The sequence below is a fragment of the Amblyomma americanum genome, chromosome 10 (assembly GCF_052857255.1).
Source record: "Amblyomma americanum isolate KBUSLIRL-KWMA chromosome 10, ASM5285725v1, whole genome shotgun sequence".
Lineage (NCBI taxonomy): Eukaryota > Metazoa > Arthropoda > Arachnida > Ixodida > Ixodidae > Amblyomma > Amblyomma americanum.
The window spans coordinates 54,890,361-55,034,092 of NC_135506.1; the positions used below are offsets into that span (position 1 = coordinate 54,890,361).

A 143,732-nucleotide genomic window follows, 5' to 3' on the forward strand; every position below is an offset into this window, starting at 1 on the left:
CCCGCACTTCGCAAACAGCCACATGACGACATTGTGTGGAACAGATGAAAATTTTGTCTCGCTGCAGCTGCCACAAATGCATCACCCGTTGCGAACGTCGAACTTGCAGCCCGGCGCACAGTTGTTCGTTTCTTCGGTGTAAAGAACGACCGCCATCTTGAGTGTAGCCATGAACGAGCGCTGGTCGCTTACCAGTGCTGGAGCACAAATGACGAAGCACTACATTAAAAACTTGTGATATGCGGCCAGCAGTAGTCAAATATGTCAGAGCCAATGAGAAACTACGCGTGAGCGGCGTCGGCTCTTCCATCGGCTACCGACACTCCCCAGCGCCGTTGCGATTCAGAGTGGCGGTGCCACCGCGATTGGAACAGCGGCCCTTCCATCAACTAATGACGCTCCCTTGAGCACAGAGTGCGTGGTTGAAAGTAAACAAAGAAGCTTGGACGACGTCTATTAAAGAGTAGAGAGCGAAGGCGTTATCGAGCCGCCGCCGCTTATCAGTAGCCGCAATCTGCGGCCACGTGTGGGGAGTGGGCTGGTGCTGGTTTGCTGCTTAGCAACAGCGGCCACCATGTGCGGGGTGGGGTTGGCGGTTCTGCGTGTTGACGTAGCAGCTGCTAAAGGCCAGCCAGCACCAAGAGTGGTGCGACGGAGCCGCGCAGCAAAAATGCAACCATGCTGTTGCGTACCTCATATCTTGTTTGTCTCGCCTTTATTTATGGTGCGATGCCTTGGTTTCGATTTTAAGTCGACCCCCCCACTTCGGATTTTGAAATTTTGAAAAACAGGTCGACTTACAATTGTGACCTAGCTGGTGAAACATCTTGAATAAACTTGTGAACTTATGTTAAGGCAATTTTTTTAAAGCTGCCACAGGCATTATATGTTGGACGTAATACACAATACTACTTGTGGTCCTCGAGCATTTTAACATCTTCTAAGAGCCGTTTACAGGAGTGTTTTAAGAGGTAAAGAGTATGTTAGGACGAGCAAAGGGATTAGAAAACAAAATGACCCTGCCCATGCCACCACGTATAATAGGAATGAGAAGAAGCGAGTGATATATATATGCTCAATTTGAGAACAGACTGAGAAACCATTCGGTACTCGCAGACTGTGAATACTTATACAGCCTTCAAGTTAAAAACATTATAGATCTGAAGCAGCCTTTGCATGAGGTTGGCTGTTATGCAAGAGTACATTGAAGTGCTTGCAGGTTGAAGTCATCAAATGTTTATTTTATAGCATAAAGAAATGGCCACAATGCACATCTAATGTAAGAGCTACTGGTATACAGTATAGTGCAGAGCGTAAATACTGCAAAAAGGTGCTGCACTATTGAAGGTTGTCAAAATTTGAGTTTCAATTTCTAGTGAATTCAAATGTCCAGCCCACTGCCACATGTCAATTTGCCTGCAGTTCAGTAATCGGTAAACATCTGAATGATCAACCAATTCATAAGTAAACAGCATAGTTTGGAGTCGGTGAGTTGTGCCTTAAGCAAGAGTCTTCTGAACCAGCCACTGAAGGTAGGAAGACCGATCGAATGGCAACCACTGCCATACGAGTTTGTTATGAATGCTCGAGCATATGCAAGTCAGTACCTATTCCTGCCAAACAGGCTCTCTTGGCTAAATAGCAATAAAACGATTGATGGAAAAAGATAAGCACACATACGCGCAAAAAATAACACAACACAAACAATGACATATACAAGTGGAGGCTCTGAGTAATGCAATTTCATGGTAGCTTTTATGCACACTACCAGTGACAAAGTGGTGCCTGAATATTTAGGTAAATACGATAGAACATTCCTGTTAATGACAGGCCACAGAAAATAAAAGTTCCCGGCTGTGGGTTCGCAACTTATACTTCCTTTGCATGGCTGCACTTATTACTTTTTACGAGAAAAAAAAAAATGCATGCACATGCATTTTGTCAGCTATGTCTACAAAGGCACATAGTCACCAATTAGGTTAAACATACCACAGACAATATAAAAAAATATGAATGCATTTATTCCACTGCTGGAAACAAGGAACAGGGCAAGCAGGCCGCACTCCACATATCTCCATCACAAACTTGTCGCAGAAAGGAGTGCACAAAACCACAAGGCACTGCACATGCAGATCATTTGTATAATAAGCTCAAAAAGAGTAATCTGTAATTCATTTGCAGTTTCTGCTCTTCAGTACAATTGTCTTTTCTTCACCACCTGTTTATACTTCTCTAAGGTCTCCCAAGACAATTTCAACCAATATGATGTGATTGTTTTGTAGAAAACCATAGAGCTTTGTGACTTTCTTCTTGTGTACCCCAAAAAATTTTCTCGAGGCACGATATGCAGTAGATGACTCATATGCAAAAACTTGCATATGGGTCATCATATGGGTCAATTTTTGCATACGCAAAAATTTCTTTTAAAGTTTCAACATGAACATTTGCTGTTATATCCTTCAAAGTCATTCTTTTTGCATGTAGAGGCTTTTTTATGACATCTTTTGACAAAAAAAAAACAACAAAAAACTCGAGTTGCACTAGAGGTCATTCCAGCAATGCTTTACTATATTTACAAGCTTCTCCATGAGCTTATCAACGAATTAGTTTGTTAGTAAGCTAGCCAATGAACACTGATAATATCAAGTACACACTAAATTTTAAAGTGTCAACAGAAATTTGTTGCGATTAGGTCCAGGAAAGCTTCAAAAAGAAACTGAGATTCAAGACAACCTGTAATGCCAAATGCTACTGTCTGTAGTGAAATATTTTTGAAAGCAGCACAGCTAGATAATTTCATGCTCTACAGCTTGCGAGGGACATCTAGCCATGGACACTTTGTAACAAATACTGGCAGACATCAACCCTAAAGGAACCTCTCACTGTCTTATCTGTATGAACAGGTATGCAGAGGATGCAACTCTCAAACTGTAGACTGAGACAGGCTAGCTTAAGATAACATGAAAATAGGATTAAAGTGTTAAAATCCATACATAACAGCTTAAAATCTTAAATATTTGTGAAAAACAGCATTAGAAAAGCAGCAAACAATAGCTGTCCAGCCAAGGAGATGCTAGTCATCCCTAAGTTGCCAAAATCCGCCCCAACATTTGAGTGATAGCATCTAAATAGTTGACTGCGCAATAAAAATGACGAAATAAACATTACTGCACAGGCTGCCTTACTTGTTACATGTAACACATGAGACAAGCCATGTTAGTCAGCTTAATTATTCCCATCAAGCACAAAGGGTTAACTTCCATGCTGCATCTCGCACCTTATGGTCGCAGTTGAGCACCCTCAAGAAAGAAGCAGGTGGTCCCGTCAAGCTTGGCTGGATGCAGCGCACACGCACTGCATGTGCTATGCATCATTAATTGTTTGGCACCATGATAAATTCAGTGTCTTCTCCCAGACAGCAGGCCAGTCGTCTCTGGAGTCAGGAGACCCAGGAATGCTTACGCAAGGAGAAGCAAAGGAAGGCACAAAATATTCATTGACAAGAAAGAAACAAGCAAACATACAATTAAAGAAATTATTCTTAAATTAAAATACATTCCAATCATAAACTTAAATTGTATAAGAAAGAAACAATGGTTCATAGTGCTTCATAGTCTGAGTGAAACACTTCATAGTCATAGAGTGAAACACTTTTTAGTTCACAGAGTGAAATGCTTCATAGTCCGAGTGAAACAGGGAAGGCTGCATCAACGACAGCATAACTGGGATGTTCTGTGGGGCTGTCTTCTCCCAGAAGAGATCAATGCATGAGATGATCTACCACTTGCGAAAATCATATAATTTCCGTGCAATGCTACCCAAATTTGTAAACATAGCGCCGACTACAGTGCACAATTTGCAGGATGGTTGTGTGCTTCCACCTTTGCTTACCGCATTTGAACAGAGCCGACAAATTCAACTGCTGCTAGCAAGCAAGGCTGGATGTACTAAAATTTGCTGAAACTTCGTAAATCATCTTGTCGGAGCTATCACAGTAGTATCAACAAAAACACCACAGACAAGCCTCCCTATCTCGGCTAAGATATCCTTTGCAAGCAGCCTGCTTTCGCTGAAACGGTGCAGCGAGGTGCAGTGAGTTCCCCAGTCACACGACTGTTTGGGTTTGTAGTCTGAAGCAGCATTAGGAGGATCATGTTAAAGCTGGCACGCTCAGGACCTCTTAGGCAAGAGCTAAACGATCTGCTGAATTCTGTACCCCTTTTTCTTTAACCTTCCTTTCTTGCTGTTTTCCCTGCTGCTTCACCACGTTCTGCGATTCTGCATGGGTTTATTAACAATACTATTCTCGCTTGGTAACTAGATACAATATACCCACTGTTAAGTTCCTGGGTGCTGCATTTTCCCAATTGGTACATCGTTGTGAGCCAGTCCCCCTGTAGCTCCCATGGAAACTCGCACAACACAAACTTGGCTGTCACACAGTAAATGTGGCAGCATTCATACGCATATAGACAGATAAGCTTAATTTTCAATCAATGATGGGGGGGGGCTTGTGCATGCTTTCATCGTTTGAGTGTGTCAGAGTCAGTCCCTTCCTGTCCTTTATAAAGCCAGGAAGTAGCACACAAAAATAAAAACATTCAACCAACCATCCCTAATAGCAGCGTTTTTAAAAAAAACGAGGGCAGCAGGTTTTAGCATATTGAATACCTTGGTTGACAAGTCCGCAATTGAAATTCTTGTAGACACGTAGCAATTCAATGTGAAGGTAGACCCTCATAAGGACGCAGAAGGCACCTGTAAGTCACCAAAAAAGTCACATGTCGGGCTTCTGCCAAAATGATGGGCACCCCAAAAGCTTACCATCTAGCCCAGCCAAAGAACATCAAGTGTTCCTTAGCAAGGCAGTTTGTTTGCTTTGAACAAGAAGAAAGCCTACCTTTTTATCTGATAATATATCTTGAGCTTCCCTTCTTCTTAATTTTTACCTTCTTTCAACTATATTTTCAACTGGCTTGAGATAAGGGAGGAATGCAATGATGACAATTTGTGCTATTCTCTATTCTATTAAATACAGTGCCAGGCAGTCAGAGATCAGCCTTCTATTCCTTCCTTTTGGTTACTGATGCTCGCCTACCTCAACTACAAATAAGCAGGATAAAGTTACCGATAGAGAAACGCAGCGGTGGCATGTGAGAATGAATACATTTTTATCTCATGTTTGCACTCAGTCCCACTAACCTAAACGAAATTACTTTCTTCAGCTCTTTGAAGCAGCAAGATTAAAGGCCATACCACACAGTGCAGTTAAAATCTAGAAGGGCAAACTTTTCAGGCATGCTGCGTCTGTGAAACAAGAGCGTAAATAAACCTTCTGCATGCACATTAGGCTCCAATTCTAAATAATGTTCGTCAAGTAGTCATGCATACAAAAAAAGCCAGTAGACTTTGTTCAAGATGAACTCTGTCAATGGGGACCGATGGCTAACATGAACAGTTCAACTTGTATGCTTTGATTAACCCATTTGCTTGCATTGTTCCGTACGCAAAGGCACTGCACGACCTGCATTGGCAAAAAGAATTGGCAATAACTCAAACTGAAAAGGTCATATGCGAGAAGTTTTCATTTTATTCAGGTGTTAAGACAATCACAAATCTACAGTAAGAAAAACCTTTCTTGTTTGCGAGAGATCCTAAAGCAGTCAGCGGTATGAAAAGCGAAGTGGCACTTGTCTCGCTTCTGACAGTTCTCACTGTTTTTTCATGGGATTTGCACACTGAATGTTTGAATAATGCTTTCTGCTATGCCGTTATTTAGAGGTATTTGGTAGGGCTGTGCGAATATTCGATATTTCGAATACGAATCGAATATGTTTCATATTCGGTTCATATTCGTATTCGAGAAATGATATTCGTGAATTTCCGAATATTCGAAAATTCCCGAATACTCTGCAGCAGTCGTATATTGCGCCGACTTTCGTAAATTTGACTGTGGAAAAAGCGCAATACCTGGGCAAATTATCTGAATATAGAGTTTAAAGTTCCAGGAAAACAATATAAAGGCCCTGTTCTCTTTCTTCTCCATCGTTTATCGCGTGGACCGATCGCATTCCGATGCCGCTAGGCTTGACCTTGTGCGCAATTCCGCAAGTGGGCTTTCCCACATACCACGCGTGCTGCGAACAACGTGGGGGACGACCCGCTTCTAACAATTGCAACGCAAGAGCGCGTTTATTTTTTTATCCTTCCGCAACATGTAATCTAATTAGTGCCCACACCCATGGCATTCGTTCTGTCGCCTTAACTCTCTGAACGTGAACACCGCCATCTTGTTTTGGTCAACTACGCCATGCGGGAAAGCCTAATGTCTGAACTGGCAGGCTCAAAGTCCAAGCCCCAATCCTCACCTCACGGATCAAGTCACACTCTCTGCTTTCAGTATCATCTACAAGGTTAGGGTGTTTGCTGTCTGCATCTACTTCAGCGCCAAAAAACAGCATGTGAATTTCAGCAAGCCCAAAACTTGTCCTGCCACAATGCCATGGCCGTGTTAAAAAGAAGCGGCGAGAGAAGAATGTTTTTTTTTCCTGCAATATACTTTCGAAACTAGTGAGCAACTATAGTGTCATCTTATGTGAAAACTACTACCCAATCCAAGAATTAGCAGCCAAGCATGTGGCACCAACTACTGACACGTATTAAAAACGAACGTGTTGAAGTGAGTATGGTGAATCGCTGTCTTTGGAAGCAAATAGGTAGGTTAACATGCACTCCTGCACTGCCAACTGGAAACAAATAAACGCTTTTTGCAAGTTAGATGTTTTCTAAACCTAGGAAGCAATGGTTCATTGCAGGTGGCGTTCGATATAACATGTTATTAAGCCCATACAGCTTTTCAAGCAGAAGTAAAGTTTCTACAGGAGCGTTAAAACCGAGAGAAGCCTCTCGCAGATACTATCAAGGAAATTTTCTATCACGTTAAAAATGCAATGATTGCTGCTTAAACCCACAACAACAGAATGCTTGACTGCAGGCTATGCATGCAATTTCTAAACGTATTTGTCTTCCAAAGTGTTGATATATATTTCTTAGCACACACCTTTTTATTTATGTTTACCCCATTAATGGCACACTAATCGTGACTACATGCCTGCGCACAACCTTGTATTTCAGGTTCCTCTGTTCAGCTGAACTTTTGGTGAGCTGGACAAATTTACAAGCTATCTAAAAGACAGTCTGGAGCAGAGAATTGAAAGGATATCAGGGCCCTACCTGAAACAAGATGCACAATGGGTGCGTCAGCAATCTGAACTGGCTTGTTTGGAAACCGGGCACTTATCTGAAACAGCAGCAGAAACTCTACTTTAACTTAGATCCAAGTGCAACACTCAGCATGTACTAAGGCATAGATTTAGAGCAGACAGTGAGAAATGTCATAACTTAAAACACACAACACTTATTCACACTACCAGGTTGAAATAAAATGCTAGTGAAAAAAAAAAAGAACTGTGAACATGCTTTAACTATTATCTCTTTCAAGTTCATGATTTGATACTGATGTAACGACCTTTGCAATGAGCACTCCTCAAGTACCACCATATTCCTCGCTGGACTCTTGCACAGAAGAATCTCGATGATACGGTCGCGGCTGATATCAAATGATACGAATGACATGGTCACCTGGCCAAATCGCATTGTGTACAATCAGCAGTATTTCGGCTTTTCCGAATGCTTTCCCTCGCCACTACAGATGATACAAACATGGGAGCTATGACCGCACCCGCGAGCACAGAGCGCTGCCCCTTAATTGTAATCAGTCACGTACTAGTATGTATCGCCAGCAACGCAGTAGGCACTGTGAGTTGTGAGTGGTGGCATGTGGCTGTGAATAAATCCCATCAGTCAAGAACATATATGCGTGGTTACGTTTCCTGTGCTTCTGCATACGGACGTTCATTTTCAGATTATACAAATTTTGAGCGATACAAACATTTTGATGTCCCGTAAAATTCGTATCATGAAGATTCTACTGTATGTACAGTCTGATGTCACTTGAAGGTGATCACTTCAGGCTTAACCTACTTGGATTAAAGTGCTCTCACACAGTTCATTTTAGCAAAAAGGCTTAGCTAGCCGAGGGATCCCTGTATCCTGCATGACCATTTTTATTGCGGGCTAAGTGACGTCACGCCAGAAAAAATGTATTAGTCAATTTTGGCCAGAACGAATACGATAAGCTTCAAATCACGCGAGACTGAACCCAGCACGGGCACCGTGAGAGTGGTAGAACGAACTATCCACACCTGTTTGCAGCACTCCAAAGAGCAGGTGTCTCAAAATCTGCATCCAAACGATACAAAACTTTATAGCTAGTTACCTATTTTAGATGTCTAGTTTATATTTCAGTCTATAATTTTAAATTAGATTTTTGTTTATACATTTAGCTTAGGTTTCAATGAGGGGAAGGTGTAGTAGAGACACCAGTGTACTGATATTTCAGTGCAAGTTAAAGGGCTCCACGGAGTTGAAATCAACTGACAGCCCTCCACCACAGTGTGCTCAGTAGTTCGAAAACAGCTTTGGAGTTTAAAATGCATTAGCAAGAAATGCGAAACAACATGCATTTTCCTTCGAACTGGTCATGTTCCTTTTCAACTTGACAGCACATTTACATTTGCAGCAATTTTTTATCCATGGATCTCAATGCATGCCAGGATCAAACTCCGGGAACTAGCACTATCAATTGCTATGAATTTCATCTGTCATGCTACCCATAGGCCAGCATGCCCTCACTTACCTCAAGTGGGAGAAACAGCGGGGCTATCATGCTGAGTGCAACATAAGTGTACACTAAAAGCTGCCGTTCTTTCCTCACCTGAAATGCAAAGGTTTTAGGTTACCTACTAGCTACCAAGATACAAGCGAAAACATCCAAAATTGGCTGCAGGCTCTACATTCTATGATGAATTCTAATCACAGATCTGCAGCACTTCAGAATCAACTTTTTCGGCTTAATTTTGGGCAAGGCTATTTCAATGGCAGATCAGGGTCGTGGGTTGCATTTTCCAGTGGCAGATTGGGAATAGTTGCCAAGCCAAAGTCACTCCAGTGAGCAGTGCACACAGCTCCACCAAAATCGGTGGATTTGATCGTAAGTGTATATCACATATATTTCCTTTAGCGGAGCACTTTCTTCTATAGTCTTCTCGTCTCCCATCCATTCTGTGGCAGACAACACACATGGGAGGGCGCAAGGGATGCTGGGTGCTCTCTCTGTCAGCAGTGAGCAAGCATCCACAGCTTGCTTTAGTCCGACTCTCGAGTGTTAAAAACACAGGTTTGGTGTGAGTGCAACGCTCAGAGTCTGCAATCGCAGTACACTACTATAATTGACTACAACAAGAACCTACGATGAACAGAAAGAAATCACTGAAACTTCTAAGGCATCAGCTCAGAATACAGTGAACAGAGGCTGGTATTTCAGCATTTAGTGGAAGAGCTTAGGGGAAAACAAATGCTAAATACAAAGAGATACAAAGTGAAAACAGTATTTCAGACTTTACAAAGTAGTGTAGGTCCTTACAGCATTCATAGTACAGACATGGTAAAGAAGAAAAAATTTGAACGGCACCACTTGTAAACAAGGCATGGATCTTTTCTTCTGACCCTATATACAGACAACGAACATCACCAACACAAGGCAATGGCCACGTTATTCACATCAATGCAATTATAACGCATGTTTTCAAACAGCTGCTCTGCTTGAATTCATGGCAGCTGTCTGTACTCAGTCAGATCAGAAAAGGAAAACTAAATCTTTGATAAGCAATGAGAACCAAAAGAAACAAGCAAGCGAGGCAAAACAACAAGAACTGCACTCACAGCCAGCGATCCAACACTCCAAAGGACCAGACTGTACACAATGATGATCGCCATTGTTGTGAACTGCCACGGGGTACTATGAACACCGGCATTCAGCACCAGGATTCCGAATATAGTCTGCATCAAACAAGGCATCCTATTCTAGCAGCCATCGAAAACAAGAACAGTACACCTGCACACAAGGTATCTCAAAGTCAGCGGGGGACACTTTTAGCTAACACAGAAATGGATCACTGAACAAGTGATCCTTTGTGGCAATTGTGTAAACATGTGATCCTTGGCATGCCAGCCAAATCAGTCTGTCAGTGCTTAATCGCCACCGTGCTCGATGGCCTCGGCCCGGTGTGCCCACGCCGACACACACATGCTTGCAGGCTGTATATGAAGTTGTGGTCAGTGTGACACAAGATAGAATGACCAAAGGCATAAAAACGAAACTACGCCGCAGAAGACAACACACGGGCAGCGCTGTACCAAATGCGGCTGCGCGGGTTGGCTTCTAGGCTTTAGTTTCTGTCAACAATTTCTTTTGTGACATCTGAAGCTTAAAAGACACATTCCCTCCTCGCTGTTTCCTCCCTTCCACACACAGCTCCTCAGGCAGACGGAGGGCCATCACTCCATGAACGTTTCGGGAATTTTGTGCACATGCAGATCCATTGCGCAGCACATGCAGATAACTACGCTGCGTTTACATTTTTTTTAAAATCCGCAGACAAACAGCAAAACACAGGGGTACACTTTCTTTTTTTTCGCGGTCCCATGAAAGATGCAACAGCGGAGTTCTTCGGTACACTGATGATACTAGCCTGTCTGTCATTGCATTACTGTTCAAGAGCTATCCCGCATTGGTAACTCACATTAAAATAATTGCAAGAATGGAGCGTGGATAACAAATTAATTATTATAATGCATAGAAAACAAGAGAAACTATGCTTAGAACTAAAACCTCTGCATCACAAACTCTACCAGACCTGTTTTTAGGAAGAACAAACATACCTTACATGAGAGACAACCAAACTCTCAAAGTAATGCCTAACAAACGCCCATCCTGAGGCGTCCACTTTGACGACCTAAAAGAAAAGCTCTCAAAAGCATAGTTATTAACAAATTTAAGCACCTCTTGCCTCAGAATATTAAACTGCTTATCTAAAACTCAAATTTCACTAGTCAGGTAACCTAAGCCCATTTAGCATGGGGAATCATCACAGATGGTAATACGTGTAAAAGCTCTTAGGTGATCCTCGGTGGATTGTTTGAATGCGTCAACATTTTCTGTTGCTGCTGAATGCTTAACAATGCCTTTGCCTTTGCCTAGCACTGTCATTGGACCATATGCTCATCAACACAGCCAGGTCCAACCATCAACACTTCAAAAATCTTGCAACACGAAGCTAAATAATAATAATAATAATAATAATAATAATAATAATAATAATAATAATAATAATAATAATAATAATAATAATAATAATTGGTTTTCGAGGAAAGGAAATGACGCAGTATCTGTCCCGTACATCAGTGGGCACCTGAACCGCACCGCGCCTAAGGGAAGGGATAAAGGAGGGAGCGAAAGAAGAGAGGAAGAAAGAGGTGCCGTAGTGGAGGGCTCCGGAATAATTTCGACCACCTGGGGATCTTTAACATGCGCTGACATCGCACAGCACACGGGCGCCTTAGCGTTTTGCCTCCATAAAAACGCAGCCGCCGCGATCGGGTTCGAGCCCGGGAACTCCGGATCAGTAGGCGAGCGGCCTAACCACTGAGCCACCGCGGCGGGTAATTGAAGACATGTTTTCAGGTGCAACACTATTTCCAACTAAGGTTGTAAAAATCACCAAAAAGTACAGATTACTACTTTCTCTCTCTTTCTTTTCTTTAATATGAGGAAATGCTCAAGATACTAAAGAGCCAGTGGCCCAAGGTTTCACTATATTAAGACAGAGGCAAATACATGCCCTGGACTAGGAGTAATATCTTTTCTCAGCTGCAAGAACAAATTAATTCTATTAAGTCCCCTCTTGTAGGCATAGAGCAGCAGTTCATTAAAAATCAATGTTTTCTATGACAACTGTTAATGACAAAGAAAGTAAAGAAAGGGGATCAAGCAATAACATTAAATTAAAATGCAGCTATACAAGAGAAAGTTAGACAGCTTTCTCCATACTGAACTAAAAGAGCAACACAGAAATAATATTCCACTCATTCTCTTTATGAAGTTGCAGTCAAATGTAGTATGATTTGTCGGATTTGTGGCTGCACTCCACCCATGGGAAACAAATATACAACGCAGTAATTTGCAACCAAATACATCAGTAAGGTGGCCCATACAGCTAAAAAAAAAGCATAATCAAAGGACTGCCACCACGGCGCAATGTTCAGCCCAATGTTCAATGTTCCAACTCACATAAGACAGAAACTCCAGCTTCAACAGGGCAAGAAATTTGCAAAATGTCCTGTACATCTCTGGAACAACAAAAAGAAACAGCTTAGGCAACACCCGTTCCTTGCAGTATGCTCCTCTTACAGTTAATCAGCAGAACTAAACCATTCTTGTTTTACAAGCTGATGAAAAGCTGAAAAACTGATATAAAAGTAGCAGCAAAAGTAAGTGGGCAGAAATTTTGCCCACTGCTTACAGTGCCTTTGTGCCACATCTGATGACTTCAGTTTATCAACACACACGTACACATACGGACAGACATACAAGTTTGCCCATTCCCTTTTTGCCCTGCTGGCTGAAACTGGGCGCTTTATAACACGGGCATACCCTGTGCAATACATAACTAAGCATTGAATGCATAGAACTTTTCATCAATTAACCTACCAATAAAAAGTTCTGAGCTTGCTTGCATTAAATAAAGCACATCCCTCTATTGCTACACAGTACTTTTAAAACATACTTCCACGCATGCAAAAAAAGGGCCATCAATTGGAATGAATTCCTAACCGTTTTTAGGTTCACTGCCTCAGCATTTTCGATGAAAAAACTTTGTTCTTGAGACAAAAACTGACTACATCATTCTAATTATAACTGAAGAATAAAAACCAATCATTCTAACTATAAATTAAGCATAAAAACCAAAGTAAGCGATATTTATAACTTCTTCTTCACAATCAAGTGGCTCAATTATCTTTTGGCTATGTTCTGTATATTACCTACACCCCTCCTTTATGTTCATGCCCACAATGATGATAATATGCCTATTATGTATCATATCATGATAAACAAAACAGCTTCACTTGGCATGAAACATCTATTTCTAAAAGATGAAAAATAGGGGTGAAGGCACTCTTTCCCAATACCCAAGCCACCACATAATGCGTGCAGTGGAGCTTCATTAATTCAAGCTGCACAAGAGATAGAAAACTTGACCAAACAAATCGAAATTCAAGCTTAAAGGGAGCATCTTAAATTGCGATGCTAAAATTCTGCGCGAGTCGGCACATTGTGCCCGCACGGTTTAGAATTCGTACTGTTCTTGAACGTCTTCCCCTGCATGAACTTGAACAGTAGTCAGAGTTCGCTGAACTGATCTGTACCAAGTCTTTCGTCCCGAACACGGGAAGAGGTAGCAGCGAATCGTGTGGGAGGTGTACGGCCTCACACGTAGATGGGCAGCGTGGAAGGAAATACTGGTGGAGTTCAAAGCAAGGTCAGCGTACTCGCGGCAAAACGCACCACAATTAAATTCTGAATTTTCTAGCGTAAAACAGTAAATAACTGGTGTTTCGATGACAGGCAAGACGCCTCTCATTATACGCAAGCCACCGCAGAGTGCATATCGCTAGAAGCGATGCCGATTTTGGCTCTAGTCGCTAAGCTTAATGACGAAGGCCAACGCCGACGGAGCGCTTGCTTCGGCCGTTTCTCAGTTCTTATTGTTTCGTCATCCTCGCATTCTCGTTCCGGGCCCATCATACTGTGGGCGCAGCGCAGTTCCCGTAGCGGCATGTGCACTTTCTTGTCCACAACTTGTCCCAACTCGTGCGTTCAGTGGCCACATGCCGAGGGCAGCGCAGCCAGGCCGAGCTCGTTAAAGTGGTCGCCGCCCGTCGTCTGTGCACATGACGCGTTGTGAAATTTAGTCATGAGGAGCTTCAGAATGTGTGCAATACAACTGCCGCCTTCCTCCTGCATACTGGCAATAAATTTGGGATTTTTTTCGGTGAAATTTGACTTCCTGAACTGCCTGATTTTTCGGTCGTTTTTGCGGTCCCCAGAGAGTAAGAAAAAAAATTGGATATACGTAGCAAACGGTAAGGCATAGCTTGGTTAGCCTTCGTTAATCTTGATTGCAAGTCCAGGTTAGTCTGGTTGTCTGGCTAGCTGTTGTCACGTGGTTCGTCACGTGACCAGTCACGTGGTTGGTCACGTGGTGCGGTGTGACCACGGTGGGAATGCGAGCACGGCGAAACTGCGAGTTTGTGGCCAATGTAGCTTTTGCTACAAAATCAGTCGTCGACAGTATATTCAATGTTGTTGTTAAAAAGTTTTTTGGCTTTTAGTGGCTCCGTTGATACTTGTTCGGCACCAAGAGATGCATTTATCGTTGAGAAATCCTTTATTTAAACTCAAGCTGTCAGTGACAAAAAGGACTCTGTGGTAACCAACTAGAAGTGATGAGCATGTGGCCTAGCCTCAAAGATATGTCTAAATAGAAAAAGCACTGACATCATTGCCGTCCGTTAGTGAAAACAGTTGGTGGTGAAGAAACCTGTACTTTTTCTTTGTTATTTTCCAGCTCAAAAAAGCTCTGTTTTCAGTGAGAGTGGCCTCTTTGCCATTAGAGCACAGTAAACAACCAACATGGACCAACTCCTATTTATCCTCAGTGTACCTTTAAAACAAGACAGCACCGCACAACACAGCTTGAGGAAGGAAAGAAAGGAGGCTCTACCTATCATTCCTTCAGAGACTCCAACGAGCACAAATTCCGTCCAAGTCGGGTGAAAGACTGTCTTGGTGGCCAGGACCGCTGATATGCTTGTCGTGGTAGCTGCCACTAGTGCTCGGTACTGTGAAAAACAACAAAACAAGCAAACACCTGCAGGTCCTCCTCAAGAAATTGGGAAGGTGTGGAAAACTACTCTGGCAACCAAAAAAATACAAAACTTTCACTATGAACAAAATGTCTCTGATGGCTTAGTGATTACAGCCTTCCTACTACTTGGCATGAGTCATGGAATTAAACCCAACTGTGTCAGCTGCATTCGTAGAGAAGAAAAATGCAAAACCACCCGCGTGCTCAGTTCGAACAAACATTTTGAGGTTGTTTGCACCTCGCATATACGATAGATGAGCGAGTCCGGCATGCCCCTGCGCCTGTGCAGCATGCCCGCAAGCAGGTAGTAAAATATAGATGCTATTGTACCAATCATACGCATTAGTGCAGAAAAAAAAGCAACAGTCCCTTTGTACAGCAATATCTCGTTAATTTGGAGAAGTGGATAATTCGGACACTCCACTCTGTCCTGTCAAACATAAGTAAGATTCTATGGTTTGCAACTCGTTAATTTAGAGGAATCCAGCTGTACTTCAGTTAATTCGGACAGGTGGCACAGCTCGCATGTGCACAGGGCACTGGAGATGGGGAGATGATGTTGAGTAAGCGATTCAGAAGTTTGGCCACTATATCACGAGCAGTGCTAGCGTCCAGCCGAAATGTTAAAGCACAATGCTCATCGTGATGATCATTGGCTGCGAAGCCATTTCCTTGTTTTCGTTGTATGCTGTCAGCATTCTTCGTGTTAACACAAAGCCTGCAATCGTTTTCCACTGTCACATGCATGCAAAAAGTGTGTGCTTTCTTTTCTGCTGGGAGTGTGTACATGCAGGGGGAGGCTGTTGATGCACTGAGTGTCTTATAGGACATATTATGTGTTGAACTATGAAAAAATAGTCACTTTGTCAGGAAGTCAATCAACATTGTGGATGTTGAAAATAAGGAAACTTCAGTGAAACTGATTTTTGCACAAATTTTTCGAGTGGGACAATCAACAATTTCAAATTTTTTCAAGAAATAAAGGTATGTTGATGTGAGGCATTTTGTAATGATTTTTTAGGACCCCCCCCCTTTCCTATAATTCAACATTCAGTTAATTTGAGCATTTTCTCCACTTCTGTGAAATCCAAATTACCAAGGTTTCAGTGCATTCCCCTGTTATGTTCTGCAGTGAAGCAAACTAAGAAAATTTAGCCTTTTTCTGTAAACATTAAATTCAAATATACGCTGGGTACGCCTAAAAGCAATAGCGCTGCCTCTAAGTGGTTCATAGTTGAATCTTTCCTACAGAATATACACCAGCAAAGTAGGCGTGAGAGAGAATTTATTTAAACAAAAGGCAAAAAGAATGAAAGCACAAGCACTTTGATAATTCGAAATATGAGCGGAAACAATTTAATCTCTTGATGTCAGTGATAAAAACGACTGTAAAATCGCCAGTTATAAGTGAACGACAGTTTAGCCTGGCCTCAGATCCGCGAAGAAGAAAACTGCCTTCACGGCATTAGTCTGCTCGTGAAAACGGCTCCTGGCGGTGACATTCACCTTCCACTTTTTTTTTCCTTTCCTCACTTAGGAAAGCTCCATTTTCAGTGGTGGTAGCCTCTTTGTCATTATAAGGCAGTAATCCATCCATACAAGGAAACTTCAGTTTGTTCTTAGCCTCCCTTTGAATGTGCGTACGTGTGGGAACATTGCCTACCAAAATGAGCGAAGAGTTGTGGCTGTCTCCGCAGACAAAGTACTCTGTGGCACTGTAGACCGATGCCAAAATCATGCATGCCATGTGCAGTGCAATCTCGTACTCGTGCTCCAAGAGGACTCCAGACACCCCAAACCATGCTCCAAATGCTGGCAGCCAAGGAGAAGGAAGAATAACTTGCTGTGACATTCTTTGCTCAGACACTCGTTGCAAATGTTTACTCATGCAGCACACCCATGTTAGTGCACACGGTGCTGTATGGCCCAATATGGCACACAACACCTAGGGTACGGTAGAAAAAAAAAAAAAGCAGTTGGCAACAAAAGACCACGGCCTGCAGAATCATAGCAGTGAACGAAATAAATATTATAATGTTTCCCTCAAATAAACAATTCAGAGGCATCAAAATTCTAGCACTTATAAATTCGTCTAGTGATCAGCCTTTTGTTCAGGTAATAAGAAAAACTTTAACAACGCTCTATTTCCCTGTCACAAAAGAACAGTAAGTACAATGTGGCCATAAATGTGTGCACAGCTTAACTGCTGAGTGAAGCTCTATCCAACTAGAGTGAGTTTTGAAATGAAAAATACTTCCAAGTGAAAGATCAAGAATTATCCGCAACACAGTATTTTTTTAGAACTGATGTAGAAATAGAACAAAGCCCTTCACTGAAAATTTGTCTCTTCTGTAATGTCAGGCTATACTGTACCTAAACATCTATGAGTAAATACCTACTAGGACAACCGAGTTTGTAACGTCCACATGACAAGGCACTACTCAAAGACCAATTGAATAAAATGAATTAATAAAACAACTAGGCAGCAATGCATCGAGAGGTTTCGTTTTTTTTCTTCACTGTAGGCTCTAAACCAATGCTACCAAAGCTGCCCAGTCATGGGTTTTGTATGTACTACGAAACAACTAATTTACTTTTAACCCCTTAACTGGGGAGTGCAGCTTTGACACCTGTCTGCAGCAGGTCTGAAGACGCAGCTCTTTTTTTCCCAAATGTGCAACAAACAAGACTAGCTGCTTCCACCCAGCAGAACTAACATGAACTATGCCTAAATAAGTCTAGTTTAATTTATTTGCAATAGGTGGGCTGAATATTGACTGTTTTTGGAGTAATGTGAAGTGCAAGCTGCCCTCTGTGTCACACCCTGCTTCAATATACTAATCGCACTAAGAAAAACATGAGCAGAAAAAGAATTTTTCTTGAAAAAAATTGAAAGTATGGTTACCAGTGGTTAACTTGAGATTCAGCGACAGCTGTTAAGATATTTGTACAGACAATATGAAAGCAACCTCAAATCTGCATAATTTTAGGGCACTGTTTTTAATTTTCCGCACGCAGTCATTTTTCATACAGGTCTCCTCTCCAGTCCACCGCTCTAGAAGAGCAGTGCCGCCGATGATCCTCTTCTCTCCTTGGGCCGCGCTTTTCGCAGCAGCTGCCGCAGGTGGACTGTGCTACATTTCTCCGCTCTCGCTACACCCTTCACTCTCCTTCCACGGTAACCATATCCCGCATGGTTACCTTGGCGCACCTTCCTACACTCTCGCCATAACCTCCTCTCGCTGTACCCTCCCTTCCACGGCAACCCTCTTTCTCCTTATAGGGTAACTACCCTCCGTTTGGTTCCCATGGCAGCCACGTTCCAGGCGCACCTTCCCATGCTCTCGCCATAACCTCCTCCTTCCACAAAACCACCTTCTGGACAGTTACCGTTGTAACCATCCTCTGGCTATGCCTTCCTACACTCTCGCCATAAAGCCTTCTTTCATGGAAACCCTCCTCATCCTTCCAGGTTAAATACCCTCCGGGTGGTTCCCGTGGCAACCGCCGACCAGCTGCGCCTTCTTACACTCTCGCCATACCCTCCTCTTTCCATGGTAATCATCCTCCACATGGCGCCTGTGGTAACCAGCCACCAGTTACGCATTTCTGCGCTTATGTGATACCTTCCTTCTTGCACTGTAACCACCCCCCCGAGTGGTTCCCATGGCAACGCACCCGCCGGTTACTTTGAAAACTACAACAGACAATGACAGATGACATCCTACTACAATGCAAAACCCAGGAACGGGCGCTTAACAGCTCTTGCTCTAAAATCTTATAATAAACGTATTATGAGATTCAAGGAAATAGGAAGTGGGATTTATTTGTTTCGTGTAACAAGTAGTTGCATTATTTTTCAGCAAAATGTCTCCCCAAGGAGTCACTGGCAAAGAAAAAAAAAGATCTCCAGTTAGATGGTCAAGTACCCTATGCAATGCGAGTATTAGAGGCCAGGTCAACAGCCAATGACACACAGGCTGCCTTTACCTACATAGCACTCAAAGCAAGCTTACAATTCGTCCCGATTGACATCCGATGGACACGACATCAAAGGTTGAAACTAACCGACGGTAAATATCACGATGACATCAAAGGCAAATGGGTCATAGGGCTGAACTGGCAGTGTGCTACTGCCATCCGTGCCATTGATGGGCACAGCCAGCACCTCCTGCGCCGACTCGATGAGCAGCGGGATGCCCATGCCGAGCTGAACCACCACGTTGATGACATTGCAGAAGAGCAGCAGCAGCTCATGCCAGGTGTACTTGAGGTAGAGGACACTCTGCAGACAATTAGAGACATAGCATGCAAGAGCAAAACATAAATGCATGTGGGGCTACCGAGCACACAAAAACCTCAAGTGCTACTGAAATTTTCAGACGCTGTTCAGTTCACAGTGCAGCTCAGTTCAGTTCTGTTCACACTTCTACAGGATCAGAATTTCTCAGTCGAATCGCGTAACATAAATTTGGATTTGTGCTAAAGAAATTTCATGTTAAAAGGAGCCTACCATGGACAAAAACCAAAAAACCTTTTCAGCCGAGAGATACAGTGGACGTGGAGATAAGGTACCTAGACGACCAAGACATCATAGAACAGGTAACAGGCCCAACACCGTGTGTCTCGGCTAATGTAATTGTGCTTAAGCACAATGGCATGCAATAAGCAAACAGAGCCATTGCCTCAGAACAGCACATCATGCCTAACGCCGAAGAGGTCATCAGCATTCTAAATAACGCAGCATTATTTTCAAAGTTGGATCTCAACGAGGGGTAGCACCAACTAAACTTGGAAGAAGGTTCATGAATGGTAATGACCTTTTCCATACATTATGGACTGAGAAGACAAAAAAGGCTCTTGTTTGGAGTCAATGCTGCTGTGGAGATATTCGAGGACACCATAAGAAAGGCAACTGCTACCCAAAGAAGAAGGAACCATTAATATCAGTGATGACATTCTTCCCTGCGGCATCCTGACAGCAAAACCGAAGAACATGGCCGACGTCTGTGGCTGGAGCTCAAGCATTTGGACGAAGCAGGGCTTATCCTGAATGAGGAAAAATGCATGCAACATTCTTTAGTCACATGTTCTCTGCTATCAGAGTCGGTGCATATCCTGGGAAAATGGAAGCAATGGCGAAGATAGCCCAACAGAAGTCGCAAGCCTACATGGGATGAAAAATTACTGCAGCTGTTTTATTCCTCACCTGGCACAAACAGTTGAACCGCTAAAGAGCCTCACCCATGCTCACACAGGGTTCTCTTGGATGGAGCAGCACCAGAAAGCCCTGGATTATGTAAAACAGGAGTTAAGGGGGGGATGCAGGCCTTGAGATTGCAGAAAATTGTGAAAGCATATTTTCTGGAAAAGTAGTCTTTCGTAATGAATATACTTTAGACTATACCTCTGTAAATTATCCATGCTCAAAACAATTCCAAAGTACAAAAAATTGGCAGTGGTTTAGCTCTGGTTAAACCTGGAGTGACGCGATAGCTACAGCTGGCCGGACTTGGTCACGTGAGCAACCACGTGACGACCCATGTGATCAGCCACGGCGCCGTGCCACCAGCAGCTGCTCCACGTCACGTGACCAACCACGTGACAGCGTGGCGGTGCAGCCACGGGGTGGCAGCACGGCCACAGGGTGGCGGCGCCACACTGAAGGTTCGGAATGCTATCGTAATGTAGCTATCGCTACAAAAAATATTTTGAGAGTCGCATGGCTAAAAATGAAACACGAGCTTCGAAATGATGTTCCACTTCACGGAATCACAATTCTGAAACCGCTCCTTAGCCGCCCATAGCCATTTTGCTACTGTTTGTAGGCTCGTTTCGTGCCCTTCCGCTTAACACCTCCCAAGATTGCAATAGAGCAGCGCAGCTAGTCCAGCCAACACTACAGCCGTTTTTCAGGTGATTCGATTTCCCACGGCTCACTAAAAGCTCACAGACTTCAAATTTATTTATCTCAGTTCGTAATTTTATAACTACAGCCTCCACCTAACGAAATTTTTCCCTGGTTTGCCTTGGGCAATTGAAATGACATTACTCTCAATTTATTAGGAGGAGAACTGTGCGCCGATGTTATTTTTACTAGCTTTTATATTATGTTTTAAATTTAACTAGTAGCTTTCCTAAATTACTAGCCAACCCATTTTGTACATTCTATTCACAGATTTTTTTACTAATGTATTTTCAGTGAGGCAAGTGTAAAAACAGCATCACTGCACAAAGTGCATGATAGGGGATGCAGCTTTGTAAATATTTATAATAATTTATAAACATTTTTTGGCTAACGTCCTGTAACGAAGGGGCTAATTAAAACCACAAAACTCCTTATAGCTCATATTCTAGTTAAGACATTCAAAATCTAATTGCATATTAGGACTCTACATAAAAAAGCATACTTTTACAGTAATTATGATAAAGATTGAACCAGAAATAAAAAGTGGTTTTAGAACCAGCATCCCCCCTCAACAAACCTTGCACGCTAGCATATTTTGAAGCCAGAGGGCTGACCTGATTGATGCTGACCTGACAGGATACCAGGAGTGTTGGCCCACGAAATGTCAAAAAAAAGAAAACCCAACATCTTAGCATGTTATAGCCGAGCACTAAAACCAACTGAGAGAAAATACCCACAGAATGGCAAAGGGATGCTGGCTATTATGTCAATGACTGAACACCTCTGCAAGTGCCTAACCAGAGGCAAATCCACAGTGAAGACAGTCTCCCTACCACTAACTAGTGTGTCCACAATCAAGAACCGAAGCGCAAAGCTAGCAGCAAAACTGGAACGTTTTAACCTGAGGCTACAACTACACTTCTGACATTAAGCACATGCTTAGGAAAGAAACCCCGCCAACTACCTGTCCAGACAACCACCAATGTGGGTGCAGAAGGTGTAGCGGTGGTCCCGGGTTCGAACGCCAGACAAGGACGAATTTTTCTTCAACTACGAAGTTTCGGTGGAAGCTGTACAGCTTTCCTTTGCAGCTGTATGGCTGCGTATTGGTGGATGCCAATGAGTAATTACTCCCTTATTACATCCAAAGAGTATATTGCAACAGAAGAGTATGCGTCCTTCATCTTGAAGACTAGTACACCCACAGCACTGACGATGCAGAAAATAGAAAAGGCATGCAAAAATGACCTGAAAATGAGACTGCTCATCGCAACACTAAAAGCAAGTGATCGGACATTATCTGAGAGACTAAAAAGATGAAAAGCTAAGTCCCTTCACACAGATCAGGGGTGAACTAATATTTTGCCAGTAGTGATGATGTTTTGAGCGAAACAAGGCTGGTAATACCAGAAGAAGCTCTATCACAAGCCATCCAGCTGGCACACAGGGAACATGAAGGCATGGTTAATACCAAACTGATCAAGGAGAAGATGTGGTTCCCAGGAATTGATAAAAAAAAAAGTGGAGTCAGCAATCAAAAACTGTGGAGAGTGCCAGAGAACAGCTGTAGAAAAAAATGTCCACCATTACGCATGACACCACTCTCAGATGGACCATGGCAGCCACTGGCAACAGGCTTGGTATCGAATGCAGAAACTGTGACAGGAAAGCGAAACAACATGTTCTCAAAGCATGGAAGGCCTTATGTGCTGAAGACCAACAACAGTCCCCCTTTCCTTGGGAAGCAATTTGCTGCATCCCTAGAGCTAACTGGTATTAGGCATCGCAAGGCAACACCCTTACGGTCGCAAGCAAATTGCGAGGTAGAAAGATTTATTAGAAACGTAAAGAAAACAGTCAAGACGTCAGGAAGCATCTAGAAAAAACATCTGAGTGAGTACCTTTTTAACTATGGAACAATTACATATCCCACAACACACCAGCTGAACTTCTCCTTGGAAGGAAGATTCACACCAACATTTCAGGGGAAATATCACAAAGAACTCTAAACAACTTACAGAGAAAAGAAGCAGATGATGAAGTGCTATGCTGACGGCAAATGTAGAGCAATGCCTCTCGTGGCTTTAAAGAAGAGGATGTAGTGATCACTCATCACCATGCTCTCATGAACACCCCTGCGAACTGCAGTCATATACAGTGACAAGGTTTCAGCAAACAGCGACCACTGCTGAGAAAGGAAAGAGAGCCCTCAGGAATGTCTCACTCTTCAAGCTCGTAACCCACGGAAGTCAGCAAACCAGAGCCACTGAGCAATGGTACCACTAAAACATACCCTGGTGGAAAAATCATCACATCACACAGATTCTCCACAAGCTGGACCAGTGGTTGAAAATTCAGGCCCTTCAGAAACCAGACAAGAACAACGCTCATCACGACCCCAGGTAGACCCCACCCAGGAACCAGGCAAAGCACTGACTGCCAAGCCCACAGAGAGCTGCTGACAAAATCAGAGGCTCGACTGATGCATTCCAACTCGCTAGAGGTCGAGGGAAATTGTAGTGTTCTGGAATGAAAGCTGCGCCGCCACCATACGCACTGCTGGATTGTAAAAAGAAAGAGTAGGTGAGAGAAGGCCCAAAAATGAACGTGAAAGTATGTGTTTATTTTGGTGAGAGTTAATCGGTTTGAATCCACTTGAAACACCTGGCTAAGATGACGCCCTAAGCTGAAACTTTCCGGTAGTGTGCCATGTGCATAGTGAAAGATGCACCGGAGTAAAGCAGCTATTGTAGCAACACACACACTTCAAGCAGTCAAAAGGATATTCTTACATGCAGCAAGCAAGACAGCTTCTATTCAAAGCCTTGACTAGGTAGTCAAGTGTTATGAAATCGCGTGAATCAATGAGCGATACGCTGAGTTGCACCAGTCCTTGCGTTTCTCGCGTGTATGTACGTGGTTCGTCTTGTTTTGCGCACATCTATCATCTGTATTATCACGCTGAGTGTGCTTTGGTAAACAACAAAAAAGAAACTTGCTGACTGTGCTAAACTTACAGATAGCTGCACAAATGCTGAGGACTCCGCATTCGTTTTACCCAAAAGCTGTGACAGCTACTTAAGCTATTTGTAAACGCAATTTGGCCGAAAATGTGTATTAGAGCGAGCATCTGCCCAGAGCTTATTTCAGTGGTTATGGTGCTCGGCTGCTGACACGAAAGACGCGGGTTCGATCCCGGCCGCGGCGGTCGAACTTCGATGGAGGCGAAATTCTAGAGGCTCGTGTACTGTGCGATGTCAGTGCACGTTAAAGAACACCGGGTGGTCGAAATTTCCGGAGCCCTTCACTACGGCGTCCCTCATAGCCTGGGTCGCTTTAGGACGTTAATCCCCCATAAACCTTTTCTCGAGCAATTACTTGATACCTACGGACGCGAAACTTACTTTTGTGTGAGAAACATCTGCCAAAAAACAACACAGTACTGCATTTTCCGTGTTTACAAGCGAAACCCGCCACAGAGCTGCATGCCAGTTTGTATATAATATTACTCACCAAGCGCCCACACTAGGTGAGTAATCAAATCCGCCCGATAATCCCCGCCCATATAGAAGGGAGCCCTTGACACTTTCCAGTTCCAGTTCTTTTTCTGTTGCATTTACTGGCGTTTTTGGATAAGAGGATTACAGTTTATGCGGTCATAGACTGCAGAGCTATTTATACCAAATAGTTACAGATACGCTGCTGTGCGTATTGCGCGCGCGTAGTACTGCACAATCTACATGACGCGTGGACGCGAAAACGAAAACAACGCGAAAGCACTGCGCTTTCGCCCGTCGACTACCAGTCGAGTACAGCTGTCGTCCCTCGAATTAATTAATCTAGTTTAAGGTATGTCACGCACACCTACCTCAGAACATGTAACACCGAAGTTTTCTGGTTGCAATGCCAGCTACAACATAATGCATGTAAATATAGCTGCGAAATCTCCATTCGACCTTGCAGTTTCCGACAAAGAACCACTAATAGTATGTTCCGACAAGTTTTCGGAAAAACGGAGGTTTGGGTTGGGCACAACGCCGGCAACACGCTGCCGCAAAGAAAGTGAATCTGATATAGGAACAAAATAATGATCGAGCGTCGATCCACTCATCTTTACCAGCCGTATCAATCGGGCGACTAGAGTTTATCTTGGAGGGAGCCGATATTTACTTACGCCGCGGTAGATCCTCGTGTAGGAGCCAGAATTCTCATACGCAGGCAAAAAGTCGACCCGAGGCATCGCCGCCTCTTATCGCTGTAAGCATAACTGTCATCAGAGAACTTGCTCACGCTGCAATCAGCCAGCGGAGAGCACGTGCTTTCTTGTTTATAGTTTTTTTCTCGGCGCGCTCCTGGGCGCGGTGGCCGGTGGTTTCACACCTCCTTTCCCTCTACATTTCTCCCTCCTTTGTCCATTGTTGCCGAACTCAGAGTTGTCAACGCACCAAGATGGTGGGGAAGACGTAAGTGAGAACCAAAATGTAAAAATGTCATCGCCGCTTTCCTACCTTGTGATCTACCATTATCAAGATGCATCGCTGATTTTAATGCATAAGCAGCACCAGCATTAACACTGCAAAAAAGCCAGCGTCTTGCATGCCTGTCCAGAAGTGCCAGAAGAACCAGCCACCCCGCCCCTAACGCAACCCCTTGGCTAGGGTGCTGTCCAACATACCTTCGCCTAAAGTCACTGGAACTTTACCTTCGCTACCCACAATCAACTGTGCCACCCCCTCCAGAAGCCCACACTCCACAAGGTTTCACAAGCAACAGCGGAACAAAAAAGCGGCAACAAAATCAAATTCAAAGACAAATAATAGAGAGCGCTGTCAGAAAAAGAACTAAAAATAAAATTCCCACCATGAAATGCTCGCACCACCATAGGGAATTCAGACAAAAGAGCAGAATGGGGGAGGAAAAAACTAAAAAATTAGTCGATTTGCTTAGTCAGGCCAAATGTGAATCAGATGTGCTAGCACTTCGGTTCCAGTGCTCAGATTCATTTTTTACGGACTGAAGTTGTTCAGATACCGATGTTAATGCTCATACATGCGGAATTGGTCATTCTCTACTTCACACTCATAGATCCCTGGGAGTCCTAGCTCGTAACACTCCTGGCGCAGAGGTGTAGCATTTAAGCGATGTCCTGCGATGGCAGGTGCCACCATCAGTGGGGCTATGCAAGAACCCGGTTGCACTTCCCAAGCAACCTCTCATTAATTGAACTGCCACCTGCTACGGTGGGCAGTTTGCCCACAGCCTGGTGGGCAATGAGAAGTGGCACATACCCGGCAGGACATATATACCAGGTGTCCCAGCTAAAAGTAACCAATCTTTTAAAAAACACAGAATTTCGAAGCCACGTGGGACCAACTGAGGGTTGTTTAGAGCCGCGTTACCTAGTCTGCAGTATTTTTTCGTTCATCAAAGTTAACAAATTAGATAAGTCTAATTAGCCAACATTTTAATTATTGAATTGAGGAACAAAGTGTCAATGTAAATGTTGTAGATCGTCTCAAAAAACTGTTAGCAGCACTGTTTCTATCAAGGTACGATTTACGCAGCTTTACTTACTGGCCTTAAAAGAAAGCTATCACGTGACCAGCTGCTGGGTCAGATCTCTGCCCCAATTTGCATGCAAAGGCTCATCGGGGAGAGTACTTCAGTAAAAATGGATTTTGTTCTCTTAGACACGTCTTGGAATGTTTAAATGGCACCATTGTCACGGAGACGCTTCTTTTTTTTTTGTGCGAGCTAGGGTTTACGGCCGGAAAAAAAAAACTACTTTACGTTAACGGTATCTTGGTGCAAACATTGCAGTCGACTATTTTTCAAAGTGATCTACAATTTTTCCTTTGACACTTGGTTCCCCAGGGTAATAGTTAAAAAGTTAGCTAATTAGGCTCAACTAATTAGTTAACTTTGAAGAACGAAAAAATACTGCAGACTAGGTTACGAGACTCTAAACAACCCTCAGTCGGTCTCACACGGCTACGACATTCTGTGTTTTTTAAAAGCTTGGTTACATTTAGCTAGGATGCTAAATGCCAGGTGGTATGCCAGGTGCTCAGGAAACTTTTGTGGCATAGTAATACCAGTGTCGGCGGGCGTCAAAAAGCAGGCAAATCATGTTAAAGGAGTACAACACGTGTGCAAGGTGATTCTGCCTCTGTGCTTGATCTTGTATTCTTAAGTCATTCCATTCAAAATTTTGCAGTGTCGGTAGAATGTAGCTTATTTGATCACAGTATGGTCTACGTTTCATTTCCTGTGCATGGTGTGAACAAAAAACCTATCGCTAAAATAGTTCCTTTCATGGATTTTTCACACGCAAACGACAAAAGTGTGCTGGATTACTTTGAGTATTGCCTTGACTTTTTCCATAGTTCTGACGTTGATGAATTATGGGAAAGGTTTAAAAAATTTGCTTCCACTGCATAGACAATTTTGTCCCTACGAAAGTGAAGAAAACATGCCAGAAAAATCCTTGGATCAGTCGAAACATAGTGCATCTTACGAGGAAAATTAAACGGTTGAAACGAACAGGATCCACTCGATCCATAATTCAAACTCTCAAATCGGACCTTACTGAAGAAATTCAGAAAGCAAAATGGTACTACTTTGAACACACACTACCGGACTTTATTCATGACTCCCCCCAAATGTTTTGGAACTATTTAGCAGAAAAGAAAAAGCCCATTAACCGAATTATGCATGAGGGTGCAATCCTTGTCGACAAAACTACCATTGCTGAGCAATTTAATAGGCACTTTCATAGTGACTATTTTCAAATCCAAATCCATGTAGGTCTTGTAGTGATGCATTTTGTTTTCCTGATCCAGACATTGTATCACTGCCTGGATTAACTTCACTGTTGTTAAATCTTAAAACTAAGTCCACTTCTGGTCCGGATAAAACCCCCACATTTTTTTGCATCATTATGCAGAAGTTATTTATAAATTTCTTTCAATAATATTTCGCACGTCGCTTGCAGCAGGAAGACTGCCTTCCGACTGGAGGACAGCTTGTGGTGTGCCTGTGCCTAAAAAGGGTGACATGGCACTTGTTGCTAACTATCGTCCCATTTCACTCACTTCCACTTGTTGTAAATTGGCAGAACATATTTTAGCTAACTACACAACCAAATTTCTAGATGAAAATGGTGTACTTTCTTCTGTTCAACATGGTTTTAGGAAAGGCTTATCCAATGTGACCCAATTAACATCGGTTATTCACATCTTTGCAACAGTCCTTAACCATTCAGGGCAGATCGATGCCATTTTTTTAGATTTTCAAAAAGCTTTTGATGTTGTGTCACATGCTAAACTAATATATAAACTTGAATTAATTGGCCTTCCTAAATTTGTAATCATGTAGGTTTTGTCATATCTCACCAACCGTGTACAGTTTGTTAGCATCGGCGGTTATCATTCAAATTCTTTACCAGTTACTTCACGCGTTCCACAAGGTAGTGTGCTAGGATTGTTATTTCTGATATATATAAATGATATCATTACAGTTATATCTGAACCGGTCCAAATTAGGCTCTTTGCTGATGATCGCATTTTGTTCAACGAAATTAACAGCCCTAAAGAGCAAATCCTCCTTAACTCTAGCCTTCAGAAAATTGACACATGGTGCAGTAATTGGGATATCCAGCTCTATTCCGCGAAAACAGTTTTTATGAAAATCACCAACAAAAAAATTGTACACTCATTTCCTTACACCCTCCCATCGCATCCCCTTGTAGAAGTTAAGGAATATAAATACCTCGGTGTTACCATAACTAGTAGTCTAAGTTGGAACAGTCATATTGCCAATACATGCTCATCCTCCTACAGAAAACTTGGACTTCTTCGCCACAAACTTAAAAACGTTCCTTCCCAGATAAAGCAGTTCGCATACTACAGCCTCATAAGACCCAAACTAGAGTATGCTTTCACAGTCTGGAACCCTTATACCAGGAAGAGTATTGAGGCATTGGAGGCTGTACAGCGGAAAGCCGTGCGCTTCATCTTTTCTAAATATCGCACATCTGGCTCTCCTTCAATTTTAATGAAAGAAAATGCCATCCCACTACTGCAAATACATAGAAAAATCCAGAGACTAAAATTTCTATTTCTGCTGAAAAAACAACAAACTCGCCATGAGTTCCGAGCTTAACCTTTCACCCCTTGCAACTCATCCCACAAGATCATTATGCACGTTCTTTAACGCCATATCAAACTAAAATTAATGCCTTTAAATATTCTTTTTATCCACGCACTATCGAGGAATGGAACAAGCTGCCTTCTGATGTCATCATGTCCATTGATTCCATTTACAAATTGTTGTCTACCTTATAGTCGTGTTTCGTATTTATGTATGTTTTCTTGTAAGAGTTGAGCATGTCTCAGTGTATTTTACTTACTTATGTTTCGCGTGATTAATTAATATTCACAATGCTGTTTTTTTTTTTTCGCCCCTCCTGCTAGGGCCCACTTAGGGCTTGCAGTATTTGTTAAATAAATAAATAAAACACCTATCTTTTGTGTGCGTGTTTTCTTGTCTGTAATGATGCGTAAGGCATTATACAAGGATTACCACCTGGTATTCTCCTAGGACCGCTAAATAATTTATAATCTAATTTCTTTCTCGTGCTGTTTCGGTTTCAACAGCCGAACGAGGACTGTGACGTCAACGTGTGCTTAGAGGTCACGTGAGACATGGAAAAACTGCAATATAATCGCTGCTTCCTCATTCGTTGTCATTCTGGCTTTTGAGGAAGGCTGGCTTCAGAACTGCAGTACATTAAAATGAAGAAGCAGCGATTATATGGACGTTTTTCTGTGCCTCATGCGATACAAAAGCACTCTTTGACGTTACAGCCATCGTTCGGCTATTGAAACCTAAACAGCATGATAGAAAAAATTAGGTTATGAATTATTTAGCGGTCGTAGGCGAATATAACGTTGTGAATCATGCATAGTAGTGTCTTCCACATCATTGTAGAGAAGAAAACATGCCTCCAAAATTAGGGGCCTATACTCCTTCAACTAGTAAATAGATTAACTAAATTCTAATAGTTAACTTTTTAGCTATTACCGATAGGCACCTGATTGCAATTAGAGATTTGTAGCCTGCCATTAGTAATGGCCATATCAGTTTTTAGAATTTCAAAAACTTGATTACCCTTGCCACTGTGGCTGCATCTGGGTGAAAGCCTTTAGGCTTTTTCACAGGTCTTTACCCAACAGCCTTGAGGGTGAAGACCTTCATGCTAAATGCCTTTAGGTCAAATTCATTTGGCAAATAAGGACATTAGTGCTACTTCATGATATTCTGCACTTAGCCATGCTTAACCGTCCTCTAATTTTTTGCTCAGCGCTCATGACAGTCGAAACAGGCAAGGCATAAGATCAGATAAACATTTTATATGCATTGTTTGCATGTTCTGAATGCAAAGATGACAAATGATGAAAGAACCTTTCTTTATACAAGTACTCCAAATGTTTGTTTTTTTCTTCCAAGTCATGCTTCACTGGCACCTGCCTAAAACCATTCAAAGGGCAGACAGGCAGCATAGCTTGTTACTGTGATTTAAAAAAATGTGATCCAGCCTTCTTTTTCACTACAAGTATGTTTCGGAACTCCATCAGCAAACTGCATTTCACAGTATGTCGCAAGCAAGAATGTGCTGTCCCGCATCAGTCCCGTAATCAGAGTCAGCACGACTGCTGCTTGAACTGCTTCTTGGCAGCAGCTCAAGCAGATGAACAAACAATAAAAAGAGAGACTGACATTATTCAGATTCATCACCAACAGCTGAAGTCGCCAAACTTCCCAGTCACTGTTCTCGCTTTCTTCTCTGGGACCTCAGCCTCCTTTTCTCCACCACCAGGTTTGGTAGTTTCTGGGTTGATGTACTTGCCAACTCCCTTGTGGAATTCTTTAAGAACCCTCTTTGCTTTCAGCTTTCCCCTCTCACTGCTTTCCTGTTTCTTATTAGCCTCCTCCTCCTCCTCTCTTTTTTTCTTCAACTCCTCGTCAACTTCTTCAAAAGGATCCACAAACACAACGGCCTTCAGAATGACAATGTCTTCAATGGGGCGGTCCTTGTTGTCGGTTTCAACTGCCTCGATGGCGTTCAGCGCATCCATGCCACCGACCAGCTTTCCGAACACGGAGTGCTTTGAATCCAGGTGGCGGCAAGACCGGTAGGTCACGAAGAATTGAGACTTGTTAGTGTTTGGGCCTTCATTTGCCATGCTCAGCATTCCCCTGCCCTGGTGGACGAGGTTGGGTTTGAACTCATCCTTGAAGGGCTTTCCCCACAGTGAATCCCCTCCTTTGCCAGTCCCTGTTGGGTCCCCACCCTGAATCATGAAGTGACGAATGGATCGGTGAAATTTTGTGTTGTCGTAGTACCCCTTTTTGCACAGGCCCATGAAATTCTCGCACGTCTTGGACACGGCGTCACAGTAGAGCTCGAAGTTGAGGTTTCCGTGCGTCGTCTGAAGTTGGACGTAGCCTTTCTTCTTGACCATGGAGTACCGCACGACGTCGTCAGCCAACACGGCAGGCTCGTGCGCTGTCGCGACCTCCATCACCGTCGATGTGAATGATGCGGCCACGGCTCCCGTCGAGTAGTGGGCGGCGTTGAATTTGTCCGCCTTCCTGACCGTCGTCTCAGTCTTCTCGGCGGGCGGCTTGTACTCCTTGTCCAAGGTATCGAGGATCGTGCGTGTTTCGGCGTTAATCTTGCGCAGGGTGTACTTGGGGTCGGATTTCAGCCTCTCCTCTTCGGGATCGAGCACCTTGAGGTTGTGCTTGAGGTGGTGGAATCGCGAGAGGTTAAACTTCTCGAGGTTGCTTGGGTCCTGCAAGGTGATGATGTCCTGTCTCGTGAACGGTTCGTCCGTCAGCAGGTCCTTGAAGTTCTTGGCTCTGAGGTTGAGCTGGTCGATGGCTTCGTAAGAGAAAACGTTCCCCGTCGTCTTTATGGCGACGATGTGGGAGTTTTCGTTGAACACCTTGTACAGGACGGGGCAGTGGTACTTGCCTTCGGCGTTCTTCTTGAAGTTGAGCTTGACGAGCTTCTTGGCCTCAAGGGGCTTGCCAGTGGCGGGATCGATCCCGTACTTCTTGACGAACGGAACGATGTTCATGATGTCGTAGATTACGCCTTCGGGTGTGCACAGCGGGTGCTCGAAAGGCTGCAGCGACAGTGCGCAGTGGTCGAACGGCAGTCGCTTGAACTCGGACCCTTCGCCCTGGCGCGCCGAGGCGGCACGCCGACCGCCGTATATGGTCGACCATTCTGTCGTCGTCAGGTAGAGCTTGTCCTTCTGATGCTGACGCTTCCCCATTTTGCTGTCGCGGCCGTATCACACTTCGGGACAAGCTTTTACATGGGAAAAGAAAGCGACACAGCACAGCAACACAAACGACGAAGGCATCTGCAAGCAGCCATTACGTGATGTCAGTACTACTGCTGCTACTGCCGCCCCTTCCGCGTTTACAAGCTCACGGCAATTGATCAGTTTCGGTTTCGGATTTCAAGAAAATGGTGTTTGCGGGAAAGAAGGGAGCCTGCAAAGGACAGAACGGCCATGGCAAGCAGAAGCCAACATACGCACTTCAACGTCTTCAAGAAATGTTTTCGATGGCTCACGCACCCTCCAATTTCTCAGGAGCTTGGCAATCACCACCGCTGGCGAACGCCCTACAACAGCACGAAAACAGCACAAGGCAATCCTCGTGCTTGTCCTGTAAAACCAATTAGGCCAACAGGTTTCGGTTCTAGGTGGCAATATATTCTGGCGACTGGTTTATTCGCATTCAAATTCATACGGAAATTGTATATATTGAGGTTCAATTTCTTGGATTTTCAGCCATGCACGAGATTTCTACAGACGAGACTACCGCAGGAATGCATGATCTTGTGCACCTTCCTTTCACCACGCAACGCTAAGCGGCTTTCCTCGATTATACGTCCTCGCAACGTCAAATGTGACCGAACTAGACTGTCCGAGTGCTGCCGCGCCATTTGCACTTCTCAAACTCTTCTTCGCGCAACGTTAAAGGAACCCTGAAATTATTTTGACGGTCACATTCGAATGCAACATAGTATCTGTACAATTGGTCTTTGTAAGTATTCTAGACAAATTTGAAAGCTCTGCATGGACTCTGCCGTCTAGAAATAACTCTTAAGAACAGTGCAGACGATTTTTTTTTTTTGGCTTGTCAGAGTGTATTAGTTGAGGGGGAGGAGGGTTAGCATAATTTTTAATTGCCAATATGTTCGCTTTTAATAAAGCTAGCTTAAAAACTTTTGGCGAGTGGTGGAATATCAATTGCTTGTTGGCTTTTCCTAGCCTTACTATAGATCATTTCATGCTCCTTTTGAATGCCCGAGTGCTACCGCTCTTTCCTTGCAACTCTCAGCCAGTCGGCGAATTTTTCTGGGAACGAATGGACAGACACGAGGGCTCTAGAATGCAAACGTTAAATGCATTAACCTTGCGATAAAAACGGATATGAGCTACCAATTCGCCTCTCAAAAAAGGAAGCTCGGAGAGATGCGGGAACTGGCATCAGCATCTGTGGGGTAGAAATGAGGCCAACAGAATCAAAGAGCAGTGTGGCACATGGCACCTCCGTAGGCTGAGTGGGTAATGAAAAAATTCCATGTTGTTCGCTCGTCTGGACCAAAGTCATGGGACATTTCTCGCTTCATTCAGAGCAAATATAACAATGGCCAGTGGCACGCTGGTTTTAGTGTCAGTTCTTATATAGCAGATGGTAACATTGCTCCCCGCAGTTTCCCAATCTCAATCTTGTGTGGGCCGGGCTTGCATATGGAGGCCGTGTTTATCCCTGGTTACTGCATCTACCAGAAAAGCGCAGATTCTAAATGCATTACTATAAGAGGCCGACCATAAAATTGCCATCTCTGAGTGAAACTCCAGCACGAAAAAACTGGCGGTACAAACCAACGGTCATGGGATACTGCACTTACCATATATATAAATAGGCAGTCTTCATTGGGCTTATATAGGCCCTCTGTATAGTGTAGTCATATTACAGACTTTGTCAAAAAAATAAGAGCCCAAGAGGTTTGCTTCTAAGCTGTGTAGCGGGGCTCTCTAGCATATTTGGCACTCCTCGGTTTGGGAAGTTTGAAGACATGAGTACCTCTTGCCGTCGAGAGAGCAGGGTAGCTGAGGAAGCAAAATGAGCCAAGCTGTAGGACTGAGAAAAAAATTCCTAGGACTACATTCTTTTGACAAAGGCTGTACTGGTAGCAGGTTATCACAAAAGCCATAGCTAAATAAAGGAACTATGCAAAACAACCACGGACCAGTAGGGAACAAGAGAGGTGCAGATTTAAATGATTTCATTCCAAAGTACAGAAACTTTATACCTTCACAGCTGCCAATTATTGAATTAAGCGAAGTTCAAGAACATACTTCCAATAAAAGGTGACAGACTGATTGCTTACACAATCATCCTCTTCCTTGCTTATGAAAAAAGCCTCAGAAAGTTTATGTGCCAGCTGCTCACGGCTTTTCAGAATTTTTGCCCTAGTCCTAGGGGTAGATTGTTTTTCATTGAAAGTTGGCGTTTCCTTGGCCTTTCATGCAGTAGCTCATTTGGCTGATCCATACTTTCCCACAGGTTAGGGTGATTTCATACACAACTCCGGATAAGCACTCGAAGAATGGAGTGGCATGATGTTTCATGCAGCTTGGAACACTCTTCCCAGCAGACAATTTGTGGGCACCTGCCCCATTCCGAAAGTATCGAAAGTACCGCAATTAACGAACAAGATGTGCCGAAAGTAGTGTAGGACCACAAGTGGGCTTCTACTGCCCGATGCGGATTTAGGGTTGCCTGACGGCGGAATGAATCACTAGCCCGTCAATGCAACAGTTTCGTCAAAGACCCTTTTCCCAAGCAGTTCAACCCAGAAAAGCCGAGCACCCGGCCGGGGCAAATCTTGTACCCATTAGAAAACCGGCGGGCACCCGGCAGCACTGGGGATCGAACCCAGCACCTCCCGAATGCGAGGCGGATGCTCTACCACAAGGTCACCGCTTCGGCATAAAAGAGCGCCACAAGTGGGCTTTTACGGCATAAGGTGGATTTAGGGTTGCCTGACGGCAGAATGAATCACTGGCCCGTCAAAGCAATGTTTTGGTCCAAGACCCCTTTTCCAAGCATATCACCCCAGAAGAGCTGAGCACCAGGCCCTGGGAAGTCTTGTACCCATTAAAAAACTTCATGCTCAGGAAATCCGTCTGAAGGTCAAAAAACAAAGCATTGTTCATTGGGTACCGGGCCAGCCTACTCCTTAACCTTCTGCTTCACCTGAGACAAACTGTCAGCCTAAGGAGGGAAGTGACATTCTGAGCACACAGCCGCGACGCCAAAGAAACGCTGCTGGTTCATCAGCTAATTACGAGACTCACACAGTGTTCCCAGTGGTAGCGCACCAGGACACTTAAGCTCCGCCTTTATGGTATGACGTGATAGATGAATGAGTTAATGCCAATATGTGCAGAATCATTCTCTACTTAACATTCAGATATGTCGGAGCCCTCATACCACTCCTGGTGCTGTGGGGCAGCAGTTAAGTGATGTGTCACTGCTCTGCGATGACAGGCGCTGCCACCAGTGGGGCTTGCGCTACCCAGGTTGCTTTTGCTAAGCAACCACTAGCAACCAATCATTAATTTGACTGCCGCCTGCCACAATGGTCAGTTTGCTCACAATCCGGTGGGCAGGTTGTGATGATGCTACATGGTTACGTGGCCCAAGTGCCCCACCTACCTACTAGGTTGCTTCTCTGGCGATTTTTCATGGATTTTTCGCTCACCGATGCTGACTGTGCCGATGCCTCATTTTCTGCAACATGAGCTCCTCAATGCTATCGTGTTAATGACACTTCTTTCAGTATTTGCTGTCCCTTCATTTTCATGAGAAAGCAAGGAACCATTTTATGAATAAAGACAGTCTGTTCTGAATGACAAGGAACTGAAGCACAAAGTTAACCCATGAGTGGCTGTTCTGACTACTTCTCAGGCTATGCATGTTGTACCGAGCTCAGCCATGGTGACCTCATTATTTTTAGCCAGTCTAGAAGTGCACAGAATTGCCCGAACACACAAACACTATAATACACTGGAGAATACATTGCTTATATGTGCAACAAAATGAGCGTGCAGGGTGGGATGATTTCAGTCTTGTCTTCTATCCCGTTCAGCAACAAAGTCCAAGAATAATGTGAAAAATAAGATATACTGGTTTGGTTTGGTTTATGGGGTTTAACGTCCCAAAGCGACTCAGGCTATGAGAGACGCCGTAGTGAAGGGCTCCGGAAATTTCGACCACCTGGGGTTCTTTAACGTGCACTGACATCGCACAGTACACGGGCCTCTAGAATTTCGCCTCCATCGAAATTCGACCGCCGCGGCCGGGATCGAACCCGCGTCTTTCGGGCTGGCAGCCGAGCGCCGTAACCACTCAGCCACCGCGGCGGCTTAAGATATACTGCTGCCTAACAATAGATAAACAAAAATGTGCACTTTCACATGCAAAACAAAATTTGCAATAAATAGAATTAAATTAAAAGCACTCCCTCTCTTTTCTATCTTTTACAAATGAAAAGTCGACATGCTTTTCCCTTTCAGGACTACAGGCTGTATGTAACTTGCAGGTCTCCATTAAAGGGACACTGAGGAGAACTCTATCATTTTTTTTTTGTTAGCAAAATCTGATAGTTCGGCATTTCATGGCTTTGTTGCCGCTTGTCCGGGCGCGAAAGATGCATTTATTTCAAAGAAATTTTGATTCAAAGATGAAAAAGTTTTTCCCGCCGCTCTGATTCAAACTCAGCGAACTCTTATGACGCCACGGCAACTCTTATGACGTCTCAGAACGGAGTGACGTGATACGTGACGTAAACGCAGACTCCGTGATTTCTGACGGCTAGCGGTGCGGTGCGCAGCCTTCCTTTGCCAGCCTCAGAGATTCGCGGTTTCCATGATGTAAGGAAAATTCCTCCAAGGTGGCGCCTCTTGTCCTAGGAAGTCATCACGCTTGTACTTGCGAGATTGGCCTGTGGCGGTGACACCTGTATTTTGGCTCTTGCTATTTTCTACATTACAAGAGCTTTGTTTTCAGTAAGAGTGGCGTTTTTGTGATCAGGAGCTGCTATTTTATCGATACAAGCCAACTTCAATTTCTCCTCAGTGTCCCTTTAACAGTTGCCCTTCATAAAAAACAAGTAAACTCCAAATACGCATGAAGCTACATCAATTTTATCTGAGTGCTCACACCATACCCAGTGTGAAATTATTTCAATTTTCATATAAATAGTTTTCAACCACAGAGCAGTCACACCGTTCAGCACCAAAACATGCCAATGTACACCCATAGTCAAAAGTTTGAAAAGCAATATAAGCAGAAAAGATTTGATTCCACTGTAATCTTTCCATGCATGATGGTATAGGTATACACAGCCTAATTGCGATTACCTGTGCGAATTACAAAGTTCACCATTAAATATCAAGGAATAAGCCTTGGATCCAAAGAAACTAATTTTTTTTCTAGAGTAATGCCATCTACAAATGTTTGACGGCGGATGTACTATCGCAGGCAAAAGCAACAGACCCAACACCCCCCAACCACACTCTGCACGGGGGCGCCACCTGACAAAGCACCTATCGGCCCATTGCGCCAGTCTCCACACCAGAAGTGCTTTGTCAGGTGGCACCCCCATGAAGAGTGTGGTTGGGGTTGGTGGGTCTGTTGCTTTTGCCCGCGACAGTACATATTTTCAGCAAAGGTCACCAAAATATATTGAAACTCTATTAGAGAAGAATCTCTCACAACCACCAGTCTTCATTTGTGTCGGAGGCTGTCTACCTTCCTTTTCTACAAGCTTCCAACGTTCAACAAACAAAATATCAGACAATATACATGTATTCGCATAAATGTCTTTATGCACAATTTTTTCGTCAACATACAAATGTCACCCCAAAAGGTTTTTCCCTAAACGCATTTAAATAAACTAATCAACGTGCATTGGAATGGCAGTCCTGTGAAAAGTGGCTTTGCCACAGTACTAGCCGAGTAGAAAATACATTTAAAAAAAGCTCCAGGCAAAAGAAGTGAATCCAGGCCACAGCACTACAATGCCTATAGCTCACTGTTCTCCCCATTCATAACAGGGACTTAAATGCTAAAATTGTCGGGGCAGCGTTGTACATGAGACAATCACTATGAACGGTGTGTTCAGGATGGCACTTGCTTTCACTGCAGTTGCAGCAAAGAACAAATGGGGCTTTGGCAGGCTTGCATTGGAAAGAAGGCAAAGTAGTGTTCCAATAACCGTCGACTGTACAAAAATAATAATAAAAAAAGAATCCTTGTGCATTGTGTGTTTTGTTCACAACATGTCAAACAAACTGTGGCACCTAGAATGTCCACATCTTCACAGTTAGTTCTTGCCAGAGTCTTCTTTTAGCGTTACGGTCCTGTTAAAGATGATCTGGAAGAGGGGGAAGAAAAGAAAGCAAAAATGAAAACAGTGTTCACACGACAACTTTTCAGCATTTTTTTTTCCAGGTCAAAGATATCTGTCCCACTCTCACCCGGTGCATAAGCACAGTTTTAACCACAGTTTTTAGTTGACACCCTCAAACAGACTCTCAGGGTAGATTGTGAAAGTACAAAAGAGGGTTAAGCGTTATCTAAGACGGGTGATGCATTCCTCCCCAGGTGTGGGTGATCAGGCATCACGTGACCGAAATGTCACGCCTTTTTGAGAGATAGCACTATGGTGTAGACTTCAGCGGCAGGGAAGAAGACTGTTTGTTTGAACGGCATAAATGGTCCTTTCTCCCCACCCTTCCAGTTAGGAGGTGAGCAGTGTTTTCTTAGCTTGTCTGGCACGTTAGCAACTTGTGCTCTGCGGGATCTCAGCAGCGGCATTCATTGTTTTAGCCAACGATAGTATGGTAACAGTGATCTCCCTTTTGGCTCACGGCTGATTGTGTCAATGTGTTCTCAGGAGGGAGTTTCACTGGTCGGCCATGTCATGCACATCCCTCCTCACAGGGCACTCCCCCTCCTCCCCCCTTTTTTGCACTCGCAGATATCCATCATAAGATGCAAACTACACAAAAGATGAATGCAATGAAACTTTCATGTGAACTAAACTGAAATAATAAGAGCTAAACACGAAAGCGAATGGCAAATGAGAAGTAGCGCAGCCAGTCAAATATAGGAACCCCCTCGCTTTTTTTGCTTCACACTCATCACTATTCAAATGCAGGAGGGTTGGAGTTGAGGCATTCAGACTGGGACTTGTCCAAGACTGAGCAGAAGATATGAAATATTAATTGTACACTGTTTTCTCTTTCACCACTATTTGAAAAACAAAGTAAGAGCAAAAGGGAGGACAGGAACAAGAAAATACAGCATAATTAAGGCCTCCCTTTAACCACCAAATTAATTATTGAAACATGTACCAAAATCATCAGATTGTTTAGAGATTTTTGGCAAAAATGACTGCTGTCATTGAATGCTGTCAAATCACGTGCATGAAGTAGAAATTAATGATATTTTACTGTATAGCAGCTGTTGCTGATGGCATGACTCTGAGGATGCATCTCTCTGGTAATTTGTCACTAACTAAACACTATGTGTTCAGAAATACCTTCCATCCTGCTCTAATTGTCCTGTTATGTGCTAATGATTTACTTTCAGTTATTACATTTTATGTTATCACTTTTTTTCTAAATCTTGTGGAAGTACCTTATTTGCACGAATATAATGCAGCCACAAATATAATGCAAGGGCAGAGTTTGAGTCCACATAAAAACAAAAGCGGTCCATGAGCAAGGTTTTGCTTCCACAGTCTTAGTGCCATTTAAATGACAATAGTTAATAAATGCATGCAACATAATGCTGAATTTATTGACTATACACAGGTTATCACCCTAAGTGTACAAAAACTTTGTCAGCAGTTTTAATCGACTCTTTCTTGACTAAACAGTAAATAAATTAAACTGTTCACAAAACAGTTCATCGTGTAAACTTTCTGCTTAGCCTCACCTTCTCGGGTGTGGTGTCCTGGTCGACACAAAAGTAGCCCAGGCGTTCAAACTGGAACTTGTCCAAGACTGAACAGCTGGTCAGGGACTTGTCGATCATTGAGTCAGTGCAAACTGTCATGGCATCCTAAGAACACAAAGTCAAATTTACCACCTGGAATGCATGAGGCGTTTATGGCGCCAAATGCTGGCGAATCATGATCAGCAAAAAGGCAGAGAAGGACAAACGGGAGACAATAACTAAGGCATCCAAGCTACAAGTTATGCTACTGAAACATCAAAGCCGTTCCACCACACTACTGCGCAATATTTCTGGCAGTGCCTTTGTTAGGCATGAACTCCCCAAGCCCTCTCCATCAATAAAAAGACATACTTTTGGACTACCCCTCCACAAAAATTCCGGCTATGTGCCTCACTGCTACACTTTTATTCTACTACAATATTTTTGCACTATAACAATGAGATAGAAAGTGCTGTCTTGTAACCTTCTTTATCTGTAACCTGCCTTTGCCTTTGTTATGTGTTGCAACCTTCTTTGCCAAGCATTCTTTTCCACAGCATTTTATCCTGCTGACTAGCCAAAACCCAGGCTTTCCACTACTAGTGCAACATACAACTGCACACATAAACTGCTGTCGTAATAATTAAGTATGGAAGCAGATACAAATGAACTGATCCAAAGGCTTAAGAACTTAATCTGGCTAGTAGTTTCACTGATACATCCTTGTTTTTGACAGCGGAAGAGTAGCAGCCGCGGCCTGCAGTTCAGCCGTTTAACCACCAAACTAATTCCCGAAAAACATACCAAAACCATCAAATTGTTTGGCGATTTTTGGCGAAAACGACTGTTGTCAGGTTTAAAACGCGCACTAAAGGCACGAAACCAATATCATGGACAGCTACGGCCCTCTAGTGTTGAAAATTGCACCCAACGCAAGCGCCGACCGTAACTCGTCCTTGGTGGTGGGAGCAGCAGAACACTGGGCCAGAAGAGTGTGACTTGTCATTGGAGATATTGGTACAACCTCCCATGACGAGTACAGCTCGGGGTTGGTGGTTAAAAGGTTTCAAACTGTTCTATTATTCTACAGCAGACACCCAAAGGCTCTTGCTCATCCCCATCCCAAACAGAAAAGAAAAAATGCCCTGAGCTACACTGAACACACAAACTGTAACAGGAGTGCACACTCCAAAAGGTAAACAAGTGCAGGTACCAAGATAACTCAAGTGCCAAAGGCCATACAACTTACATGATTCACATCACAGAGATAGCCACCCACAACCTCACTTGCATCTTCCGGATTTTTGTGGAAAAATCTGCAAGAGTGTGAAAAAGACACTAGTGCATTATGATCTCTAATACGCATCTGTTACCAAGTGGCCATTCAGTAAATCAAAGATGACCATGCAGTAGAATGGCGGAGACAAACACTGAAAAAAAAAAAGGCAAACTGGCCTGTCGCATTGGGGAAAAAAAAGAGGCATAAGCCCAAATTGCTCTGTAGTGACTGCAGTTCTTACTATTCAGCATAGGGAGCTATGAAGAAAGAACCCATACTTCCAAGCAGCTCGACTGTTTATCACTGTACAGGCTCCCAGTTCAATGCCACCATCTCCCTCCTAGAGCCCTCTCTAGTGACATGAATATTCTTCACAGTGGAAGGAATGGCCAAGAGCGTTTTGGAGCAGGCCTTGCAGCAGGAAAAATGCCATTTTGGAGCAGGCACCATCGCTTTTGTAGCAGACACATGAACCTTAGAAGAGAAACTTAAAACACGAATTTATATCCTTTTACTTGTAAAGGTAGTTCTTATGAATATCACAAATAAAAAAAAGAATACAGCTAACCACAGAGAAACTGACGAAAATAAAACTGAGTATGACAAACAAGTCCATAGAGAACTGTGAGAAAATATAACTGCGTTTTTTCTTATGGCTATAAACTGCAGCGAATCTAACATCAAAATCCCTCCACCTTCTCTTGGGAGGCTACAATCGCTGACTCCAACCAGCAGAAGCAGCAAGGGCCGATTCAATGTGCAGTCGACACAGCATGTGCCAATGGTGACGTGGACTGAGAGGTAAAGAGAGCTCCACCCAACTAAGAGGACACCCCACTAACACTTTAATAAAGGTTTTCATTCTCACGACACACTTGAGGTGTACAAGAAAAACATAAGAAGTAGACCCTAAAACACAACAAAGATGTAGCAATATGGATAGAAGGACAAAAAGTATGGTGGGGCAGCCTAAAAAGAATGTAAACAATTAAGCCCCTACCTGTGCCAGTTGGAAGAAGCACTTTTCAACCACAGCAAAGCTTCACAAATGCAATATGCAATAATGGCAAAAAAAAACAAAAAAAAAAACAGGCCAAGCAAAATAAAAATTCATATGAGAAACAGGACCTCAGTAAAACCAGGTCTTTCGGCAAGCTAAAGAACTATAACACAACAGAGTCCAGTACCAAATGCAGGTGAAGTAGCTAACATAACAAAACACTGTCATGTAAGCAGTAACGACGCCATCCTAAATGTCTACTGGCTGTTCCTCCAGTCTCTGGTGAGGCGATACCATTTGCCAACAAGTCCCTTAACTTCTTAGTTCACGCATTCAGCTGTGACTAAGTGAATGCGCAAAACTCTCATCGCTCTTTATGAAGAGCAATGGCAGAAAGGCATCGTGCCAGCCAAAAATTTTACTCTACCCTGCACACCACCTCACCCGACCCCCTCCGCAATACTCCACTAAAAATATCCTAGCGCCGTTCCTGATGGTAAAAGAACAGGCTACAAAAATGTCTAAACCTGCTGATTTGCAAGAACAGAAATAACAAACGCAACACATTACCAAACAGTAAATGCAAAGAAAAAAATTTACTACCACTGGTTATCACTGACAAAGTAATTGCACGCATTGTAAAACAGAAACAAAAATATGCGTTGCCACCACCAACAGAACAGAGTGAGTGTAACTGTGCAAATGAGGCATTTATAATAATAAAAAAGGCACCCACGCAACGCCGCACTAGCACACGAAACACAGCCAACGGGAAGCACACCTGGTTTTTTAAGGCCACGGCCGCCACTGCCTGTGAAAGTGGTGTTAGAGGCCCACTTTTCCCTAAAGCCCTTGAAGGGCTTTCACATACTTTTTCCAGCTGTTCCCTCTTCCCCTAGGTTTGCCTGCCCATCACAGGTTACAGGACCTGCCGTTAGCTCTCCTACCATGGTGTTTCCTACTTTCTGCCTTCAATTCGCCAAGCCAGCCAAGCTGCCCAAGCTTCAAAAACGGGAGCAGAGGAGGCTCGTGTTAATTATCAGCACGGCATTGCAGTTGTATAAACTTCGCGGTGCGCTACTGCAGGTTTGCTTGCTTTTTTCGCAACATGACAGGCAGGTTGTAATAACTGCCTTTTGATGGCAGCTTTAGACTTAAGAGCTTTTTGACTGCGGGAGTAGTTGGTCTGAGCAACAAAGATCACCGTGCTAGCCTGTCACGTGCTCCCACCATTCCTGCTTGCGGCTGTAGGTTGGAAGCCCTTATTTTGACACAGCACTTGCTGGGCTACTTTTATGACTGCTGCTGATGCTGCCGTGTGCCAGTGGGTCACGGTTCGGCGAGAGCTGTGTGTTCTGTCAAGAGAACTGCAGGCGACGGTGTGTGCGTCTCGTGAGAGGGGAGGCGTCGCGGAGACCCCGTGGCACCGAGGGAGTTGGCTTCTCTGCGGAAGGTCTGTGTTGTCCTCACGGAGGAGGAGAGGCCGATGCGCTAGGGCATGCGCGCACCCAGTGGGCAGCACGTCGAAGCTTTGCTCGCGTCCGAATCACGTTGGCCGAAGGGGTGCCACCTCTAGCAGGCTGCGAGGTCGTTCGAAACTGAGCATGGCCCGCGAGGGGCGCAGCGGGGTTTACGGAGCTTCTCCCAAGCGAACACCCTTAAAAAAAGCCAGACGCCAAGCCGGGGGATGCTTGTACCCATTTTTACCGGTGGGTGTCCGGCGGTGGGTTTCGAACTAACCACCTCAAGCAGCCGAGATGGGCACCCAACCCACTGGGCACAGCTAGGCACAGCTGGGCACAGACAGAGCTAGCCGGCCCACTGTTTATGAGTAGTAGCAGTTTTAATAGGTACCACAAGAGTGTTCACATCACACCGCCTTCTTCGAGCATGGACATGACTGCGATATGTGGGCAGTAATGCTGCATATGCGGAGTGGGGAAGATTGCCTTCAAGGTAATTGTTGGGCCACATAACCCGAAACAGCCAAGCGATGTAGTATGTCGACACAGGAAGGCATGTACTATATCCCGACGTTTCTCTCACTTGTACCAGCTGGTACCTACCCTACGAAATACAGGCAAGGAAACTACATACATCTTCACACAACAAAATTCAACGGCAATAAACCACACCTGTCTGCTTTATCCACTGGCACACCAGTGATGAGCAACAGCCGTTGCTTATTATCAGTTTCAAACTTTTTAACCATGGCTACTCTATAGGTAACATGTTACAAGACATTGCTGCTTTCAAATACCCTGTAACCATCTATTGCTATGTGTAATAGAAAAGACAGCAGTAGTTGTAAATAAATAAATAAATAAATAAATAATGTTTCCATTCGTGCCATGAACCTGTTGTTCACTGAACAGACATGCGAACAGCTTGCATGTGTTTTTAGAGAATTTTATTGCACACAGCAATCTGAAACTACTCATTGATGGTGGATAGCTACTTGGCACATTTCTCAGGCATCCTTGGTAATCAGTTTTCCTACCCTACATGCATACAGTAAAAATATGAACTTCTTTCCACACGAAACCACTACCAAACACTTTACTTCCGTCTGATCCTTTATGTTCCAATTCTGACAATGCTATGTCACTGTGGTGCAATGCACAGAGGCAATGAAAACAGAAAAGCTTCCCTCCATGAGCAGGAGAACGGGTCCCCTCACTGGATGCCAAGGCCACTGCAGCGACTCACGCCGCCGGAGGTGACAGAACAGAAGTGCAGGGAGAATCACTGGTGTGCGCAGCCCACAGCACTGACCCATCCTCACTCTCACTCCCATCAAGACTGCCCTAAACTTAACTGGACTTGATCTCATCGGCTACATTTCAGTCTTGAATGACGGAGAAATTCAGTGACCACACTTCAGTGACACATTACGCAGTTAACTCCACTTGTTTAGCATTCGCAACCATTCGTATTGGCTCTGCTTTGGCACAATTTTGCAAAAAAGCCTTGTTTGTAGCAGCTTTGCTGGAATGGTGCAAGCTGGCACAATAAGTACAGGTTTCCTACCACTGTATTCAGCTTCACAGCCTCGCAGCATTTTGCACAGAAGCTGAGCACTCTTTAGTTTTCACTGCAACACTGCACACTATTTATGGCTATTTCTGCACATGTGGCAGCTCCCATGCTTTGGGCACAACCAAACCAACTACATACTTACAGCCTGTCATAAAGCCGCACTTCGCAGTTGACCGGCTTGGAGACCCAGTGGATGAATGCACGGGGCTTCTCGGCCTCCTCCGCTTTCTGGCACATTACCTCCAGCTCCTGAACATTTCCCGCTGCATCCTGCATGAAAGAAAAATGTGCCAACAGGAGACGAGTGCCAACAGTTGCTGCACAACCTGTCTCATTGTCACTTTTAGGCGGCACTGACCTTGATTACTTTGCTGAGTGAGATTACGAGGCCAGTATGCCGGAGGCCCACTGACTGTTTGGTTGTGAGGCGCCGAAAGGACTTGTCGGCGGCCTCCCTGAAGTCGGCCACCTCAATGTAGACCACACTGGCAAGGGTGACCGTGTGCGAACCCTTCTCAGGAAACGCTGGGAAGTCGGGCACTGTGACTGGCACCTCCTTGTCCTGGCCGTGCGGGAAGTTGGTAATGGTCACCCGGATCGGTTCCACCACACACATGACCCTGGGCGAATGCAACGAGGCAAGCGCGTGACAAGTCTGCAAGTAATCCTCTATGAATAGTGCATCCATTAGTCATCAGTTACACACCTCCACAAAAAACAAAAGGTCTAGACTAATTTTCTTCTGTGAAAGGTAAGGTTAGATGTGTTCTGGTTGCTGTGCAGACATGCAGAAACATGTACTGCAGTTTGTGTTTCAGTGCAAGGTGCGCTTTATTTATTCACTAAAATGCTCACAGTATTATTTCAAACTGTGATAATGTGCTCACTGTAAGCAGAACGAGTGCATTAAAGGCAGAGAAAGTGTAAGACCAATTTCATTGTTCACGTATCACATTGGCCAAATGTGCCATAGCAAAGGTATATACAGTCGATGAATAATTTTTCGGATCCTCTTGCGACCGCGAAAACGACCGAAAAATCGGGCAGTCCGGAAAATCAAATTTTCAGTGAAAAAATTACGAACTTATTGCTTTTATACTGGAAGAAGAGGTCAGTTGTGTTGCACACATTCTAAAGCTCCTAATGACTAAATTTCGCCAGGCGGCCGCTTTCACGAGCTCGGCCTGGCTTTGCTGCTCTCAGCATGTCGCCGATAAACGCACGGATTGGGACAAAGTCTAAATAGGAAAGCGAACACGGTGCTGCGGGAGCTGCATTGCGCCCGCAGTACAATGGGTTCAAAACGAGTACGTGAAGATGGCGAAACGATAAGAACCGAGAAACAGGCGAAGCAAGCGCTCCGCCGGCGTTGGCCTCCGTCATTAGGCCTAGCGACTAGAGCCAAAATCGGTATCGTATTCGGCAATATGCACTCTGCGGTGGCTTGCGTATAATGAGGGGCGTCTTGCCTGTCATCAAAACGCCAGTTATTTACAGTTTTACGATAGAAAAGTCAGGGTTGCGGTGCATTTTGCCGCGGGTACGCTGACCTCGCTTTAAAATGCACCACCATTTCCTTCCGCGCTCGCCGCCTCCGTGAAGTCGTATGCCTCCCACACGCTTCGCTGCTACCTTTTTCCGTATTTGAAACGAAAGACTCTGCATAGATGAGTTCCGCGAACTCTAACTGCTTTTAAAAAAGTTTGTGCAGCGGAAGACGTTCAAGAACCATACGAATTCGAAACCACGCGGGCGCAATGTGCTGACTCGCGCAGAGTTTCAGTATCGCAAGAGGCCCCTTTTAAGCTTGAATTTCGTTTTATTTGATGAAGTTTTCGATTTCTCCTGCAGTTTGAAGAAATGAAGTTCCACTGTACACATCATATAGTGGCTTGGGTATTGGCGGCGAGTGTGAATGAGGTCCAACAAATCGAGCAGTCAGTTGCGGTGCGTCCGAAATTTCGGGTGCTCTTATACATTGCCTCTATGGGCTATGTCGCGGTGCCGCGAAAAAGTCCGAATAATTAAGCATGTCCGAAAAATCAGGCGTCCGAAGTTTCGGTCGTCGACTGTACCTGCACTCCAGTACAACTTTATGCAGCCAATAGAAACAAAAAAAAAGTTGCTCATTAAGTCTGTCCAAACTCATTTATTGTTAAGCACTGTCACACTTGCATGTCAATTTAACCTGTGGTTCATGGTAAATTATTTCCTGCCACTTAAGGATTGCTCTTCCTTTCACTGCTTGAATGAAACCAATATCATTAATGCTTTAAAAATTCTTGTCTATCTATGTAAAGTCTCATTCACATCAGACAACGGCTTACTGCTTTTTTCTCATGACTTCTTCATAGCAGTGAATACAATGCAATGGTGCACCTTTTCTCAGGCAGCCTAATCAAGTGCAAGTCCATTTTAACAATCGAATTTGCGATGTAGTCGGCTGATCACTGTAAGCATCACGAATGAATGAAGTGAAACTTACAACAGGATCTCTATGATATGATCCCGCTTGATACGAACTTATAAAATGCCCTAGCCAGACTGCATTGCGTGCAATGGGCGGAGATTCAGATGTTATGAACAACCCTCCGCCCCACTGTAGATGATATGAATGCGCGGGCCGTGATCGGAACTTTGAGCACCAAGTACTCGCTGCCTGTACATCGCTGATGCCACGATCGCGAGTCGCAGGGTGCACACCGCGAGAAGTGAGCGGCAGCGTGACCAGCACAGCGCCTAAGTCACGAATCAGCGGTGGCGCGCGGCTGTAAGTAAACCTCGTCAGCTGAAAATAGATTTGCATAAACTCTACATATGATTTTTGGTCGTTTTGAATGATACAAATTTCAGCCGATATAAAAATTTTTCGTGACCTTGTGAGATTTGTATGATTGAGATTCTACTCTAATTGTTTTACAAATAAATCTTTGCTTGTGCCGTCACTGCCGTGTGACTAAGGTGAATTTAAAGATAGCTTTCCATAATGCTATAGTGATCTATAAAGATCTACAGCAACCTTTCCATTACTACACCCAAGTTATGACATCTCGTGGCATCACTGTGCCAATGACCAGCACAGGTGCTTTTTTCCAACAGTACTCAAAAAAAGGTTAAGGTTAACGTGAAGTTTCCCATGCACACACACACATAACAATGTGATTGGAATTGCACAGCACAACCAACCAAGTCCTAAGCTAACCTAACCTAACCAGGCTAAGCCATGACCAACCTTGGTGCGGTCAGGTTGAGCGAGTCCCTGACACAGGCCTCCAGCAGCTGAGGGTCCACAGCAGACAGCGAGCCTGTCAGCCCCAGCTGTAAGGAGACAAGACTAGCCCTATGTCACGTGAACAAGAAAACACACCCGATTCAAGTACCTTACACTGCAAGCTTCGTTGTAACAGACCTACCACTTGTTTGTGACATTCAATCTATTCATGCTGTAATTTACCAACTTTTGCACCAAAACAGCCCAAACTTGAAACACTTCAAATTACTGCCACAGCAATTGCACATGACATCAAAGAACATGAAACAGGCAGGAACTAAACTAAAATTGCCGTTGCCTGTCGTTCGTTTTGATACAATGAGGCAACAAGCATGCGCAGGCTGGTGTTACTTGCAGCGGCACAATACAGTTTGTTGCGACCAGAGGCATCAAAGGGGGTTATATAGTGTGAACACCATTTCATCTGTGAGCATAGCTGGGTGCTGTACCTTGGCACAAAAGTTGTTGATGGCATCTGGAGGAAATCCACGTCGCCTCAGCGCTGTTAATGTGTACAGCCTAGGGTCGTCCCAGTCCCTGAAACAATAGAAAAATATCGCATTTTTTTAAAACCAAAAGGAGCCAGTGTCAGGGATCTACAATAAGCGATCACAAATGTTTCCGTGAAGAAATTTGGACACCGCAGAATTTGGCCTGTGAAAACTCCCCAAAAAGGGCAAGCCACCAGCAGTTTACGTAGCTTTTAGGTCACGCTTTGAGCCAACAAGCAAGTCTATGCTGGCGTTCTGTGCAATTCTGTATACTCTGCGCAATGCCAGCACCAATAGCTGAAGCTGGCGTGCACTGCCTCCGCTGCCAACTTCGAAGTTGGCTCCCCTGCTCCCCCCCCCAAGTAGCAGGATTGCTTCAGCCACAGCAGAGGTGGCAACAGCTGCTGCTGCTACCGTTATGCTATCAACGCAATTGCATGCTCCTTGTTGGCCATGTTTTTTGAGCTGCCGTGCCTCTACACAGCACTCATTCATTAAAATTTTTAACTCACTGCTTGGTTCGCATCGAATCTGCTCTGGAAAGTCAAGTTAAATAGATGGCTTGAATTTTTACAATGCCCGATATGCACACTGAAAATCTGTGTACTGTAAATGTGTGTATGTCTCCAAATTTTTCACGTTTTTATGAGTTCAGTTTAGAAGAGCTTACTGCAGCATAATTTTCCTATGGTGGCAACAGTCGGAATGTGTCTTAGCCTGAATTTTATGCCTCACAAAATTAATTGATTTTTCGGGGTTCCTGTAAAATTTATGTCAGCTTTGTTAGATTCATTCCTCAAAGTATGCAGAGGATTAACAAAACAAATTTCCTCCAATGACGGCGGGTGGCTGCAGCATTGTAGTTGAGCACAAGCATGCTGGTTCAATTCCTGGCCACAACAGTTGCATTTTGACCACGGGAAAAATGCAAAAAAAGTCACGTGCCACAAGTTCAGTGCACGTTAAAGGGACCATGAAATGGTTTTGAAGACTGCCAGTTAAATGCCCTCAATATGTGGAACAAATGCTTGTAAGCATTCATACTAAGTTGGAGTCCCTGGGATTAAACTGACGATTTTTTATTCACTTTTAAACGCTGCTATTTTTAATGTTTGTGTGCTGATTGATCATCGCATAGTGACGATTTCCGTAACTATATTCTAGAGCGTGCACGTCACAAGTACTGGTGATGTAACGGTGAGCAACAGGGGCTTGGTGCCGCCATTCGCTTAAGTCATGATGCCATGGCTACAGTTCCGTTAGGGGGACGAGAATATGCTGTAGTCTCAGCAGCCGCTGTGAGCTGCCGGAATGAACGGGAGGGAGAACAATGCATGTGCGCCACCAGCTCCGGTCAGCCTGTGCACTGGGCAAGTCCCATGAACTCAGTGACGAGTCGTTGCTGCCGTTGCCAGCGCTCAGCAACGGGTCTCCACACAGGGCATACTTGTAGGGTTCAAAGCCCACCACAGTGGTCATTTGCAGAAGTCGTGCCTTGAACCATGATGCACTCACAATGACAGCAATGAAAGGCACACAAGCGACTGCACTGAAAAGCGAGTGAGCGGATGCGTCGACTGGAAATAAAGAAATCGGGTGTCGAAGCTTGATTTATTGACGAGCAAGCAGCTGTCCCAACCTGCTGTCTTCGTTTTTTGTGGGGGGCGCACCAGAGTGCATCAGTTGAGAAGGAAGAGGAAGTGTGTCATATTTAATCGTCGAAATCTTCGATATAATGAAGTTAGCTTAAATATTCTTGCAGGGGTTTGATGAGTCATGGAATACTTATCACTCGTTCACTTTGATCAACCTCGTTAAATATTGTTTCACTGTCACTTTATGACATCAAGTGCTGAGATTAATACTATAGTGTAGCGGGCACCAACGAAATGAAGGAAAGAACGAGATTTAGTGGTGGGAAGTTGACAGCACTCACAAGATGTGAGTGAAAACAGAGCCAAGTGCGATCCAGCACACAGACAATGTGACAAGCAATAATGGTAGCGTCAACAATGGAAATGGCTCGCCATGATGTGAGAAGCAAGTTTGTCTGCTAACAAATACTAATACTCTGTTATTGTAGCAATAAGTACATTACGGCAGCATTTCGAGCCTTCAGCGTGGCGGTGCCGTGGCTGCGCCGCCACGCTGTCACGTGGTTGGTCACGTGGTGCGGAGTAGCTGCCAGCGGCGCTGTGCCGTGGCTGTACAAGCGGTTCGTCACGTGACCAGCCACGTGGTGCGCCGGCGAAACCGAGCTGCCACAGCTGTGCGTATGCGCCAGCTGTGCCTATCGCGTCACTGCAGGTTTAACCAGAGCTAAACCACTGCCGATTTTTTTGCTAACAATATTGCTAACAACATGAAGCCCAACACTGCAGCATCCGTCACTGCCACGGTTATGTCTACAAACAGTTATGGCAAGAGTTTAGGACTTTTTTCAACACCCTCCCTAAGGATTCCAAGCTGAAAGCTATCAAAAAACTGTGGAAGATCCAATGCAGAAGACACAGACAAAGCCCACTCACCTGACGACGCCCTGTTCGATGAGCTTGGCGATCTTGCGCTTGGAGACGACCGTGTAGTTGAGGTTGAGCCGTCCGTACTCCCACTGCACGGGGCAGTAGACGTCGACGGCGTTGCAGAGCCAGTAGTAGGAGGAGCGACGTGATTGGAACTCTTTGGTGCACAGCGAGTGGGTGATGTGCTCAAGCGAGTCACACAGGCAGTGGGTGAAGTCGTACGTCGGGTAGATGCACCACTTGTCGCCCGAGCGTGGGTGCGGCACGAAGCGCACCCGGTAGGCCACGGGGTCCTGCTTACCCTCCTCCAGCGTCACCTTCATGCGCAGCGTGGCCTCACCCTCTCCAAACTTGCCCTTGCGCATGTCCTGGTGACGGAGGCAACAAAGGCATCGTTAGGAAGGTGAGACCTTTAATCAGGTCTGTATAATGAACATAGTACAAAATACAAAAACAATTCCTGCCAACGTAATCACATGATGCACTTAATCAGTTGTCCGCCAGGATGCAAGGCAATTCTCGCAGCCTGCCAGTAAGCAGGTTTGTTTTACAGATTGTGTGGTCCACACTTTTCAGCCAATGGTACTAAGCTCCAACCATGCACCCCTGCCTGGAGATGTGCAAAAATTTTGACCCGAGTTCAAATACCAGATTGCAGAACAAGGCCAGGGCACTAAGGATGCTTGGTTTGTTAGCAAGCAGAACACACTTCTGTGAGCCCTGATAGATGAGCTAACCTTGCAGCATCAGTTGAACGAGGTGATCAGAATATTGATGCGGTCTCAAAGGAAAACTCCTGAGGCAGGAAATGCACAGAGAAGTGGATGATCCACATGTCAAGTCAACCAACGATAGCTCTCTACCAACTCAGTCAACCAAGAGCAGAATTCATCCACTCTTCTTATAATTCCTGTTTCAGTACATTCCACCTTTCCTTGCACTGTATGTGTCCATATATTTTTGTATTGACAAGATCTAGGTAGGTAACTGCTTTCGTGAATGCTTATGAAATTGCCAGTAAACAGCTAAACGACACATTTTCGTCAGTGAGAAGTTTGAAAAAACAAGCTGGCACAAATTATTATACATCAGATATCGGCATTCACAGGCCATTATTCCTACGCATAAAATAGCGCGTGTCATAGCGTGCCTGTGTGACTACGTGAGATGATATCCACAACCTCCACTGTCTCATCTCAGATAATTGCTCTACATTATCTGCACTATGTCAAATACCTGTGAATAACATGCAAGTCCTTACATTTGGGAATGTTTAGTGTAAAGTGAAAAGTGCATTATAATAAATTATATTAGCCCCAATGGAGCACACAGTTCCCACCAACATGGTTCCAAATGGTTAGCCCTCACATGCTTCAAAAACGTACGACAGGAGAACTTATTCTATTTTCAACTGAATATAGTTCACCACTCCTTCAGCCAGGCCTTAAAGTGTTAACACTAAAGCTCTCTTGGCAAGGTAGCTAAGCATTTCATTGATTCCATCCATAAGCTCACAAATGCTCTGTCTAGTTAACCAAAAGAAAAACTTGCCTCAAAAAGGCGCAGGTTCTCTTCGATGGTGCGATCACGGTAAGGCGAGGGTGGAGGGTTGAAACCCTTGAGCTCCTCTGCGGTCTGGTGACAGACATACGCCATGCCACGCTGTATAAGCCGCACAGCCAGGATGTAGAGGTCGTCGAAGTAGTCAGAGGCATGGGTCACGCGGAATGGTTCATAACCTGTGGACAGACAGCAGGGGTAAAAATCCTCCTTGACTCGTCAGACAGAACTGAGGCACAAAACACATTACTCCAGGACAGATGCTTCACATGTGGACAGCAGCAATGGTCAGCATTAGTGATACTTTTCCTGTGGAATGTCCTCCCAGATGAAACTGCGCTAAAGTTATGTCTGAGAATTCAAATTAACTCACCCAACAGCTCATCCTGCTTAGATATATGTCCTCACTAACACTTCAGACCAATTACCCAAAGTGAACAGCAAAGAACATTGCTATTGTTGAACATGGGGCTACGTGGCTGTCATGAGCTTTGGAGATACAGCATGGAACAGAGGTGAAAAGACGTGACATTGTCTTGTTGTTCCTCCCCTTTGTCTTGCTTGATGCATAACTTTCTTGTTTCTGGGAAAAAGTCATCGAATAAATGCATGTCCTAAGGACCAAAGCTGAGAGTTTGAAAAGTAACAGTTATAAAAAAGCAAGAAAAACAAATTTTGCTGCATCATGTTCCATGCAAGAGACAAAAAAGATGTGCAGAGAACTTAATTACATCATGTGCTGAGAATGCGAAAGTATTAAAGTCTGAAGTCCCCTTGGCCTGCTTTGCCACCTGCATCAAGGCTGCCCGCCACAAACGCTGAGCCTGTGCAGCTGCCAATACTCCATCTGCAGTGACATTCTTTCGTGGTTGGCTCTCCCCTTGCAGGGATTTGTCAGTGCGGTAGACACAAGTGGCTTTGATGCTGGCTCCATGCCAACCCGATACGTGGAGCTGCCTAGACACGGCCGCACACAACTAAATGCAGCTGCCACTGCACTCAACCATGCCATGTGACCAGCGCACCTGCCAATTACTAACTGCCGCCTGCCAGTGCACCTGCCAACTTGGCCATATGAAGTGGTCTCAAGATGTCACACACCCCATCGACCAATCAGCGCTCAGCCATGTCACATGGTCTCATGATGTCACATACCCCGTCGACCAGTCAGTGAATTTCATGACAGACTCCAGTGAATTTTTTCTTCCATGAGGCTTTTAATGCTCTCGTATTAAAAAAAGAAAACTGTGAAGCCACTCTATCATAGTAAACACAGGCTTTGGACAGAACAAGAGGTCATGACCGACCAAGCAGGACATTACGAGCATCTTCAGAATGACAAATGTGGAAATTAGAACAGAACGTTTCATAACTCAAACTTTAACCATCAGCTGCCTTATAGGGATTGTCATCACACTACAGAAGGTTGCTACCCAGTTGTTCCGGACACAGTCAAGAGCTAGACCAACAAAGTGGTACCACAGGAAGTTGGCCAATGATGCTTCTTTAACCTTTACACTTCCCCCTTCTTACCAATTCCAAAACACCTCTGCTGTATTCAATACTTTGCAAATCCTGAATAATAGGCATAAGATTTGCGAAATACACTTATATGCATCCTTGAAGTCCCATTTCAAGACATCTCTAACAAAAATGGTGAACTTGTTTAAAACAAATAAGATGCGAGTTAGAACAAGACACTAATGACAGGGTGGAAAATGTCATAACCGCACTTAACCAACCCACACTCAGGAATACTGCAGTAGACAAGAAAATTCACGGTCGTATTTCTTCAACATATACGGAGATCACTAAATGAGGGGTCTTACAGTGCACTTATCTTGGCTCATGGTGGCAGGGGCAGCAATGGAGATGGTTCGGTTTATTATTTATAGGGGTTTAACATCCCAAAGCGACTCAGGTTATGAGGAATGCCGTACTGGAGGATTCCAGATAATTTCGGCCACCTGGGAATCTTTAACGTGCACTGACATCGCACAGTACACGGGCCTCTAGCATTTCGCCTCCATCGAAATGCGATCGCCGCGGCCGTGTCTTCTGGGTCAGCAGCCAAGGATCATAACCACTGAGCCACCATGGCAGCTACAACAACAACACTCAAGACCATTCCGACAGGCGAACCCAATTCGATAATACTAGCAACGCCCGTCCGATGGCTTACCGAGCCACTGCACCATGTCCTGGATTCCGGCAAAAAAACGCTCCTCTTCCTTCTCGGGGTTGGTGTCGTCATAGCGTAGGAAGCAGACGCCGCCCTGTGACTTGGCATAGCCGAAGTTCACGTTGATGGCCTTAGCATGCCCTATGTGCAGGATGCCGTTGGGCTCTGGCGGGAAACGTGTCCGCACCTGACAAAATCGGACACGAAGGGAGAGCCAGTTACTGCATTACGGCATGAGTCCAAGTTCCACACCACTGTCAATACAGGCAATCACTGACAGATACTAAGGACAAATTGAAGATGGTCTGTGTCGAGAGATTACTGTGTTCTATGGTTTAGTCTAGTTCAGGGGGCCTCGCGTCCCAAATCGACTGAGGCTATGAGGGACGCCTTAGTGCAGGCCTATGGATTATTTCTACCACTTGGTGTTCTTTACCATGCACTGACATCGCACAGTATACAGGTAACGACAAAGAAGCCGTTTCCACTGAAAAAAGAAGCTTTTATAAGATAAAAGAACACAAGTGAACTGAAGTGTGTTGACACAGTTTTTTGGTCCAGTTCCCAGTGACTAGGCTGCATCATCGTCCACTTCAAAATGGTGATCACAGGGTCATTTTTGGTGTAGAGGTCAGAAGTTCGAACTGAGTGGAGGGAAAATTTTTAAACGCAATTTTCTCAGCAATAACTGCTGCTTCTGCCGCCGGATACACAACATACCCAGAAAAAGCCAGAGACCCAATTTATACTAAGAACAAAACTTAGATGGAGTTACTTGTGCTGGATGCCCCTTTAAAACAGGTTCCCTGGATGTACCAAAGAGTAAGCAGATGATTCAGCAAAAAACAACCCAATCATTCACAAGGCTACAGATCGATGCAATTAAATTTCCAGCCCATGCCCTGCCCTTTTACATGTTATTGTATTTGCATGATTGTACCGCGAGTTCTTTTTTGTAAATTATATTTCCGAGAACGCATTTCACGCTATATCCGAAACCAAGGTCAGCATATAACACAAATTTTTTTCGCTGGTTGTCAAGGCAGCTTTACCGCCAGACTCGCGAGTTGCGAGGAGAAACCAAACTTCTGGCAACCTCGTGACCATAGATGGAGACAAAAAAAAAAATGGGGGGCTGTGGGGAAAGGGAAGGTTGGGGTGAAAGAAAAAAGCAGGAAAGAGGTGCCACATCCTCGTAATAGGTGCATCCTCGAAAACCGTTGCCCTTAAAGTTGTGAGCCCAGGTTATAATCGTAATAATAACTTTTTCCTTTTTTTTATGAGTACAACCCCCCCGCTTTATGTTATATTTGCACGTTATTGACGTCTAAATACGGTAGTCTGTCTTCCATGCCACTGTCTGCTAGACCATCATTTGTGCATACAGGTCTCGTAAGAACGATATTTCAGCAGTAATTTGTTTTGTGCTGCTTGTAATTTGTGTTCTTTGCAGTTAATTTCATTTAATGATATCCATCCAAAATTACCTGGTCCACTTGGCTGAAATTAAATTCAGCCATGACCTGAGGACATGGATACAAAAAACTAGGCCCAACAAGCTGAATGGACAGGTGCAACCATCAGTCAAGGAAAGAGCAAAAACAGGTGCCAACAAGAGCAGCAGCAGTACTGTTTAGTTCATCTGTACGGGCAGCAGATTACAGCAAAATCTCAGCTGGATGAGAAAAATTGCAAAAGTAACCACCTTCCATTCACACAACATGAAACATGCACGTATGAACACCACATGCGTTTTGAACAAGGTAGATGCAAAAAATTATCCCCGTGAAAAGCGTACGTTTAAACGAGTCTGCACAGTGTGCTGAAAAATTTGCAACATCATCGTGGGGAGCCAGTGTGAATATATTCAGATGAAGACACCGTGCAGCGTGCATAACACACATCTTTCTGTGCATTTTTATTGTGTTTTCGTCTGAACACGTTCAAGACAAGGTCAACTCACTAGCCCAATCGCAAGCAACTCTGTTATCACTGCAGCAGATGCCAGTCTCTATATAATGCTGCAATATTGACAGCCCACCTTGCCACCGGTAACCTTGAGGTGGTTCTTGAGGTGCGCCATGGTGGTCTCGGTGACAATGTACCCTTCCGTCTTGTGGTTCTCGCCGGGTTTGTGGAAGTGCACCTTAGTTCGGAAAAGCTCCTCCATCGTGTTGGCACCGGTGTCGGCAGACAAGCCGTCTGACCAGGTTGGAACAATGAAAGAAAAGAGCAAGCCACCCCGTCATCTATGAATCCTTCACTCATGACACTTCAATGCATACACACAGCGTTGTTTGACTTTCCTGGTCACTGTTGCAATGTCTGAGGGATGGTATTCATAGGCTTTATGCCAGGTATTCATTCATTCATTTTATTTCTCAGTGTGCAACCTGAATTGAGGTCGAACACTCACTATGCAACACTACTGCTTTCACCTTAACAGCATGGAAGCAGCCTTAAGTGCCCGTCGAGTTTTTTTTTTGCTGGGAGTACTTGGGCTGGGATACTTCGCTTATTAAGCATCGGCATCGCTCTGTGGCATTACCTCTTGGCTCCACAGGACTGCCGCTTCACTGGGTTCGTGTGAAAATCGGGATCAGGCATTCCCACATGGCAATCAAGATCTTCGAATTAGCTGGGATGGCACAGGCCGCCGATCTGAATTATCCAGTAAAATTTACACTAGAAACTATGAGACCACAGAAATTCTTCGAATTATCAAGGTTTTACTGTATTTTTATTGTCATTTCTGGATGTGTACAGCTTCTGTCAAAAGCACAGAGTCCAACAGATTGGCTTCCGAGCCATGTAGAGCTGAGAGATGCTGATGAGAGTTGCTCTCTTCCAAAAGATCTGGAGCACTGGTGGTGCACAACAACATAGTCCAGAAACAAAATGCTAGAATTGTACACTTTTAACAAAGGCTGTGAATAATAAGCCCTTTCTGCAGACAACAGAGTCACCTTTGAATAATACTGTCATTCCGCATGTATGCTTAGCGCTGACTTGAAGCACGTGCTGCCTCAAAAAGAGGAAGTGGAAGTGACAGCGATCTGACAGTGTGTTACCGCATGTGGACGACATCGACCTGAATGCGGATCTTCACACCTTCCTGCACCTCGCTGAAGAGGCTCGTCAGCTGGCCAGAGTGCGGATTCTTGACCAACAATGCGGAGATGCCCAACACTATAACCTCCGACGCTGCGATGCTCGGTACACATCAGGAGACCGTGTGTGGGTCTGGTTTCCCATTCGCCGACGCGGACTAAGCGAAAAGCTCCTCTGCCGGTATTTTGGACTCTACAAAGTGATCAGGCCAATTGGAGACCTCAACTATGAGGTCGTTCCTGATGGCTTTCAGAAGTCTCGGCGATCCCTGCACCCTGAGGTGGTACACGTTGTCCGTCTCAAGCCTTACTACGAGCGACAGCGGTAGAGCTGGGCTTTCGCGTGCACATCATGCTTTCCCTAGTGAATTTTTTTTTTAAACACACAGGCTATGCATCGGGACGATGCTCTTTCTTTCCGGGGGTGAGCAGTGATACAGTGCATTCCGCTAGCACGCGCCGCCTCAAAAGAAAAAGAAGAAGCAATCTGGAGCTGTGGTCAAGACGTTCGTCGAAGCCTGCCGCTATCTCTTGTGATCAGTTATCTCCCGCATTCACACGTGACAATATCTAAATATTATGTTAGCCTCTCCTATGCTACAGTATTTGCAGTTTCAGCCAATCTTTCATGGCACTTAAGAGCTCTTAGCAAAGGTATTCTTGGGCCCTAATTTTCACAGCTTTGTTAACTGCATGCAATGCAAATATAAAAAGAGAAAGAAAGGCAGAGTGAAGAATCTGCATGCCCCCTTACCCGACGTTGTGGAATGCATCGTCTTTCGCCGGTGACCGAGTCCTGACCTTGCTAACTCATTCCAGGCAAGCAAGAGGCGCGCAGCATGGTTTTTACAAAGTGCATGACAGGACCCAAATGATATGAGAGAGGGATGAAGGAGAAAGCACAAACAATGGAGCATTGGAGAAGGTGAAAGCACAAAGAGCACCATGAAAGACAAAAAAGAAGCAGAAAGCATTAACACAGAGCATGCTTGCAGAACAAAGCATTATGACACAAAGCAATCATGTAATGCACAGACGAAAACTGCGGAAGATTATGAGGAAATGAAGAAGGCAATGCTAAATGCATACGGTGCTGCATACTTTGTTGCAGCGTCTTTTTGCCAGAGACCAACTGCCACATGAGTGAGGTTATGACTTTGCTTTTTAAACGTGTGTGTTTTGCAGAACCTTAAAGACTACCCCCCAAATGCAGGGACTATAAATCAGCTAGTATAAACAATAGTGCATCTCAGCCGTTTGAGGTAGCCTGTACGCACACATGCTGTCAGACATCCAACAAAGCCCCAGGCAAAATAGTGCGCATCTGTAGAAAGTCGTGATCTCACCGTTACTTGGCTGCAGTTCGACTGACAATGTGTCACGAGGGGAACATGTCTTAGTGCGCTCCTTGCCTCCCTGAAAGTTTAGAGGCCGAATATTTTAGTTCCAGTTCATGCACAGCCTCCGTGCAGTAAAAGAGGCACTGGCTTCAGCACAGAAAAAAAAAAACTCGAAAAATGTACGAACTGAAAATATTTCCTAAAAAAAAAAAATACAAGAGAAACTATAGAGAACCTCCCAGAAATCACCTGTTGTGGGCTTGCAGCACTCGGTGCAAGAGAATTCTCTGAGAGCAAACTCTGGCAGGACAGACATTCTCAACAGCAAAATTTAACAACTCCAGTTCAGCACTGCCAGCAAGGCCTACACACAAGTGCACAACAGCAATTGCCAACCATCTTTCGCTTCCATACAACCTTCTGAATGCTGAACACCTGCTCAAGAAACAACTTACGAGTCAAATTTCTCAGGGCCCAAGCCTAATCTTAACAAAAAAAAGCTCGTAAAAAGACATAGCATTCTTTATTTTTTGTTCTATGGCAATGCTGTGAGCTGTGAACCCGCTTTAATAATTCTTTGAAAATTGGACGCAGCACCATTACGAAGACCACAGAGAGGACGACACAAGAGTGAAGAACGCTACTAACAACTCATTTATTTTTCACACCAGGGGTGGTATTATATAGGCTTTATTACATCACATGTGCACTATGGGGCTGTGCCAGCCGTAAACATGCTACTGTCATGACTCACACTCACTTGTCTACTTTCACTGTATGGCAAAGCAGGTAACAAGTAACAAGAAATGATTATGATGTGAACAAGATACGAATGAACAAAATGCATCAAGCAACAGCAACCAGTGAAAGAAATAAAAACGAAAGTCTTTCAGCTTTGTTTTGTACACTTTTCCAGAAAATCGCACTCAGCAGAGTACCACAATATCGAAGCGTCGCTGATGCACTGGTCCGCCTTTTTGTGTATGTTGAAGGCCTAATAGTCTTGGTTTAGCACTGTACATGTGTCCAGAGCCTTTGCTTTTTGGAAACGTGGCTCGCACTTGCATTCTGTTACATGCAGAATTAAACTCACAAGCTTATCTTGTTGTTAGGTTTTGCAAATGCTCCATTAAACGGTCATTGGGGCAACAACCTGTCCGCCTAATATAGCGCCTTCCGCAGGACAGCACTCCTAAGGCACAACTGACAAAGGCTTCTTCGTGCTGCTTTTTGCAACCGCGCTAATCAACACTGCAAACGAAAGGGCATAGCTTCGTCAACTTATCTGGCGGTGAGCAAAACAAGTGGCACATTGTGCCTGCTGGCCACATTTTTTTCAGGGTTGTGTGAAGCCTTGTGAACATAAGGCTTTACCTCACGTTTGGCCTTCATATGTTCTGTTTCAGCCATCTTTCGTCTGTGTCCAATTTCTAGGAGGGTTTCGGCAACAGCCACAAGAAGCAAACAAGGGAAGCCTGCAGCCAAAAGTCTGCGTACCTGATGTTCAAAACTATCATGCATTTCATGCAGGCACGACTTTCGAAGTGCAGATTCCATGCAGAGGGAAGCAATGGCTCTTTTTTACAGTCTTTTTACACAGCCATCGCTTCCCTCTGCATGGAATCTGCATGGAGGACATGTTACCAAGCTGATCGTTTTAGGAAATATTACTGCATTTCCTAGTCAGCAAAAAAAAGCACCCTATTTGCTAACCATACTAAATTGGCTTCAAACAAAGAAACTGCTGCTAGGTGTAACACACCCTAAGAAAAAGCCCAGAGTTCACATCATACACATTTGTGTACATAGTATCCTGAAAAATTAGACTCATCTGAAATTATAAATCAGTCTCTAAAAATGAACTACCACTAGATGATTAAGCCACATAACTTTTTTTTTTGTTTCAGCCATGAAAATTCTTCTCTGCTACTGAAAAAAAAAATCGTCCAAGCTATCAGTAGTAGATTATTCAACCCACAGTTACTGTAAACTCTCCTGACACAAACCCATACACAAAAGAAAACTTACATTTTGTACAGATGGGAAATGTCAGAATGCATGTTTTTTTTCCCTCCATGGCCAGATCCGATACTGCGGGCCAGTGCCGACGCAGGGGGTGCACCAGCACAATCATCAGGCACTGCCCCACTGCCGGTTTCCCTGCCAATCGGATGGAGCCAGCAGGATTCGGGCCTTGCCCAGGTAGCACATTACAGCGGTCCAATATTAGAAATCCGTTGACAAAGCGTGGCTTTTTTACTTCAGGTAAATGTTCTGCTGAGTAAATTAAGCTTGTTGTTGCTTAGAGAAAAATGTAGAACCGCAATGACTAATTGAAATGGTGTCAAATTCAAAGCTTCAGTTACAAGAAGACTCTGGGCCAGTCACCACCCCCACTCTCATGCAGTTGTGGCAGTGAAGTGCATGGCTATTGATGACAACACCACCCACTTTGGTCTTAGGCCGAGCCGCTTTCTGGAGGTCAGCGTCCGACTTAGGGCCAAGCAGATGCAGCACCTGGAGGTCCACCTCGTTCTTGATGTACTTGCCCTCGGCAAAAGGCAGCTTGGAACGGGCCTCCGCTGCAGCAGGGAAGGAGAAATAACTCGCATCCTCCTCCTTTCCCATTGCACGGCACATGGAGGTCAACACAAGGCACATGTATAGGCTTGGCTGTGGGACTGGGTGTGACAAACAAAACCAATGGGAATGCAAACATTGTTTGCCAAACTCATGCCATTTGAATGATAAATGGCCTCAATTAAACTGAAGGTTGAAGCTATAACCACCATGGGTTTTTTCATAAACCATTTCTGCTGTGTTTATGCAAACCACGAGTGCTGGCTTTGCTGATGAAGGCAGTGCACTGTCATTACTGCAACCCTTTCAACAACCCTGCCAAAGTGTACTATTTGAGCAAACGGAACGTTCTTTACATTATGAAAACAACAGGCATCTGGACACTCAAAACTGCTGTCCTGTTTGTAACAATGTCACATTGCAGCTCATGATCTGCAGTTCGCTATCCTATTTTGGTTGGTAGCAACTTCATTTAAAGTCCTGCAGAGCTTTCGCCGAGGAGGACTTAGGTCTTCCACGTGGGGACGTCGAGGTGTTGCCTCGCCGTCGCCTCGCGGGCCTGCTGGACGGCCCAGAGTTGGTCACCGAGGCTGGGGCTGCGCAAGGCAGCGGCCCACCGCGGCGGGAGGGTTCCAGAGTTAGCACCGTGCGGGTTTTTGTTACAGTCCCAGAGCATGTAAGTTAAAGTGGCTATATCAGCGTAGGAGACCTTGGATATATTTGTCGGGTATGTGCCGCGGTAGAGCCTGTGGTATTGTTCCAGGTTGGGGTACGTGAGCATCTGCAGTTGTCTGAGGGCCATCGCGTCCGCCCTGTCCAGCTTGTCGCTGGGCGGAGGGAACGTTCGGAGGGCCAGGCAGAGGGCCTTGGTAATTTCGTTGTAGCTGGTCAAGCAGTCTTTGGTGCTGTCCCATGGACAACGGTCGCCGGCGCGGTGCGAGCTCGCGTGCCTTGGCGTGTGCCGTCTCGTTTCGGTTGCGATATGTCTTCGATACTTCTCCCATGTGCGCTGGAAACCCTGAATTCTGGTTTGAAAATCTACTTCCCACTGGACTTGTTGACTGCTCAGGACTCAGGCCGCTCTCTGTGAGATCCAAGGACTTTGCGTCTCTCTGTGAACATCCTACGACCTAGCACTCAACACTTATGGCTACTCTATGTATCTGAGAGCGGCTTTGTGGAATTGATTCGATCGAGCCATTGCACTCTATAAGCGTCTGTTTCGGTCCCAAGGAAGGATGCGTTCGTTTCACATTTAGCAGGCAGTGCGCATCGTCAGCTTGTGGAGGATCACGGGGCGGCTGCGGCAGATGGCGCCACATTCCCGTCAACAGCGCGCGCTCCTTGCTCGTCGTGACCAACCAGCGCGCTAGGAGCGACGGGCGATGGTTTGCAGTAAGCAGTAGTGGCACGCGCTATGCTAAATGTGCCTGATATCTTGCGCAGGCTGTCACACTGTCGCAGTATCTCACGCTCGAGTTCGGATTTATAAGTAAAGGAACGTCACTGATCAGTGTTCTCTTCTGCGCCGTTGACGAGACGATGAAGCATCGCTGGGCATTCACATGGTTGTTGTAACCATGCAAACGGTGCTGCCAGCCTTGGCATGAACGAGTTACAGAGAACAGGCAACCATGGAGTGCAAACTTTTGCCACGTGCTCAGATAGGCTGTTTTGATTGGTTGCACTAAGTGTCGTCATTGGGAGAGTGAAATGGGAATGGGAAGCTGCGCGAAAATCGAGTTGAGGGTAGCATTTTGTTTGCTTGTATTTTGAAATTTCTTCATTGAATAACTCCCGTTCCTATGCATCGATTCTCGTAATTCTTTTTGAGTCAGCATCTGTGTGACGTAAAGAACCCATCTGAAGTGTAACCGTGCTTCGCAGCCCCTTTAAGATGGCTGCAATGATGAGCGCTACCACATGGCCCTCATTAAGTTTATCAAAACCTCACGTGGGCATATTATTCATAAGGGTATGGCAATATGGCAGCACTTTCTGCAAAAGGCAACCACATTAAATTGAATCTAAAAAAAATAAATAAAGACACATTTTGTTCCTAGTTGCAATGCCACAAAGAAGGTAGAACAGTGTCTCTTTCTTACCAAGCAGAATGCCAACATTGAACTGGTATCGGTCCTCCACCAGCTTCTCACGGTGCTTGGCAATGACATCCTCAACAGCTTTCTCAATTTGGTCGGGTGAGACGACGACGCCAACGCCGCTGAATGATTCAAATGCATTCTTGTCAAGAGGGGGCTCCGGGTGCATGAGCAGGTAGTCCATGGCCGCTGTGCAAGGTGGAAGCAAGAGGCATACAAGAATCCGTCACCAGAATGCCTCTTGCAAACAGCCTATTCACGAGTGTCTTTCACCCCATGATATTACTAGGCATTGCCAGTTATCACATCTAGGGTCCCCTTCATACAGTCGTAGGACTATAAAATCATTTGCAAGGCAATGGGAGAGGATGCCGTATGTTGACAGCAAGGTGCCAGCAGATGCAGCACCACTGATGCAGTGCCCATTAAATTTAACACAAGCCTTACACTTACAGGAACCGGAAACTGATCAAAACGTGTATAGAGATTATGGTGAAAATGAAAAGATGCTACGACATATTGACAGAACCGAGAGGTGCGTAGCTACGAAATGAAAATTTACATAACTTGGCATCAAAAAATCTCAAAAAACAAACTGAAGCAAGATTCTGCAATGAAACCTTAGTATCACGGGTGTATACAGCCACGTGTTCTTGTCTTGGTAAAATATGACCTATATGTTCTCAGGCGCATGTTTTATCATTCGAACATATCTGTCATAATTTACTATGGTTTACGTCTCTTTAATTCAATTTTGTGATGAAAAGCGATGCTTCCTTCACATCACCAATGAACTGCTTTGCATTGTCATTAAATGCCACCACAATGTTTTCCGTTTCTTAGAGGCAGCCATGGTGCACTAAAACTGTCATCAACAAGACATAAATCACTATGCTGTAACACCTTTGCTCATGGAAAAGCATAAGGGCGCTTTTGTTATTTTGTGCTATTTTCAGCAGTAGTGACTAGATGCTCTTTGGTATTCGTAGACACAGTTCACATGCCCTGCAGCTAGCCTAGTAAAAGCACACATGAATAAATGGCTTATGCAGGCTCACACCCAGCATATGTCACACGCTCTACTATAGTCGGATACAACTCATGTACCAAGTGGCTTTTCTCCGTCAAAGAGCCCTCTTCCAGCCAATGGCGCCGGCTGATTCTCATGAGCCTGCTAGCCTGACAATACAGGGAATGGCAGATGCAAGGGGACAGTCCCCTTCCTCCATGATCGGGGATATAGTCCCTTTCCTGTATTGTCATGCTAGCAGGTTCATGAGAATCTGCCGACGCCAATGGCTGGCAGGGTGCCCCTTGTTGGGGAAAAGCCGTTTCGTTCTTGTGTTGTATCCGACTAGCTTTTCCTGAAATACGTCAAGCTTCCAAGCCCACTTCTATGATGAAGTCTATGGTCAAGCATGTTACTTTTCAGCTATTAGCCCTAAAATGTATTAAACATGGCCCAAGCACCCATTCCAGCACCTTTATATTGGTGTCATTTGTGTGACCGTGTTATAGACGGGGCATAGTTAGAAGAATCCTGGAACACTAGAGAAAAAACAGAGCAAGGGACACAGAACAAATGCACTAGATGATGTTTTCAGAAGCAATCTTCAATGTGACATAGAGTCATTACTCAAGAAAGTAGTTTGGTGCCTACAGGAAACAGGAACAAAATGGCATGCACACTTGTACATACATTTTTACCCACAGTGAGCACTGTACCCCGTCATCATGTTGCCCACTAGACTGTTGTGCGCATGCAATGACAAGCAAGGAGTAGAAGAGGGGCTAGTTCCTGAACGTGTTTTAAAACCATTTGAATACAATGTGTTTCGCTCTTCAGTGCCAATAATACAAATGACTATTAGATAAGAACTCCAGGCACTACCGCAGCCAGCTTCCTTTCCATACAAATAAAGGGCTGTTTCTGAAGGTAGCCACTACCATATCTTTATGCATTAATTTTTCTTTCAAATATTTCCAGGTAGCAAATACGGGCTTGAACATGCTGCCACACAGTTGCTGCCACACAGTTCACGTCACTAGCTCCAAGCTTACAAACATCTTCCACCTTGCTTTCATCTTATATAATCATATAAGCAGATTCATAAAGTCTCTCTGCAATTTTCTGGGTTGGTTTTTGTCAGCCAGTTGTGGTTTCTCAGTTATTTCTGGCGCCCATGATACAAAAAAAAAAAATTCTCTCTGCAGAATTTTGCAGTCGAAGTGTTACAGTAACAAGAGGAACTGCCTGCCTGAAATGAAATGGAAACTTTCCTTTGCCAAACCGCCTCAGTGAGGACAGCTACAATCCTCTCGATGCAAACTGCTACAACTTTTCTTCGCAGAAACCTTCAGGCACGTCACTGGAGGACGGGACCCATTGTTCCAGTATTTATTATTATTATTTTTAGCACTGATCGAACACGGCGCCGTGCCAGATAGCTGCGAGTCGACTCTTCCACTTCGGACACAAAAAATAAGATTGAATTTCGATAGCTTCAAGCGCTCAATGCGCCCAGCACGCCGCAAGCTGCCCAGAAGAAACTAAAAATAAATGCCGCCAAGCAAGCTTTCGCACAGGCCGAACGTAAGCAGGGTGATGGAAATCTGCCTGCCAAGCACGACAAGGCCGTAAAAGCAAGCTAGCGTAACTGCTCCCACTCATCGTGCGCTCGTGACACGCAGCTTGCGTACCCGTGAGCTTCGCCTCAGAGTCCAGCTTGGCCGTAGCGACGTAGTCGATGAGCAGTGGCTCGTACTGTTTTATTTGTCCTTTCATCTTGGTCACGGTGTGGTACAGAAGAGTTCCCATCGCTTTCGGAACCGGCTGGTCGATGAGTTTTTCAGCCTGTCAATTGAAAGAAAGGCGCCATTTCGCCACGAGCAGATGAGTTCTGCGTGTAAATAAAGTGGACAACGCTGTTTGACATTCCTCAGCATCGAATTTCACGGATGACGTAAAGAAAGCGGCACGCGGTACATTTGGAACGGGACTGCCGGCGTGCCGGCGCGCCCCGAAGATCGCGATGAAAAAGCATCGTCCCGGCTTGAGACTCACCGCAAGGATGGCGTCGAAAAGGTTCTGCGAGAGGACCGCATTTTTTGCAGTTTCCTTCGCCTTCTGCTCGCTGAGACCAATCTGAACGAACTTTCGCTCGCGTTCGCTCATCTGTGTGTTCACAGAAGCTGCCATGTTGGCCAGAACAAGAACCGGAAACGAGAAAACTTTTTGTAGTTACCCCTAGACATATAGCACATATAAAATGCATCTGGATGCATGAAAGGTAATTGACGGTCTGGGCAGTTTGACAAAAGTTGACAATCTTTGACGCAAATACAGTACTAAACACCAATGCACCAATACTCATGGCACATGCACGAGTAGGTCTGTTTTCATGGCGCGTCATGTGCTTGCGCAAAAGGTGTCAATCACTTCATAATCAAAAAGGTTATCTCCTCGTTCATTAATCATCCAGCTACTTCCATTTTGCTTGTCTTTGATACAATATTTATTGAAGAACTTGACTCGCTCAGAAGCGACCAAATTTATCACTTTTTTTTCTACGTGATTAAAAACGAAACTAACAGCCGGCGCTGAGCCTGACAGCGGCCAGTCGGCCAGTTTATTACGACTGTTATCGCTAAATCCTATATTCCTAGTTTGGAAAGCTTAGCCCGGCTTAGCTCTGAAAGAGCTTTTATTTCTTTACATTCTTTTTATTTCGCAGCCAGGTGATGCGGCCGATTCATGGCATTGCCAAGGTAGATTGCCAGCATTACGTAAACGTGATCTCGCGATCAGTCAACTTCACGACGAGACCAACGAGAGGCAGAATGGCGTCGTAGGGCTGTTGCGTTTGTGCTTGCTTTTGTGGGAAGATCAAGCAAGTGTCAGTTGCAGCGTCGTCAGGGGATAGCTCTAAAAAGAATCCTATCTTGACCGTCCGGCGTTGTTCTCCTGCCTCGCGGAAGCATGGGAGCCCTGTACCACGGAGACTGCCTCGAGGATGACCTGGACCCGTGGTTGGACGAGGACCCGTGGATCGACAGGGTCTACCGACTCGGCGACCACGACTCGGAGCAGGCGGACGCCGTTATCACGCACTACCTGACGGACGACGAGCTCTACCAGGCGCTGGCTTTTCCCTCCGACTACGACTGGTCGACGACAGTGATCTTCAAGTTCGACGTGGACTATCCCGAGATATGGCGAAAGCTGCTCAAATTTATCGATCGCTGCCCCCAGGTGAAGTTCGGCGGCTGGGCGCGGACGAGGGTGGCGTACGTGCACCTCATCAAGACGTGGACGGTGTACGAGGCGGACTTCCTGATCGGGAAGCGGGAGCTGGACATCGATGGCGTACACTGCCGTATCCTGCCCGTCAGGGTTGCGCCGTTCTGAAATACCTGTGTGGTGTGCGTGTCGATCGCACTGTGTCGTTGTTACTGCGTTTCCTGTTGTCGGAGTCGATGTGCGCGCGTTTTGGTAGGCATCATTAAAGAGGGCCAATACTCGTTAGTTCCTCGCCCAGCTCTGTTGACCGAAAGCTGCGTTTTTTTTTTTTCTTCATGCGCCGAAAGAAATTGAGGTGCCCTCTGGAGAATTGCATACTTTCGTGTCCAGCATTTTGTGCCGGTTAAACTTTTTTCGAACGAGCTGAACTGCTGCTTGCCTACTTTAGTAAGCTGCTGTTTCACATCACAAGCACCACGCATAATTATGAAGGGTTTCCACTGCATATGAGGCAAGGGAATGACGATATCAAATGACATTCCACAATTTGTAATGTGACCAATATGTGCAATGTCACAAAGAACCAAATGCAGACAACTGGGTGGTAGTGTTTACCACTGTCTTGTGGAGGCATTGTCTTCGCATATTTTTTTCATTCCAGTAAATTACTGTGGAAGCATGGAGCACATAGTGTTATATGTGTTATTACACAGACAAAATCCTCTCTGTGCAAGTTTAGAGCTCAGACAAGTGAGCATTTCCAGCATATAGTGCTTGACCAGAGTTTCAGAGTAAAAGAAATAAATGACAGCCGATATGTGAAACAGCCATAGAAGTGCACCTTAGAAAAGAATAAGTTTGGGCATGTTGGTGGTTCATGCTTAAAAGGAGTGTAGACACGTAATTTTGGTGGCATATTTTCTCTACAATGATGTGGAAGACACTACTGTGCTTGAATCGCCACATGGTATTTGCCTACGACCGCTAAATAATTTATAATCAAATTTTTCTGTAATGCTGTTCCGGTCTCAGTTTCAACAGCCGCACGATGATTGACGTCATTGTGCGCTTATAGGCGACGAGAGGCATGAAAAAACTGCAATCTAATCACTGCTTCTACATTTGCTGTCATTCCAGCTCTTGAGGCAGGCGGGGCTTTAGCACTGTAGTAAATTAAAACTATGAAGCAGCAATTATATTTGTTTTTTCATGTTTCATGTGAATTATAAGTACACTGAAGACATAAGTCATTGTTTTGCTGTTGAAACTGAAACCGCACGAGGAAGAAATTCGATTATAAATTATTTAGCAGTCGTAGGAGAATACCATGTGGTAATCCATTTATAATAATGCCTTTTGCATCATTATAAAGAAGAAAACATGCACCCAGAAGTTCGGTGTCTATACACCTTTAAAAAAATAGCACACAAAAGAAGACGGAACAAACGAGAAGACGCTGACAAGAGCATGTCCATGTCTTCTCGTTCGTCCTGTCTTCTTTTGTTCAAGAGAAGAAAAAAAAACAGCGAAAAAAGATGCAGGACCAGGAAAAGACACGCACAGACTGTCACCGGACTTTCAACTGATTTATTATTGATTCTACCACGTATTTAAAGCCACTACTTGTGCAAGCGCACATACATTCATCGAAGTCCAGTCGTCATTACAATCCAGATAAAAAATGGCACTCTTTATCAGTGATAATAGACGGGTTGCTTATGCAAACATGTTCGTTCTTTTTTATAAAATACGCTTCTAACAGTTTGCACTCGTGCCTGGATTTTCCGCGGCCGATAATGGTGGTGCTGTTAAGCAAAGCTGAGCATTCTTTGCACTCTTTCACATGTATGGCCAGGTTGCTCGCTATACCAGAATGCAGCGTTCGGCCGTGTTCCCCGAGTCGCTCGTTCAAGCACTGCCCCATCTGCCCTATATAAATTTTTCCACACGAAGTAGGGATAGAATATACTACCCCCACAACACACTTCTTAAGCTTCGTTTGGTGCTTTTTTTTGCAGGCAGGTTCTCGCTCAGAGCCGGAGATGCGAATGCAAAAACTAGAAAGCTTTCGTGGGCCCGAAAACACCAAATTCACACCAAATTTCTGGGAAACTTTTTTCAGCCCATGCGAAAATCCATGGTAGTAGGAGATCACCTCAAAGTTTCTTGTCTCAGCTGTTGGGTGCTCGGTATTGTCAGGAGGCTTCTCTTTCCCCAATGTTTCAGCGACCTGCAAAAAGCAACGAGAAGCCTCCAGTCTGCTCAGCAAGACTGCTGCATAGCATGCAGGCAACTTTTTCTCAGCACATTTGAGAGACATAGGTTGCCAGTGCCACGTTTTACCAGCTTCGAGTGAGCGGGAGCATAAGGCACAAGCGCCTTTTTAGACCGAGGAGCATACTTTCAGCAAACGTGTCCGTGAGCTAAAAATTTGAGTTCTAAATCTAGACACCTAATGGTGTTGTCAGTGGGCAAATCTTTGGTGAAGACAATGTTCTTGGAACAGGCACTAAAAACATTTAAAACCTGGTCTGCCACAGTGGTTAGCTGGTCAGTTGATAAGTTTAAAATGATTAAAAATTCGTCTACATATCTAAAAATTTGTGCAATACGCTTGTCACGGAACTGCTTCGTGCAGCGACAAATCAAACTTGGCCAAAAACACGTTGCACAGCACAGGCACAACACTCGAACCTATGCAGATGCCTTGCTTTTGTACAACATAGTTGTCACCGTGCTGCACAGTAGTGGACCTTAGGTACACTCAGCAGTTCCAGGAACCGACTCACCTAGTCACCAACTGACCAGCTAACCCATGTGGCAGACCAGATTTTAAATGTTTTTAGTGCCTGTTCGAAGAACATGGTCTTCACAAAAGATTTGCCCACTGACAACACCATTAGGTGTCTAGATTTAGAACTCAAATTTTTATCTGACGGCCACGTTTGATGGAAGTGTGCTCCTTGGTCTAAAAAGGTGTTTTTGCCTTATGCTTCCGCTCACTTGAAGCTGGTAAAATGTGGCATTCCCAACCCGTGTTTCTCAAATGCGCTGAGAAAAAGTTGCCCACCTGCTATGCAGCAGAGTTTTGCTGAGCAGGTGATCCGACTGGAGGCTTCTGGTTTTCCTTCCTCGTTGCTGTTGGCGGCCACTGAAACTTGAGGAAAAAAATTGAAGAAGCCTCCTGCTAATACCAAACACCTAACAGAGAGGACAAGGAACTTTGAGGTGATTCCCTACTACCATGGAATTTCGTGGGCTGAAAAAGTTTCCCAGAAATTTGGTGTCTTCGGCGCCCCGAGAGCTTTCCAGTCTTTGCGTCCGCATCTCCGGCTCGCAGCAAGAACCTGCCTGCAAAAAGAAAAAAAGCACCAAACAAAGTTTACGAAGTGTGCTGTGGGGGTAGTATATTCTATCCCTACTTCGTGTGGAAAAATTTACATAGGGCAGACGGGGCAGTGCTTGAAAGAGCGACTCGGGGAACACGGCCGAACGCTGCATTCTACTGCCAGCAGGTACAGAGAGCAACCTGGCCATACACGTGAAAGAGTGCCAAAAGTGCTTTAACAGCACCACGATTACTGGCCGCGGAGAGTCCAGGCACGAGCGCGAACTGTTAGAACCGTGTTTAATAAAAAAGAACGAACATGTTTGCATAAGCGACCCATCTATTATCACTGACTAAGAGTGCCATTTTTTATCTGGATTGTAATGACAACCGGACTTCGATGAATGTATGTGCGCTTGCGCAAGTAGTGGCTTTAAATACGAGGTAGAACCAACAATAAGTCAGGTGAAAGTCCAGCGACAGTCTGTGTGCGTCTTCTCCTGGTCCTGCATCTTTTTTCAGTTTTTTTTTTCTCTTGAACATGTGTTAAGTCGCTCAGCAATTCACGCTTCTGGTCTTCTTTTGTGCATTACTATTTCTTTCTAGCCGTCGAAGTTCACGGTGCAGACCATGCACAGTGCATCAGTAATTGTCTCCAGTGTTTTGAAGTGGGCCTGAAGATTGTTTTAATGTCCACTGTGTTGGTCAATTCCTAGAAGAAAGCAACACTGCTACAAAAATCCTTGGGGAGGACTAACAAAAGTAATTCAGCAATACTTGTGTCATACACAACCAGAACTCTCTCAAACTTTAAGGGAGCCTTAAACTAACACAACCAATGCAATGCAAAATTTTTATGCTTCTACACACACAGGTTGTGATCATCGCAGAGCAAAACCTAACGTCCACAAAATAATTTCTGCATGCGTGTCACAACACACTTCGCGATTCCAGTTCGTTCCTCTCAAAAAATACACAAAGATAAATAAAGTTCTCAGCTCTAAGCAGATGAAGCTTAAGCCTGCTTAAGTTGGCGAGCTGCTTTTCACAATATTGCGAACAGTTCGGGATATCTCACAATTCACCAACCATTCAGCTTTAAGTTATGCTTGGGACAGACACATGATAAACATACACATGACTTCCAACTTGGCAACAGTGAACGGGCTGATATGACCAATATTTGGTTTGGTTGCGGAAAGACTGATCCATATTGTTCACAGCACTGTGTTGCCACCATGAGATGCCTAAACAGCACAAAATAAAACCCGATATACTCGGGGATAAGCACTGCACTTCCATAAAATAAGCAGCATCCCATAAATTTCGCCTTCTGACAGCCTTTTGAAAACAGGCACACCCAAGCCACCAAACAACACACAGTGTGAGCAGTCAGGTGAGCAAGCTTGGGTGTGATTATATCTAACTAGGAAATGCTAAGATACAACCCTATAAAAGGCGTGTTACTCTTCCAAACGAAAGTTCAACTTGCAGGTCCTGATGAACTGCAGTGAATTCACGTCAATCATACTTCATGCGCATTAATTGGTGCCTTTCTCACATTTCTGTCGACACCACTCATCTCGATCTGACACATCAGGATCAACATACTATCCACGCTTGCAGTGAAAAGATAAAGCACATTTTTTCACTTAACTACTTCTATTACTGCCTATGCAAGAACGTTCTCTGTCACTCTTCCATTGACCAAGCACACGTACACGTGCATGCACCAGAAGAGTCCACACAGTTTCTTCCGACTACGTAAGCACGATCTCCGAGAAGACGCTCTTGGGTACGCCCACCCCGTGGGGCTGATCATCCGAGCGCATCTCGGCCACCAGGGTACGTGCCTCATTGCGCGACATGTCGCCACGGAGCATGAGCAGTGACTGCAGATGCTCGCCCGAGATGTCGGGGTAGCGCTTGATGAGCCCCGACACCTCCAGGCTGAGCAGACTCGTGTCCTTCATCTTGATCACCTCTGCGAGCAGCGGGAGCGTGTCCAGTGGCGAAGAGCCTGGCGATGCCGAGCCCACGCTGCCACTCCTGCGGGAACCTGCTTCCGAGCAAGAAATAACCAGGGACACACTTTTGCGGACATGCAAGTACAGTTGAAATTAATATGAAGGTTTAACGTACTCAGATAAACTGCACTGCCACAGTTCACACTTGCAAGAAGGATGAACAACATGCAAATCGTTAATTGTGGATTGTGGGGCTTAAAGTCCCGAAGCGACCTACGAGATCTCAAGGATGCTGTAGTGGACAGCTCTGGGTTAATTTAGACTGCCTGGGATTCTTTAACCACCGCTGACATCACACAGCACACGGATGCCTTTTGCATTTCACCTCCATTGAAACATTGGTGCCGTGGTGGGGCTGAAACCGGGTCCTATGGCGCAGTAGCCAAGCAACAGCCACTGCAGTGGGCCGTGTGTATACAGCAGGCCCATTGGTTCTTCTACCTTTCACCACTACTTTGCACCTCATGGGGCCTTGGTAAACTTGTCCTCATCGCTTATGGCCACAGCTAAGGCCAGTATTTTGCTCATGTGTAGAACTGTTCATTTCAATGGTAACTGCAGTGCCATTAGGCTTTGCACCAAGGAAACGGGCAGCACTGTGTGTGTTTCCTTCACTGATCTTTGTCGTTTTGAGTTGTAGTTATTGTAGCATCTACATCTGTGCTTCCGTTTGACGCCTATTCTGATGTGATTCTCTTATTTAAGAGCCCGTCCAAGATCAGCTGAGGTGCCGCCTTGCCACTGTTATCGTGCAGATTGGGCTGTCGGCATAAATTGCATCCGGGGAACAAAACCGGGTGAAAAAGAAGTGGTGTAAAAAAAGAAAGCCCAAGGATGTTTTGAAAAATGTGTCCCCTCGTACCTCCAGTTTGTGGCATGGCCTTCTTGAAAAGCTCGGAAAGTTTCTGACACTCCCGATTAATCTTCTCAGCAGCAACCTTGCGCTCCTCGTAACCCTGCAATGAAATGAAAGCATATATTACTCGCATACCTCCGAACAATGCCAGAGCTGCTACCGGCAAACTGTGATTTGGAGCAATTTTTGGAGCATCAAAAAACGACTTTGGAGCACTTTGAAACAGCATGCCAGGCAATTTGGAGCAGTTTGGAGCGGCTGTGCTCCGTTTCTAGAGGTGCACTACCCATGAGGCACCCAATTTTAAAGCAGAATTAAATTGTGAATAAATAAAAATATGGTTAACATGTTGCTGCTAGCTTCTCTGACCATTATTTGAAGCTGTTCTGGAGGAAGAAGCAAGTATTACATGCATTATGATTTATGCCAGATTCTCAAGTATCCATGCAATCAAAAATTCAATGAGCCTCTGTATATACAATGACACACTTTATTCACAAAGCATATATGGTGCAGAATAAACTGCGCCACTGTGCAACTAGGAACAACATCTTGGAGGGGCGCCCCCAGTGAGCGGTGCCTTAGTCCAGGGCACTATTTGCATACCTGTTTGGGTGGCCTAAGCGATAAGGTCACATTGGGGAAGGATGCGAAAGTTACCGGCACTATGTTAGTAGCAGCTGTAAAGGCATTACTGTTTATTTTTATTTTTTTTTAAAATGGCTTCATAGGCTCCATAGTAGCGACAGATGGTGCAAGATGCATCTCGGACTTACTCCAGCCCACAGCAGATCCACAGGCTCTGCTCCGGCTGCTCTGACCCATCTAGAAGACCGGCACTATCATCGTTACTTCCCAAGACAATAATTTTTGAACGCTTTAGGGAAAGCGCAGCAAATCTTAGTTGGAGCAGGAGTGAAGCACTGCAAGGCAGACAACAATCCCTTCTCTAATCCGCATCAGGTGCAAGTATTTTATCAACCCCAGCGAAAATAGAAGAAAAACAAGCGGGAACAGGACAAGGTACAAAGAAGAGCAAATGCAATGAAACAGTAATTCAGCAAAGCAAAATTTCTTTCAAGCAAAGTCGCAATGTCTGCCATGACCTTGCAATGTCTGCCAAAGCTTGCAGGAATTGCCATCCTGAGTTGGACAAAACTATCTTCTTGAGGAGTGGAAAGGTGAGATTCGAAAGAGAGGTGGTGGAAGCGTATTATATCAGGAAAGAAGGGAGCAGATGCGTCAGCAAGCCATCCATTACGCTTAGCAAACGAGGACTTCACCTTGCTAGAAGGATTTTTGTAGGTTTACCGTTTTGTCGTGCACTCCCTTCGATTCTTTCTGATGATGCCCCTTTTTTTGCGCAGATTTCTGTTCGCATTTTATGCCTTTTACGCTGACTTTGGTCCGAGCCTCTTTTTCACTTTTCTACTTTTTTCACTTTTTCCATGCTTTTTGTTGGTCATTGGATATCATTCATATGGTTGCTGGTTGACCGGTTCTGGTTGTTTAAAGGTTTTCGCACTCATCACGCCTTTCACTTTTTTTACCTTTGACGTGGATTTGGTCTTAAATATTCATTCTGCACTTTTTTCCACGTTTCTTGTTGGTCATCTGGCATCGCTCCTCATGCGGTTGTATAGTTTTCGGTTGTTAAGGGTTTACGTGGTCATGATCGTTTGATTTTCATACTTGAGCAGAGCTGTTTGTTAAAAATTTTTCTGCACGTAGTTTGGGTTTTTGTTTTGGATGGCCATGATAAAATGTGTTACGTGGTTACTTATCGTGCTTCATGTATTAGATCTCTTTCAGTGATCTGTTGTACGGCATGTGTTGGCTTCGTGACTTTGCGAATGTGTGATTGCACGGTTGTTACGGCATGTTCGCTTATAAAAAGGCAGGTTTTACGCGAAATAAAATTCAGGCGCTGGTCCTGTCGTGTTTGTTTCTCTTTTGTCCCCGTATTTTGCACCGTTTCCTTTGTGAAACATGAACCAACTAGCCCGAACTAGAGTTCTCTATGGAAGAGATGGTCCCTCTTGCACTGCTGCTCTTGTGTCCGTTTCACAAGCCATTTTGTTACGTTTCGCCAGCAAGGCCTTGACCCTCCAATAATCGACCGCTGACGGAAGATTTCGGAAGGTTTTGGTTTGGTTTTATGGGGTTTAACGTTCCAAAGTGACTCAGGCTATAAGAAATGCTGCAGTGGAAGGCTCCCGATAATTTCGACCACCTGGGGTCCTTTAGTGTGCGTTGACATAACGCCGCACAAGGACCCCTAGCATTTTGCCTCTTCCAAATGCAACCACTGCGGTCGGGACTGAACCTGCGTCATTCGGGTCAGCAGCCAAGCACCACAACCACTCAGCCACTGCGGTGGCAGCACACATAGGAGCAAGCAACGACAGCCACTAGAGCTCTGCTGTTCGCCGGCTCTGTTGGCGCGACCACATGAGGTTGGAACCGCATACATCCCCTTTCATACCTTGAAAGCAATCTTCCGCTGAAGTATGGCGTGCACGTACGACCGAGCCAGGGCCCACTTCATTTTGCTGACCAGTAGCTCAAGGTTCTGTGGCAGCAGGCAAACATAGTCATGGAAGTAGTCATCCGCTGTGGCAGTCACCGTGTCGATGACGCTGGACTCTGACGTCAGCCAGCTGCGCGTCATTACGTCTGCCAGTTCCTTGTTGACATCCAGGAAAAGCTCATCACGCAGCGCCTCCAGTGCGCGCTCCTGCAGTCGCTCCAGGCTCTGCTGCAACCGGTGGTAGACCTGCAAACAACGAGCAACCTTGCAACCTCGGCGGTCAAAGCACAGTGTGTTTACATTCCTTCTTTTGACAACATTTCTTCATGACAAGGACAACACAAGACACAGATGTACAGTCATGGCCAGAGTTATGCACTGCCTAGCAAGAAAACTAAGAGGGAATACTTGACGTGTGTAAGTGCCACCTGTGCAGTTGTGCAGCAAACCTTCCCATTTCCCTTGCAAAGCGAAGGAGGAGTTAAAATGCCAAAGTATGTGCCACATTATTCAGGCCGTAACTGTACTTCAATGCTTGCTGCTTTGTGTCCGTCCCTCTACCTATAGTCGAATACAACTCAAGAACAAAGCGGCGAATGCCCCTCAAAGGAGGCCCTCCAGCTAATTGCGTCTACCAATTCTCGTGACCTCATGCTTAACACCGTTGGAGCTGCTAGCGTGGCATTGCAAGAGGTGGCACATGAAAGGGCAATAACCACAGCTTAATCGGATTAAACCGTGGCATCACGAAAATCGGTCAGCCCGCACACTGTGCACAAAGCTAGCACAACATGCTCTTGATTACTACCTGCGATATCTCATTGTCCCCCTTGGCTAGGGCTCCCTGTCCGGTGCAGCAGTCCGTGTACGACTTCTCGAAGAGCTGCTTGAACTGGAGGCAGTTGTTGGCCACGGCTATGACATAGTGGGTGAAGCACTTGCGCACGCTGCGGTCCTCAAAGTGCCGGTCCCGGAACTCGGTCACCGCCTCCATGTACGAGGCCACAAACTTGGTCGTCTGCTCCAGGCTGATCGACAGCACTTTGCGCACAAGGTCGGGTCCCACCGTTTTGGCAACCTGGGGTTTCACATTGGACAGCATTCAATGCCTGCACTGAAAACTGCAAGCACAGAACCAGCTACAGTTTCGGCTGCAGCCACACAAAAGACCGCACCAAAGTCTGGTGTCTAGCTTAGCTAATGAACGCCGGAGACTGGCGCAGCAACAGCTGCACTGTTAATGCTTGAACTGCGGTCAAGTGTTTTATGGACTCGCCATGAAAAATTATGGCTGCCTGCAAAATTCTTGAATGCATCTGAATGTAGGTAGCAGTAGTCGCTCATCTCATGCGGCTGGCTGCCTCACAGCAGATCAGCAAAAGCAGCACAAAATGTTGCCATGTGACGGTCAGGCACCAGAAGCATGGGGTAAATACTGAAGGAAGGCAGGCAGTTGGGCACATGTGCTGTCCGGGTTTCCTATATGAGCTGGCCTGCACCACAGAATTGCAATAGCTAAAGACCTAGGCAACAAATGCCTTAACTTTTTCTTTACCGTTGGGCACATGACCATTTATTTGTGAATTTCAGTATTTTTTTTTTCTGTAAAAACTATTGCATCTAAAATTTAATGCAATATAAAAAACAGAGCTGAATAAATGTGCTTTCTGGCCATATAAGTTTAAATAACGAATTGCACATTGCAACTAAAAATTTATTTGCCAAAAACAAGATTTTAGGAAAAAATCGAACAAAACTTGTAAAGACACGCTTGTATAGAAAAACAAGACCTGAAGAATTTTCTTAAATATGCAAGATATTTGGTATCCTAATGGCCACTAATTGTGAAAAAAGATTGAAGATCTATCTTGAGTAGTGTTCTTGCTACAAAACATAACTGGAAACCCTATATATGGGCACCGGAGTGTGGCCATCTGTGTTCCAGGCTGGTTTCCGTCGTCACTGATGTCAGAATTAAACCGTGACGAAAAGGCAGTATATATTTAGACTCGCTGCTGCTCGGGTCATCGATAGAATCAATAGCAGACAAAGCAGAGTCCCGAGATTTTTTTGCACTTTAGAGCACATATTACGCATGCGGAAGCTGCCAGGCAACCCTGATGCTAAGGAGTCTTCGGAGCACATTAAAAAAATGCAACCTTGCAGGGGGGGGAAAAAAAAAAAACTACATCGAAAACTAAACTTCGGTTCTCTGAATACAAGCCAGGTGCATAGTGTGCCTGTAAGCAATGCATAAGGCTCCGAAGTCATCGTTAGTGGGTAACGTAGCGGGCAATGAGTGCAATACTGCGTCTTCAGAGCATGCTCAAAAATGTTGCCTTGTAGAAAAAAGGCAAACTACAGTGGAAACGAAACTTCGGTTCTCGAACTAAAAGCCGAAGTATAGCGTGCAAGTAAGCAACATGGAAGGTTCTGAGAAATCGGTGCATCATTAGCGGGCTAACAATGTTCAATGGGAGCAGTAAGGAAAGATTTAAGTCATGGACGATGATGGCGATCTAAACCCCATATTTGCTCCCACAGATGAAATTCTACTTAACTGCACAGCAAAAAAACACAATGGGCTCAGTAAAAATTCATACTGCTGCATTTTGTACTCCAAGTCATTCACAGCCCATCTATGACTAATGCATCTCACTCTGACAGTGCAAAATATGAAAAATTGCCATAGACGATTACGATACTTAGTAATGTGAAATTTGAGCGAAGCTTTTCAGCCGTGGCAGCCATAGCAGCTGCTACCTGCCATGGCTGGCAGGCGGTGTGTTATGCCACTAGCCACCCTCCGGGATCTACCCATGGCAGCCATTTCCAGGTGTCAATTCCTCTGCTCTCGCCATGGCAAATGGCATTTCACTCTGCTACCACCTGCCAACATGCTGCCTGTCACACGCCATAACACACCAGCTGTCAGGCAGCTTGTTACGCCGATAACATGGAACGCAGGAACGAACATCTAAGAGGGGTGCTTTGAAAGAAAAAGCACCTGCGTGCAACCTCACAAGCCTGTGATGGCAGTGAATGACTTAACGACTATCAACATAAATTAAAATGCCACAAAATTTGACATTTCAAAATTACTTCAAGGACATGCATGGCAGGAGCCGGTAAACTGCAAAGTGGCACAGAGAAGGCATCATTCAAACCCTGTACAGTGTACAGCATGGCACCCAGAGACACAAATGCGAAGGCCCACAAAGGCAAGGCCTGCAACAGCTCACACAGGATTCTGTTAAAAAAAAACTCACGTGTAGTGCAAAGAATGTGAGGGGTGAACATAATGCAAGGGGCATGGCATAAACGATGTTAGTGAACAACAAAAGCAGCAGCATGTTCCCATGCAAACATGGCGGTGCATTCTGAGGCCAGCCCACCTGCAGGTGCTGGTCGACCATTTGGAAGACGATCATGGGTGCTGACGTGTGGTAGCAGCCACGGCTGTCGACATCCGGCTCGCACGTGCGGTGCCAGTCCTTGACGTCCGACTGGAGCGCGTTGCGAAGCCAGTCCTGGTAGTTGGCCACCAGCGTGCTGAGGTACTTGTCGATGAGCTGCTGCACGTCGCTGCGACCGAGCAGGGGCTCCAGGGACGCTGCGTCCAGGCCCAGGTCGGGGTGGCCCATCAGTTCCTCACCCATGTACACCGTCAGCCAGCCCAGCACCGTGATGTACTCGTTGCCTTCCAGCTCATTGGCAATGATACTCTGCAGGTGCCGCGACAGGCAACTGTGGTACATGCGCACGTACCTGCCCAAAGACAAATAATACAAACAGCAGTTGACGACTATCAGACACGAGTTCATGGCTCATGCCACATCCTGGATCATAAAAGTACATCAAGAGTCAACATTAGGGCTGGTTGGTGACAATCAATGTCATGTCTGAACAAACAACAGAACAAAAAGAAAGCACACAGTGAGAAGGACAACACAAGTGCTTGCTGTGTTGGCCTTTGTTGTCACAGTGCTCAGCCTTTTGTATTGCCCGGTTCAGGCACACAAATGTACCATCAGAGCCAAATGAAACAACAGTAGCATAACTGAAATGCAAACACAAGAAACACTAAAATGATAGTGCTAGAGAGAAAACATAGATGGCGTCCAACAGCACATCAATGAAATGGTCTTTGTGTCATTCAGCTGGAAATTAAACATGCAAGCATTACGTCTCCATCAACTAAGAACTTTTCGTTTTGCTATTCCAATTTCAGTTACATTGCATCTGATGCTGACAGTACTTACACTGTCTAGGCATTAGCACCAGAAAGATGCAGAACAATCCATGTGACGTTAGGGTAAATTTCTTTGCACAGGACCAGACGGTGCTGTTTATCAAATGTAGTGCATTTCAAGCTGGCATCTACTTTCAATGTGAATATAGACCAGCACTTTCTCTTCAATGGAAGTAAAGTCCTCAACAGAGGTTCCTTGTAGCACAAGTGCAAGTATATCACATGTTACTTGCCTCTGTAAATGGGACAAGCCCTGCTGTGGAAATAAGGGCCTTTCTAGAGCTATTCGTGCAGCGTTTTGCAAAGGGGTGGAAAGAGTGGCGCAAACCTGTTGAAGATGTCATATTCTGGTGGGAAGCAGGGAACACAGACGGTCTTGACGGTCCTCAGGTCATCCAAGACGATCTGCCGCGTAACTTCCAGGTGACGCACCAGCCACATCTTGTTCTCGTGCCGGTCTTCAAACTGGTTGCCTTCAATGCGATCCTCGACTGCACTTTCGAGCACCTGCACAGTGCATACCAGTGCACTCGTTGGACTGCTTCGACAGGAAGCACATGCAAGTGCATGCACACATGTGGAGGCAGATCAATTCGCGTGGCTGAATTTATGTCGCCAGCTCGTCATCATCAAGGACAAAGTGAGAGTAACCAGGTGTAGTTTCCTCCTCATCTAGTTCATTCCTTTAATGCCCACCCTCATTTCACCGGAAAATTTTCGGATCACACCATTGGTGATCGATCGTGCAGCAAGAGTAAAACACGCACTAGTCAAAAGAAGTTTTTAGTACACCCGTGCAACAAACAATCCTGTCTTAGATAGACAGGAGGTTCAATTGCAATGAACAGCATCTTTTTCAAAATTTGGCTTAGATGCCCTGTACCCTCACCATCCAAAAGTGTAAGTGCACTACGGATTTAGTTACGACGAAAACACAACTACTTATCTTGACTGAAGTCATCCATTTGAGCAAAATTTCACCTTATTTTTCTTATTTTATGTTAATCGCCCACACAGTGATGTTACGTACATGTATGCGCACAGTCAAAAGCGTAGCGAAAAAATTTAATTTCATCACTATCTTTCCAAGCATCCTGGAACAAATATTTGCAGCCAATTCTGATTGTGCAATGCAACTTGAATTCAAAGTAATTGCATTTCTTCGACTGAGTCGCCGTCTTTCGACTTTTGACGGTGAGTGTATCTGGAACATGAAGCACAGTTCCTTCCATCGGAACTGCGCTTCTACCAAAACAACGCTCATGTCTTACACTTGGTGGCCCCACCACAGTATACTACCAAGGCGAATACCTATACTTGGTGGCCCCACCACAGCATGCTACCAAGGCAAATACATATAATTGGTGGCCCCACGACAGTATGCTACCAAGGCAAATACGCTTCTTCGATGCCTTAAAAACCAAACATAAATCTGGAATTTTTTTCAATGCAAAAAAGATGGAAATTATTCACTTACTATCCTGAGCTGTGACGCAACACACTTTCTGCAGGTCTTTTTTTTTTTTGTTAACCGCAGCTATACAGCCCAGTTTTGTTGCATTTTTATTTTTAGGCAAGCCATTTGTGCTTTAAGTGGAAGACACAAACCTGGGTGCTAGGCTGTTGCCAGTCTCCCGTCACTTGCACCCTCGCGGTGCCCATACTACAGAGACCTACCCTCCCTCCACTGCATGGTATGGCAGTGCCACACCATTCCTAAACTCCAACCCATCTCTGACCCGACCGAAGTCGCCTGGGAAGAGAAACTGATTGATGCCACCACCACTGGTCAGCGATATCTGGTCCCCTGGGCAGGGGCAGCAGCAGCCGCCTACGACTAAGGGCACCAACCGCAAGAAGTCGTAAACTCACTTACTTTGAATAATCATTTTTATGACCACCCCTACCACAAACCTGTGCTAAGTGCTTAGTTGACCCTGCACGAGCAGCACAAGAACACAGGTGAAAAAAAATTGAAGTATGCCAGATTCCTCATTCGTTTTCCCTTTTTTTCTTTCCTTCTTTTCCTGCCCTGTTGTCAAACAACCTGCTTTCCTTGGAAAGCTGGCACTGCATGGAGTTGGGACATGCCCCATTCCACACAGGAGCGTTTGTGACAGGCACGCACCTCAAAGCATCGCTTCCTCCACTGCTTGGGCCTGCCCGGTGGCAGGAAACCGCCGGAGGACTTCTGACGCTCCAGCGCTGCCTGGTCACGCCGCTCCTCACGCTCGATGATGCGCAACGCTGTCACCACCACCTGCAACATGTGCGGCCAATGGCACACGACTCCATCTCAACTCAGGGCAAAGACACTAAGCGGCGATATATGGGTGGGCAAGCTCCCCAGCGACTCAATCGTAAGCAGGTGACTGTATCATCATCATCATAATAATAACAATGATGATCGCTGACCAGGCTATGTCAACTGTGGGAAAAGGGCCTCTCCCGTTCATCTCCAATATTATCAGCCTAGTCCAGTGTCAGCTCCTGGCCACATTATTTTCCTAATCTCCCTTAATCTTAGGGAAATTCCTAATCTTGTCTCCCCATCTGACTCTCTGCCACGCCTGGCTGTGTTCCCCATTGCTAGTATAATCCACGCTGAAATCCAGGGTTCAACGGAAACCCGTCTGGTCGGGTATGTTCCTGGCGGAAAATCTTCAAGTGCCGACCAATTTGTGAACAAGGCCCCCAGAAGCTGAGGCCGAAACGTCATCTTTTTAACGTTTGGTCGGCGCTTGAAGGTTTTCCGCCATAATCCACGCTGCTACCACAAAAGGACCATTAGTTGCTCCACTGGCATCACTTAAAAAAACCTAAGTAGTGACGGAGCTGCATACAGAGGTGGTACAAAGAACACAAGTTTCTGATGGAGTGCTTGTTACGTATTCCGCTAATACACTAGTCCACCCTGCTATTGCATTCTGCAGCAATGTGCAGCCACGAACAAGAGTTTGTGGGATGCGGGCTCATGGGAAAAAAATTTATTCCCGAGCCGTTGGACAAATCACTTCAGTGATTTGTACTAAAATACAAGAAAACATCCGTGCTCCATCCTCTGGAAGAAGAGAAACTGAGTGACTACCAAGGCAAATTCGTATCTCACAAACGTTTCCCCAGAAGTGTATATGTAAGCAAGCTCCTCAGTGGCTTTTTTGCTTGCGTGTTTTGTTTTTCAACAGATGCATTAGACATTAATATACATGGATTACCCCGTGGTATTCCCATATGACCACTAAATAATTTACCACTGATTCTCTTCTTGACGCCGTTTCGGTTTCGGTTTCAACAACCTAAACCCTAATGATGGCTGCGACATGCAAGAAGGGCTTAGGTCACAAGAGGCATGGAAAAAAAAACTGCTATATAATCACTGAAACTTTTAAGCCAGCCTGCTTCAAGAGCTGGGATGACAGCAAATGACATATCAGCAGTCATATTGCCATTTTTATCATACCTCGTGTGATACAAGACACTTCTTACATGTAAATCCAATTCTTACTGCCACAGTATGTGCATCACAAAAATTGGAGACGATTACAATAGTCAGTAATGATAGGTTTGAGCGCAGGTCTTCACAAGTCACCTGTCACCGCTGGCAGGTGGCATGTTACGCTGCTAGCTACCCTCCTGTATCATCCCTGCTACTTGGACAACCAGTAACGCTCACAACGCCGATGCAGAATGGGGGAACGTGCACCTAAGAGCTGCGCTGTAAAAAAATCACACCCTTCACCCTGTACCCTCCATGCTGCTGACCTGCGGTTCCTTGCGCACCGAATTGAGCGTCCTCTTCAGCACCAACCAGATCTGCTTGCCCAGGTCTTCTGACAGCTTCTCCACATCTGCAAAGTACTGCTTTAGCATGTTGCGATCTGTCACGCTCTGGTTCGGAAGCTTGTGCAGCTCGAAGAGCAGGTCGTCCCGGGAGTTCTCCAAGTCTGACAGAGCCTGGTGTGCCAGCAGCAACTTGTCGTTGGCGATCAGCTCCTGCGTCTTCTGCACGCTGCCCGGGACGTTGAAGATGTGCTTGAGGTTCTCGATGGCCGCACCATACTGTGAGTGGCGGATGCTCTCTTCTTTCACTTCCTGCGGCATTGAAATAACATACAAAAATGGAGAAGCATAAGCTTTGAAACGTAAAAAGATTAACACTTTGGAGTCATTGAATGGGACACTACCATAAAAAAATACTCTCTTAAACCATTTTCTCAATGAAAATTTAAAGACGCATTTTAATAATCCTTGAGGTAATCCGTGCCCAATCTAATTATGAGACCCACAAGAATGCAGACCTAGACGTGGGCCATGTAAGTAAATCTTAGTTCTCTCTAATGCCAGCTCTCTCCTTAATCTCTCCAGGATGAGCTATGCATCTTAAAATATAGAAACGACCATGGTTTTGCTTGGAAAAGCTTTTGTTTCAAAATTACGAGGACGCTTATCATTGTTATGCATTATACTAGGTTAGAAGTGCCTCCAGTGGGCTACACAATATTTTACAGTGAAAGCTGTTACAGCTTTGGTTTATCCATATAGCTCTGCATTCTACCGCAAAATCGACAGCGTCAGCTGTAAGACCTTAATTAATTAATTTAACTGAATTAATAGAAATTAATCTAAGTTCATTCAATTCCCACCTGCCACGGTTGGCAGGCAGCCAAGTGGAGAAAGGAAAATCCCCCTCTGCACATTTAGGGAAGAGGAAGGAGAGGGCTAGATTTGCCTTCATTGATTTGCATGAGCACAGCTAGGCTTTCTCTTATAGCTGACGATATAGATTCCACGGCCATGTGCAGGACTAAATCGCTAAACTAAAGCTATATAACAGCTTTCGCTGAGTAACGTGCTAAGCTGGTAAGCTTAGCTCTAAAAATTGCGTGAAAAGTAGCTGTGCTTTTTACTTTCACTTATTGCTGAAGGAAACTTCTGAATTTGGTGGAAAGATAAAACCAACAGAAGTAAGCATTTAATTGCCGGAAAAATAAGAGATGAGAACACGCTTAAAGATGGAAAGGTACCATTTGTATTTTAAAGTAGAAGTGCAAAAATAAGGAAAAGAAAAACTTCCTGAGAACCAGAACCTTACTCTTCAGTTTGATACTGCTTATTTACCATATTCCCCACTTTCTGTCTGTTATTTCCCACTTTTGTGTAGTTTGTTAGTGCACTTGCTCAAGCCACAAGACCTGAACCAACTCAACATGCTTTGTCCATAGTGCCACAGGCCATATCCTACTCCGTCAGTAGTAGCCCAAATACTGCCTGAGTACAACACTGCACTCTACAGCAGCTAGCGTTGCTGACATCTTCTTTGTCTCTGAAGGCAAATTTTGTCCCTGGTCATCATTTGCATACCACGTTGTTGGAAGAGTTGCAACCATTTGGGGTTTCCATTTTTGAATACTGTGCAATGTGTGCTTTCTCAACCTGGATGCAGAGGGGCAGCTGGCTCTGTAGCAATGTTACGGCTAAATGCAGAACAGTGACTTGTCAGAATTGTCAGCTTGCCAGCAATTTAAGCACGAACAGACACTCGCAATAGGGGCACCATGATTCCTCTCTATGAAGGAAGGACTGCAAGAGCTGCTTCTTTTTCATAGCCGCTGATGTGCAATCAAGTCTGCAAATAAATCTTTAAATAAAACAAAAAGTTGCCATTACCTAAAAAAACATTTTTTTTGGGCCGAAGGCAAAAATATTTCCCTCCCTGTCTTAGGCGTGAAGCACAAGTGAATTGCCACAGGGTTTGAGGAGTGAAGTAGTAAACGAAACCAAGGAGAACTTTAAACGAGGCGCTACAGCCCAGCATACAGTTGCGAGAGCTTTACCTCAGAGAACAGTGTAGCTGGTGTCACATTTCAGAGCACACTACCAGATAGCACTGTGGCACTGACCTGCTGTAAAGCAATCTGTGGCTGCAGCTGCCCTCAGCAACAAGCTAAATTGGCACTATTTCGAAATTACAGCAAAACAATATGCTACAACAACGTAACTGCTTCCGGAAGTGTTTGCATGTAGTTAAGAGGAATGCCAGAACACTGCCCTTTCCCAAGCCGAAGACAGCAGCACTGAGAGGTGTCTTCCTCCGTCTTTCCCCAGACCTACCCCATGTCCTTTCACACATTTCCTTTCGCTGCCATGACATTTCGCATTGCTATTTATCAGCTGCAGCGCGACACACATATACAAACTTAATCGTTTTCTTGTTCTACGTCCAGCCGATTTCGAGTCTCCGGCCGTGTTTAGAAGGGCGGGATGCTTGGGATTGATGTGCTCTGCGCACAAACACGCAAAGCCTGCACCCACACCTGCAAGCGCTCGGTGAGCGCAGGAAGCGCCTTGAAGATGTCCTGGATGTCCTCGTTGAGGTTGCGCTGGACCTCCATGAGGTCGTTGGGGATGGACTTCTGGAGCGTGAGCGCAGTCCGGAAGCCGTCCAGCTGGGACTGGAGCGCCGTCTTGAGCATGGCCTCGACGGACGCCTTCTTGCGGCTTACGCGCTTCTTGTACTGCTGCACCTTCTCCAGTTGCTCGGGCATCTGCAGCATCGTGGTGATGTGCTTGATGGCCGTCGCCTTGGCCTCAGCTTCGAGCGCGTTCACGTCCATGGTGTCAGGTACGGGACGAGCGTCTGCTCGCAAAGTCTACTTCCCTTCCGGGGTCCGGTGCGTCTGTCAGAGAGCAGCCGACAACCCAGCGGCTGCTGCCATTCTCTCGGGCAGCTCCTGCGGCTGCTGCTTGTGCCTTTGCCACTTGACGCACATGACAAAACTTCGACGGATCGTAACGCGAAAATGTAGGAAGTAAGGCGAAATCAAGACCAACGCCCCCACTTTCTAGTAGGGCATGCCGGTGTGTCCTAAATAAGAGCTAAGCATGTTCACTCTACGCGCCCTAAATGTTAGAAGCAAAGAACACAGCCAGGGAAGAGGGCGCTGATGTCGCAAGTTGCCTAATTTTGACCGAAAGTTCCTGTATGTTTATTTTGGTTAAATAACGCTACTGATTGCAGTCCTCAGACGCCAAGCGGCTGGTGGAGTTTGTACCAAACGCTGAACGAGTCCTCCGGGTACAAGAAGCAGCGTGAGATAAAATGAGCAATTTTAATTTTGGAGGAGCTCCTCTTCCATCTTTCTGCTAACAGAACGATCCGATTGTGCGGCATCGTTCTCTTCGTAATTTCTTCTTGCAGTAGTAGGTGACGGCTAGGGGACTAATAATTAAAGCAGAAGCAGGAAACACGCTAGAAAGGAACACTGCAATGCCAGGAGAACGGTTCACGTTAGGAGAGACGTTACATTTCTATATTATGTGGGGTCATGCATCATGTACCCAAATTATCGCGATGGAGATAGATCGCAACAGATTCGCGCAGCAGGCAGACTGCGCCCTGAAATATTCTGTGCTGAAAGAAGAAAATAACAGCACCATATTATAACCATATGCCGATAAATACCGAAAGTTAGGCGAATTGGTTAATTAATGTTCATAGCCGTGAATTGTCCTATCTTCCTGTCCGTCCGTCGCATTTCCTTCGCGCTACAATTGATGTATGCCCCTCGACCAAACCCAGCCAGCCGACCCAGATTCGCAAGAAAATGAAACACACGCGCCACTACTGAATTTGCCATAAAGGAGCTGTTAGACTCCACTATAGTTTTATACACTATCGATGAAATGATGGTGCTGATAATGATGAGCCTGTTCGCTATTAGGAGAGCATGCTGCCGGGTTGAGTCCAATGAACCACTTAAAAACGCAAAGACCATTATCGAAGGTCACTGGTTATTCTTTGCAAATTAAGCGTGATCTGCAACCAGAAATGTTTGTACTGTGGTCCGGAGCACCGTAGTTCTGAGTTTCATTTTCGCAGCGCGATACATTAAGAGTTTTTTTTTTTTTTTAAGTAGTAGTGCTAACTTAAACATTAAACATTATTTTCGTCAGAATGTTTTATGGTTGTTACTGTCTCTTACAGCGCATAGCCACTAGCTCTGCTGAATCATCCGAGGCTCGTCAGGCCCGGAGCCACGTACTAAGCGGCGTCTGAGCGGCAACGACACGCTCTTTCTTCCACCCCCGCTCTCTCCCTCTCTCCTTGGCAGCGTCCCCATCTTTGGCTTTTGCGCCGCCATCTCGGCTCGCGGAACACTCGTGGTCTTTTCTCACGCCGCACGCCGCAGCTCACAGCCATGGCCCCACCGTGCTACGCCGACTTGGGCAAGCAGGCGCGCGACCTGTTCAACAAGAACTACCACTTCGGCGTCGTTAAGCTCGACTGCAAGTCGACCACCCAGACGGGCGTCGAGTTCAACGTGAGCGGCACCAGCCTCAATGACACCGGCAAGGTGAATGCCTCGCTCGAGACCAAGTACAAGATCCCCGAGTACGGGCTCACGCTGAAGGAGAAATGGAACACAGACAACACGCTCTCCACGGAGGTCTGCTCCGAGGAGAAGCTGGCGCGGGGCCTCAAGGTGGCCTTCCACGCCAACTTCGCGCCGCAGACGGGCAAGAAGTCGGGCGCACTGCGGACGGCCTACAAGCTGGACAACGTGCACCTAAACGGTGACGTCGACCTGGGCCCTCCCGGCCCCATCGTGCATGGCGCCGCGGTGCTGCACTACCAGGGCTGGCTCGCCGGCGGCCAGGTCTCCTTCGACACGACCAAGAATCGGCTGAGCAAGACGAACTTCGCCGTCGGCTTCCAGGCGGGCGACTTCGCCGTCCACACGAACGTGAACGACGGCCAGGAGTTCGCCGGCTCCGTGTTTCAGCGGGTGAACCCGAACCTGCAGACCGGTGTGCAGCTGGCCTGGACAGCCGGCACCAACGCGACGCGCTTCGGCCTGGGCTGCGTCTACGACCTGGACCAGGAGACGTCGGTGCGCGCCAAGGTGAACAACTCGGGCCAGATCGGGCTCGGCTTCACGCATCGCCTGCGACCGGGCATCAGCCTGACCCTGTCCACCATGCTGGACGGCAAGAACTTCAACCAGGGAGGCCACAAGCTCGGACTGGGGCTCGACCTTTCGGCGTGATTCCCCTCGCCTAGCAACCTCCGCAATTTGCTATTAGGCCCAACAAACGCACCACCACGTCGCGTGACTCGACCGACCCCACCTTGTTTTTTTGTTTCTCCCGGGGAAAAGAAGTTTGATTTTTCTAGTAAACAACGGGACTGCGCAATAGCGGAAAGTCTTGTCTGCATTTTCAAGTTTTTTTACATCACAGTATTTCTCAATCTTGTCACGTGGCGAGTGCACAGGGAAGTGTGCATTCTAGAATACATTGGTAAATATTATATAACGTCTCAACCGCTATTTTTTTTTTCGGTGTCTCTCGAGTGAAAATAGTGGTCTAGTTGTTGAGTGACTGAAGAGCTGTAGGTGTCGTTGTGCTTTCTTTTATTACATTTATTCCTGCATCTCCTAGGAGAGGCGCTGAAAATGGAAATAAAACTGTTCTATAAGCTCAGCAGCATTTTTCTGTGCCATTGCTTCTGTGAAACACCTTCCCAGTGACCTTGTGTACTGAGGTGCACAGTATGCACACTGTCAAGATGTCTGGTATGCATCATGCTGAAGTTGCAAAAATGATCTTGGTAGCAAACAGCCTTGCTTAGCGTGGAAGTTTCAAGCAAATTGTGCTCTGCATCGTAGCATGCCACACCGAGCTTTTTCATGAACTGCAATACATTTTCTAATGGCACAGATTGGAATATGAGCAGCTCTGAAGGGAAGTACCGAAAGCTTCTGTGATACACTTTACAAAAATCAAATAGAAACTGCAGGAACTAGACAGCCAGCAACAGTGACATGGCATTTTGTTTGCATTTATTTTGGCCCAATCTGTTATAGTAGTTATAAGCCCATACTATATCATTTTAGAAGTACTGAACCTAGCTCATGTCAGCTTCAAATCTTGGAAGCACGTGAGGCATGGAAGGACTGGATAAAGTCGAAACTGAATTATATGTGGAGCATTGAGCTGGGTATGCTCCCTACTCTACTGCAAAGAAAAAATAAAAGCTCAAACAGAAGCCTCATCACTCAAACTTGTCGTGTAAGCATGCTTTGTTCTTGCATCACTCACACCCTCAAGCTGTCTGGCCGCAGTTCACCCAGTAAACTGCTTGCTGGACTCCAGCTGAAGATGTCCTTCAGCAGCTGCTTGGCTTCTGCTGACCTCTCAAGAAATTGGATCGCAATTGCAGATCTAAAACAATCGTAGTAAATATTTAGTTTCATTTACTTCTGCTCTTTGCATTAATTTCTCGTCTCCCTCAAAGCTTGGCCAAGGTTCTTTGATCACCTAATGAAACAAGCGAAAAAGAAAAAACGCCGTTTAATTGCAGCCAGAGCAGTTGCTTAAGAACATTTGAGGTGCCGATTAGTACGTTCATTGCGTAGCTTGGAAGGGGCATACACCTCACAGGAGCACTTGAGAATCATTTCAGTGAACACCACAAATTAAAAAAAAAGATCCCCTACGCTCCTTAGTTTTGGCGACTTGGATTCCTTCATATATGTTATAACAAGCCCCTCTTTTTCCTTCCCTTTTGTCTGTACAGTTGAGTAAGTTAGCCATGCCATGGTCTGATGGCAAAATAAGATAAATATCATAAACTGCCTCTATTTCACTGCATAGCTAGACGTGCCGACAGGGCACCTGCTTGAATGTGTGTATGCAGTGAGATCATGACTCCAGATAGCACAGCAGGGTATGTGCAACTCACTATGCCCTACAAGAAGGGCCATAGTCACATGTGATGTGTATTTTTGAGTGCGAACTGCGCTGCACTACAACTTGGATGTTTTGCAGCTTGCAAAGTGGATTGACAATGCCAGCTGCAAGGTAAGCACAGTATGGCTTTATTCCTCTTTCTTGTCGTCGCCACCCTTCTTCTCCATGCCTTCACGGTGTTTCCGCTGCTTCTTTGTTTCGGCTTCATCGATTGGAGCGGGCTTCACAAACGGGATCAGCTCACGATATGCTGCAAGGTGCAAGCAAAGAGCAATTCATTAGCAGGCATTCAGGTGATTATTGCAAACAAAGTGTTCAATGCAACTAAAGCACTATAAGCTAAAGATTAGCCTAATTCTACCAGGCAGTATTATTGGAGGAACAAAAATAAAACATTCAACTGTCTTACCAATGCCAACAGCTGTAAGGATGAATGTTTTACAGCGGAGAACTGAGCAGCATTTAACAATACGAAGGAAACTAAAGCAAACTTCTGACATCAGATCAGGTTAGGTTATGAACAAAGAAAAATATTTTTTTGTTTTTTAGGAAAGGAAATAGCGCAGTAACTGTCTCACTTCTTGATGGACACTTCTACTGCTCCATGAGAGAGAAAGATGCAAGTGAACAAAGAAAGAGACAGTGTAGTGGAGGGTTTTGGAATAATTTTGACCACCTGGGGATCTTTGTAATGTGCACTGACATCCCACAACACATGAGAGCATTTTGAGTTTCGCCTCCATCGAAACCCAAAAGGCACCCGCCCGTGTGTTGTGCGATGCCAGTGCACATTAAAAGGTACAGTAATTTCCTTACCCTCGATGTACACGTGAACCACACCATGGAGGAAGTTTCTACTTCAGAGGTCGTTAGCTTAACAAGTGGCAACACCCCTTTTAGCATCACTTTTTAAGACCCCAGAGGGAAAGGGGACAGATTTAAAATTTAGCTCCAAAATTTGCTCCAATTTAGCATGCAAGACAGGCTCCTTGAAGTGCTCACAACATCACATCAAAGCAATTCACATTTAAGATGCAACTACAGTAAGCAGCATGTGATGCAGCTATCCATAGAAAATGCAAGCAAACACGCAACACTGTCCTCAGCAAGTCTTTTAGCCTTCAGTCCTGTTTAGCAATGTCTCGGGTGGCATGGTAAGAGGGCTCACTCACCGGCTGGCATGAATGGTCGCAACGCCTCGGGCACAATAACTCCTTCTTCCGTCTGGTTATTCTCCAAGATGGCGCAAATCACTCGGGTGGTGGCACACATTGTGGCGTTCAGCATGTGCACATACTCAGTCTAGAAAAAAAAAAAGAAGAGGAGCAGCATTTAATTGCACACATGCACAGTGCTATGGCCCGTCCCAGCAGGAAAGTGCCACTGTGAATGCAGAAACATGCGTCCCCTGCTTCAGAGTGCAAGGTTCATACAAGACTTGCATTTCACAGCCTGCCTAACAAGATAATGAGGCTGACTAGTCAACACTAATCAAAAGCTGGCAGTGAAAATTTTGCCCCAGTCGTTTCTTTTCTTGCCCTTCATCTCTTATTCTTTTTTAAACAATCTGGTTACTAAATGTGAAACGTGTAATTTATGTTGCCATTCGAGATATTTGAGACCTTCGGTTTTTGCCATTTATATCAGGCCATGCTCCCAGATCAAAAGTACATGGAGAACAAACAGCGCACTTGAACTATTCGATTTTTGCACTGCTATATACTACGCAGTAGTCACAAAATGACCAGATGCTTGAACTGTTTTACGAGGTTTAACATCCCAAAGTGACTCAGGATATGAGGGATGTCGTAGTGGAAGGCTCCAGATAATTTCGACTACCTGGGGCTTTTTAACATGCACTGACATAGCACAGTAGACGGACGTCTAGCATTTTGCCTCCAATGAAATGCGATCGCTGCAGCCGGAATCAATCCTGCATCTTTCAGGTCAGCAGCTGGGCACCATAACCATGCACTGAGCCACCGCAGTGGCTAGATGCTGAACTGCCAGTGAATGTATCTCTGATGAAGCTTCTGGTCGAATAATGAAAAGAACCTCCGGAGGGGGTAGCTGAATACAATAATCATGTCACTGCCAGTATGGATGATGTGATGTTCAAGTACACAAATGCAGTGCCAAACATGTGCAGCCAGCCATGCAAAACAGGGCTAGCTTTCCGAGTTGATCACCAGTTGATTTCCAGTTGATCACCGAGTCTTAATTCCACCATAAACGCCATTCCTTTTATCGAGTGGCAAGAAAAAAATACTCAGTTTTCAACTCGAAATTTCTCAGCAATAAATGCGTTTTTTTGCTGACAGGTGAACCCGCTGCGGTGGCTCAGTGGCTAGGGCGCCCGGCTACTGATCCGGAGTTCCCGGGTTCGAACCCGACCGCGGCGGCTGCGTTTTTATGGAGGAAAAACGCTAAGGCGCCCGTGTGCTGTGCGTCAAAGATCCCCAGGTGGTTGAACTTATTCCGTAGCCCTTCACTATGGCACCTCTTTCTTCCTTTCTTCTTCCACTCCCTCCTTTATCCCTTCCCTTACAGAGCAGTTCATGTGTCCAATGATATATGAGACAGATACTGCGCCATTTCCTTTCCCCCCAAAACCAATTATTATTATTGCTCACAGGTGAACATCATCAAAGCCACAAAGTGGCAAACAACAGATGTATACAAGGCGGAAAAACTGGACGTAGCTGTCGTCAGTGCACCTTCAATGCCTGATACAAACAAGGAGAAAGAATCACCTGTGCATTCATCTTCTTGGTCTGGCCGTAGCGAACTAGGAGGCGACGTGCTTGGTAGTCTAGGCAGTTTGAGCAGGACACCAGCTCCCGGTACGCGCCAGAGCCAGGGAACCATGCTTCCAAGTCGTGCTTCTTGGCCGCAGCATTGTTCAGTGCACCTGGATTGCAAAGCATGCACATTACGTGACAGAGAACAAAAAGAATCTCACATGTCAAACTGGGTAACCAACTAAACTGAACGTGGTTGACATGAAACGAGTGTGATGACCAAGAGGGTTGCAAAGGCAGAAGTTCCACAAAAGCAAGCAAAAGACTGACGTGCACTGATGTGCCCCATCATCAGTTGCATCGAGAGACTATGCCAATGCATTATGAGGGCCAAAGACTGACTGAGGCTTCCTCTGAACCATAGGTGTCGTCTTTGACGTGTCTGACCATCGTAAGCTCTCACCCAATTTCACATGATGTCAGGCTTAACATGTGGTATGATGCCAGTCTAACTGGCTATCTGGAACACAAAGTACTCATCTACTGCACCTGTCTGGTTAAGATGCAGGTTAAGTCAGACTGTAGTAAATGTATGACTGCTGTGGTCACTTGGATGTTCTAATTTTCAGTTTACTTTGCAAGGAATTTTACTTTCATAAAATTTTGTGAGGCATTAACAGCACAATTTATACCCCTGTCACACGGCGAGTTTCAATGGCCATCAAGTCGAAGGTCTTCGAAATTCTCAATCGCCATCGAACTCAAAGAAGTTGTGTCGCTGCTACACGGCAAATCTCAACAGCCATTGAAATGGTTCTCATGTCTTATGCCAAGCTTGTGTGGCGCCACAATCGCTACTTTGGATTTTGCAAAAATAACAAAAATATTTGATGAATGTATACTAAATGCTGAAATACACGCATAAGCGAAAGTCGTTCAGAACCCTTTTAATTGCACGTACGCGACGGACATATGCAGACACTGCTGTAGCCACTCTAATACAAGACGAGCCAAAACCAAGCCAGTCCAACTGCGTCGGAGCGCTGCTTCGTCAGGCTTAAGACCTGGGAAATCGCTATGATATTTGAAAAACAAGAGCTATTTGTCTCTTGAAACTTTATGCGAGGGTAAGAATGGGCAAATCGAAGGCGAATACAACAGCTTAGAACACGATATTGCTTTGAGGGATTAGCGACGAAGCTGTTATCGCTGCGAAGCGGGCGGGCAGGGTGCTGCCATGTTGTCAACGTTAAGTACGCAAGCAACGCAAAGACTGCAACGCAAAATTAATGCGCTTAAAACCAGTCTAATATAATTTTAAAATAATTTTACAGACTGCCTGCATTAAATTTTATGCGAATAATGTTTGTTCATGTTTTTGTACCGTGAATGTGTCGTGTACGAAAGTGCGCTTGGCACCGCTCGAAGCAACGCTAGCAACCTTGGGCAGCGGACGAAGGCCCTCGAAATCTCGATGGAGTTCTGCGCTACTCCGTTGACTCGATAGGCTATTGACTCGATCGCCATTGAAACTGCCCGTGTAGCAGCGCTCGATCGCCTTTGAGTCGATAGACTATCGGTTCGAGGGCCCTCGAAATGCCCGTGTGACAGGGGTATTAATCTCTTCAAAACAGCTGCAGAAAATGGCTGCTCACCTGAAACGATGCTAACGATGCGGTATGGAATGCCAAGCTTTTGACAGAACTCCTCTGCATTGCCGATCATCTCATCAAACATCTCCCACGACTTGTTGTCATGTGGTGAAGTGATGCAGAACTGCTCCACCTGATGAGAAGACAATGAACAGTGTCAGATGTTATGCTGTTGCTACAGACACTCTGTTAATAGACTAGCACAAGAGCCAGCCAAGTGATTTGGAACCGACATGTAATGTAAAATGTATAACATTGCTGTTACATTCCCAGGTGCTGTGTTTTCCAAGCAGCTACATCTTCAGGAGCCAGTCCCATCCAAGCTTCCATAGAAACCCATGCAACCCAGACTCAGGTGTCATACCGCAACCGTGGTAGCAATCCTACATGCTATGTCGTGAATGTCACTTCGTGATAGCGCAACGCTTGCCCTGTGCCAGCATTTTGACAGCCTGTGTTTAGCGCACACTGAACAGCGATGGAAGAACGGACTGGCGTAAACCTTGTTGCAACTGTTGGTGCAGTTCCATCCCTGCTGCAATGCTGCGAATACAAAAACAAAACTGTTCCGCGACAAACATTGCAGAGGCAGTGCTGTACAAGATACAGTTGCGCAGGCTGGCTCCAAGATTTGTTTCTGTCATCCACATTTGTCTTGTCGCTTGCTTGCTGAGAAATGCAATTTTTAGCTTCCAATAGATGAGGACTGCCTAGGATTAAACCCGCTGCCACAAAAACAGCGTAGAAGCATGCGTGCTTCCCAGAACTTCACCCATTTTGCGCTCCCTCACTTCCACCAACATTGGCTCAGTCAGACGGAGAGCCATCATAGAGCATTTATTACTACATTCTGTGCATGTGAGCAGTCGTGAAAACCACAAAGCCTTGCAAATTCCACGGACACATGCTCGCCTTACTAGAACTAAAAAAAAAAATCTTGCAGTTTTTCTCATCACTGAGACAAAATGCTTTGCTGTACTCGCATGATACTGTTTAGGATGTGTTACAGATGGTGCTAGCCGCATTCTTGAAATGGGTCCTATCCATGTCATGTTACACTCCAGAACGTTTTCGGTGCTGACATCGCCGAAGTACAGAATGGGCTAGAAACACACACCACGGATGCACTCGTGGTAGCTAATAACGGAGTCCGTCACCGCCGGCACGTGGATTATGCAGTGGTTGGGCCTCGCACCGCACATGTACTTTTCTCACCACATGTCCACAACGGCGCATAACAACTGGGTAAGCCTAAATGTTTGTAGAGTTTGCTTTTGGCTTGCCGCCACGTTTGTCCTGCGGTTCAGTGTCATGTTCTACCTTCGGTTCACCATCTTGTCCTCTCTCCAGTTCGCCATCATGTTCTCTCTTTTTTGGTGTCAGGATCCCTGCTGTGACCCGCCGTGCATCGCCGACAACAAACTAAAAGTATTTCATGCTTAAAAACTGGAGGACAACGACGTACATTTTTCAAGCGCACTTCCTGGCTACTACATTTCCCAGCTGGTATACATATTTTTCCATGATCCCATGAAAAACTTAACAGCAGGGTTCTACTGCATTAGGTACCTTTGCCCGCTTCAAATGCTCTAAAAAGCATAGTTTGCAATATCTTCATATAAGCTTTCATAGCCAAACTACATTTTAAAAAGTTCAAATTACATTGCAGGATGTCAAAATTCCGATGCTTCAGCCACTGAACTCACCAAACTTTCCCTCTCAAAACACTGCCTACAACTCTTGCTGCAAGGCGAATGCGGTGTCATTCTGCCCCTTTTAGTATGTACCGACACACTAACTGGCCACTCCACCTACAGTACTCTCTCTTGCATGCTCCTACCCTCCTTCAGCACTACAACTACTCTGAGGCATTCCCATTATCAGTGTGCTGGTGGCCTCATTTTAATTTAGCAGGATGCGTTGTTGGGCAAGTTTGTTCATTGCAATAGAAAACATTGGTTGCGCTTTCTAGACAATCTCATGAAAGAAGACAGGACAGGCGCAAACTAACACCTGTCTCAGATTTCAGTGATGACGATGCAGTGAGACTAATCCACATTTCTTCATCTCGCCCTTGTCGAAGCTTGCACAAACTGACCTTCTCAAACTGATGGACACGGAAGATGCCCCGGGTGTCCCGTCCATGCGAGCCAACCTCCTGACGGAAGCAGGAAGAGATGCCGGCATAGCGGATCGGCAGAGCCTCCGGCGACAGCCACTCGTCCCGGTGGAAGGCGGCGATGGGTTGCTCCGAGGTGGCAATGAGGTACTTCTCGTCCACTGCTCCGTCGCCACCCTTGCCAACTACCTGGGGTCGACAGGTGGTACCACCGTGCACACGGGTAAAAAAAAAAAATCACCATGTTAGGAGCAGCCCCAGTGCTGTGCTCGGTAACAAGTTACAAGCATGACAGATCAGTACACAGCATATAATCTGCACGTAAGAAAATAAAAAACTGTGGCCTATTCCACAGCAAGAAGAAGAACTAAGCACGACATGGTAAGAAATCATGGCAGCTCTCTTCACATACTTTGCATGAAAGAATCTGCACGAAGTGTTACTGCAATGTATAAATCAGAACTGCGCCAGAACAGAATGGCCAGAGAAGCAGATGTAAGCCTACAATTACCAAGGTAGCAACACAGAATATCTTAGAATGCAAATCTACTGCTCTTTTTTGAAGAGTTAGTTCATTAAAACAAAGAAAAGAAGCAATAATATACATTGCAGCACATGCCATGCAGAGATAAGCCCTATGAAACTATCAGTTATCAATGACTCACTTTTAAAACTATCAGTGATCGTCTCTACAGAGCAATTATTTCAATCATACAAATCATAATCAGTAAAACACAGTCTATGGCAAGCAATGCAGCAAAAATAAGCAAAGCTGGCCCAATTTCACCGCCTTATGGTTCCTACTAAGCTGAGATGAACTGCAGAAATAAAGCACAGCTCAAAACACAATTCATCCAGAGGTAAGACGTGCAAATAAGAACTTTTCTTTCTTTCTCTATTCAATACTTCAAACTTTGTACAGGTCCAAGCAGGGTGGGTTAAATGGCAACGAAAGAATAATAAAAAAGTTAATAAACATCGAAGTGTGGCAAAAGGCAATAAAGAATCATTCCAGTCGGTTACAGTACAAGGAAACAATGAAAACTTGAATAAATCTGTTCGCGCAAAGTACGGCCTCAGAGAATTAGGATGATGGTGGTGCGTATGTCTCGACATTGAAAGCGACAAATATGGAGAAGGGTTAACAGCTAGATCTTGATTTCAAAGCAAGAAAAGAAATTCCAAACATAAATTTTTTCTTCGTTGTTCAAGACATTGAATACCGTTAACCAGCACTATTTCAGAGGGTGAATCAAACGGGGAAAATTTACAGTAAATAAACCTTACAGCTTTTCTCTGTACCTTTTCTAGGTGGGTGGTCTAGGCGGGTGACCTCTGTGGAAAACGAGAAGGCGTTTCCTCGACTGATCATTTTCTGAGAGCTTTCAGTACTCGTCCAAAGGCTGCAGTACTGCAGCTGGACAAGGAGAAAAAATGTCTGGCCTTACAAACTTTTTTTTCAACATCCCAGAACGTGTCTTTCTGCAAGCCACAAATGCTTCCGCATTGTCCCTGCTCACAAGAACGACGTCCTCGTCACTACGGTGATGCATCTGATATGCCCAGCAAAGTGACTGGGCACCACTTTTGGCATCCCAATCCAACTCTCCACAAGCAGGCTGAACGTGTAAGGGCACACTGTGGTCAAGAGAACAAGCCAGCAGGAATGCTAAGCTGGCAGCAACTGCCCTCCGCTGAAGCAAGGTACTGTGTTGTACCTTGCATGCCAAAAATGTGAAAGGGTTGTCAACACAGACAGATCTGAAAACAAAAGCCCTAGTTTTTTGCTAACTGGCACTAGAAGACAGACAGGCTACAAGAAGTCTCGCAGTGCTACCCACCTTGTAGAGCTCTTCATCAAACTGACTCAGTTGTGCCACTTCCTGCATGACCTCCTTCCGCATGAAAAACGGAGTGTACAGGGGGCTGTAGCCCTTTTCATGCAGCATCTGCAGTGCAAGCTGAAGGAGGGCTTGCTCCAGGAACACGGCCGCATTCTGCATGAGACAGACAACAACTTGCGTCGCTCATTTACCGGACAGGTATTTCACAGTTCAAAATTTGTGGTCTCAGGACCCAGATGCATCATTTTATTAAGGGCGTTGTAGGACGCACAAAGGCACAGGAAGCAGGCGCACAAAGAACTTCTCTTTGCGTCACTGCCTACCGACAAAAGTTAACCTAACAAAGACCTAGCCTTTGCATGTGAATCAAGATTTAATTATTTGCCTCAGCTTGGAACCAGAACAGACTGGTAATAAATGACATCCTTCTATTTCTATTGGACCATTTTTGTAGAATAAGTCTTCTATTCAATTAGACTGAGAGCAACAATTTCAAGCTCTAAACTTATTACTAGTCCTCACAATCCTCATTCCAACACAGCTACAGCAAGACCTGTCCCTGAAGTTCTGAACAACTGTGCTTCACATTTTAATGCTCCCAATGCATAGTGCTAGTTATTGCAGGATGCTATGCACTGCCTTGTCTCTAATGTAATCAGAACAGCCTCTCAATGTGGGCTAATTGTCATTACACTGAAGTAATATGCCTACCTATCATTCAAGGTGCCCTGCCTTTGGTCACCGTTAGTCTCAGTTCGTGAACAAGAAGTTGCATTTCATAGTGAAATATATACAGCTAGCCAGGAGAAACGACCACCCTTGCGGAGATGCACAAATTAAACTGTACTTTTCCACATAGCTAATCTCAGGCATTTTGTGCACTTCATAGACTCAGCATTGTTTAAGCACATAAAGCAACAACAACTCAGTACATATGAATTGTATGCAGCATGCCGAAGGTGTCAGCCTCTCTCCATGCATAACCAATGGCCAGTCACTCACAATCCTGGGAAAATGAGCGACGCATCCATAACTAGTTTCTCGGGCAAAAATAATGCACTAACCATGAGGTAGTAGCCACGCCCTCCTGCTGTAACTGCACCCCTGTCGCCATCCATGCCGTTGATCATCACAATCAGGTCAACATGGGAGTACTTCTTTTTTGTCTCAACATCACCGTGTGTCTTTATCACAGCATTCTCATCCTAAAAGTGAGGATAGACAGGCTTACACACACACACAGGTCACTCCTCCTTCATTGCTTTCACCACAGCTTAGTTAAGGACAGTGTACACATCTACACATCAGTGCTTCACAATTTTAACAGCTCGAAATTACACTTTCCACGCGACTCAGAAACTGTCCTTGGCTCCAAAAGAATGACACAGGCCTTTACAAATATGAGCTTACTGGAAAAACGCACCAAGAAACCTTTGAACCTGATCTCAGAAATCAGTTAGACAGCATAAGAAAATTGGCATGCTCTACTGCGAGAATGTTATCTAACTTGACTTACACAGTTGTATATGAAACACAAGGTCACACTCATCTACCGAACGCAAGGTTTTTGTGCGCAGTGGCAGATGATACCACAGAATGTAGTGCCATGGTGTGCCTTGACACCGGTGTCATTGCTCACAGCAGAGAAAATGCTTCCCTTATAGGACACTATTTTAGTTGACAGAATTTAACCATGCGAGTGCCCGTGATGTGGTCAAAAAAACGTTCTGAATCTCCATCTGAAACAAGAATTTGATGACAGGCAATATGTTATGTCTTGGCCTGCAGAGCAGTACAAGCACCTTGAATAACGACACTAGATATCCAGGCCACCATAGTTCTAAGCACTTCCCATCACTGTCACAACACAACACTGCAACAAGTGAATAACCTTAGTGCCTAAAACTGGACAGTCAGTTTTCAGTGCAGTAACCACCATAACAAAGGGTTTACCAAATGCCACATGGAGTGCCAAGCATCGCTGGATCACATAAAGGACAGGACGGAAAAACACCCACCTCATCATTGGAGACGACGCAAGACTCGTGAAGCCAGTTGCCCATCTCCCTGAGAGCAGCATTGCGTTCCGCTTCATAGGTGTCTAGGTCCTTGTTACACTGCACTATTGCTTCATCAATGAGTACCCTGATTCGTTTTATCTGGTTAACTGTGAGGCTCTGTAAAAACATAATTAATGCATGGATGTCCATGATGATATTCCTTTGACTGACAAAATATCTGGCAAGGTTAACAGCACTACAAATCTTGCATGGGCAAACTGATGCCGAAAAATGTTTTTTATTTTAAAGCCACACACTATCTTCAGAAAGTCAGTTTAAGTAATTTTGTGCATCTTTTTCTGAGTGATAACAACATACAAATTACTACAAAACAGAACAAGAAAGACCCATTAGGTTAACGTACATATACAAATCCAAGCTACAACAGAGCATTAGCTCAACTGTAGCTGAAACTAAAATGCAATTCAGTGGAACCGGTTGTATGCTGCCATTCAACATAATAGATAAAAGAAGGGCACGATGTTCCAAGTCTGAATGTGCCCCATAATTTCACAAACGTGGTGAAAGGTCTGCAGTTAGCATAACACACATATGTGGCCACAATATGAAACAATGTCACTTTGCCAGAAGTAGACAATCTGACATTCGTTCTCAAATGCTGTTAACAGAGGAGATAACTGGCAACGAATTCTGCTGTGTAGCTGGAGAATTGCAAGTTATTTAACACATTGCACAGTAGTGTTATTTACCTGCAGCACCTCAGAAGTAAGTTCACTCAGCTTTTCAACAACAACATCGGGCAAGTGGTCGCCTTCACCTACATTCTCTTTTTTCTGAAATTGAGAACAATAATAACACAACAAGGAATTAAGCAGCTTTTCCCATCCGCCAAAGTTTGACAGGACAATAGAACAGACTCGCACACAGTGCAAGGCAGTACTACAATAAGCACCCCAAAACTTACGCGAAACCGGAACAGATATACCTTAGCGCCAAAGATAACGATAGCAGCATAAAGGCGGAAAACGCTTGATGACGTTGTAACTTAATCGAAGATGTGGTAAATCCCACGTAAACACGTTCCAATCAGCTCACATGAAACCTGAGAAGTTTCATGAGCTTCGACTGCCCGTTTCGTCCACGAGACCTCATTGAGAGAGGCTAATCGATTTGAAACAACAGCGCTTCACAGTCCTCTTACCTTCATTTTCTGGCCAATTTCTTTGCTGCAGAGGTTTTTCAGCTTGTTCCAGTTGTCCAGTTGATGCCTCACTGCAATAAACCAAGCACGGCGCCGAAGCATGATCAGTTGTGCCGCTCGTAAACATCTTCAAGAAAGACGGCGCAAACTTCTGTTTAAGTCCGACAAACTCATGAGGGGAAAAAATCGCGAAACGGCTGTCGCGAGTGCCGCACATGCCACGCGCATGCAGAGCAGAAACGTGCTGGGCTTGCTTGTCACTCGCCAGACGCAACTCACGCTTTCGCCACACTGTGTCGGCATCGACGACTTTGTCCACGAGTCCGGGATCCTTGAACCGTCTCCGCTGGTTCTCCCTAATCGTTTCGGGGTCTCCGCCCTTGTCGGCGCGGAAAAGTTCTAGGTCTAAAACCATTTCACTTTTTGCCGGCTGACCACCCGAGTCGGGAAGAAGTGAGGGGCAAGGTGTGGGCAGGGAGCTGACGAAACAAGAAACGCGTGGCAGTGTTTGGACGCATGAGGGCAGCACCGACTTTTTCTATTCGAGTCTTGATCCGTGGGAGTTTATTCCTCCAGGGTCTAGACGAACTCAAGGGTTGCCAGCCTAGTAAACAGCAAACATGCGGGTGATGCGGTATCATGCGGGCAAGCGTGATACACGTGGTCTCATATCGCCTGTGGAAAGAAAAGTTGTCTCAACGGTATGTGGAATTGCAGTTGCGTGATGCATTTCATTATTAGTGATCTGTCGCGGTCGCAGTTGAAGCACATGCAAGGGGTTGGTTTACAGAGTGACTTTTGATGTCGACGAAAGACGATCGAGTGTCAACCGATTCGTCAACCCTTAACTTTACCGAATGCTCTGTACTTGCACTTTTCTCAGGTTGCCTAATGCATTGTAGCTGGCAAGGCTATAGACGCCAGTTGCCTTTTTCTTGGAACATTTTTTTTTTCCGCGCAGGCAGCTAGTGCATCTGAACTACGCATACGCGCCGGTCAAAAGCCACTTAAACGGCAGCAGTTATAACGAACGCTCTCCAAATACGAACGAAGCAGGTGCTGCCGTCAAAATATCTGTTGCGGCACAGACATTGCGCCTCAGATACAACGAACACTTGTTACCGTGCAACTCTGATATAGCGTACTCGGGCTTCCAGCAATTGCATGACGCGAACTCCAGAGAGAATGTGGCGACAAAAAAAAAAAATGCAGCGAAAAGGCGGTATTGAAAATGTAAATAACCGCAGGTGAGCCCGCGCCAACACCCTAAAATATCAGTGCGTTCGCGTGTGCCGGCTGGGCAAAGCATCTGATGTAGGAGAAATGTGGGCGTGAGACAGTGGCAGCTTTGAAAGCGGAACTATAGGGAACGGTAGGCAGTCAACGAATGCTAGCGATTTTGAAAGCGAAACTATAGGGCATGGTAGGTACTCAACGAGTAGCAGCGATTTGAGTCGTTCGGATACTCGTCGCGGTATGCCTTGCAGGCACAGTTCGCCACGTGGCATGCGTCGCCTGCCCAATCGGCTTTCTGCGTTGTTATCGCGTTCAGGCAGCATGCATGCAGACAGTTGACGGTGTAGCTAATGCCATTGTTTTGATGCGCTCTGGCCGCACGTCTTTTGCGCAAGCTTCGTCGCGGAACGAGTCCAGGAATGACAGATGAGCCTGTCTACACCTACGTGATCAGATGCGTGTCTCGCGATGTGTCTGTGGTGCACAGTTGGCTGGACATGATGTCCCTTGGGATGTTTTCGTTAGTGCAGACGATGACCGACACGGCAGGAGCACTCCTCGACTGCCAGGGACCTCATCAAGGCGATGACAAGGAGGCCGACCTACCACCAGTTGCAGTGAACACTTAAAGGTGATTAATTACGTCGCATTTCTAGAGCAGCTTTTTGTCGGCAAGGGTATCTCGGCGAAGATATAGAGAAGAAATTGCAAGGAGCACATACTGCCCTGTAGAGTTTGGGAGCGCCGTGGTAGGCCCTGCTTTGGAGACGCTCATAAATTTTTTAAAAATCCACTTTTTGTGTGAGTTAGCATTTTTGGTTGTAATATAGCAAGTCCACTTACTACTAGCAAGTCCACTTACTACGAACTTCGGATGCAGTGAATGCAACCCACGCGACCGTCATGATTGTTATAACCGGGCTCGACTGTTGTCACTATGTATTATGCATGTATGTGAATTATGTATTTTGACTCATGCTGCCATTCTTGGAGCACTAAGCATATCCTCTTGGCACTGCCTAAACTGCCGGCAGTGATACATAGAGGTACATACCATAGGGAAGCTGTGATTGTGAATGTAGCGGAATATTGCTGCTGTTATGTGTTACGCAATTAGGCATCATCAGAAGCCTACCTCCAGCAACATTGATGTAGTGTGCATTGGCCTCTGTAAAATGTTCAGTACCATCATCAGGACACAATAATGCAAACGATGACATATAAATGCACCAGTCCTTTCAAACCCCTTGCTGATATAGATTATCAGAATCTGTTTTATTAATACAATTTTCACATAATCATATACAGGAAGAGGTCCCAAAGTTCAGGACTTAAATAGGAACTTGTCGTGCCTTTGAAAAACATTTTGTCATCTTCTGCATTTAGCGCTCTTTGTCACAATGTTAGAATGCAGCAGATGTTTTCATGTAGCATGTAAATTTGGCCTGATATTAGTCGCACTTGAAACAGCGAAAATTTATGAATGAACAGATGACGCGCTCAGCAGTTTCATTCATATGAGTACTTGCAATTTGTTAAAATTTTAACAATAGGCTAGAAACCTAATGTAAAGTCTACTCTTCTCTCTATCACAACACCAGTGGTAGCGTGTAGCTCAAGAACATCATCATGATGTAATTTCACCTGAATACAAACATTGCTAATGAGCACAATATCTTGGCAAAGTCGCTAAATATAATATGAAAATTATCTGCACATAATGGCGCTGTTCTTCCTTGACAAGTTGAAAAAGTAGTCATAAACTCATGTGTCATCACGCAAGCCGGGAGTACCTGTCAGAAGTGCTGGTGAAAATGGCCTGCTTCGTATCAGAATTGAAGTAGAGGTGACTCATCTGGCTGACAGTTAAGACTAAACCACTTGCTACTGGATAAGAAGTTGTTACTAAAAATGTTAGATCACTGCGGTTACCCACATTGGGAGAATTCGAAAACGTTGACGCCTCCTCGACACTCGTCGCCTCTCTTTGCTTAACGTCCTCATTGAAATCTTTGTTTTAATTGGTGTCTTAATTAAACATCCTCATTGGTTACGATTATCGATTGCAATTATATTACCCATTTAATTAATCACATTTACAGAATTACACCGTTTCACTTCAATTACATATTCGTTTTCAAATTTGGCGCCAGTGCTGCTTTCCCGTCCACCTACTATATCACTGTCTAGCCTATTCAGCCATCTAACGAAATTTGCCTCTAAATAATTATCTAATTACTCTATATGAATCACTTTTTTTTCACTCATCGAACACATTTCAATTCATTTCAAACTTTATTTCAACTCCTTTGCCTATTTCTTCACTATTTTGTTGTCCACGGTTGTTTTCCCGTCCACTGACTATATCAACGCCCATGCTATTTCGACGGTTTTTCGACATTTTTCGCTCTAGTTGATTAACTAATCTTCCTATCGACATAATTTTTTTTTGCGCATCATCCTTTTTCGATTACAATCATTCGTTTGATCCTACCTCATCTGAGAACGACACAATGGCTGCAGACACAATTTTATGACACAACCTCGCCGACATAGCCAAGTAATGCCGATTGCTTTTCTGTGCATGGAATGAGGACGACAGTACGTGTTGCTCGGACAAATGAATTAGCATTGGCCTTACTGGCAACAGCCTTACTGCCACTCGCGACCAACCAAGTTCACCTCAACTCATTTGCTCAAGCAGTGCGCACTCTTGTCCTGATTGCACTCGCAGAAAAGCATGCAACTGTTTTAGTAACAACTTCCTATATTAAGCAGCAAATGGTTTATTGATAACTCTGTCAGAAAAGGCATCTCTACTGCATTTTTGATGCGAGTAGCAGCATTTTTACCAGCACCCGACATACTCTCGGCTTATTTGCTCGTGCGCGAATTTATGGCTGCTTTTTCGACCTGTCAAGCAAAACCAGCAGCATCATCTGCAAAATGATTTTTCATTACATTTGAACAATGTTGCTGAGATATTGTATTCGTTAACGCTGTTTATATTCTGGTAAAATTTCTTACTGCCTTGCAGGAGTTATCGTCATCGTGACTTTTCTATGATGACACTAAATCTGCATGCACATATAGCACCAAATTCAGAAATAATGGCATTAACAAACTTAAGACGTTAAGAATTTACTGTCATTTCTTGTGCATGTGTGGCACAGTTATAACAATGCCTGACATTCAAAACAACCGTGAATGTTGTTGCTCTCTGTGTTATAAGCCACTTAGTGTAAGGAATTGCATCAGGCACGTGCACAAACAGTGCAGACCAAATAACAACGAAATGCCAAATAACACCTGCAACATCGTTTGCCAAATGCGCCTGTGGCGTCTCCATTTAGTCCTCAAATTTCACCTCCCAAATGAAATTATCACAGCTTGAGATGGCACATTCTTAAAGCTGCATGTCTGCTGTAGAAGTGGCAACAGCTGTGTTGAGCACGTAACTACTACATAGTAAAAAGAAGCTGTGTTTACTACTTCTGAATGTTTGTGGAGTGGGCACAGCACGTACAGAAATGGAAGCTATGGGTTGGCTCTCCTCGCGTGCTCTTTCTCTTCATGCCACCTGAGCTGCAGCCTGCGCGAAAATGCTGCTAAGCAATAGTGGCATCGGAATGGTCTTTCGCCCGTGTGAATTCGCAGATGTCTCACAAGGCTCTCCCTCTGGGTGAAGGCTGTGGGGCAGAGGTGGCACTGGAATGGCTTCTCTCCTGTGTGAACACGGACGTGCTTCGTCAGGTTGCTGCGCTTCGTGAAGGCCTTGCCACAGTAGCTGCACGGGTGGCTCTTCATGTTGACACAGAAAGGTGTGGTGTAGATGTTTTCACTGCAATGCGGTAGCCACCTTGCAGCATGCGAGCGTTGTTCAGCTTGCAGGTCACGGCTGTGACGTGTGTCAGTGAAGCCTGCATGAAGGAAAACAGCATTATCTTCTCTGCAATGAGTGTGATACATGTGGATCCCTGCATTGGCAAACTTTGCATCTGAGGCTATGAGCTGCAAAATAGGAAAGTACTCTCGTGGTATCCTTAAACCTATTGCATTGATGCCTAAAGCCAACAGCATTAGAGGTAAAAACTTATGACATATCAAAGATGCCTTATCAGGATCGTTTTCTGCTTTCCATCACCCGTGCAAACCATAAAGTCATAATTATTGCCACAGCCTCAGAAAACAGTTGCAACGACCAAACCAGATGTATAACAGTCATACACGCCATAGTTAATGGCGTAACCTAGTTCGCTCAGGAGCATTACAGTGCCTGATTTTTTATGTGTACAATCAATAATGAACAGGTATGTATCGCTAATCAGAACAGAAAACCAGTACAGAATACTTTTAGTATTCAACAATGTGCGTTAAGACTGCAAGAACATATGATGCTTACATAACAGCGCCTGCAAACACCATAGTCGTCCACTGCAAATTAGGTGAGCACATTCTAAGTAATCTATTCCTTCTGAGAGACAAAGATTACATCTTCCACAGCCCTTACTTAGTTCACTTCTTTCTACTTTAAATCTTCTCACCAAATTGATCATTTGCATCTGACAGCAACTCGTCACAAAGATGCTGTTGGACAAGCTCCCTACAACCAAAAGACGAGCAGTTGAAATGTGGTCTCAACAGCAGAGTGCTAAGCCACAAGGTAATGCTCCAATATAATACAAATTTCTGTCATAGTTATGCAATTTTTATTATCCCAATAATAATTGCTGCCCTAACCAGCCTGGTCACCACAGAGGCTTTCTTGATCATATGCGCAGCTGCTTAAGCGGCAGTGTGCAGAGGTGCAACCTAAATGTTGTAAGGAGGGTAAAATGTGAGACAGTGACAGTGTATTTGCTCAAGCCACAATATGAGGGGTTAATCTTTGCATGAGTACAAAAAAACAAAATGGCCATAGCTTTGTTGCCACTGCCTGAAAACTGCGTAGCACATGTATAGCATATGCCAAGATACTCAAGTTTGTATTGGAGCAAGGAAACAAGTGAATAATAACGACATGGCTATTACAGATTGCAGCAGTGGAGACTTGCACTTCATTAGAAATGTCAAGATTGCTCATAACGTGTGCAGAGAAAGTGCATAATATGTAGTCAGGACTTGCTTTTATCCCTAATGGATTTTATTAGAGACTCTTCCTACAAAAACATGAAATACTGTGTACTGAGGTTTCCAAAGTGCAGCAGCATTGAATTCGATATTCAAAGCAAGTGGACCATTGCAGTCTTTGTTGAACGATTTCAATACTTACGTCAAGCAGAGCATTTTCCAAAGGTCACATTCACTCAAGAAATACCTTTGTTTGCAAAATTCTCAATTTGCTCATCAGCATATACAAGATGCACACATGACACACTTTCAAAAGAAACAGAAAAAAATGTCATTTGCCCTTACCAGTTAGAATATGTGGCAGTTACGAATTGTCTGCGTCATTTGGGAATAGGTAGCTAACACAAGCCCATGTACTGTGCGATGTCAGTGCACGTTAAAGAACCCCGGGTGGTCGAAATTTTTGGAGCCCTTCGCTACGGCATCCCTCAAAGCCTGAGTCGCTTTGGGACGTTAAACCCTGATAAACCAAACCAAACAACTTGCTTGCATGACATCAGAAGTCTAGTGTTGGAGAAGAGCCAAAATGTGAGGCTTATAGCTCTGCGTGGTTTATGCCTCTATACAGAGAAGTAGCATTCATGCAGCATTCTTTGTATTGCAAAACTCGAGTTGGAATCAAAGGGCACATTTTACATTGGATTATAAGAAACGGGTCCTCTGCGTGTCAGGACCCTTGCCTCCCTGAGATCGATTGATGTCCACATTCATTCATAGAATTTCGCAGCATATGACACTAAAAATGAAAATACCAGGGCTACCCTATTTCAGAAGACTTTGGTAACATGGTATGATAGTCTCTATCAATCAACAACTCAGCAATTTATCAAAATATTAGCAGCAATCACGACTAAAAGCTTGAGCATGGAAGGCATCACATACACAGGTTCATTCCAAGAAATTTCATTTAACCAAGATTAGCCAAGAAATACCAGTTGTACAAAAGAACAAGAAAAAGGAGACATCGTGTCTTGTGGACCTATTTCGTGCTTCAGTCAACTGTTACAGATGCACTACACGTAGCGATACGAAACACTTGCGTAACGCCTAGCCGTCACTTTCAGTGCATAAGCTTAGATGCAGCAATATTTTTTGCGCAGAGGTGAAGCATCCCAGATGATGAAATCAGTATACAGGCCATATTACAGTGATTCACATAAAGGTGGGACAGTGCAGTAGTATTTTCCTACAAATTCTTGTTTTAGCTTGTTTATACGGTCTCAGAGTTGTGAAAATGAACAGTGATGCAGTGTGCATACAAGAACCTGACCTGTACTTAAAGCTGCTGCACTTAATTGTTTGCATTTCGCAATTACTATAGGGGACAAAAGCCTCCACGTTACACAAAACACAACCTAGGCGCAGAAGTGCAATGTCTGCCAACTATCCCCTTGTTTCTCCGGCTCATGTTAGAGCACACAAGTCTGTCACCATCCATGACCGTATAACAGCTATCAGTTTTGATTACCATTCGTACGTCTTAGAGATTTTTGTCCCCGAGAGTACCTTGTGTGCACATCATCTTGAGCACAGAACAAAAGCACAGCGCCTTGTCAGCTACTTGTTGAATTGTTCTGTGCACTCATTAGCAAGGCAAGTTTGCACAGTTTATTTTATTTAATCATACTTGTAACCCTCACTTGAGTCATGACAGGGAAGGAGTACAAACAATATGAACAAAGCACTAATACATACTGACACTTCAAACATGAAACATTACAAGTTAGAGTAATGCAAACACAACTAACACTACTGCGCAGAAGCTAAAGACCCAGAAAGCAAAAAAATACACACACGTATTATAGTACGGTGCATAGGAAACACCAGGTTAGCTCTGAGTGAAATATTGGTCAAAATTTGTTTGAAATGCCGTCGAAGAGAAAACAAATGAAAATGCTTCTGGGGTTTTCTGGCAAGGCAGCTGCGACTATTGAAACTAGACAGTGGGTTTAATTGTTGTGCAAGAGCATGGTAGCATTGATAATTGGCTTTTTCAAATGACTGTGCAGCCTGCAGGTCATATGGTGCTTTCAGTAATGCAGTAGTGACACAGCTAGCTCAGAGCGTGAAAAAAAAAAATTGCAGAACGTGGGGTCCAGGGAACAGTCGGTATGTACTTGCTGTTTTGGAAAACTGCCATTCACTGATAGCAAGAGCAAATGTAATAGAGCAATGATGGTTGCCTTTAGCTGATGCAGACAGAACTTTAAAGACCATAACAGCATTGCTACAGGGAAACAAAAAGATCACTGCAGCAGGAAATGAGCTGGTAAACACTTCAAAATTCTGCCTGCCAGTTATGCATCCGAACGTGAACCATCAGGCTCATGTCTACATTTGTGCAGAAGTGCCCGAAAAGAACTTCACTTTCAGAAAACAAAAAATGTAGAACAGTTCTTAAGGCGGTGGAGGCATTCATAGCATGGGGACTGCTGTCACAATGGATATCGTATAATGATGGCAGAACATGCCAAAGCCTTATGGGGTAACAGATTCCTTTGCTTGATAGTTCAACTGCAGCTTGTGCGCAAATGCCCTTGAGCAAAGGGGGCCCTAGAGCAGTTTTTCACTCTTGTGGGCTCGCAAATGGTTTTTCAGGGCTGTCCTCTGCCTGAAGATCATGGGACAAATGTGGCACCGGTACGGCTTCTCCCCTGTATGGATATGAAGGTGGTCTGCCATGATGCTCCTCCTCGCAAAGCCCTTGCCACACTGCTTGCATCGAAAGGGGCGCTCGCCCGTGTGTGTCCTCAGGTGGTTTTTGAAGTTGGTGTGAACGGGTGTGGTATAGCCGCACTCGGGACACAGGAACTTTCGTTTTTCTGCTGGTGACCTTTGTTGATGCAGCGAGCTGTCCTTGCCGCAGTTGGTGACCAAGCCTGCGCAGCAGAGGAAAGCATGCGGCCTGAAATGTGAGGCATATGCCTCAGTGCACGAGCGAGAGCTGGCCCACATTTTGATAAGAGTTTAATAACTCTTATCTTGGAATGCAGAAGCCATTCTTACAGTGGCCCTCTTAAAATGCTGGCACGTGTGGTCTCAGGCTTAGTGAACCCTTGAAATAAACAATTTTGTCTGTTGCAGTTTGCATATGTATCATTTCACTTCAGCGCAACACAACACAAAGAGCCGACTGTTCCTTAAGAATATTTGAAATTGAGCACGATTCGCACACTGTTAACCTCTGCATCAGTGTTACGCACAAAAAGAAAGTGCATACAAGAACGCGCACGTCCATCCTGTGAAAAAAACATTGAAAATCCAGAACTTAGCACCACTGTACATAATTGGTCTTGAGACCTACAGCAAAACTATGAGAAAAAAGCACTAAAAAAGTTCAAAATTCCAACAGGAGTAATGCTAATGTATTTTCTACATTTCAAGCCATTGTAACACCCCGCCTTCGTTCCATTGAACTTGTATGGTGGTACTAACCACAAATTGCAAGCTAGAAAATTAGCCCTTAGCAGTTGAACAAGAAACAACATTAGTTATGCATACAATCCAATTTCCTCTTTTGATTTCCAGAAAATTGAATAACAATGGATGTCTAACGAATTACTAATTTACAAGTACAAGGTGTTTATCTCAATTTCACTGCCATGCTACATCTGATGATGGTGCTGAATTTCCGGACAGCCATAAATTGGAACAATCTTCCAACACAGAATTCTGGCTATAGCTGTGACAAAAAAAGCCTGATATAGTGATTCTGCTGGCATCAAGACCATCACTGAAAGGTCTTTATTCTAATCTTTTTCTTTGATTTCGGTGCTGCTACATACACATTGCAGTAGTGAATGTGGTTCTCTGGTATGGTGACTAAAGCAATTCAAATGAACCAATAGCAATGCTATCTGCACTGTTAAGTGCAGTAATTGAAGGTGGGCCCAATACATATTGTTGGCAGAACAAACTAACAAAACAGAAATAAAGAACATGGCAGAGATCTTGGAAGCCTGCACAATAATATGTTTACTGAAGAGCCTAGTGTGATATTGACAATTATTCTTTACGTGCTGGACCATATACAGAAACGTGCCTTTCCGCACCACTTAAAAGCTCTACAGAAGACGTCAATGCACCCAGGCAAAGTTTCTTGCAGTTGGCCACATGCTGCACGCTACAAGCAGCCTTACTTGTTAATGGTTCCTTTGTGCACTGTGAACAGTCATCATAAATGTAAAAAAAATTACCATTGAAAACAAACTGCATGTGTGACACAGTATCTAAACATGTCTATGTCGTTTCTGTTTTTCATATTTTTTTTAAAACCGCACAAAGCGGAAAATTATACCGACGTCAATGTCGGTATGCTAACAAACAGCTAACGCCAACCACTGCGTCGTCTTGTTGAACCACTGACATGACAGTTATATAATACAAAATACGATGTATGGAAAACCACAGAGTATGGATTTCTTTTGTGTGTGTGCCTAGGAGTCAACATGTCATTCAAGTAGGCATAAATAATGAATGTACTGAGCAATTTAAGTATTTTCTGTTTGCAACAAAGAAATAAACTGCACACAAGAAAGAAAGTGTACTGTACAATAGAAGGATTTGTAACTGCAACTTAGCCTCTCAAAGTGACCTAAAAATAGTTACCCTGAGCTCGGAGTTCTTAACTTTACCTGCGCAAATGGACTAAACCTTGTCTCACACGCAAGCGTAAATGCTCGTGATTTCTGCCGTCATGGTGCAAAAACCTGTTTCCAGCAGTTGCGGTGGGAAACTCCAGAGCGACGAGGTTCAACAGGTTCGAAATTGTCATGACGTTGAAAAGGATAGCGACGTCATGACCACATAACCTCACGGGGGTAATTCAAATGCCCCACAACGATCACGCAGAAAAGCAGTGATCATGTCGCTACAGAATTCCTCATTGGTATACAGGGTCGATGTCATTCTGCCACTGTTACACAGTGCCTGTGAAGAAAAAAACATTAGCGTTGAAAAGTAATATGGGGTCGAACCATTGCCCCTTAAGTCGTGAGCCGGGTGTACTAACCCTCTACCACTGAGGAGCATTCATTTGACTTGGTGAAAGGGAGGCCTCGTGCGTCTTGTGGCAACTAAAATAAACAAATGAAAATAAAATAAAGAACAGCGTCCGTGTCTGCGAAGTGATATGCAAAGAGGACCCCAGGTTGCTGAAGTGTCCTATTAACACTATTGCATCATACTCTTAAGGTGGAGCTTAAGTATCCCCTGAATTTTATGTGTGTTCCAATGCAGGAAAATAAACAAGTGGGCACAATAGTCGGCACAATAGTCGCCACACAGCAGCAAAACACAAGCATTGAATACAAATGTGGCTCCAAAGGAGAGAAAGTACCCGGGCGTTTACGATAATGATAGTTCTCTGCAAACATGCCTTCAGGAATATTGTACTATATCAGTGCCGATATATACAAGCTTATACACTCCTTTGCACATGCATATGTACAAAACAATGATGCATATCACTGTACAATGTGGACATATTGCAGCATCTTTTCATTCGTTAGCATAAAGTTAATCCTCACTTTTCAGCACCAGCTTATTTTATATTAGAGGCCAGTATGAAGAAACCATAAATGCTAATATAAGATGCACATTTGTAAGAAAAACTACAATGCTCTTATCACCAGCTATGTTATGAGTACCTACGATGTCATGGAATGCACAACCCATGCGGTCCATGACAATGTCATGGTTATTCCACGCCATGAGATTATCTGAATCAGTAATGCCACAAGGCATGGCCATGTCACGTCATCACATAAAATGCATGGATAGTACCAAAGTTTCGGCACAGCCACTTCATCTTTCCTTACTTTTCAGCGTTGAATGAAAATTTCAATCAATCAATTAATTAGTATTTTATTTTCTCTGTAACAGAGAAGGAGACAGGACTAAAAGCTCGCAAGCTTGACAAAGGTCCTACCCCTTTTTTCAACTTGGTGATACAGCAGACAAATGGCAAGATATAATTTTTTCACAGAAATAAAGTAGAGACAAAAATAGAAATATAAAACACTGAGCAAAAAGTAAAAATTAGCGCTGTTCATTGCAGCACACACACACAAAATATAACATGCCATGGGTAAAAGAACAACAGTGTGATTCTAAAATGCGTGCAATATCATCCGATACACTTGTTTAGAAAAAAGTTGCTTAATAACATCCTTACTGGTAGAGTGTAGCAGATAGACTGTTTGATGTAATATGTTCTAGGAGTCGGCACTAACCACATTTCTTTGTCTAGTTTCAGGAATAAGGGTATTTTTCACAAGTTCTGCCAAATAACCAATATAATTTTCATCACTCCATGAAGAACATTTGTAGCTTACTAAAAGCCTATAAAAAGACTGGAACGATTTCATATTCTTCAGAGGTCATGTGCGGGGGAACACTATGGTACACCAGCAATACATCTTGCAGCCCTTTTTTGAAGAAAATGCAGCTTGGACAAATTAGTGACACCTGTGGTGGCCAACACAGTACAACAACATTGGAAGTGAGGTAGAACTAAGCAGTTATAAAGTAACAACCTAACTTGGACAGGAAAAATACCACGCAGGTGCAACATAACACCGACAACTGAAAATATTTTTCATCTGACATACCCAACATGATTGTTCCAAATCAAGTGCTTTGAAAATATGACACATGAAAATATTAAAATTTGGATACTAGGTCTGATTCTAGAACCATAAGGTATTCTCAATTATAGAGCCCTTCAACACTGCATTCACTTCACTATGCCTAAAAATGTACACAATGAGTCAGAATGAAATCCTTTTTGCATCATCAGAAAAAAACAAACTGCCAAAGCAAATTATCCTTAGACTAGTTGATGGGCACAACAGGAAAAAAAAACACTAATTCAGATTTCTCAGTGGAAAATGCCACTGTTTTGTTTCAGAAATCAACATTGGAGGCACACACAGAGTGCTGTTTTTCATAACCACTTCTGCCACTGCAAGCACACGAGATGGGGAACATGAAGAAAAAGAGATACTGTAAAATAAACTGAAGCAGTACTACACAACAAAGACATGGCCAGTGCACTTGCTTCGCCTTACAGTCTACTGTTGACCAACATTGCTTTATAAAGTCATTCATAAAGTTCACACAAAGCAATATCAGCAGACTAACCTCCTGCTTTCTTAGCTCCAAATTTGAGAAATAAACTCCCACTGTAACCAGAACATAGAAATAGTCCAGCAAGGCTGAGTTGTCATTTTAGCTAGGAAAGAACACATGGTGAAGACGATAACAATAAATGAAACACACTTCATGAGCTGCTACAAGGCATTTACTTAGTATTTTATTTATTTGTGCATACTGAAAGCTACATCTTTGGCCAAAGCAGGAGGGGATTTGCTATGAAACAAAAAACCATTACTAATCAGACATCAAAACACATTGTGCCAAACTAGGAGCAGAAGCAAGAATCTTCTAGCGCCTTCACGAAATTCTTCAAAGATATTCTGGAAGGAAGAGAATGCCACTTTGTCTTAGCAGTCTTAGGGAAAAAAAAAGTTAGGGGCAGGGTGATCACCAAACACCGTTGACAGATAGGAACAATTCAGCCTAGATAAACATTGAATTGGCCTTGGAGTCATTTAAGTGGAACTTCCTGTGATTTGGTTTGATTTATGGGGTTTAATGTCTGAAAGTGACTCAGTCTATGAAGAACTCCGTAGTGGAGGGCTCCGGTAGTTTTTACCACCTGGTGTTCTTTAACATGCTCTGACATCTCACTGTACAAGGGCCTCTAGCATTTCGCTTCCACCGAAATGCAGCCGCCACGGCCGGGATCGAACCAGAGTCTTTCGGGTCAGCAGCCCAGCACCATAACGACTCAGCCGCAGCGGTGGCTCAGAATTTCCTATCGAGTCGAGCTACAGCAACATGTGGCAGTGCCACATTTTATACAAAGCTTGTAGCATGCAGCAAAATAACAACTAAAAAGAAATCCTTCTGATTCTACTTTGTTCAGGAAAAGCAAACCTTTTGGGCCAGAAATTAACATTCAAAGCACTTTTATTATCTCTATGCGGTTCTCTAAGCCAGGATTCAGACCTACTTTTGCCACGACAGGCACACATGGCTTGGACAGCAAGCAGCAACAGAATGTTCTGAACCAAAACAAAAAAGCCAATACACAGCAATTTCACTTGTCCATTGCCAGTAGATTTCCGTCATGGTAATGTTCACAAATGGTATACCAAGACTGTCTGCAAGTGTACACTTTAAATATCTAACCACACCTTCAGGCCTTTACCAACATGGCACCATGGAATACCAACATGGTCAATGCCAGGAAGTTTCTTTCTGAACACCCTCAGCAACGAACTCTTTCAACAAAGACCTTAAAGCAAACTCTAGCCGCCCCCTTCACTGACCAAAAACTGCCAGAAAATGGACCTCTCTGTACCACCATGAGCACCCTGTTTGGGGTATTTCGTTTACAGCCCATGTGCAAATTCTTTCGAGCACAACACACTAAAGAAGTTTTTTACTCCTGTGGCGGGTTCGCACATGGGTATTTAGGTTCGTCTTCTGCACAAAGGCCATTGGGCACAGACAGCATTGGTGTGGCTTCTCGCCCATGTGGATGCGAAGGTGCTCAGTAAGGCCATATTTCTTTATAAAGTTCTTGCCACAATGGCTGCACTGGAAAGGGCGTTCTCCGGTGTGCCTTCTTTGGTGGAGATTGAAATGGGAGCGACAAGCCGTGCTATAGCCACACTGGGAGCACAGGAACCGCTGGCCTCTTCCAGTTCTGGCTGAGCCAATGAGGCACCCCTGCTAAAAATGATGGCCCGGCCTGCACGATGGAACGAAGCACGTCTTATTGTGTGCAGAACTGGCCCACCACTGAAGAATAGTCGATAGTGAGGCTGCTCTCACTTTAGTCTTCCGATGTTGGTGGCATATGTGATGACAAATTCAGCACATCACGCTCGATCTAGAACTAGAAAGTTCTCTGTTCTAAACTTCCCACGCATGCAGGCTACAACACTACACTGATACAGCCCAAAATTGCTCAGAGCAGGGTAAACTAGAGTGAAGCGCTACATACTTGAATATGCAGCTTCACCTCTGATTGGTGCAACTCATTAAAATGAGAATGCACGCAAGACCACTCCACATAACCTGCTACATTTTTAATCTTGAATGCAAGTTCTCCAAGTTCACCTTGAGAAAAAAAATTGACAGCTTTTATAGCATTTGAGAACACAAACAAGATTAGGGCAGCAAGCCCTTTAAGACCTTCAGTAAAATCAGAAGAAAAAGTAAGCATTAGAAGTAAACAGAAGCAAAGCATTGGGAAGAATGCTTGCCTGGCGCTTACATTTCATATAGCTGTACAGTTTTGTTCCAGGTCAACACATTAATAAAGCAGCAATTGCTGAACAAAAAACTGATTTATGGGTTTTAATATTCGAAACCAACTCGCACTATAAAGGAAGGCGTAGTGGAGGGCTCCGAATAATTTCCAACAATTGGGGTTCTTTAACGTGCGCTGTCATCGCCCAGCACACGGGTCTCTAGCATTTCACCTCCATCGAAATGTGACCACCATGGCCGAGATCGAACCCAAGTCTTTCGAGCAAGACGCACAGTGCCACAACCACTGAGCCACCGCGGTGGCAAACAGATAATTAAAAACTAGCAAACTAGCCTTTGTGCTAGAACCATTGGAAAAATGTTTGTTTACAACTGTGGGGATGTGCAGCCTGCTGATGATTCCTGGTCAATAAAGCAAGACTGATGCTTTTAAAATGAATTTCTCAGCTTTAAGAACTTGAGCTTCAAACCTCAGTCTTGCGACTACGCTGAAGAGAAAACATCTTGGAGGACCTGAAATTCAGGCACATACACATGGAGATGGTGTCACCGACTAAAAGACGACAAAGTGGGCCGTGGAGCGGCATGGAGCTCTCGCGCTAGGCACACCGCCATTAAATCGTGCCCTAGCCATCTGTCATGTAGTCCTGTCTTCATCGGCTTGCCATTATGTAACAATAATTTTCATTGAATAGATGGTGTCGCCAGCTCTAGTGAAAATAAGCCAGCAAAAGAAAAAGGCAACAAAAGAGGCCTCATTATATATATATATTTCAAGTGCTGGACCCGATCACACAGAACTGAATAGGCTTCCCCCAAAATGTACACCAATGCTGGAGAGACATGTCAAGAATAACAATACAGTGCACATCACTTGATAACAAATTTAACTGGGGCCGATATGGGTTGGGGAGAAAACGGAACAAAAGAACAGCAATGAATTATGTATACAGCAGGCCAATGCAAACAAGTATACACAAAATGAAGCTTTTCACACGTCTAATGGGATACTAACCATTACTATTAACAAGACGGACCATAGCAAAGGCATTTTCAGATAACCCTGTCATGCGGCTTTACAATTATGGCAGTCGTGCACTTGGAATTAGCAACACAATGAAAACAAAAAGGGCATAAAAACGATGCACACCTGTCTTTCATTATTAGTGGTTTGTTTTCAAGAATAACAATAGAAAAGGATGAAAAAGAATATTTTCTGGATCACCTCCTATTGTGACTAAAAACACCCGAGTTGCAGCCAACGGAAATAAAAGGGATAAGGAGAGAATGGGGGAAGGGGGGGGGGAGAAAGAGAGGAGTGATATTAAGTCAGGACAGGAGGTGGAGCGATAATATATAAAAACTGTACATAATATATAGCACCACGCCCGCCGCGACTGTCTATCCCTAAACGTTAACAACTCTGGTGGGCACAGGCTTTTGTACCAAGCCTGCGCGTTCCTCTCCACGGGAATAAGTTTGTCGTGCACAGGCGCGGCACATTGCCTTTGTGAGTTTTGCAACGTTTCCCAAGCACACCAGACAAAAAAGCCCAAATTTTTGCATTTTTAAGCCACGTACAGACATGCTGCACCTCAACATTTCTCTGTTCTGTGACTTCAAAGCCAAGCTGCTTAAGAAACCCTTTACATAAGTCTGGTTTTGTTCACAGCCAAAAGCATAACCAGCACATCAAAGCATGCCGGCAACAAAGTAATTAAGAGAGAGACTGCAACAAAAGGAGTTTCATTGCTTATAGTTACAAATGTGACTGAAACTGGACACTATGCTGACATTAAAAACAATGTCAGTTTTCATTCTCTCCTAAATGTTCTGAGTAAAGACATACAAAAAAATATTAAGCAAGAGAAAACCCTGTCACCCTGACACAAGCTTTCAAGTATGTCCACATTTTCATTCTGCATTGCTTTTGCCACCCATGTGAGACACCCAATCTCGTCTTTTGCTGGCACTGTTTTCAACAAAAAACATTGGCTTCTATTTGACACGTCTACTTGTTGCACCGCTAATACACCAATGCCCAACAGATTACAATGAATACTGTAAACCTACCAGATAAAGCATGCTGCTGTGTGCATACGGTTTTGCTACATAGCTAATTCTTCATTAAAAATAAAAACAACCACACAATCTTTGTTCTTTCAAAAGTAACACAAATCTGGCCAGACTAAGTACTGGGACTACAGGATTCTGTCTTAAACTTAGGCACTCCTGCACACTGCAGCTGTAGATTGAATGTCACTCACAAGATAGTACGAGATGAAACTGCAGAGGCATATGCTGCTACTGTAACCTGTAATGCGAAAGAATGACAAAATGCAGCTTCATTTTAGCCAGGAAAACATATCGCAAACACTGAAGCAGTAAGTGCTGCAAAGCGACAAGTACAGTGCACAAGAATTTAGAATTGTCATGCAGACATTAACACCAGATTTCCTCTGCAACAACTAAATACAAAGACTGTTCATCACGTCAGGACAGGAATTACCTTTTCCACTAAGAAGACACCAACACAGCAAAAATATGTGCTGACACCACACTTGCTGGGTGCACAACAACAACAAAAAAATTCTATTTTAAAGAAAAAAGGCAAGTGCTTGTACCAAAAATAAACCCTCGATGCACTTACAATGCTATCTGGTTCTCTATGTCAGATCTCATGGCTACCTTTGCCATAGCAACTATACAATGGAAAAATATCTCACAGAGAAAGAATATTCTATACCAAAACAAGACACCAATACACAGCAAACACACTTGTTCATTGGCAGCAAGCTTTCTTCACACTGCTGGTCACGAATGGTACACCAAAACTGTCGACAAGCATTCAACGTAAATATTTTTCACACCTTCCACATTTTCTCTGTCCATGGTATTGCACTACAGCCTGCATGCAAATCCCTTTGGGCAAAACCGACATTACAACCGTTCTCCACTCCAATGGGTTCGCATATGGGTATCTAGATTTGTCTTCTGTGCGAAGGCCTTCAGGCACAGCTGGCAGTGGTATGGCTTTTCGCCTGTGTGGATGCGAAGGTGTGTTGTCAGGGAACTCTTATATCCGAAGCCCCTGCTGCAATGACTGCACTGGTATGGCTTCTCCCCTGTGTGGGTTCGAACATGCACTGCCAAGTTGGAACTCTGTGAGAAGCTCCTGCTGCAATGACTGCACTGGAAAGGGCGCTCTCCGGTGTGTACACTACGGTGGCGCCTGTAGTTGGTGTGGATATCTGTCGCATAGCCGCACAGGGGGCACACAAACCGCTTCCTTCCACGTTGTAATTCTTCTTGAGGCAGTATCCCACAATTGCTGTCACTGGTGACTGAGCCTGCGCAACAGAATAAAGCACGTTTCCTGAATGTTGCAGACATGCCTCAAAGCATACAGAACTAGCCCACAACTTGAGAATAGTTAATAACTAGTAACGCTGCTCCCAATCAGCTGACATGCGTTCTGTCAATTTCAGAATCTCACAAATTTAGGACACCTCAATCCTGATATGGAAATTTTTATTTTAAAGTTACTTGCATTTTTCATTGGCAAGAAAGGTGACAAATAGGCTATTGTCACAAAACACTGGTTCAAATGGGAGCCGAGCCTAAAGCTACAAATACACTGAGCCAGTTTTGGTCAGTGTTTATAAAAACACAAGTGCATGCAACAGACCACATCACATGCTACCATTCAAATCTTCACCTCACCATCAGCATTGCCTCAAAAAATATTTTTTTTAAATGTGAAAAATTGATCAGAATGCTAAGGAGCAAGCTTGCATCCATTCTTTGCACTCCAAAGGCATGCATTTTTTGCCTCCAATATTCCTGTGAACTATGTGAAGATACATTGTCTCATGTCATGATTGACAATTACATCATGCATAAGAAATAAAAACAATGATCTGCCTATTGAGCAGACAAGGGAAGAGAAATGAGGCGCTCGTTATGACATATATCTGCATACAAGGGAAGCCAACAGTCACCGAAACCAAGTAGCACAGGGGAATGTTTCTTTTTTTTTTTATACAATTTGTGTGCTTACTATATGGGATATTAAATGTGTAATTTATTGCTTATTTTAACTTTCAGTGATAAAATAACGACTATTAATATCCCACTAAATATGCACACAAATTACAAGAATAGCAATATTCACTATGTTACTTGGTTTCGGTGACTGTTGCCTTCTTTAAGATATAAATGAATTGCATAGTAATACAGCCTCATTACACTTTTTTTTTTAGCATGGCTGCTGAAATCAGGTGATGCAATATGATTAGTACAATATGCGACTGCCAATAACACACACCATTTGCGAAAAGAGTTTGAGGTGCAGTGGGGCTCAACAAAAGCTGGCGACTAAACAGCAAGAAAATTGGAAGGAAAATCATGTGGACAGAAAAAATGTATTCTTTTGGGTTCCTTTGCCACAACCTGCAAAGTACCACCCCTCACGTGTGTAAACAAGCCGACATAAATTTTGTCACACCGCAGCTAGAATACTTCACCCATCTGGCCACCTGATCAAAAATATCTAATAGAGAAGTTGGAAGCTGTCCAGAATAGGGCTTGCCATTTCATTTTGCAAAATTACAGTTATCAGTCCAGTGAAACGGAATGAAAGATTGAACCGTCCATGCAACTGATTCACCACCAGCACATTTACAACGTCCCTCCTACTTATCACATAATTACATAACTATAACTATGCCTGCATTTATGGCAGCACACATGCTTTCAACTTCTCGTCACTCCCAAGGGCCATCCACCTCTGGAATGATCTTCCGGATTGCCTTGCCCTGCAGCGTAATCATGACACCTTTCGCGAACATCTACTTGAACACTTCATTGATAATGTTTAGCATATCATTTATACACTCATGTTTCATAAACCTTGCTTTTAGCTACTTTAGACTATTGCCTCATTCGTTCTGTTAATATGCAGCTATCCTCATGTATGCCTGAAATGTTTTCTTTCGCTTTTGTACAACTTTGTGCAGTTCCCCTATTTTTGTTTTATGATGCATAGTTGTCTTGTACCTTTATCATTTTTTGTGAACTGTGATATCTTAATTATCTGAACTAATTTGTTTTTGTCTGTTTTGCTGCACTTTTACAATTCTTTTGATTTCTAACCTATTTTATACAAACTTCTGTATTTGACCTCCCTTACACAATGCTTCTTTGAGGCCTGTAAGGTATGCATAAAAAAATAAATAAATAAATAAACACAGAAATAAACAATGAAAGTTCTTGTCAACTGGTCTCATGTTGTACTAACTACCATTACTTATGTGCTCAATGACCAGTGAAAAAACCCTGCCTTTGCGCAGAACTGACGAGCAGAACAGAGCAGGTCGACGAAAGGAAAGGAAGAAGAGAATTCTGTTTCTTAGTTTTGGATACCATTATTAAGAGACACTGTCTACTCTGTGTAATCAATATTGATTGGAAGTATGTGCACGTGAATATTATTAAATTTAAATACTGATCGAATACGTTTGTTATGAACAAATATTTGATTTTCGAAGGCATCTTGCCATTATATTCATGTTCCATTTGTATTCAAAATTTTGAATATTTGCTCACTGCTACTAGTTATTCTTTACTTTGTGCACTAGGTACAAATACAAAAGATCACAAGCATAAATCCTTAAAAACACTTGTATGTTTTAAGCAATGACCAGCCTGCAACATAGGTGTTAAAATAAATTTACAATAACTCTATCCTGTTCCCTAATTTGTGGTAGCCATGAGAAATAATGGACTGTAACCTGAATTCTAAGATATTTGTAAACATCAGTCATCAAATTCAAATTCCTGGCTACACAGACTGGGTTTCAGAAACTGCATTCATTTGAAAATTATATAAGCCTTTCCAGAACAGTTCCTTTGCTCACGACTACAGAGGAGATGCAACTAAAGGAATACAATCTACACTGTGAGAACTGGTGCAAAACTGATACCTTGGTTCGTGCCATTACTGCTATCCCCTCGATCTTAACTTGTATTGGGTATGTGTAAGTGTACAGTGTATTGTGTACATCTGCACACACCACGAGAATGCAAGCATAATGCAAGTGCAATAGGCAATGCTCGCCAGAAGCCTGAATACCTTTGCGCCGCCTCTTGTGTGTGTGTGTGCGTGTGCGCGCATGACATCTACACTATAAATGCTCTTTCCCAGGCAATGCAGTCTGTCAGTCCCACCTCCACAGTCAGTATGGCTCATTAAACAGTTATAGTTTGCATCATTCCTTTGTACCATCAAAAATAAAGAGAAAGAAGCTCAACAGCCAGTATGACTTTTACACTTACACAGCTTTACCTTTTACACTACACAGTTTACATAAAACTTGCACCATAACCAAAATGCTGATTTCACAAAAGATGTTGAGAAACAGGTCCTCCATAAGCACCCCACTCAGCTCACAATGATTACATACTACCTCAATGTCACATATTTACTTGCATTAAAGATCAAAACACAACCACATCGCTAGAAAACAATATCAGCCAAACAGCATGCAGACTATAGACCGGGAAAGGCAGAAAAAAGGAAGAAGCAGAAATTCAGCTCAAAAAGACGCTTCAAAAAACATGCCCGTCCGAAACACGCTTCCCAATACACTCATGTAGAACTACAATATGTCTTATCATAAAGCAATAATACCCCAGCTAGCCCACTCATAAGCCCTTTTTAGACCCATACACACTATCCTTGGTGACACGGCGGAGACACAGGAAGCATTGCCACAGCTTCCTGCCAGTGTGGATGTGAAGAAGGACTCCAAAGTTGCTGCTGCTTGTGAAGCCCTTCCTACAAGTGGTACATAGCTCAGACACAGCAACACGGGCAGCAGTTTCGGTCAGGGCAGCAAGCTGTCCCTTCAACAGGTGGTGACCAAGCCTGTGGAATAAAGCATGCATTGCACAAAATGCAAGACCTCATTGCATATATGACAGTTCATAAAATTAAAAAAAAAATGTTAATGAATGCTGAAAACAGTATTGCGCAAATAACTTTGTCTTAGGTTCACTTAGCCTTGAAATACATCATTTTCTGTCTTGAAACTGGCAACCACTTCAAGTCAGCATCGAGGGTCATGAATAAACACCCTCTCACTGACAGCAGAAATTACCAATGAGTTGAGAACTACAGGTGGTTAGACACACAGCCCGACTTCCAAATAGAACAAATCATGAAAAAAATGCATACATACTACAACAATTTCTCGAAGTACAACAAATTTCTGACCTTTGCAAGTACTAGATATCTGCCCCAATTTTGCAACCTTTCAAGAGAACAGACATTTCACAGCACCTAAGCAATAGGCACCTACAGTACATGTAGACACCTTGGCAATTAAGCAAATGACATTGTTATAAAAATCGGCTACAGTGAAAGAAAATAACAACAAAACTTAATTACTGCTTTCCTCCCAAGGGTTCTCTACCAGGCAATGTGGCAATGAATGGGGTTCCTCCCAAATCGGCAATACTGCCATTGTGTGGAGTACAAAAAACGTAATGCAACACAAATAATAAAAGTTGAAATTCCATTCCCAAATGAACATTGTGTTGGGCCCTGTACAGGTTGTAGTGAAAATAAGGTATACAAACAGAAATAAATGGAGGCTGCATATAGAAGCCCCACGACAACAGGCGTACAAAAGGTTAAATGCTCGATAAAATGATTACCGTGATATTGACAGTCACTCTTCTCACACTACACCAGGCATGGGCCATTTCCAGACTCTCCACGCAGAGGGATTTTGGACTGCGGCAACTGCATTCAGGAGGCTTGTACCTCAACACTCCTTGACTGCAGACCGCAGCATTTCAAAACATGTGGCCTACACCACGAACTCACAAACGGGAATGCAACAAAGCCTTGTCCACTAAAGTTTCACACATAGTTAGCACTGAAAATAAGATTTTAAAGCAATTTTACTCTCCTTATCTGCACGTTCTGTGTGAAGCTGCAAAACACACACTCTTTCGTTACTTCACCATAGGCTATTGGACATATACGTCCCACATTTCGAACATACCGCCAAAATTCAAGTTAGCACTCCTGGTCAAGCTGTGCCATCCAGTTTGTTTCTATAAAACTAACTCTTTGGGTTGTTTTCCTTATTTCTTTTTTTGTAACTCAAGGGCTGTAATTTGGCAATCATGGCATCTGTTTCGGGACACACTCCTCAGAAACCAAAGGCTACGCACACAAAAAACTTCAGTTGCTTCTGATGCCTTTCCTTTCTTTTTTTGAAAGCAGCAATGATGAGTTAGACAATGACATACAATCATCAAATTTCAGCATCCATAGCAATACTTCACCTTAGAGACTCCGGACATAAGTCCGTGCTCGCATGTCTTTCATTTTAGTATTCGCGTTGTATTTATGAAGTGCATCTGATTTGTAATTCATGAGAGTGGTTTTATTTGCTGCTTTACGGTCTTCACAGCATACGGCCAAGATATGTTACCAAATGCGCCTCCAAGTCATTGATTACGATGTCAAATGAGGAAGGCTGCACCCCCTTTCCGCCTACAGAACTTATTTGCCACCACCAATAATAAAAAAAAACGAATATTAGAGAAAAGGAAGAACAAGCTCTGCTGCCAACAAAAACAAGAACAGAACGCAGAACAAGCACAATGCACAGCACATGCCAGATGTACCTCCACTTCCTCATGCAACAGTGTTCTCAAGTGGCACAGCAGTTGCGACTCCTAACTTGGGCCACAGAAAGTGCAGTGCATCATGTACAAAGCTGCGATTGAAAAGAATGGTAGCTAGGAACACGTGCAACTTATTGTATATTTCAGTTTTTTTACAGTCAACTTTCGACTCAGTGCAGGGGCTTATTTTTGTTTTGCTTCTATTTTTTGTTACCGGCATATTTAACCAATAAATCTTCATGTTAAAGATTCATGTTACTGAGGCAGCACCAGGACAAGGATGGACACGAAGAAAGGCAGACCAAGTGCTCACTATCAACTGATAAAATTTCATGTCATGTGCTTTTTTGTTTTCTCTTTTGTATACATTAAGTCTCCCCATAAATTTTTGTCAGTTGATAGTGAGCACTTGTTTTGGCTTTCTTCGTCTCTGTCCTCGTCCTTATGGTGCCTCAATAACAAGAATCTGTACCAACTCGGCCAATTTTCCACCCTTTTGAAACTTCTGAGAGCTTTGCACACACATACAACTAGCAACAATTTGATGCATTACGATTTACGGAATGGAGATGCAGAGATTTTCGAATCCTCTGGCACAGACATCGCTTTTGAGAGGCTGGTGGTGCTTCTTCCTTTGCTTAACTGCTTTGCTACTGTGCAAAAATTATTTTTGTGCACTACGCAAGGAGAGAATCACCACCGTGCATTCAGCGACTCCTGAAAAAATTATTTTCATTTTAAAACGCTCAATATCAGTCATTTTTACGCAGTAGCAAAGCAGTTAAGGGGGAAGAGGGTATTAGAAAGTCACAATTATGAAATCTTCAGGAAACATGTATTTTTGCATGCCAATTCCAAATATGCAATTTAATTTTATGTCCAACAACTCGTTGCGCACTTCTGCAATATGTTATGTAACTTTTTGCTGAGAGTTTGAAAGAAATTCTGCGGCAGGGAATTTGTTAGATTGCACGCCATTGGTTTCTCTTGACATCAAGCTATGCAATAAGGGCAAATTATCATCCTGCATGTTGTAGAAGGTTAGTTATAGGACTTTGAAATCATCATGAATACAAGTTTTTCTTCCCGTTTGTGAAGTGGCAAATTCAAAACCCTGCAACTCAGCTATGATAGGCAGGATAATTATTTCGCCCTTATTGCTTAGCTTCATGTCAGGATAAGCCAATGGCATGTTTTCTAGCAAGTTTCCTGCAGCAAAACTTATTGAAAGCTCTTATCAAAAAGTTACATAACATTATAATGTAAACGCAAAGGACTTGTTTTACATAAAATTGAATCATATACTTGGAATCTGCACGCAGAAATACATGTTTCTTGAAGATTTCATCATTGTGGCTTCATTAACAAAATTTTTTTTTTCTAACACCAGCTTCCCCCTTAAAAGGAAGAAGCACCACCAGCCTTCCAAAAGCAATATCTGTACAAGAGGATTCGAAAATGTCTGCATTTCCATTCTGTGCAGCCCCCGTTACCATGTAAAATAAATTCGCTGCAACACAAATCATTAATTCTAGGCAAGCAGCATGTGTTTTCTTGTACTACTACTAATGCAATTGTGCTTTCTGCACAGTAACAACTGCAGGCATTCTACCTTACAAGGCACACAGCAATGTGCAGATTTTTCTTGAGATTTTATTTTCCTTCAAAATGCATAATTTGACAATGTCTGAACACATACAACTATAACTGCTCAAATTGTGACCAATAACCATGTGCATGGCAAGAGAGCTGCAAACCAACGAACGTGGCCATTACACAAAAATGGAGGAGCTAGATTTTTATTAAAACCCGGTTGCAAGAAGCCACAAACTGAATGTTATTCAGGACCTCGTATGGTACAAAAAGGCAGAGAACGGTTTCTCACTGTGAAAATAATATGCCAAAGTGCCAACAAAACTGCAGTTAAAATTTAACCACCAAAAAACAAGAAGTGAAGGAAATTGCAAGCACTGGAGCTCCTCATGTGTACACAAAGGCACCAAGTGGTGTGGAAAATTAGCAACGGTCTGGCAAAAATTCACACTGACTCACCTTTGCAGCAGCCAAAATATAAAATGAAGATGACATATCATCCCTAGGTGAGGATTACTCTTCCCATTCACAAAACAACAAAATGAACATTTTTTGTGGATGATTTGTAGAACACAACAGACACCAAAAGGATCCTATCCTTCTCATACCTTGTCAGAAAAAGGCAAGTAGTGTATTCAAGAAACAAATTTTCAAAACACGCGCCTGTCTGGTTTCTTTCATACAGGTATGATCACCACTTCTGACATCACACGTGTGTAAGTCGGACAGCATGCAGCAGGTGCTACAAATGAATACGTTCAATCTAAACAAGACACTACAGAGAAAACCACCTGTCCTAGACCAGAACACACCCTTCTCGTTAATGTTCCATGTTCACAAGTGAAACACCTAAATCTGTTACCAATTGCTCACCAGAAAATTTTAGCTCATCTCCAATCTCTGCTTTGGCACTACAACAGGTAACACATTACCACAACATTGTCTATCAGCAAGTAGTCTCTTCGAGCCCGCAAGCTTTGAACAAAGACATAGCTAATAGAATGGAACGGCAAGGACAAGAACACACAATACACAGGACTGGCACCATGAATACACCACGAGGAATGACACCATGACATGAATGGTGCCAATCCTGGCTACTGTGTTGATGTTGACGATGGACTTTTATGGCGCACCGGCATCTTGGCCAATGAGCGCCATGGCACAAGGGTATTTTTCGATTACTCAAGGTGAGGTCAAAGACCCATTTTCCAAACATGTCAGCCCTTACTAGCCGAGCACCAGGCCAGGGGAAAGCTTGTACCCATTGTATCACCAGTGGATACCCGGCCTCACTGGGGATCGAACCCCGCACCTCTAGCATGCGAAGCGGATGCTCAACTACTCGGCCACCATTGTCTGTTCTTGTCCTTGTTTCCTTACGATGTTCTACTCCATTAGCTATGTCCTTTCGCCAACTAGCTCAAACCAAAGTAGACATCACAGCGAACCTGTCTGATCCATAAAATGCAAAAGGTTGCCTGCAAGAGCACCACTGACTGTAGGCACAACAAACAAAACAACACACTTCAGCAACCAAGAGCGGACGTCCTTGAATGTGCATTCCGTCCATTGAATTTCGACTGCTGCCTGCACGCAGATCCCTTTGATCAAAAGTGACACTAACACAGTTTCCCTCTCTTATGGATTAGCATATGGGTATTTAACCGTGATTTATCTATGAAGGCGGCGCGACAAAGATGGCATTTGTACGGTCTCTCGCCTGTGTGGGTACGAAGGTGCGCTTCTAGTTTTCCCCTACTCGGGAGGCATTTGTAGCAATAGCTGCACTCGCGGGGGCGCTGTCCAGTATGCGTCTTCAGGTGGCTCTTTAAGCAGTCCTGAGAGGCCGTGGAAAAGCCACAAATGGAGCATGTGTGTTGCTGTTTCCCCGACTGCAAATTTTGCTGACTTGGCAAGCCGCTCCGAGTGGTCAATGAACCTGCGCAACGGAAAAAAGCATTTGTTCTTAAAAAGTCACAGACATGCTTCAGTGCACAGAGAAATGGGGCTATATGAACAAGACGGTTTGCTTCTTTGTGCTTCGCCGCACGATATTGTTTGCTTCGCTGCTCGATATGAGGACGGCTGAAGGGATGCAGCGAAGCGGCCAATAGTGCACGGTGAACTGCAGAGAAGCAAACCACCTCGTGGATATACTTCCTGAATTAATGCTAGGCAAGGGTGCCCTCTCAGCCGTGCTTGCATTACTCACGTAAAAGATGTCAAAATTCAGAAAGTCAAAACTCAAGGTCATTATGTCCAGAACTAGATTTTCTGATTTTGATATTGCCATTTACTTCACATCAGCACATGAGGTCGCAAACAGCTTATGGTGAAAAAAAGTGGGCTGAAACTACAATTGAATCAAACGCTACAGATGGTGTGAGTTACTGCATGACTTCTGATCAGTGCCACTCGCAAAAATATGCACACACAGCACACCCCAAACAGTCTGCCGCATCATGTCACCAGCTTCATCAGAACAAAAAATAATAATAAATGGTTTTTTTGGTTAAAGGAAATGGCGCAGTATCTGTCTCATATATCGTTGGACACCTGAACCGCGCCGTAAGGGAAGGGATAAAGGAGGGAGTGAAAGAAGAAAGGAAGAAGAGGTGCCGTAGTGGAGGGCTCCGGAATAATTTCGACCACCTGGGGATCTTTAACGTGCACTGACATGTGCACTGACATCGCAAAGCACACGGGCGCCTTAGCGTTTTTCCTCCATAAAAACGCAGCCGCCGCGGTCGGGTTCGAACCCGGGAACTCCGGATCAGTAGTCGAGCGCCCTAACCACTGAGCCACCGCGGCGGGTAACAAAAAATGGCAGTCATGAAAAAAATGCAACAGGATCAAACTCACTGGTAGCATCACTGGTCTGTCACATGATGTCACCGATTTCATTACAAGAAAAAATTGACAGTAATGAAAAACGTACAGCAGGATCAATCTAACTGGTACGAAGGGCCAATTTGGAATTTTTCAGTAATTCCACGAGCCCCAAAGCACCTATTCAATGACCCCAGTGCTCCAGGCAGCTACATGTAAAGAACTTGTTTTACCTAACAAGTAATTCAAACATAAAAAAATGAGAAGCATTTTCCATGGCACCAAGGCCTCATTTTTTTTTCCTTGCAGGAGCAGAAACCGGGCAAACCAACTATGATTGGGATTTTTGAACTTTGAGAGTAATATAATGCCTATCACGTGTCAACAACATCTGATGTTAAACTCAAAATAAACTGCTGCCAAAAGTCAGAACAAAGTAGAAATCAAGCACACCCAAAAAAGGCTCACTTACACAGTGCATACTGATAAATGTGTTTGTCAGGTCTAGTGCAACATTAATGGTTATTCTATACAAGCAAGACCATCCAAAACAAACAGCCTGCCTTTCCGTACAACTTGGAAACCAACAAGAGTACACGAAAGTACAGAGGGAGACATGAAGAAAAGGGAGGCAAGTAAAGAAACTGTATCTCGCAGTTCCAGGTGCAATTTAGAATAGACTGCTTACATGGTCTGATCAACTCTGACAGTTCCTCTGTGAACCACGTAGAGTAACAAAAGACGTTATGCACAAGTAGAAACATGAAGGGAATGACCACTTAAAAGCAACAACATGTGTAACATAGGCATTCGAATACGCTCTCACAATACTCCTCCTGTTCCCTGATTTGTTACGTTTCAATCACCAATTTAAACAAACTATTTGCTATGCACTGAAGCTATCAATATTTTCTTTTCACGCCAAGCATTTGATGTAATACATCAGCAAAATCACAGTTTGTTCAGGTGAGAAGTATGGGTGACTAAGCTTTATAGCTGATCAATTATTTATAGGTACTATGGAACGATAAAAGACTGCAAAACCGACATGCATTATTGGAAATGCACGGGCAGTTCACCCTGTGGCATGGTAATGTGCAGCTAAGACCACCGCCAATGCTTTTCTTTCAAGGACACACAAACACTCATTTTGCTTCTGCACGACACCCTTCGGTCTCCTACTTTTGGATGCTGAGCACAGCACAAAACCTCATCTGATCAGCAACACATGTACAGAAAATAGTCACCATGCAAACATCATTGCACAAGCACCCCTATGAGTATGAAATGAACACACAAAACATGATCTCAATAGTGGCAAGCTGGGTCATTAGGCTATACTTTGAATCAAGCTGGCCAAATGTAGTGCATGCCATAATGTCCGGTCCCAAAATAGTACTTGCCATATTAACACGATTGTAGGCCGAGCTATTTCTTTTAATTTGAAAATGCGAAGTGAGGGGGTCCACTTACAATCAAAACCAAAGCATGGCACCATAAATAAAGGTGAGACGACCGAGATATTAGGGATGCTACAGCGTAGTTGCACTTTCGCTGCGCGGTTTCGTCATATCGCTCTTGGTGCTGGCCTTGAGAAGCTGCGCTGTCAACGGGCAGAACTGGCATCCCCTCCCCGCGATCGGCGGCCGATGGCAGCTGTTGAGAAGTGGCAGGGAGCCGACTTACAATCGTGTAAATATGGCATTAGCCTTGACTGATCAGGATACAAAAGCAATTTTGAGTACATGCAACAATCTTCATGGCAATGTAGTTGTACATATGTAAAAGCTCTCCGCAAAACTTTGGAAAAGAAAGGAAGGGGTACAAACAAAACACGAGGCAACCACCACCATCAACCACCCAACCCAAAAGGTCATCCTAAAGGAAAGGCTCAAGGCATGGTATACACAATCCCCTGCTCCCAGTACTCAGCGCACACTGGGGAAACTAAGAATTGCACATGAATGAGAACCTAGCACAGTGCTGGTGCCAGACAAATGAACAGCGAGCGAAATACGTAGAGGCATATGACTACATGATTGACTCTGACGGAACTATTGCGCTGGAGATTGAGCCGAGCCCGCACAGAGGGCTGCTACTTTAGTCACGGCACACTGATTAGACACGGGAATGTTTTCCCTCTTCCTACACCCTGGTTTACATTCAGTGACATGGGGAGTGACTATACGTTGGCTTAAAATGGCAACTTGCCGCTCGCCCACAGTTACGCCTTGATGAACAGAGTAGGTTCCAAAACGTTACGCTACCCTACAACAACTTGGCTGGCATTCATTTCTTTCTTAAATTAAAAAGGTGCAAACAAACACTGAGACACTCTTAATGGGCTTCACTGTAGCGAGGGAAGCACGGAAGACATCAGTAGCCTGGTCATGAGTAATGGATAAATCTGTGCAGTGTCAAGACTTGCACTTCACTCAAAACGCCAGAATGTAGGCCTCCAACCTGAAAAAGAAAAAATGAAAATAAAGAACATGTCACTTCTAGTCATGAATTCTTTACAGAGGCGAAAGTGGAAAGCTAAGGTTCCTTAGTGCAACTGCAGAATGCAACACCTAAAAACCAGGGAGGGGGGATGATTCCGGTGCTTGCTCAAGGTTTCAGATATCTATGCTGTGCAGACCAAATTCTTGTGAAACAATTACTTTGCTCATTGGCACATATAAATACACAACAGGGTGCAAAATTGAATCTTTTTAAGACTTAAAATGATATGACGGCCTATACATTTAAACAAAGAAGTAACTTTGTCATAGCACTCTTCACAACATCAAATCTTGCACCAAAACCAAAGTGTTATTCTATGCTGATTCACGGCAAGCAATCATGAGGCACAATGCTCCAGGCAAGAAATGGCAAATATTCTGAGAAAGCAAAAAAAATATATCGTGCTTTTTTGGTATGGTCGCAAAGTTACAGCTCACTGTTCTAGGTACACGTGTGTAAACATGGCTATACAGAAACATGAGCACAATGCCTAGTTCTCTGTTGCAGTCACATACACAGTCATACAAATTTTTCTAGGCACACAAAGATGACAGGCAATGTGCCCCACTATGCCCACATGCAACGCTGAAATCACCAGACCAATCAATTATTTAGCTACTTCTAAGCATCATGCCTTTTGAATAAGAATTTCAGTTTGCCTCCCGAACCTTTTTTTGTTGTTTCTTAAGACCTGCAATGCCTGCAAAAATGAACAGTGATGCAATGTGTTCATAACAAAAATAGAATGCTACAAGCAGTTAAAATTAATTGTAATGTCCAATTCTGGGTGCCTGTCACATTTCTGGAAAGTGATTCACGAAGCGGAATGAAAGAGCTCCTGGGGTTTTCCAGTGAGGCAGCTATGGCTATCAAACCTAGACAGTGAGTATAACTCCTGTACAAGAGCATCACAAACGAGCAGGGCTTCACAGAGATGCTTTTTTAGAAAGCCAGAAGCAGCACTCGTTTTTGCAGTGTGTCTGCATTAACAGCTGGCCGAAGCTTAGCAGTTTGAGGTGTCATCAACACTGTGCATCTACCACCTTTCTTAGCTATCCGTTCATTCTAAAAGGTTTGACCCATGCTGACACAGCTAGAGGTAATCACTAGGTAAAATGGCACCTTCTGGGGTAGCCTGGCAATTCATGATCCTCCATGCACTATATGCTCATGACCCTCACGCCCTCCTTCACTGCAACTCTCGCTCTGTACTGTGCAACAGATAATTCTGCAAAACATCGCATGAAAAAAGCTAGTTTGTTAGTACATTTTCATGTTTAACTGTAAGAAAAAGAGGTGAAAAATGCACGTGACCCTTTTTTTGCGGAACGGGTGCTAATAAACAAACAAGCACTGTAAACATTTTATGACATGGCTGAATGCCTGGATTGACACTGAAAATTTACAGGATAGATAAACAGGTAAGACATGCAAGCATTGTCTGAGCATGTAAGAAAGCATGAACTGATGTGCGTCGAAATGTTCCGATTGCATATCATACAGAAGCTTTAACCATTATAAAACTAAACAGAAATGAAACAAAATTTTCAGAAATGCATTAATTATGCACAAACATGATAAAGTTCAAATTAACTGGTGCGCGACCGTACTGCCCCAATTAGTGAGCATATGACACTACAGACTTTGATGGACGTTGGCCGAGACCTAGCAGGCAGTATCAATTTTCCAGATTTTTCGAATTAATGGGTCGCATTAACAAGCTTTTACTGTACAGCTACAACGTACTGATGTACACGGTGGGGATAATGCTAAGCAGTTAAAAGAAAGATAGGAAGTGAATATAATAAGAGCAATTATAAGACTAGAAATATATTGTACACCATCAGTTCAACAGCTCTAAAATGACAATTTCCGAGAAATGGAAAAGGCTGCATGGGTGGAAATGACTTCAGACAGCATCACGAATAGCGTGCGTAAGGCGGGGTTTATAAGCCCAGGAACAACAGATAACGCTCTCGAACAACACCATAACTGGGCACGTGGGCTTGTCGCAATGTACCATTGAATCACAGGAAGCCGGACATTATGTCAGCTCAGACGACTTCGTGATGCTGGTGATGCTTACATTGCGAAGCCACACACTGACAAAGCCACTGTAAATGATGTACAAGCACTCCTCCAACAGGCAGGAATCCGATGTAGATGATAACGGATCTCCCACACATTACCATGGACAGGACCTTTCAACCCCAATTACTTTATCTCGTCCATAAAGCAGCTCGTCGGCAGCAAGGGTCTCAAAGAGAAGCACAAGACCACACTGGAGGGCTTGAAAAGCTTCAACCAAATTTTTCAGGCCAGTCGGTTTATTAAATGCTTCATTTCTCATTATGATATACATACAAAGGAAGCCAACAGACACGGAAACCAAAGGGAATGCACAGAGGAATGTTTCTATGCTTTTTTTTAATTTATAGTGTTGCTCGCTAAGAAATTAGTAGTGCAATCATTTTTTATCAGGAAGATTTATTTGATTAGGAATCAGAACAAAAGGCAACTACATGCTACTGGTGGGCTCCAAACACATGACCTCTGCAGGTCATGTGTGGTGTTTCATAAAATGAGCAGCGGCTATCTAACATTGTTGGCTTCCTTCATATGTATGGCACAATGAGCCCTTCATTTTTCTTCCCTTGTCTGCTTACGTGCACTGTACGGCAGCTACCTCACAACAAACCTGGTCATTACTAAGTGCTGAGATTGTACAATTTCACCTTCAAGTTAAGCACTCTCTTTTCCACACAATTCAACAGCAGACTGAATCTCACTTAGAAGCTAATGCAAGATGAAATGCCAAAATATGAACTCCCACTACAACAACAATGTGAACAATGTATGTGAAACTGCAGTCTGATTCTAACCCAGAAAGAACAAGCAGTGAATGCAACAAAGAGCATTATCTATGCACTGTAAGACAGGCAGAGTAGACAATTAAAAACACTGAAGCAATACACGTATAAAAATAAATAAATCCGATGCATCACAACAGAATAGGAATTACCCACTTATATATCTCCAACAAGAACACAATGTGCACCAACACCATGTCTTCTTAACAACTCTTGGATGCAAGTGCAAAAAAAGAAAAATCGTTGTGACATCACACAGCAAAAATGAACATTCAAAGCAGTTACAGTGTTGTGTCATTTTGTAAACCGGCTGTCATAACCACTTCTGCCATAGCAAATACACAAGGGTTAGGCAGCGTGCCGGAACTAAATAGTAAAAGAACGCAAAGAGTTCATGAACAGTACACAGACACTCATGTTTCATCATGCCTGCTATCTTTTCTTTGCCAATACAGTACCACTTAACACATTACCATATTTAAAAAATTCGTACATAGGTCGCCCTGGCGTAAAAGATGCACCTGTTCATTTTGTAAGTGCTATAAATACATGCCAAGGACCAGGGACTCCAGAACTTTTTTTGAGTGGGGGGACAAGTCTTCAGGCTTATTTTGTTATTTTTGAATGCTCATTTACATAATAATTTTCTTTATTATTTTTATTTCTCAATGTTTAAAGATTGATGCAAATTGTCACGTTGTGGTGACAACACTCCAGCAGTCAGGAAGACAACGAAAAGGCTTCCAAAAGAAACTGTTCAAGCGGCTGGCTCACGCCCATTAAGAACTGAATGACTCGGTGGCAGCGATAGCCACAAGCGTGCTCGGCGGTCATCAAACTGAATGCCTGCAGTTCTTGGCCATGCTAAATTTAAAGGAGGCAAGGAACCTTCGATAAAGAACCAATAGCAACTGCAACAATCTAGAAAAATGTGGAAGCATTTGCACGCGGCCACGATCAATGGAGGTAAGTCTGGTAGCATCTTGCATTACAAAACAAAATGATAAAGCCGGCAGTTATGAGTGCGAATGAACAAATGGTACAAAGATTCGCGGCAATATAAAACGAACTGAAATGGGAAGCTTTATAGGCGGGAAGTTTTGCATACGTGGAGTGATCAATTGCATTAAAAAAGTTTGTGCATAGTTTGTTAAAATTCTGCTAATCATGATCATGCATATGGGTCAGACAGTCAACTTCTGTTGGGACGTGACTGGGTTAGGTTACTCATATAAGAAGTGCTTTACAACTGGTTACGACGCCAAGTAGCTCAGCCCTAATGTGATTTGCATTAAATGAGTTCTAGTACTGAAGTTTTTGAGTTGTCAGAAATCTGGCCCAAGTGCAAGCAATTGGAGACCGAGACGGGATGGCTGCTCTTTCTGGAAAAATGTTGGGTGGGGGGGCCCCCCTCGCCCTGTTCATTCCGGGGGCCCTGACAAGGACCTCTTCACTAGAAGGAGCGATGAAAATACCCTCATCGGCTGCCATGTACAGCTTAGTGCCTTATTCTCACGGTCTGCCTTTAGTTTCATCAACCAGAGTACTGTAGTGGCTTTGCGCCTGCCCTAGACAATTTTTTTTCACTAATACTGAACAGTTCCACTGGTGCCCAGTCCCTATTATCCAGCGCATATTCATCAGCATGCACCTTGAATATTGCAATAGAGCTCCTCCTACTTGCAGGTAGTGTTATGTCAAGCAAGAACAACACACAACAGACAACACAAGGCCAACCAAGTGTTACACCAACAGTACTGACAACAATATCAAAACTTTTGACAACATGGCTGGACTAGGTTTTACACATCGATTTTACTTTTCACGCATACTTACTGAGCATGCCAAAAGATGATGTGTGGTGCAGTGTCATTTTTGGCTCCATACATAAAGTTGCACCATTGTATAAAATCCTAATCCAGAAAAACTGACTTATACATTAGAATATATGGTATGCAGAAACATGGCCCTGGTCAAAAAGTGTCCTTCTTGACCCCTTTAACAATTCACTTCTACTGCAAAGAACTTGCAGCAAAAGTGATTGATCCATATGAAGCACGAAGCACACACATTGGCCGAGAGATCAGCAGTAAATGCCAACAAAGCATGCTAAGGCTTTACAAAACAGTGGATGCTTTTTTGAGATCAATCTTTTCGTGGCCTTCCAGTCACAGCCTGCTTGTGTACACAAGCGCTGCCGAGCAAAAGTGCGTCTAGACCGGTTTTTCACTCTTGTGTGTGTCCCTATGTTTTATTAGCGTCCTCTTGTCCACGAAGGCCATGGGACAAAGGTGGCACTGGTGCAACTTCTCGCCCGTGTGGATGCGAAAATGCCGTGTAAGGATGCCCCACTGTGCGAATCTTATGTTGCAACGCATGCACTGGAACGGGCGCTCTCCCGTGTGTGTCCGCTGGTGGACCTCAAAACGGGAGCGAGAGGGCGTGGCATAGTTACACTCAGGGCACTGGCACCACGATTTTCCTCCTTAAGGTTCCTCGCGAGGCCGTGAGCCATGCTTGCCATAAGTGGCAACTGGGCCTGCGCAATAGAATAAAACATTTGCCTCTAACAATGTGAAACATTCCTCACATTTGCATAGAAGACCATTTGAAAACAGTGAACGAACAATAAAGAAGCTTTCATTCAGGCGTTCTTACATTGCCAGCATATGGGTTGCTGAATTTGGTCAGTCACAAGTTTACGACGATTCTATGCTTGAAGTTGAAGATCTTCAGTTGTGAAGTTGGCATTCACTTCGCATTAGTGTAACCGGTCACAGACTCCCATCACAAAAAGATGGTGCAATTTTTAGTCGAGACAAAAGCTGTGTGAACTCATGTTATTAACAAATGGTATAATGTGAGGTTTGATGTAATGAAGCTACACATGGAGTATGAGAGGAAGTAAGTGCACAAACCAGCTCACCCCACAATGCCTTTTAGATCTTCACTTTGCCATCAGCATCACATTAAGAAAATATGTGTGAAGATATGTTGTGAAGAAAATCGACAGAATCGATGCTACATGTTGAGGTTGCTTATGAAAAGCTTGCAGCCATTCTATCTATGTGCTCCCTTGGGATCTTGAGATCAGCAGCCAAGTGCCACAGCCACAAGGTCTACAATATTATTGGCAGCTTCGTGTGAAAATATTGTTCCCTCTAATGAATGCCATATCTATAAAGATCTGCCTAGTATCAGAAGCCCATTAGTCTTTTTTTTCTTGCTAGAGGTGTTGGAATCAGGTGACGTACCTATGAATTGGGCTTTGCACAATATGCAACAGTCAGACTTTCAGAAAAACAACAATAAACACCCTCTGCCAATAGCGCTGACACTAGGTGCAATAGAAGCTGGAGGCAAACCAGAGTAAAAATTGGGTGGCAAATCAAGTGTGCAAAATTTTGCCCTAATTTGATGCTAGCAACTATTCCTTACCTTCACAGACAATTCAGAAGTGGAACAGGGCACACCCATACAATGCAGAAGGCAATGCAAGAAAATTTGTTCAGGAAGAAAAAAAGGAAATTATTTTTTTCCATGATTTCAGGTGCTATTGACATTCTTGTTGCATATGGGGTTTAACATCCTGAAATAACATAGGGGTTATGAGGGACGCTGCAGAGGAGAGCTCTGGATGGGCGTTTGGCTGCCATAGCAGTATTAGGAAGAAACATTGCTTAAATATTCCGCTCAATTTAGCGTGTTACTCCTTTCATTGAGCACTACTAGATACTGAAAAAGGCATCAATGCATGAGCAGGAACATCAAGAAAACTAGTCCTCAAGGCAAACATCGTGCGCAACATGAGTTTTTAAATCCCTCCAAAATCTCCATCCAGTTTGCCAATTTGTGTTTAACAGCATGAAATAATGAACTGCAATTTTTACCACCACTGCTTTTAACATGCAATTAGTTATTAGCTAGTTCAGCCTTCCAACCAATACTACCAATGTTATTTGTAGATGAGCCAGTAAGTAGACTGCAATAACTGTGCTGTGCAGACTGGCTTCCAGAAGCGGAATTCTCTTGAAGGCCCCGATCTTTGCAAAACAATTAGTTTGCTAATCATCACATACAAGCTGCACACAATAGTGTGAACTCGCACTCTTCCAAGCTAGCCAATATAAAAAATTAAAAAAAAAGGCTTGCTTGCCACTGCAAAATTGAGAGCCTATGGTAACTGCAATATATTGATTCATTCGTCTTGCCTTCACCTGTGCTTTAGCAGGAAGTTTGAAACATTAGACATACAAACACTAACATGGCATCAAAATATACATGGAAAATGTCGTAGAAGATGCTCATTTTAAACAAAACACAACAAGCACAAAGCACACTCCATTCGTACTGTAGGGCAACAAGCAGCATGGACAATTTTGTAGTGGTCCAGCAAAGACCAACAATCCATTTCATTGGCAACATCTAACAAAACAATGAAGCATAATGTTGGGACAGGGATTACCTCTCCCATTTAAGCACCACCAACACGCACAGAAAAATATCCACTTCGCCACATTTTCAACACAAATTGTTGGATGGAATAGCAAAGAAAATGAATGCCTCTTACGGCTTGATAGAAAAAGGCAACTAGCTAATGCAAGAAATAACTAATTAAAATGTGCAGCATGTGCACTCCGTCTAGTTTTTTAATGGATGTTTCATAACCACTTGCAACCTTTGCAAGCATACAAGTCGGACAGCATGTAGCCAAAATATATTCTAAATAAAATAAAGCCATTATAACTATGACGTAGCAACGAAACTTTGAGCACAGGCTTGCTGTGATGTTGATGCTGGTGGAACTACAAGCTGAGGTTGAGAAACAGCCTGATTTGCAACAATATCAGACAACGCTTGCGTGAAGCTGCTGAGCATGCGCTCGGCCACCACTCAGAGTGCTTTTTCGACGGTTGCCACTATTGAGGCAGACAATGTGGCCTCGAGGTCAGGAGTATAGGAACGCACTAGGCTGGCATATGAATGTTTTCTGCAGTTAAGGAGCGCATAAGCGTCTGCCCGTGAGCAGCGATTCTGCTCAATTAATTCCAATAAACTTTGCTCCTGTGACAGACTTTCACAAGTGGCATCATCGGCGCTGTGATTGTTATTGCATAGACAACAGCTTCATTGTTCAGCGGTGCAGCTGTTGGAAGAGTGACCTTTGCCACACACCCGGCATCTGGTCGCCGACTTACAGGCTTTACCACTATGTCCAAATCTCCAACAGTTGGTACATTGCAGGGGGTCGAGGATGCAGCGGGTCCACGTGATATACAGTTGGGCAAATTTTCAACTCCGAAGGGCATGTGTGACCAGCAAAAGTAGTTATGACTGACTCCGTTGCAACACGTACTCCAGCCATCTCGCGAGAGCAGCGGTATACAGCAATAATTCACGCCCCAGCTTCCTGGAACTCTTCCAAAATTTCTTGAATTGAAGATGACGGGTCCACTGCGTGTACAATGCCCTTAGTGCACGCAAGCTGCTCAGGAATGAAGGCTTTAACCAGCAGAGAAGCGAAGGTTTTACACCGGAGCAGATCCGACACACACTCAATGTTTGCCGACTTACAAACA

The 143,732-nt window shown here is 44.3% G+C and overlaps 8 protein-coding genes across 11 annotated transcripts; 2 read left to right on the forward strand and 6 right to left on the reverse strand.

Annotated features, from left to right (window-relative positions):
* Window positions 1–2,002: 2,002 nt before the first annotated feature.
* On the reverse strand, window positions 2,003–25,184 carry LOC144107443 (uncharacterized). 3 transcript variants are annotated; one of them, XM_077640441.1, is made up of 11 exons: window positions 24,971–25,108; window positions 20,098–20,178; window positions 18,957–19,173; window positions 16,552–16,700; window positions 14,745–14,862; window positions 12,251–12,309; window positions 9,844–9,960; window positions 8,759–8,836; window positions 7,234–7,300; window positions 4,672–4,758; window positions 2,003–3,457 (listed from the first exon to the last, which is right to left on the reverse strand). In XM_077640441.1, the coding sequence occupies exons 3-11, from the start codon at window positions 19,090–19,092 to the stop codon at window positions 3,399–3,401; spliced, it is 870 nt and encodes a 289-aa protein (XP_077496567.1). In that variant the 5' UTR covers window positions 19,093–19,173; window positions 20,098–20,178; window positions 24,971–25,108; the 3' UTR covers window positions 2,003–3,398. The 3 variants fall into 3 exon arrangements, with proteins under 3 accessions (XP_077496567.1, XP_077496565.1, XP_077496566.1); XM_077640439.1 differs by lacking the exon at window positions 20,098–20,178 and having other exon boundaries at window positions 24,971–25,184; XM_077640440.1 differs by lacking the exon at window positions 20,098–20,178 and having other exon boundaries at window positions 24,967–25,101.
* Window positions 25,185–30,194: 5,010 nt separating this feature from the next.
* LOC144108771 (RING-type E3 ubiquitin-protein ligase PPIL2) lies at window positions 30,195–32,267 on the reverse strand. Its single transcript, XM_077641944.1, has one exon. It carries the CDS (start codon window positions 32,142–32,144, stop codon window positions 30,591–30,593), a length of 1,554 nt encoding a protein of 517 aa, XP_077498070.1. The 5' UTR covers window positions 32,145–32,267; the 3' UTR covers window positions 30,195–30,590.
* A 5,495-nt stretch (window positions 32,268–37,762) lies between these two features.
* Window positions 37,763–67,664, reverse strand: GlnRS (Glutaminyl-tRNA synthetase). Its single transcript, XM_077640442.1, has 16 exons — window positions 67,441–67,664; window positions 67,077–67,230; window positions 64,380–64,565; window positions 62,146–62,276; window positions 59,701–59,770; window positions 57,286–57,446; window positions 55,245–55,431; window positions 53,054–53,241; window positions 51,509–51,870; window positions 48,939–49,026; window positions 48,451–48,536; window positions 45,577–45,838; window positions 45,361–45,488; window positions 41,150–41,216; window positions 39,901–40,026; window positions 37,763–38,332 (listed from the first exon to the last, which is right to left on the reverse strand). Exons 1-16 carry the CDS (start codon window positions 67,573–67,575, stop codon window positions 38,282–38,284), a joined length of 2,382 nt encoding a protein of 793 aa, XP_077496568.1. The 5' UTR covers window positions 67,576–67,664; the 3' UTR covers window positions 37,763–38,281.
* A 469-nt stretch (window positions 67,665–68,133) lies between these two features.
* Window positions 68,134–68,929, forward strand: LOC144106938 (uncharacterized). Its single transcript, XM_077639896.1, has one exon. It carries the CDS (start codon window positions 68,356–68,358, stop codon window positions 68,782–68,784), a length of 429 nt encoding a protein of 142 aa, XP_077496022.1. The 5' UTR covers window positions 68,134–68,355; the 3' UTR covers window positions 68,785–68,929.
* A 3,674-nt stretch (window positions 68,930–72,603) lies between these two features.
* Sec6 (Exocyst complex component Sec6) lies at window positions 72,604–89,166 on the reverse strand. 2 transcript variants are annotated; one of them, XM_077639898.1, is made up of 9 exons: window positions 87,924–89,166; window positions 85,372–85,701; window positions 83,738–83,869; window positions 81,938–82,116; window positions 80,753–81,125; window positions 78,166–78,435; window positions 77,313–77,603; window positions 74,834–74,927; window positions 72,604–74,003 (listed from the first exon to the last, which is right to left on the reverse strand). In XM_077639898.1, exons 1-9 carry the CDS (start codon window positions 88,221–88,223, stop codon window positions 73,705–73,707), a joined length of 2,268 nt encoding a protein of 755 aa, XP_077496024.1. In that variant the 5' UTR covers window positions 88,224–89,166; the 3' UTR covers window positions 72,604–73,704. The 2 variants fall into 2 exon arrangements, with proteins under 2 accessions (XP_077496024.1, XP_077496023.1); XM_077639897.1 differs by having other exon boundaries at window positions 73,560–74,006; window positions 87,924–88,486.
* A 538-nt stretch (window positions 89,167–89,704) lies between these two features.
* On the forward strand, window positions 89,705–91,092 carry LOC144106940 (non-selective voltage-gated ion channel VDAC2-like). Its single transcript, XM_077639899.1, has one exon. The coding sequence runs from the start codon at window positions 89,808–89,810 to the stop codon at window positions 90,654–90,656; it is 849 nt and encodes a 282-aa protein (XP_077496025.1). The 5' UTR covers window positions 89,705–89,807; the 3' UTR covers window positions 90,657–91,092.
* Window positions 91,093–92,466: 1,374 nt separating this feature from the next.
* Window positions 92,467–104,436, reverse strand: SerRS (Seryl-tRNA synthetase). The gene is made up of 11 exons (XM_077640836.1): window positions 104,219–104,436; window positions 103,940–104,010; window positions 103,488–103,571; window positions 102,736–102,894; window positions 101,782–101,922; window positions 100,715–100,870; window positions 98,853–99,062; window positions 96,758–96,887; window positions 95,115–95,272; window positions 93,534–93,663; window positions 92,467–92,611 (listed from the first exon to the last, which is right to left on the reverse strand). Exons 1-11 carry the CDS (start codon window positions 104,352–104,354, stop codon window positions 92,490–92,492), a joined length of 1,497 nt encoding a protein of 498 aa, XP_077496962.1. The 5' UTR covers window positions 104,355–104,436; the 3' UTR covers window positions 92,467–92,489.
* A 1,996-nt stretch (window positions 104,437–106,432) lies between these two features.
* LOC144108315 (uncharacterized) lies at window positions 106,433–113,543 on the reverse strand. The gene is made up of 2 exons (XM_077641578.1): window positions 112,876–113,543; window positions 106,433–109,095 (listed from the first exon to the last, which is right to left on the reverse strand). The coding sequence occupies exons 1-2, from the start codon at window positions 113,258–113,260 to the stop codon at window positions 108,713–108,715; spliced, it is 768 nt and encodes a 255-aa protein (XP_077497704.1). The 5' UTR covers window positions 113,261–113,543; the 3' UTR covers window positions 106,433–108,712.
* Between the last annotated feature and the right edge of the window lie 30,189 nt (window positions 113,544–143,732).

Coding starts and splice junctions, on each gene's coding strand:
- LOC144107443 (XM_077640439.1), bottom strand. CDS start 25,036: ATGCCTCGGGTCGACTTTTTGCCTGCGTATGAGAATTCTGGCTCCTAC. Junction 19,174..24,970: donor ACACGAGGATCTACCGCGGC/GTAAGTAAATAT, acceptor AATTGTCTGCAG/AGTGTCCTCTACCTCAAGTA. Junction 7,301..8,758: donor CGCTGTTTCTCCCACTTGAG/GTAAGTGAGGGC, acceptor CTGCTGTTTCAG/ATAAGTGCCCGGTTTCCAAA.
- LOC144108771 (XM_077641944.1), bottom strand. CDS start 32,144: ATGGGGAAGCGTCAGCATCAGAAGGACAAGCTCTACCTGACGACGACA.
- GlnRS (XM_077640442.1), bottom strand. CDS start 67,575: ATGGCAGCTTCTGTGAACACACAGATGAGCGAACGCGAGCGAAAGTTC. Junction 62,277..64,379: donor CAATGTTGGCATTCTGCTTG/GTAAGAAAGAGA, acceptor TCCCTGCTGCAG/CGGAGGCCCGTTCCAAGCTG. Junction 45,489..45,576: donor CACTCAGCAAAGTAATCAAG/GTCAGTGCCGCC, acceptor TCTTTCATGCAG/GATGCAGCGGGAAATGTTCA.
- LOC144106938 (XM_077639896.1), top strand. CDS start 68,356: ATGGGAGCCCTGTACCACGGAGACTGCCTCGAGGATGACCTGGACCCG.
- Sec6 (XM_077639897.1), bottom strand. CDS start 88,223: ATGGACGTGAACGCGCTCGAAGCTGAGGCCAAGGCGACGGCCATCAAG. Junction 85,702..87,923: donor CGCTCACCGAGCGCTTGCAG/GTGTGGGTGCAG, acceptor TCAATGCCGCAG/GAAGTGAAAGAAGAGAGCAT. Junction 74,007..74,833: donor GGCCATGCCACAAACTGGAG/GTACGAGGGGAC, acceptor CTTGCTCGGAAG/CAGGTTCCCGCAGGAGTGGC.
- LOC144106940 (XM_077639899.1), top strand. CDS start 89,808: ATGGCCCCACCGTGCTACGCCGACTTGGGCAAGCAGGCGCGCGACCTG.
- SerRS (XM_077640836.1), bottom strand. CDS start 104,354: ATGGTTTTAGACCTAGAACTTTTCCGCGCCGACAAGGGCGGAGACCCC. Junction 101,923..102,735: donor GCGTCGTCTCCAATGATGAG/GTGGGTGTTTTT, acceptor CCTCACTTTTAG/GATGAGAATGCTGTGATAAA. Junction 100,871..101,781: donor GGCGTGGCTACTACCTCATG/GTTAGTGCATTA, acceptor TGTCTCATGCAG/AATGCGGCCGTGTTCCTGGA.
- LOC144108315 (XM_077641578.1), bottom strand. CDS start 113,260: ATGTGGGCCAGCTCTCGCTCGTGCACTGAGGCATATGCCTCACATTTC. Junction 109,096..112,875: donor CCATTTGCGAGCCCACAAGA/GTGAAAAACTGC, acceptor TCCTTCATGCAG/GCTTCACTGACACACGTCAC.